Raw genomic sequence first — 137,665 nt, forward strand, 5'->3', positions numbered from 1 at the left:
CAGAGCCAAGACCAGGAGTAGGGAGGAGTAGGGCACCTGCACTGTCTGCAGGAACCATGAGTGCAAAGGCCCTGAGGTGAAGCCCAACCTGAGGTATTTATGGAAGAACACTTAGAGCATGAAGCTGTTGCTAAGGAAGGCAGGGGAAGACTGGTAGGAAGGTAAAGTCAAGGAGGGGCAGAGGACCAGGCCTGGTAGGCTGTTCTACCAATTTGGGTTGTGTCTCCACGTCTGAGTCATTGTCATAACCCTCAGAGGTATAGGGGCTATTATCACAACCATTTTACGGCTATTCAGCCAGGGCATAGGGAGGTTGACTTAATAGCTACAGCTTTTAAGAAGCGGAGCCTGGGTTTGACTACAGACGGGTGGATGCAGGGCATACATTCTTAACCATTAAGCCACATACCAGAAATGGCAGCCTGGCTGTCCATAGCCACCGTCTGACTGGCAGGAGTGTGGTGGTCTCCACACAGAGTTACTGTGTGGAGTGTGTTGGTCTCCTCGGAGTTACTGAGGTTTTTTAAATCATGTTGGTTATCAACATTTAAAAACAGGCAGCTTTCACATCAAAATGAAGGTTCAGGGTTTCTCTTGAAGACTATGAGGTCTAGAGTGCTGAACCCACAATCTCATGGGGCAGGAGCTTGCTAGAGCTGGCTAAGGGTTACCTCCCGCTAATGGGGCATTCCTCCCCTGTGCTCATTCCTCTCTATCTGGCATCTGGACCCTCATATCCTGCTTGCTTCACTGATGATGGTACCTGCGTGGCCATAAAGAACACTTTCGTTTTGATGCCTGTTACAGAATCTTATACCAAAGCATCTGTCAAAACCCACACTTTTCATCCTAGAAGCTCAGAATCTGAGAACCTGACATTTATCCACTCTTCAAGTTGAGACTTTCATAACCACTATAGCTTAACATCAATGAATCTCAGAATCGTCAAAGCAGAAAATCACAGCTCATTAAAATACCACGGATGGATTTTATTTCCTGGAGCAGCACACTTAAGCACTTTTCTGCCCTAAGACAGGGCTTTCTAAGCATGGATGTAGAGAGTCATCCAGTTATCAGCAAAAATTCCTAAGGATATGTCAGACTGGGAATCAAGAGACCTAATCTGCTGCCTGGGGTCATTCAGTTGCTCAGGGCCCAGACAGGATATGAACACCAAGCTAGGAATTCCAAGAGAGGATTTAACACAGGGCAGTCATTATGCAGCTGTTAGAAGTCTGAGAGCACAAATGTGGAAAAATGAGGCAACTGAGCAATTTGTGCCTACAGAAAGCTCCCACCTCTAGGACTAGGGTACAGGTCCAGCAGGATTTTGGAGGACAGGCCATGTGCAGATGTTTAAACCTCAAGAGGTTTAGCACAGTACTGGTGCTGATATGGAAAGGCACTGGAGTCTGAGCTGCTGCTGGAGGGCTTCCAGCAGGATCCCAAAGCAAGGTGACTGCCTTCCCCTTCTTCCTATCTTCTTTATGCTCATACATCTCGTAGGCAGAACTTGAGGAAGCCAGTTCTGGAGGGAGTCTGGGAAACCTAATTGCAGAAAGCCCAGCATCACAGCATCACAGGGAGGGCTGCAGGTCGAGAGCCTCTAGGTAGACAGTAGGCATAGTCAAGCATTTTTTGAGCCTCTGAGATCAACACTATCTTAGGTACTGAGGAAGTGAGGAAGACAAAACACTTGCCCCCAAGAGTTTGGATTCCAGAGCAAGGACAGAGATAATGACAAAAGCGGGATAATCTCAAGTATTGAAGAGTGCTAGGAAGAAACAAAGTCAGGGTAAGGGTTGGTGGTGCTACTTTAGCCAAGCAGGTCAAGGAGAACCTCTCCGAGGATGTAGCATGTATTGATTACTAAGTAGCAAGTTCTGGGTAAGAGCACTCGAGGCAGGGGGAAGAGCAAGTGCAAAGGCCCTGAGGTAGAAGCCAGCCTGGCATGTGTGACTAGAGTATAGTGAAGATAAAGTAGGGAGGTAGTTGAGATTGCTTAGTGGGGTGGGGCTCCATCATTGTTGGGTTTTCTGGGCCTGGGTAAGGTCTTTGGATGTTTTTTACAGGATGCCATTGGAGGATTTTAAATGAGGAGTTGTGTGTGCTGACTTAACGTACACTGGATGTGGTCTGTAGTGGACCGGAGAGGGCAGCTGTGGTCGCAGGTCTGGGGTGGGGGTGGGGGGAACACTTAGGAGATCCCTGTGGGGAGGGCCTGTCAGACTCCAGAATTTAGAAGTTGAGTACACAGTTGACCGATCTGATGGTAGTGGTGTAGGTGGGGGCTGTAGGAGTCACACTGACCCTTTTTATGTTTTGGGGACTTTTATTCATCATCCAAGTGACTTTCTTCTCCTGGGGAGAAGTCTGGGGTTTGAGCTGAACATAAAGATTTGGAAGTCACCAGGATGCTATTTAAAGTCTTGGGAATCTATGACATCTGGAGAGTGGAGAGAAGAGGAAGAACACAGGCAGGCTGCTGTCTGTCTCAGGGGAGCATGTGTGATTAGTGCCTCAGGTTTGGGTTTGAGGGAACCGCTGTGGGGGTGGTGTGAAACATCTGGGTTGGAGACTTCTGAGCTATCACCAGGTGCAGAGGAAATGTTTGGCTTTGGTGAAGTCGGTATTTTAGGATAGAGTAATGGCCGACTGACTCCAAACCACCAATTTCCCCAAAAGTCACCCCAGCAGAGCTCCAGGCTGGCTGGCCCTGTCCAGATCCTACAGGACACACACACAGCCCCCTACTAGAGGTAGTATTTCCCAGGGTGGGAATCCCGGCTTCCGGGCTCAGAGTAGGTTGTATGTCCATCAGGCAAGAGGTCAGCAAACTTACTATAGAGGACCAGATGGCCCTTTACTATTTTAGGCTTTATGGGCCATACGGTCTCCATTGCAACTAACTACTCAAATCTGCCGTTCTGTGCTACCGACAGGCTGTAAATTATGCTGCATGTGACAGAGACCCAAAATAATGGTGATTTAAACAAGATTGAGGTTTATTTCTCTCTTATATGATCGTATGGAAGTGGATATTCTAGGGCTGGTATGACGACTCTGCTCCATGTAGTCAACAAGGGACCCAGGCTTCTGCTGTCTTGCGGCTCTGGCATCCCATATATTGCTCTCATGGTCCAAGATGGCTGGATACCATGTCCACACTCCAGGCAGGAAGGTGGAGGAAAAGGCGTGTCCCTTTCTGAAGCTTGAGAACTCTACCCAGGATTTAGCCAGAACTCCGTCACCGTGCCACACCTAGCTGCAAGGAACCCTGGGAAATGGAGTGCTAGTAGCTACCATGTACCTAGGTAAAAATTGGGAAACAGCTATCCTCTACCAAATTTACCTCAGCTATGGGCTTTAAAAACATCCCTCAGTTCAGATAGTGTCTGTAATTATTGTATGCAGGGCATCAACCGGGGTCTCTAAGGGGGGCAGGGCAGGTAATCCAGAGTCCTGACCACACTCAGTACTGGCCTGGTGGGACCCAGCCCAGGGTTAGGGGTTTCAAGAGCTGAAAATAGGATCTTAATGGGAACTCTCCCAGTGTTGGCCAAATACAACAGGAAACAGAAGGTATCCCTGTTTGATTTCAAACCAGATTCCCCACAGGGCCAGGCCAGCTCTGACCTGAGCTCCCCCCTCCCAGTGCCCTTCTTTTTATTTATTTTGCGAAAGCGTGCGTGTGCACATGCGTGTGGGGGATGAAAGGGGGCGGGGGTGTGGGTATTGAGAATCAAGCAGGCTCCCTGCTCAGCAGAGCCCGAAACCAGGCTGGATCTCATGACCCTGAGGTCATGACCTGAACCAGAATCAAGAGTCCCACATTTAACCAACTGAGCCCCCTCACTATGCCCTTCTTATATTTTCTGGCAATTCCTGCTCAAAAGCCAGAGTTTCTGGTTTAGACATTTTAATACAGATCTTTTCTGTTTTTAGATACTATTTGCTATTTTATTCATGTCATCTCACCTAAACATCTAGAAAATATTCCATGACTAGAATGGTACATGAAATTAAGCGGGCAATAGATTACTGGGGAAGGAGCCCAAATCCAAATACCAAGGCCCCTCAGTGAGTGGGAAAGACTGTGACAGGGAATGGGAGAAGACAGGGACTTGAATTGCAACCCCCACATGACTCAGACAGCCCCCAACTTTGCTACCGCACCCCAAAGGCCCAAGTTTCCCCACATCTGAGACCCTTCCAGGGACATTACAGCCCCGCCACACCTCACCCTCCCTGTCCCCCTTCAGGCACAAAACCAGGGGGAATTTGCTCCTACAGCTCATGGCATCCATCTGGGAAGAATTAAAGGTGATTACACAATCTGCAGCTAGTTGTGATTTCAAACTATTTAATTGGAAACAAGGGAGATACAAATAACAATTTTCCCTTTTGCTTGTTCATTTCTCTTAAAAGATTTCACTAATTTCGCTATATCCCTGAAGGCCTTTGTGTCCTCCAAAGACTGAATCTGGAGATGAGCATCTTCTGGGTCCTATTTATCAGGAGTCCTTTGCCTGTCCAGGGAGGGAAGCACATCCTTCCAAGGCGCCCATCCCTTATCAGAGGTGGGTTCTAGCAGCCACAGAACCCATCCCCCCCACACACACACCCATTGCCCTAGGGAGGGTGTAACCCTCACTCAGAGTTCCCCCCGGGCATGCCGGATGTAGTGTTGATGCAGCCCAGCTTCCTGGGCAAAGTCCTGACCACACTCAGTGCAGGCAAAGGGGCCTGGAGGGACACGGGTCTCATGCGCCTGGCGGTGCCGCCTCAGAGAAGCAGCCTGCCCAAAGGTCTTGCCACAGTCAGGGCAGGGGAATGTAGGGTGGGCAGCGGTGGGTGCAACTGGCGTGGAGGGCCTGGCTGCTGGACCGTGGCTGCGCTGATGGGCGAGCAGGGCCTTGGAGGAGGGGAAGGAGCGGGCGCAGGTGAAGCAGATGAAGAGGGCCCCCTGCAGCTTCTGGGCCACGAAATCAGCTGGGTGCTCCCGCTTCATGTGACGCTCCTGGAACTTGGAATCGGCGAAGGTGATGAGGCAGCGGGTGCACTGCGGGGCCCCCAGGTGGCCTGAGGGACGTGGGGAGAGGTCGGGGGAAGCCAGCAAGAGTCACCAGGACCTCTCCCAAGCCCCAGGGTCTTGCCAACAATTTACATTCAGTGCTTACTATATGCCAGCTGTACGTCAGGGCTGGACAGTGGCACAGGCAAACTATTACAGGACGTTTTATGGATGAGCAGACTGAGGCTCTGAAAGGTTAGGCAACTTGCTAGGAAATGAAATGGTGGAGTCAGGAATGGAACCCAGGGAGTGTGCTCTCCCAGCAGAGCCATGTGATTAGAGCACAGCCTCTGGAGCCAGACTACTTGGCACTGAATCCCAGATCTGCCACTTCCTAGGCAAGTACAACGGTTTCCTCATCTGGAAAATGGGGTCATAACCATATCAGTATGGTTGACTGATCAGTACAGTTACAACTACCTCATGGGGTTGTTGGAGGGAGTAAATGGGTTATTACTTCATATAAAGTGCTTAGAACAGTGCTACACAGTGGTTTGTGGTTACTCGTATTGAGAAAGAGAAAAGCAGCTTGACAGGGGCTGGCCTGGCACTCACAGCTAGGCCTTGGTGTTCTCCTGTTGAACAGAAGCAGTTTCACAGAACCTTGTCAGACAAAGCCATGCTGTGACTGAGATGAATCACATCAAGACCATGCCAGAGTAACGTCTGAACACAGACAAAACATGAACATTGTCCAAGCCACAAAAATGACCAAACATCCCCCTATCCTGGCTCACAGGAGGGGCTGCTGCTGCTTTATCAATCACAGCTTGAGCCTTTGTACCCCCCCTCCTGGATAAGATTTATTTACACAGCCAACCTATCTTTTGCCCCTACTTACTGGCAGCATTTAATTGGAACAAAACCCTTCCTTGAACCTTCTCCCAAATCACCTAAGATAAGTCCTTTCTAACACTGAGATGCCCCACAGTGCTTCAGGGTGTGTGTGCTTCCTCAGTGCAATGAGCGATAAACCCAACTTGTTCAAATGCAGGTGTGTTCCTGGTGGTCTTTGGCCGGAGGACCTTGACACTGGAGCTCATTGTCCCAGATAACCTCTTTGCCTCAGTTCCCTTATCTGAAAGCAATGCCAATTCCATTGGGTCTGTCAGGAGGACTGAGATAATGAAGGTTAAACTCTTAGAAAGCGCCCAACACCTAGTAAGCATTCAGTAGAAGCTGTTGCTATCCTATGTCAAACTGGCTACCTCTGCTAACAGCAGACTCCCCGATATCAAACCTTCCCCATCTCTGCCACTAATCCCCTTTACAGCCGTGTCACCTGAGTAGTGGCAACCTCTTTTGACAGGGAAACCCGAGCCCAAGTCACACACCCAAAGTCTGGGGCAGAGTTGGCACTGGAACCTCGGGTCTCCTCTCTCAGTGTCCAACATTTTCTCCCACCCAAGCCTCTCTGGGTGCCACTCTGTCCGTCCAAACTGCAGCACATTCGAACTTACGTGGCCAGAGCGGGATGGGTACATCTGAGCACAATAAAGGTAAGGGTAGAGAATGGCAGTTCCTGGTAGGGCAGCTTATAAACCATTTATTACAGCCCCTTTGCAGCAGGCGAGTGCTTGTTACATGCCTGGGACACTGAAATCCTTTTAGCTAGCTAGCATCGGCTCCAGCACCCCACCCGTCTGGCCAGCAGCACTCACAGATGTCGCCTCCTGGGCTGCGGGGACTCCTCTCCTGGGACGGATCCTGCTGCTCCGTGGCCCCTTCGAGATGCGGGTCCTCCATAACGCCTGGGATCCCTCTGGTCAAGAGAGCAGCGCGCATGACAGGACAGTAAATCAAGTGAAGTCGCTCATGTATCCATTGCATGAAGGGGCCCGCAATCCTATGACCTCCGGCAGGCTCCCCTTGCTTCCCGCCCACCCCCACCCCACCCCACCCCACCCCGTAAGAGGCCATCCTCTTGAACTCTAACCTGGTGGAGCTCTCCTCAGGGAAGCTTCGACCCTCTCAAAAGATCCGACTCCCCAGGCCTGTGATACCCCGTGGAGCCGTCTGACCTGCGTGAGACCTCTGGCCTCCCACATCTAACTCCCTGAAGTGCGGGCATGGAACCCTTGATCTCTTGACACCAGCTCTCCCACGTGTCTTGAGGCAGGTAGTGGCGCCCCGGGTCTAACCCGCCTCCTCCCGGGAGGCATCTTTCTCTGACATCCTGTGACCCTCGTTCCACCCCGGGCCCCCGCCTCCCACGCGCGCCTTCAGCCTCGGTTCCCTCCTCCCGAGGCCGGGTAGCCCCAGGCCTCGGCTTTTCTCCGGACAGCAGCGGGCAGCTCTCGTGGCGCCAGTCGGCCGCCTCGTCACAGCGCCGCCACCCGGAGGGAAGCGGGGTAGGGCCCCCGAGGCTCAAGGTCCCAGGGGCTCCCACGCCCTTTCGCCGGAGGAGCCTCTCGACGCCGAAAGCCCGGCTACTATCCGGCAGTGATGCAGTCGCGCCAGCCGGGTCCTCAGAGAAACGGGAGGGGTCCTTCCCCGCAGCGGGATGCGTTATGATGACGTCGCGGCCGCCCGTGCCGGACCGACCTCCGCTTCTTGCGCAAATGTGGCCGGGCGCTGCTGGCGCGCAGGCGCTCTGACTCCCTCATTGTTCGGGGCCCCGCGGCAGCAGCAGGGGGGAGCCGGCGCGCTTCGATTGCTCTGCGCAGCCGCCGCCAAGGGCTGTAGCCCCGAGGTCACGCTTCCAAGACACACCCCCTCCTTAAAAGAGTGACGTCAGGTTAGAGCCCTCGGAACGGGTCTGGACGGCCCCCCCTCCGCCCCTCCGCCCCAAATCGGGGCGCCCTAACCTCTTCGGCCTCCGTCCGCCCGACCCCAAGGGCGGGGCTTCTCAGCGGCTGACCCGCCGCCGCGGATCGCGCTCTCCGGTGACTGCCAGCGCTTTGCTCGGTTAGTGGTTTGGAAGGGAGGAGTGCGGGAATAAAAACATCCATGTCCCTGAGGGAGGAGGGGCCTGGAGGTCCGGATGTCTAAGATTTTGAAACCGAGAGAGTGGGGCGCCTGGGCGGCTCAGCCGGTTGAGCGTCTGTCTTCTCTCAGGTGATGATCCCCGGGGTCCTGGGGTGGAGCCCCGCATCAGGCTCCCGCTCAGCGAGGAGTGGGCTTCTCCCTCCGCCCCTCCCCCCCGGCTGTGCTCTCTCTCTCTCTCTAAAATCAATAAAATATATATTTTTAAATGTATCCAGAAAGAGGGCGGACAAGCCACCCGGGTCCTTGGGGAATAGACAGGGCGTGGGTGCCGGATGTTTCCCTGGGAGTGACACGCAAGAATGGAGGGGGGACAGAGTGAGCAGACCAGGAAAGAAAAAGGTCGAGTGCTCCCTGACCCGGGTCTGCACCACCCCCTTGCCTTCCAGGTATGCCACCGCCACGGGGTGACGTGACCGCCTTGTTCCTGGGGCCTCCGGGCTGTGGCAAGTCCGCGCTGATCGCAGCGCTGTGCGACGGGAATGTGGAGACCATAGAGATTCCCGAGGGCCGACCGGACTCCGGGATCCCCAGCCTGCGAGCATTGGGCCCTGGCCTCTTCCTGGGCGAGCTGAGCTGTCCGCCCGCAGCGCCAGGGCCCTGGGCGGCGGAGGCCAACGTGCTGGTATTGGTGCTGCCCGGCCCCGAGGGGAACGGGGAGCCCCTGGCCCCAGCGCTGGGAGAGGCAGCGCGGGCCGCCCTGGCCCGAGGGACCCCGCTGCTGGCTGTGCGGAATCTCCGCCCTGGGGAGTCACAAGATGAAGCCCAGGCCCGGGATCAGACCGCGGCCCTGCTGAACGGCGCGGGGTTGGGGGCCGCTGCTCTCTTCGTGCTGCCCGCGGACTGCGGCCGCCGAGACGGCTGCAAGGAATTGGAGCGCCTGCGGGTGGCGCTGCGGAGCCAGGCGGAGGTGCTGCAGAGGTGAGCGAGGACTTGAGGCCTAGTGCTTTACATTTCACATCCAGAAAATGTTCTTTGAGATCGCGAGACCCCACCCCCAGTGAGTTTGGGGCAGGCCTTAACAGGATAGCTGCTGGGGGCCCTGCTCTCTGGCCCTGGTCCTGCCCCTCAGCGCAGGTTTTGAGGTCAGCGAGGCTCCACTCCAAGCCAGCACTCAATGCTGGAGCCTTTCTTGTCTTCTAGGCTCCGCCCCACCAAAAGGTCAGCTCGAGGTTCTGACCCGTCCTCCCAGGTTCTGCCCCCCGCAAGCATTCTCAGGTCCCAAGCCCTGCTTCACTGAGCATTTTAGGAGAGGCGAGGACCTAATGCCCAAATACTTCCCCCATGGCAAAAGTTTGGAGGAAGGCTTACTCAGCACACAAGCCTGCGATCCCCGCCAAGATGTTACCCAGGGATTCACACTTTCGAGCCCTCCTCGTCCTCTCCACCTTCAGCTTTGCTCCACCTTCAGCTTTGTTCTCAAGCTACACTAGTCCTTGTAAAGCCACACCCTCAGTGAGCCTTGCCCTTTCTGGATTTCCTCCCCCTCTGCCTTTCTTTAATCCCAATCCCATCTCATTTCTATGCCCACTCGCTGGCTACCTCCTAAATCCTCCCCCCCCCCATCCCTGGCCACCTGTTTTATAGAAGTCCAAATGAGGCCCACTGGGTCAGTGCACATCTTTTTTCCTTAGCCACTCCTTGGTAAGCACTAATAAGCGAGGCTTTTCCCCTCACTGGCCCTTCTTCGCCTCAGTAAACCTAGTCTCTGCAAAGAGCGCCCTGGGTGACCTTGCTCCGGTCCAAAGGTGCTTGCCTTTCCTTTAGCCCACAATACAGTTGCAAGTCAGTCTTTGCGGGAGCCCCATCTTCCAGGAGTTTTGCTTGGCCTTTCTTAACCCTGCAAGGCCCTTGGGAAAGTGCCCCCTCCCCCAAAGACTGAATCTCAGAGAAGATTTAGCAGGTTTCCCTTTTTAGGTTTTGTCAGAAACCTGACCTCAACCAACCTGCCCCCCTGCCCCCATTTTATTTTTTTGTTTTTTAAAAAGATTTTATTTATTTATTCATGAGAGATACACAGAGAGGCAGAGACACAAGCCGAGGGAGAAGCAGGCTCCATGCAGGGAGCCCTGATGTTGGACTCCATCCTGGGATCACGCCCTGAGCTGAAGGCAGACGCTCAACCACTGAGCCACCCAGGCGTCCCCTTCCCCCTGCTTTAAGCCCTAATTCCTATATATTTTATGATGAGTCTGGCTCCTCTGTCTTCTTTCAGAGGTTATTCAAAAACTCCACCCATATCATCCTAGTCTGGTCCCATCCCCATAATGCAGCTCTCCCGCGTTTAAACCCTCTTCTGCTCTTGACCCTCCCTTTCCCTGTCCCCTTAGGCTCCTGCCCCCGGCACAGGATGGCTTCGAGGTACTGGGTGCGGCAGAGCTGGAGGCCGTGCGGGAGGCTTTTGAGACCGGTGGCCTGGAGGCGGCGCTGTCGTGGGTTCGCGCTGGCCTGGAGCGACTGGGCAGCGCGCGGCTGGACCTGGCCGTGGCCGGCAACGCCGATGTGAGCCTTGTGCTGAACGTGCTGCTTGGGCTGGATCCCGGTGACCCTGATGCCGAGCCTGTTTTCATGCCCGCGGGGCCCACGCCCCACCCGGCCCCAGAGCGTCCCAATGTGGTGCTCTGGCACGTACCTCTGGGCTCCGCGGGCACTGCTGCCGCCACCCCCCATCCGACCCACTACGACGCCCTCATCCTAGTCACCCCGGGGGCCCCCACTGAGAAGGACTGGGCTCAGGTTCGGCCCTTCGTGCTGCCAGATGCGCCGCTGGTCGGCGTGCGAACAGACGGTGAGGGCGAAGATCCAGAGTACCTGGAGGAAGAGGACGAGGCGGAGAAAGAGAAGCCCAGCTGCGAGAGCTTAGAGAACACAGGCGGAGAGGGGGTGAAGAATGCACGCAGTGAGGGAAGGGAGAAACGTGGCCCGGGATTGCAGAAAGGTAGCGAGGAAGATTCCGAGAAAGCAGGCAGCGGGGAAGGCTCGGAGAAAGCGGGCAGCGAGAGTGTGCCGCCTGTTGGCGGTGGCGGGAAGAAATCAGGCAGTGGGGACGCGGAGCGTGCGGCCGCGCTGAGCCCCGAGGATGAGACGTGGGAGGTGCTGGAGGAGGCGCCGCCACCCGTGTTCCCGCTGCGGCCTGGCGGCCTCCCGGGGCTCTGCGAGTGGCTGCGGCGCGCGCTGCCCCCGGCCCAGGCGGGGGCGCTGCTGCTGGCGCTGCCCCCCGCGTCTCCCCACGGGGCGCGCATGAAGGCGGCGGCGCTGCGGGCCGGGGCGTGGCGGCCGGCTCTGCTGGCCAGCCTGGCGGCGGCGGCGGCGCCCGTACCCGGCCTAGGCTGGGCGTGCGACGTGGCGCTTCTGCGGGGTCAGCTGGCCGAGTGGCGGCGGGCGCTGGGGCTCGAACCCGCCGCGCTGGCTCGACGCGAGCGCGCGCTCGGCCTGACCCCGGGGGAGCTGGCGGAGCGGACGCACTTCCCGGGCCCGGTGACGCGCGCCGAGGTGGAGGCCAGGCTGGGCGCGTGGGCGGGCGAGGGCACTGCGGGGGGCGCGGCGCTGGGGGCCCTTTCCTTCCTCTGGCCCGCGGGCGGCGCGGCGGCCACCGGCGGCCTGGGTTACCGCGCGGCGCACGGCGTCCTGCTGCAGGCCCTCAGCGAGATGCAGGCCGATGCCGAGGCGGTGCTGGCACCCCATGTGCCCGCGCAGTGAGGGGTGGGACGCGGGTCTGGGGGGCTGCCGGGGTGCCCAGTGTCCCTCCTGCTTGGCTCCCCCAGGGGCTGAGGACTCCACGTCCTGGTTAGAGGGATAGGGATTGGGGGGGTCCAGATGCATGGGATGTCTGGGCCTCTGAGGTAGCGGAGCTGGGGGCCACCACTCAGAATGCTGGGTGCTTGAAGGGAATGAGGGCTTTGAATTCATTGGGGTGGACTTTAAGATTCCAGTTGCTGGGTGGTGGGAAGTCTCCATCTACAGGAGGGAACAGGGGACTGTGCAAAAGAGCTGCAGAACCTTTGATCAGGAATAGAGAGATGTCTGTTATTTGCTGCTGGGGGGTGGGGGGGGGAGGGCCTGGTGAGCCAGATTCTTTTCCCAGCTGTTGTGGGGAGGATGGTCCCAGAAAAACGAGGGAAGTAGGCAAGAGGTCTGGGCATGGTGGGCCCTGGGGGTAGCCAGAGACCAGGAATGAGGCCTTCTGGTGTGAAGGACAGGAACCCATACCTCAGAGGTATCTCCCACAAATTCCTTATGGATTTGGACCCTGGCAATCACCTCTCTCAGTGCGAGTTTGGAAAGGGACATGACTACCCGCCCCCCTTTTATAAGTGCTGAGTGATTCAAGGGATCTTTGGTGTGTCTGTTCCTTTGTCCCTCTTTCCCTTAGTGGTTTCTATCTCTTTTTGGTCTTGATTTCTTCTATCATTAAGCCGAACCCTTTCTGGCCTTGATATTTTATACTCCTGCCTTTTTTGGAAAAGCAGCTATAATGCTGCACTGACAGATATTTCTGTGTTGGCTACCTCAGGTGTCCCCAAGAGGCTCTGCCCTCTGGTGTACACACAGGGCTGCGGAGAGCAAGAGACCCACAGAACAGCGAGGTAGTGTTCCAGACGGTGGGAGTGTGCCGTAAGTGAAGCAAAGGCAGAAACCACAGTGCCTGGAATGTTCTAGGCTGCCAACTATAGGTAGAAAAGATGCCACAGGTTACAGAGTTCTTGTATCAAAAAGCAGGAAAGGGGGACCCAAAAGGCCATTAAGTAGCATCTCTTTTATGAGAGATGGGGAGGGCAAAGCCCAGGGAGGGCAGGCTCTAGGCCCAACAACACACAGCAGGGTCCTATGTGGTCTGGCCCCAACCTCATCCCCTAACCAGCCTGATCTTCCGATGCCTGGGTGGGCCACCTTGGATCCTACCCCAGGATCTTTGCATTTGTTGTTCTTTCTGCCTAGAATGCTCTACCCCCGGATCTTCCCATAACTGGTTCCTTCTTATCAAGCAGATCTCCACTCAAACGTCCCCTCAGAGAAGCCATCCCTGTCCAGTGTAACTGAATCAGCTCACACGCCCCCATTACTCTTCTCAGCCAGTTATTTCCCTTGCAGCAATTTTTACTGTAGGCAATTACCTTATTTATTTATTTACCTATTTAATAGCTATTGTCCTTTTACCTGTTTTGTTCTCTGCTCTACCCCTAACACCTAGAAGAGTGCTTGACCCACAGTAGGTGCTTAGTAATTATTTCTTTTCATTCATTAGTCAGTGGCAGACTGGAATTTAGATTGTCGGCCTCTTGCCACAAGACAGGGAAAATGAGCAAGGTGGGGAGAAACAAGCATCTGATGGGAGAGAAAGCTCCTGTCTGAGGTCACGGGATCTGGGAAGCAAGCACGGCTTTGCCACTGTCACTCTGGGTGACTTGGACCAGTGCCTTATGTTCCATCTGAGAAATGAAAGGGCCGGACGAGAACCGTATATACTTGCAAGATCCTATTTTCTTTGACAGCAGGAGACAAGGGTGACCGATCTGAGAGACAGGTCCTTTGCCAGATGGTATTCCCATGTCCATCTCGAACCCCTACCATTGGCACAATTTATCCCATCATAGTTGAGATGGCTGAGGGTGGAAAAAAGCATTTGGCTTTATACTGAATGGCTTCAGACATGGTCTTCAAAGGCCTTTGAGGCTTCGGGGAAAGGTATTTGCCCATCTCTGTAATATCCAGTACAACACTGTCTACCTCTCAATCTGGAATGCCAGCCATGGGAAAGTGGGAGAGGTACACAGCCGTGCTGTCCAACAGAAACGGGTTGTGAGCCACATCTGTAATTTGAAATGTCCTAGCAGCCACAGTAAAAATGTAAAAGAAAACAGTGAAAACTAGTTATGTTTTACTCAACCCAGTACACCCAAAACATTATTTCAACATGTAATCAATATAGAAAAGAATGAGATATTTTCCATTCCTTCATGCTGTCTTTGAAATCGGGTGTGTATTTTGCACTTAGCACATGTCTCATTCAGATGATAAATTCTCATCAGAAGTACTCCTGTTTAGCTTTCCTAAAGTTCATTAATAGAGAAAGAGATTCATACACCCAAGTTGTCCCGGTTATATTGAACAGTTTCCCAATAACTGAGGTGCATATCAGTTTTTAAGTAAAAATGAATAAACACCATTTTCTCAGTCACCCAAACCATGTTTTAAGTGCTCAGTAGCCACATGTGATGTGTGGCCACAGTACTAGACAGCACAGACCTAGAATACTCCCATCATCACAGGAAATTCTACAGACATAGCTCTAGGGTCAGACAGTCCTCCTGACATTGGGGCAACCTTGGGGAAGTCACTCAGCAAATGGTATCTACCTCACAGGGTAATTGTAGGAATAGTGTATGTACATGCATTCTCCCCCCTGCCTCTCTCTCTCTCTCTCTCTCTCTCCTACACACGCACATGTCAGCATGCTGCAGCCCTCCAGAGAAGCCTCGCATATGAGGAGCTCGAACATAAGTCTTGTTGCCTTTGCCCTTGGCCCCAGGCAGTACCCAGACAACTCTAGTCTGGGCACCTCTGTCTCATGCCCATGCCTTTGCTCACAGAGTGCCCTTGTCTTTTTCTGCCACTTTCACACCATCTCTGATTTGGTCTGGCCTAACATCTCTGCCCTGTGCTTCCCTCCCTCAAATTCCTTCTGCCCTCATGCCAATGGGGATCATGCCAGAGATCATATCTGAGAAAGCAAGACCCAATTTTGTTTGCCTATGTCTCTTTTGGGGAGTGCTGGTTGTGTTTATATGTGTATGTGAGTTTATATGTGTATATGGACACTCTTGGGTGTCATGACTAATTTGGGGGAAGGGTTGTTTTTAAATTATGACTTTTGAAGGGAGTCCTAAACGTTGCTAGTGAGGCTTCTGTCTCTGGTAGCATCCAAGCAGAAAGATTAAGACTCCCTTGAGAACGGATTGCTGCTGCCCTCGGGGTGTTTCAACATCATACTTCCAGGCTGGAAGACCCTGGAAGGCAAGAATTCCAGGAAATGTATGCTACATCTTGGCATTGCCATCCATTACCAGAAGCAGAAGTAGAAGAGACAATCTCATCACCTTAGCTGAGTTTCATACATTTCTGGATAATGATGAAGAGACTTGTATCCATTGGGGTGGGGAACCAGGGAGGGCTAATCCAGGGTGTGGTAGGCCTGTGGTGCTTTTTGAAGAGGTCAATAAAAATGAGTAGAGATACCACTATGTGTCTTTTCTTTTGGGGTTTGAAGGGGAAGATGCTTGGGATTTTGCTTAGGTCTGGGGAAGGAAAGGGCTGGAGATAGTACTGGCTCTGAAGGAGGAGGAGACCAAGGGTGGGGACTCCTGGGTCCTAGGAGAGGAAAGATGGGTGGTGAGGGAAAGAACCCCTTGAGCTGGAATCCAGAGACTCTGCGAGTATGTATGTTGGGGAGGGGGGAGGGTGGTGCAGGTGGAAACAAGACATTTAGACCTTAGAGAGCTTACAACAGTAAAGCATCCCAGCTCTGGAAGCAGCCTGGCCCATTAATGTCTCTCTGTAGCTGTGTTCTTGGAGAGGCCCTTCTGACCCTAGACCTGGCCACATGATTTGCCTGGAACAGCAAACACGATAGAAGTAGATGCTTGAGGGATGCCTGGGTGGCTTAGTGGTTGAGCATCTACCTTCGGCTCAGGGTGTGATCCCAGGTCCAGGAATCAAGTCCCACATTGAGCTCCCTGTGAGGAGCCTGCTTCTCTCTCTGCCTGTGTCTCTGCCTCTCTCTCTCTCTCTCTCTCTCATAAATAAATCTTTAATAGAGAAGTAGATGCTTGGAAAAAGTTCACATATTAGAGCTTCCTCTCACTGCACCCCTGTCACTACGGTCACACCGAGAAGTCCAGGCCAACCTGCTGGGTGAGTAGAGGCATGTGGCCCAGTCAGTCTTAACACCCCAAGCTATAGCCAGCCAACCGTCAGAAACCGAGCTGCCTGGCTGATAGAAGCCAAACCCAACAGAAGAGCCAGTCGGCTGATCCCAGACCAAACAGCAGACTAAATCACGAGTTAAATAAAAGGTGATTGTTCTAAGTGACTACCTTTCAGAAGAAAGGTAGTCACAGAAGAGGTAGCTGCAGAAAGGCAACAGCCAAAGATAACAGATACAGTCTTACTCCCCCTCTCTGTGCTGAGGGCCTTTCTCCCCCTCACCATGAGTCGCAGAAAGGTAGCTGCAGAAAGGCAGCAAAGATAACAGATACAGTCTTACTCCCCGTCTCTGTGCTGGGGTCCTTTCTCCCCCCTCATCATGACCCAGTGATTAAAATCTGGAGCCCTTTGGGGATCCCTGGGTGGCTCAGCAGTTTAGCGCCTGCCTTCGGCCCAGGGCGTGATCCTGGAGTCCCGAGATCGAGTCCCACGTCAGGCTCCTTGCATGGAGCCTGCTTCTCCCTCTGCCTGTGTCTCTGTCTCTCTGTCTGTCTCTCTCTCTCTCTTTGGGTCTCTCATGAGTAAATAAATAAAATCTTTTAAAAAAAACTGAAGCCCTGCCACTTTGTAGTCACGTGAACTCCACTGTAACATCCCTCCTCTGAGCCTCAGATTCTTCTGAAGACAGGGCTGAGAATAACAGTGCCTATCACGGGGAGCTGCTGCGAGGAGAAAATGAGAAGTATGTGCTAAGAGGCCGTGGCACCCATTCATGATGTTTAAGAAATACGTCCGTGTTGCAGACCAGGATTGCACTTCTTAGCCCCCGTGGGGTTTGGCAGACCATGCAACTCGCTCCATCCCATGGGTTATGTCAAGTCCCTTCTGGGTCACAGCATTTAATCACCCACACGAAACTTTCCTGCGCTTTCCCGTACACAGCAATGTTCGAGTTGGTGGCTACCCTAGGATCCTGATGAGCAGACAGTGCTAGACATGTAGGGTGAAGGAAGAATCAACTATTCGTGAATGGAGACTGGTTCAGCAAATACTGCTCTTCCTCCTCCCACTGGAAGGGGAATACACTTCCTTGCTCAGTTAATGTTGGTTTTGACCACAGGGTTTACTTTACTCAATGGAATGTTAGCACACCTGACCTCAGAGGGGCTCCTAATGCACTTGGGCTTTGTGCTCCTGTGATCTGCCATCAGAACACTAGCCAGGGAGCCACTGATCCCAGAACTTGTATCCTCCTCCCAAACTGGAGCCAAACCAGCTAATGCAGAGCCAGAAGGAGAACTACCCCAGCCACCCCCAAACCCTCAGAGAGAAGAATGCCTGTTAGGGCTCGGTCTGGGGATGGTTTGTTACACAGCATTACTACAGCGTTAGTCAACTAATACAATTTTTTTAAAAAACTAATACAATTTTGTTGCTTTAGGGGCACCTGGGTGGCTCAGTCAGTTAAGTGTCTGCCTTTGACTCAGGTTGTGATCCCAGGGTCCTGGGATCAAGCCCCATTTTGGGCTCCCTGCTCAGCGGAGAGTCTGTTCCCTCTGCCCCTCACCTCGCTTATGCCCTCTCTCTCTCTCGTTCTCTCTCTCTCTCACATGCTTACTCTCTTTCTCTCAAATAAATAAATTTTTTAAAGCTTTGTTGCTTTAAATCACTGAGATTAGGGATTTGCTTGTTACTGTAGCGTAATATATTTGATGACAATGTTTAGCACCTTCCAAGTAATGGCCACTTGTTAAGTAGCAGCCATTATAATGATTACTATTTACAGACATATTATCCCTAAGACCCACATTGTCTTACAGGTACTAGGCACTGCACTAATCCTTTTTTATTTTCTTTCATTTGGCACAACAACCCAATGAGGTTATAACTATTAATATTCAAATTTTGCAGAATTGAAAACAGACAAAAAGAGGGAGAGGTTAATCAGGAGAAGTGATTGTGGACTCCAGGATCTGCCTTTCCCTAGTGGTTTGACCCAAGGCAAGGGGAACCACAATCTGTGCCTCAGTTTGTTCATCTGTAAAATGGGGCTAATAAGATCAACTTCACAGAGTTGTTGAGATTCTGAGGTTTTTTTTTTTAAGATTTTATGTATTCATTCATTCATGAGAGACAGAGACACAGGCAGAGGGAGAAGCAGGCTCCATGCAGGGAGTCCGACGTGGGACTCGATCCCGGATCTCTAGGATCACACCCTGGGCTGAAGGCGGCGCTAAACTGCTGAGCCACCCATGGATCCCCAAGTTGTTGAGATTCTGAAATGAGGTACAGCATGGAGAACACTCTGCACAGGGATGCCTGGGTGGCTCTGAGATTGAGCATCTGCCTTCAGCTCAGGGTGTGATCCCATATCTGGGGATCAGGCTCCCTGTGAGGAGCTTGCCTCTCCCTATATGTCTCTGCCTCTCTCACTGTGTCTCTCATGAATAAATAAATAAAATCTTAAAAAAAAAAAACACACTCTGCATAGCAGCCCAGTGGGGAGTAATCCTTTAATAAATGGTAAGGTCTTCTCTCTCTTCCTTGCAAAGAGGGGGTTCCCAAGGGTTAAGACCCCTGCTTTCTGCACCTTGCCTTCCTGAAATGCATTGTATCACAGGAACTCAGGCTTACTTTGTTAACCTGTTTAATGTATAGGCACAGGGGGAGGTGTAGGGTGAGGACAAATGGAGACCTCAAGCCATATATTCTTCAGTTCTTCACTCCGCTCTGCCAGGGGCCTGGGGGGCTGGAAGGCAGTCTGCTCGGCGGAGGAAGTAGAGATAAGAGGCTGAAGGCACCTGAGCCCCCGCCTTGGCGTAGCAGGCACTCTCGGTAGCACAGCCCCGAGTGGCAAATTTGGGGCTGATGAGACCTGGGAAAGGGGTTTCAGAATGGTATCAGCCCCCAACCCCTCCTTCCTCACCACCTGTCCTACCGCCCCCACCCTGCCCCATTCCCCTTGTCGTATCCAGTTCCCAGGAGCCACCGTCTCCCCTAGAACTCGGAAGAATGGCCCTCCAGTTCTGAGGCTCCTGTCCCCCGCTCTAGAGATCCAGGCTCCCCTCACCAGCCTGCACGTTGCCAGCAAAGTAGACACAGTGGGTTTCCTGGCCAACACAGCGGGCTGCCTGGGTCCCAGGGCATGTCTCTTGAAAGGGTGCGATGCAGGCTGGACACTGAAGGCCGTTCTCAGTACGATTGTTCTGGGGAGCTGCAGGTGAGGGTGGAGAGTAAGGCGCAAAGGGACAATGAAACCCTTCCCGAACCTCACAACAACCAGGGTGCGGGAGTGGGGGACATGGTTTGCTAATGGACACTGCATTTTCAGGTAAGGAAACTGAGGCTCGCATGAAGCAAGCAAGTTGCCGAGTGTTTCAGTGCAGGTCAGAGGAGGGCCAGAGCACATACAGCAGGCTGGAAGCGACTCCTGATGAAGGGCTGAGGTGGCACTCACGGGGCACCGAGCCATGGTTGCAGCCATCACTCTGGCAGCAGCGCGTGTTGGACACCATGTAGTCCTTGGGGCCCATCGTGGTGGACACGAATCCCGTGTAGCAGTCGCTGAACTTCATGCAGGCCTTGTAGGTGTTCAGTGAGTGGCGGCCCTCTGAAGGATGGGGGACAAGAAGGGAGGGCTCCGGCAGTGCCTGCTGATCCCACTCCAGGATGGACCCAGGCCTTGGGTAGGGGTTGGGTCTCTCCCAACCCTGAACTTCCCACACCCCATGATCCCCTAGGGTGGTCTCTTCCAACCCAATCCAAGGGTTTTCCCTCTTAACTCCCCAAACAGTGCTCTTCCCCACCCCCTCCTCTCCTCCATTCCCAGGATTCATATCTCTCTCCTAAAAGCCTGGGGTAGTCTTTTCAAACCCTACTGGTCCTCTTGCCCACCTGCCAATGCCTGTTCAGTGGGTAGCGCAGCATGCAATCCTCTATCCCACCCTCCTTACACACCCTCTCTGGTCGGGACGTGGTTTCTTCCTACACTCCAGGTGGCCCTCAGCTCCTGCCACCACATTCACACCTGTCCACCTTCCTCCGGTGCCTAATGAATAGTCTCTTTCAGCTCTGAATGAAAAGCCCTGCCCCTGTGGTCTGTCCATTACTCCCCCTCAACCCCCATCTTTTCTCAGGTCAGGTTCCTCCCTTCCACTGAAATCACACCCTGCTCTCCCATCACCCACCTGCCTCCCCATCTCCATCTCTACTTGTCTTTGTGACGGTTTGCTCCATACTTCGGGGTTATCTTTCCTGTCTAGCATAGTCCCTTTTATGTCTCTCCCTCCACCTCAGTGTCACATCTCCACCTCCAGTCAGGAATGGTGCCTTTCAGAACAGAGGTGAGTGGGGGGATGGGGTAACTGGGTGATGGGCATTAAAGAGGGCATGTGATGTGATGGGCACTGGGTATTTTTTTTAAGATTTTTATTTATGAGAGAGAGGGAGAGAGACAAAAAGAGAGAGAGGCAGAGACAAAGGCAGAGGGAGAAGCAGGCTCCATGCAGGGAGCCCGATGTGGGACTCAACCCGGGGTCTCCAGGATCACACCCTGGGCGGAAGGCAGGAGCTAAACCACTAAGCCACCCAGGCATCCTTGGGCAACTGATGAATTACTGAACTCTACCTCTGAAACTAATGATGTACTAATTGGCTAATTGAATTAAAAAAAAAAAAGGTTCCTTCCAGCCTGCACCACACCCCTAGGGCTATCTCTTCCTCCTATTTTGGAAGATTCCTCCCTCTTCCCCCAAAGGGTCACCTGATCACAGTCTTCCCAACCCACACCAGCCTCTCCCTTCCTCCCCACCCCCCATTACTTCCAGCCTATTAGATTCTACCCCTCCCACCCATTCTGTTCCCCCCTGTCCTTTCCCTGCCCCCTCCTGCCTAAGAAAGTCTGTGTCTGCCCTCCCCAGCCCTCCCGTCTAATATTTGGGAGAGTCTCCTGTTCAGAAATCCCTGGCAACAATGGTTTCTATCATCCCACTGAATTCGCTTCCTTCCACCCACCCCGTCAGGATAGTTTTTCTCTCTTCCCTGACCTCTCACCACGAGGATCCTTCCTTCCCTCGGGATCTTCTACCCTTGAAGGCACAACCCCCTCCCCAGGTTAGGATGCCAGGCCCTCCTCGTACTTGTGCTTGCTTCCCCTACGATGACCACGCATGCGTCCTTGCCGGCCTCGCAAGCCTTCATTTTTCCGCTGCACGTGGGCCCGGAGCCCCTGCACACTTCGCAGCTCAGCGGGCACCCTGCAGGGTAGAGAGCCAGGCTGTTGTCATGAAGGGTGTGGTCAGTGGACCAGGAGGGCGACTTCAGACTCCAGAGGGAGATAGAGCAAAGGAGGCCAGATTTGGAGTCCTGAGGGAGGAGGGACAAGTGTCTCCCTAATTGTCCATGGGTGGAGCACGGACCGCTGTCCAGGGACTGTCCAGTGCTCTGGCTGGGACGCGGTGGTGAAGCCAGCAAAGCTACTTCCAGGGGTGGGAAGCGACTCCACCAGGGAGCCTGTTTACCTAATTATAAGGCTGAGGACTTGGGATGCTAGGGTTCTCTGAGAAAGCTTGGGGACAGGGAGGGATCCTGGTGAAGGTTTCCATGGGCTTCTGTGAAGCTTCAGGTCCAGCTGTTTCTGGGACACGAGTCCAGGCATAGCTCTTAGAGATGGTAGGAGCTCAGGCAGGGGAACCTGAGGCTGGGGTCTTCACCCCAGATCAAGAAGGGAGAGTCAAGACCAGGAGGGCAGAGGGCATGGACTCCTCAGTCCTAAGAGAGGAGGCAACTGGGGGCTCCCGGACACCTAGGTCCTGGGGAAGGTGGAGCTTGTCTGAACTCCAGCATCTAAGGGAAGGGGAGCTGGGGGGTCTGAACTCTGTAGAGTCCAGGGAGAAAGGAGATCTCTTCTCCCCCATGCCACCCCCCTTCACTTTTTTTTTTCTTTCTTCTTCCTTTTTAAAATTTCCCTTTATAGTCATGCTCTCATCCAATTTCCTAGAATTCATGTCTTACTTTGAGACCTTGCCTGGGGAGAGAGAGGATTTAGAGCCCACCAAGCTCCCTCTTTTCTCAGGGATCCAATCACATGAGCGTTTGAGCTTTTCTTCCTGGGGGGCCCAGGCTTTCTCTTCCTTTAGTCTCTGCCTTCACCATGAATCGGAATTCCCAGGACACCACCTCTTTCCCCCTCAAGGACCTTGTGGAGTGCTCTCTCGTGGTCCTCATGGTCCAGACCCCTTCTCACTTACCCAGACCCAGGAGGGTGCAGAGCAACATGAAGGCCAGCAGGAAGGTCTCCGGTCTCATGGGAGTCCTCATGGTGAGTGAACCTGAAGTCCCAGGTCCCCAGCCCTTATAGGAAGCTGAGGAAGGGCGGATCCTCTGGATCCGCCTTCACCCTGGGGTGAGAAATAGCTGAGGTAAGATCTCAGGGCAGGTCTTTGTGGCTCTACATTGGGGATATGGAACCAGAATCCAAAAGGGACATGGGCATCTCATGCTCAGCACCTGCTCCACAGGGACCCCAGGACTCTTGACTTTCAGCACTTTCTTTCATCAAGACCCAGAAGGTCACTTTCCTGTTTTCTCACATTCCCACCACCTTCCTCTCCCCTTTTTGCTGGCCTGAAGCCCAAGGTCAGAGTTGGGTCACTTGATTCCCTGTAGGTATAGGGTGGCTGGTAGGACTGAGATCCCCTCTCTCTTTTTCCAGTAGTTGCCCAGCATGGGTGGGGCCCTACCTGGGAGTGCCCAGCATGTCCAGACTCGTTCTGCGGGGGACTAGGCACCCTGTGTCTCTTCTGTCTTCATGCACTTGGCTTATATTCCCTGTTCGGTATTTGGGCTGTCCCCAGCTCCGACCCTGCCTGGGGTTGCACCTCTGGGTCTCACGGGGACGGAACAGAGGGATGCTTGTCAACAGGCAGGGGCAGGCATGGTAGGACACATATGCCCACAGGTCACATATTGGGAAACTGAGGCATGGGTGGAAGCATTCTAGTTTGGGTGTGTGTATCTCGTTTGGATGCATGCTTTGTGCCTTCTTTAGATCTTTGATCCACTCTCTCCTGGCCTCAGGCATAAGAGAACGGAGATTTTGTTCGTGTGTGTGTGTGGTGGCGGAGTAGCGGGGAGGAGCGTAACTTCAGAAATCCCGTGTAGAGGACCCCGTAGCGGTACGCTCCAGGGTCCCTGCAAAAAAAAATCACTCAGGTTTGGGTCTTCTAGTGTTCTAAAGGCTTCAATTTGGGCGGTGACTGCGTCGTCCAATGAGAAGGGCGAATTTCTTTTAGGAGCCAATCCCGGAGCCCGCTCCTGTTGCCAGGCGCCGAGAAAGCAGAGAGTGAACGTCACCGGGAGGCGGGGCTAGAGCGCGGTGAGGGCCTAGGAGAGGCGGGGCCTAGGGGAAAGCCCGTTGCTAGGATACCAAGCGCCTCGCTCCGGAGAAGCGCGAACTGGGCTTGCGCGGCGGCGACGGGAGCGCCGGCGCGCCGCGGTTTGAAAGGCCCGAGCCCTGTGCGCTTGCGCACTCCAGCCCGCGCGGGGAGCGCTCCCCCCTCGACGCCCCCCAAGCTCGGACCTTCTTTTATCTCTGGCGCCAGGCGAAGCCCGAGACGTTGACATGCCGGAGATCCGTCTCCGCCATGTGGTGTCCTGCAGTAGCCAGGACTCGGTGAGGAACTGGCGTGGGGGGGAGGCTGGAAGACGTAAGGGAATCCGTGCGGGGGCGCTACAGGAACTTTGGGAGTGTGAAAGGGAACTTCACGGAAGTCCATGGCGGGTCGTGGGGGTTGTGGGGGGTTCCAGGAGGCTATCGGGGAATTCTGGGAGAGATAGGGGAGCTTCTGGACAGGAAAGGAGGAACTGGGGAGCATCCCGGGTGTTCCAGAGGACTCGAGGCAGGGTGTGGTGGGACTAACGGGGAATTTTAAATCTGGGGGAGCGCGGACGGCTCCGGAGGACTCAAAGGAATAACCTGAGAGCCGAGGACCGAGCTCGCTTCCCTGTACCCTTACTTTCCCTTTTCCACTCTTATCTCCAGACCCACTGTGCCGAAAACCTTCTCAAGGCGGACACTTACAGAAAATGGCGAGCAGCCAAGGCAGGCGAGAAGACCATCTCTGTGGTGCTCCAGGTGATCCTGCCCTCCCCCCGTCTGCTTCCTAAGGGGAGTCTGGAGACTCAGGGTCCAGTCACACTGCTCTTGAGCCAGCTGCCAGTGGGTTAGGACACTTTTCCCTTCTGGGCTTCAGCTTTCTTCCCTGGAGAATGGGCCGTGTGATGGCTATGCCCCTTAGCAGAGGACAAGGGTGGCCCAAGGACTAGGCCAGGATGACCTTAGGAATCAATGTATGAAAAAAAAAAAAGGAATCAACGTATGGCCTCTGGGTAGGTTGCTTCTGAAGTCAGTGGGCACAGGGCTGGAAGGGGTCTCTTGGAAGATCATGGAAACCAATCAATCCCATTTTAAAGATGGGAAGACTGAAGCAGAGTGGAGTGCAGGGGTGAAGTGGCCAGTCTCCGTCCGTTCAGGAATGCTTGCCGGGTTCTTCTGAGTGCTCTCACCCAGTCTTATCCCAGCACTGTGAAGGTGGAGGGAGGCTGGGAGGAGAAGGTGGTTTGACCCCATATGGTATGGAATTCGACGGGCTGTTCCTGTCAGGGATAAGAAACGGGTGGGAGGAGAGAGCTAAGCTAAGCGTTTGAAGCATCTGCTCTGTGCTGGGTACTGGCCTGGGTGTTTCATCTTCATGATCTCTCTTCACAAGTGTGGTGTGACAGAGGGGCCCCTGTCACCGTCAGTCAATGGCTTGCAGGACTCAGACCCACATTGGTGCTGTGAACCACTTTGTCACACTGCTTTGTGTTCACACACTGGCTTTCTTGATCTTGGTTCTATTCCTTACTTCTGAACGGAGGGGTGTTTGGGGAGGGATGTTGCAGGGCAAGGCTCACATGATTGTGTCGAACACATTCTCAATCTCTCTCTTGCCCAGTGGTTCTGAAAAAATTTGGAGTCACAGAGCCCTTTTAGAATTGGAAGCTGAGGATTCTCTCCCCAGGAAAAATACACAGACCTATAAAACTTTCTGATTTTAGAAATTTGAACATCTCCTCAGTCCCTAACATAGTAATAATAACGAGAGCTGACATTGATTTAACGTTACAACTGCCAGTTACAGTTTGGAACACCTCATGTGGATCAACTCATTGAATCTATAAAAACCCATGACCTAAGTCTAATAGTACCTCCATTTTAGAGATGAGGAAACGGAGTCCCAGAGAGGTTATGCCACTTGTCCAAGAGCCAGTGTTTTAAACTGAGGGTGGTACAAAAAAAAATACACACACACACACACACACACACACTGAAGGAGGTACAGGTTGTTCATGATTTAGTCTTGGGACCTGAATTCAAGTCCCCATCTCTCTGTCTTACTCATTCTGTGACCTCAGGCACATTTTTTCATTTCTTTAAACCTGTTTTTTCACCTGTCCATTGGGAATAATGAGATCTAAGCCAAGGGTTATTGTGAAAATGTGGTGACATAATGTCTGCAGAAGTGCTCTGTCAACACGTAGATGTTTGTGTAAAGGGAGGGATTCATGTGTTTATTACCAGGTGATGATTCTGCTGGGCTCTCTTAGGGATCAGGTGACCCCAGGAGGATCACATTCCATTCTCTACCCCAGTGGCAGTGAGAGCAGAGAGACCCGAGGCAGGAGAGACATGACACGGGGTTGAGGGAACCAGAGGGGCCAGAGCGAGCACAGGATTCTCTTGGCTGGGGAGACTGAGGGAGATATTGCAGCTGTCACTGAAATGGGAAACCCAGAGAAGGGGCAGCTTGAGAAGCTGACACCTTCAGTTGGGGTGTCCAGGTGTGCTGTGACTTTGGGACCTCTGAGGTCCACGTGGCAGTTAGGAATCAGAACCTGACCTGGATGGAGACAGACAAGTGGAAGTTGTCAGCACAAGGGCAGGACCGACAGAGTCTGGAGTGAATGGATTCTTAGGTTCCTTCATTCACTGAGTAATTATTTAGGAAGCACCTTCTCTAGGCCAGGCGCTGTTTCAGGTCCTGTGGACAGCACAAGACAAAAATACGTCAGTCCTGTGGAGCTTTCATGTTAGGAGGGAAAGACTGACAAACCAGTAAGTAAAGCACCAGATAGATGGTGAGTGCTGTGGAGGAAAATTAAACCATTAAGAGGAAAGGGGAATACTGCGGCTGGGGGAGGAGGCAGTAGCAAGAAGTTTTGCTTTTTTTTTTTTTTTTTTTTTTAAGATTTTATTCATTCATTTGAGAGAGAGAGAGACTAAGACCACTAATGGAGGAGAAAGGCAGAGAGAGGGAGAAGCAGACTCCCCACTGAGCAGGGAGCCCGACACAAGGCTTGATCGCAGGACCCCGGGATCACGACCTGAGCCAAAGGCAGATGCTCAACTGACTGAGTCACCCAGGCGCCCTAAGGATTTGCCTTTAATATTGATCCAGGAAGGCCTCCCTGAGCGGGTGATGTTGAGCACAGGGAGCTTTGTAAATATCTGGGGAGGAAACAGACTGTGAGGCGCCTGCATGCTGGAGGAACAGCAGGGAGGCTGGTTTGGGTCCAGTGGAGTTATCCAGGGTGGGGAGAGGTAGGAGATGAGCTAATGGAACGGGGGCGTGGAAGGCCCCCAAAACACTGAAGGCCTGAAAGCCACTCTGACGACTTGCGCTTTTACTCTGGATGAGCTGGGAGCCCCTGAAGGGCTCCAAGCAAAGGAGGAACAGGTGTAGGCTTAGCTTCTCACAAAATCCTGCTTTCCTTATGGCAAATAAAGTGCAGGGAGCAAGCACAGAGGCAAGGCGACCTCATGGTGGCTGTTAATTTCTCCCATGTGAGAGACACTGGGGGCAGTCTGATTGCATTTGGCTATTGCCAGTGTGCAGGGTCCAGTTCCTGGTCCAGATCCACCAAATGCTAATTCTGATTCTTGTCAAGTGAGCAGAAAGGCAGACATTTCCAGATCCCAGTGCATGTGGATTAATCTGGGGGGTGTTCTCCTACCCTTCATTGTTTTCCTCCCAAGTATATTATGCAACATCTGGATTGCCACACAGGGTTCATCCCTCTGCTCTCGTGACAGCCACACACACCTTTTTTTGCTGGCAGTAGCTGATGGAGGCTCCATGGATAACCCATCGCTGTGCCAGGAAGAGTTCCAGCCCCTTGGCTAACCACTCCCGGGCTGGAGGGTGTGGCTGGGACACGATCCAGGTAGCTCTGGTGGCCGAGTGACGTGTGCCCTTTAGAAGAAATGCTTAAGCTTAACAGCAAGGTGGTGCACGTTTTGTGGTGGTTTCTCAGCAGTTCTGTAACCACTCAGTTTGCCCTCATGACATTTTAAATTGTCTTTCCCTTATTTGATGTGTAGCAGGTGTACAGCGGCCCCCCAGACCCCATGCACTCCTTCCTGCCACTGCCCCCCCCACCAGGTAACCACCGCTCTGATTTTCAGTAGCACAGATTTCGTTTTGCCTGGTTTTGAATTTTACGTAGACAGAAGCATCCGATATAGACATCCGTGTCTGGCTACTTTGCTCCATGTTGGTGGGTGTAGCTGGAGATGGTTCGTTCTCATTTCTGTAGAGTACTCCCCGGCTAAAGAACACCATTGCAGTTTTATTAGTTCTTTGAATGAGTATTGCATGTATATGGTGCAAAGTTTAAAAGGCACTAAAGGATTTATGCCTGCCTTTCCCACTTGCTTCCATAGGCAGCTACTGTTAGCAGTTTCTCACGTGGCCCTCCGGGGTCACTGAACACACATAACCATGTTTGTCCACCTCTTTTACCAAGTACACAGCATATGCACTATTCTGCTTGTTTTCTTTAAATTAAGCTAGATGGTGGAGATCTACTGGCACTGGGTAGAGTTTGACCTTATTCCTTTGAATGGTGCATAACCCTGCATTTCCTGGACATGGAACAAATTTTTTTTTTTTTTTAACACAGAAGGTCTCTCAGGAACTTTGTGGGCCTTACCAGCCCCATTTGTTTTTCTTTCATGAGTTAGGTCTTCCTGAGAAAGGTGCACGTGAACCTGGCCACAGATGACCAGCATCTCGTGCTCAAGCCTGCCTCCTGTCTGCTGAAACTGAACACTCACTCTTTTTTTTTAAAAGTAGGCTCTATGTCCAGCCTGGAGCCCATTGGAGGGCTTGAACTCACGACCCTGAGCTCAAGACCTGAGCTTGAGCTCAAGACCTAAGCTCAAGACTTGGACGCTTCACTGACTGAGGCCAGTTGGGACCCCCCCTAATTTTTTTTTTTTTTTTTTGAGAGAAAACTCACAGAACTTGAAATTCACCATTTCAGCCACTTAAAGTGTACAGTCCAGTGGGGTTTGGCATATTGATGGTGTTCTGCAGTCACTGCCATTAATCAAGCACATTTTCATTGCCCAAAAGAAACCCCACCACCATTCGACAGTCACTCCCTATTCCCCTCTCTCCTGCTCCCCAAGCTTCCCTAGCAGCCACTGATCCACTTTTTGTCCCTGTAGATTGGTCTCTTCTGGGCCTTTCACACAAACAGGATCATATACTGTGGCCTTTGTGTCTGGTTTCTCTCACCGAGCATACTTTCGAGGTTCCTACGTGTTGTGTGTGTTGGCACTTTCTGTTCCATCCTGTGGGGATGCCATACAATGTGGGTCCATTCATAAATTGATGGACGTTTGGGCCATTTCCATGTATGAACACTTTGGTCGGAAATTCTTTATCAAAAAGAAGAAATATAAGGGAATACATGTGCATGTTTGAAATAGAAGTAGTTAATATATGCAAAAAAAAAAAAAGATCATTCACTTAGGATACATACTGAGCCTTGTGCTTGTGGGAGAGGTAGAGATTGTTGAGTTTTACCTCAAGGGTTGGAATAAGGGAGTTGAAAAGGAGTGCTGGGCTATAGGCGGGCAACTGGGTCGGGTTTTTCTCCCAGGCATTAGCCTCATGTGTCATGAACTATTTCTTTAACCTGTCTGAGCCTGTTTCCCCATCTGTAACACCGGAGACTGACAGACTCTTCCTTCTAAGGTGGTTGTGAGGTGAGGATTCAGTGATGTCCGGCCCATGAAGAGCTTAGCCAACTGTGATAGACAGAATAATGGCCTCTAAAAGATATCCACATCCTGACCCCTAGAACCTGGGAATATGTCACTGTAAAGTGGCATAGGGGACTTTATGGATGTGATGAAGTTAAGGCTCTCGAAGGGGTGAGATTGTGGGTTATTTGGGGGACAAGAGGGAGCCCAGTGTCATCTCAAGGTCCTTATTTTTTTTTTTTTTTTTTTTTTTTTTTATCTCAAGGTCCTTATAAGTGAAAGGAGGGGGGCAGGAGAACCAGAGAAGTAGATGTGAAGATGGAAACAGAGGCCAGAGTGATACTCACTGGGTTTGGAGGCAGAGGAAGGGGCCACAGGCTGAGAAATGCATGTGGCTTCTAGAAGCTGGAAATGAGGCAAGGAAACAGATTGTCCCCTAGGACCTCCAGAAGGAATGCAGCCCCGCTAACCCCTGGATTGAAGCCTTGTGAGACCAAATTTCAGGCTTTTGACCTCCATTATCTATAAGAGGCATTGTTTTGAGGCAGAAGTTTCTGGTAATCTGTTACAGCAGCAGTAGGAAACAGATATACCAAGCCCCTGACACATAGTGAGAATCTGAAAGTGTTGGCCTTGATGATTCCTTTGTGACATATGGGGACACTGAGGCAAGTGGCTCACCAAAGCCACTTGATCAGGAAGGGCAGAGCTTGAGTTACAACTTAGGAGACGTTTGTTCCTTCAGCAAATGGTTACTAAGCACTTCCCATCCATCTGTCTGTCCATCCATCTGTCCATCACGAATGCATTGAAGGCCTTCTGTGGGAATAGTATCAGCTGACATTTATGGAGTGTTTGCTCTGGGGCAGGCACTATCCAAGGGGCTTCATATGTATCCCTTATTTGAATCTTCACAACGACTCAGTGAGTTAGAAGCTGTTACTGTGCCCATTTTATGGATTAGGAAACAGGCAGAAGGAGTGAAATGAAACTCTTTGCTCCAGCATCACAGACTAAGTATGCAGAGCTAGGAAGGATCAGACACCATGCTTGGTGTTTGGGACACAGTGGAAAATGACTTAGATATTGTCTCTGCCCTCATGGAGCTTAAAAGTCTGGTGGAGGAAACAGATGCTAGGCAAATGCAAATTAAAAGTGTAGTTACAAAAAAAAAAAAGTGTAGTTACATAACATTAAGTGGTGATACTGAAGAAAAATAAGAGTGGTCTAGGCAAGGGGAATGGCAGGTGCAAAGGCGCTGTGGTGGGCAGGAGCTGGCCTGTTCCTGGGACAGAAGGAAGGCTGAAGTGGCTGGAGGAGAGCCATCAAGTGTGGCAGGAGGCTGAGAAGTCATGCTAGGATTTCTTGTGTACCTGGGCAGCACCGCACACCACCCCAGGGCTCAGCCGTGGAGGCAGGGGAAGCACCAGGAGGCCAACTTGCCTGAGCTGTGGGAAGCCCCTTCCCTCAGCACCGCCTATTTCTCTAGCGTACGTGTGATGTGGTGGAGGAGCACGCGTGGACTCCAGCCAACCTGCCTGGGCTCTGGGCCCGACTCTGCCACTCACCAGCTGTGCGACCTTGGGGGAGTTACATAACCGCTTCCTGCCTCCGTTTGCTCATGTGTTAAGTGGAGATAATAATAGCCCCTGCATGGCAGAGCCGTTGTGAGGAGAGGAGATGCAAGTATTACATGTCTGGTGCAACGTGAGCACTTAGATGTTTGCTGCAAGTGTTATTGTGGTGATTTTATTCTGAGTCATCTCAGCGCCTCTCAGGAGGAGGGTTATTAGGACAGCCCACCCATTCCACGCAAAAGGGAACCATCGCTCAGAAGTTGCATGCCACCCAGGCTTGCACAGCTTGGAAATGGCAAGGCTGGACTTGAACCTCACCCCAAGTCCAGGCTCCTAACTCCCATGTAAGGATGTCCCTGTTTGTGGCGGTGTGTAGGCAAAATCTGGGCGACCTCTTGCCGTTGGAGGGTGATAGGCAGACTGGAGCTTCAGATGATCTGGGGAGTGGTGGACTAGGTACCTTTGAGTGTTGTAATAACTTATCCTTCTAGGAACCAAAGAGAAGAGACTCGGACTAACTGCCATTAGTTAACTAACATTCTTAATGAAGAAGCGTTCCTAACTGCCTTCTGCCCCCAGTTAAAGGCTTTCTGTGCCTTCAACTGTCAAGACGGGAATGGCAGGACCTTTGCAGGGAACCTTCCTCCAGAGAGATAGCTCTCTTCTTCCTTCAAAAAGTAATTATGGAGCATTGACTGACAATGCCTCCTGGCTGACAGGGGCACAGTGCCCTACTACATGCTGTACAGTGTGGCCATAGTATTCATGTGTATATTCCTGGACTTGGTGATTATCCCCATTTTACAGATAAGGATACCGAGGCTCCAAGAGATTGGCTGATAAGGCCATTTAGTTACTGCATTTTGCAGCTGGGATTCAAACCCAGAAATCAGTGATGAGCAAACCCACACCAGGCCCCTATCCTGAGGGAGCTTCCTCAGAGTCCTGTGTGATTAGAGGGTAGAGGCGACAGATGTGCCATTTGTGCACATGATTATTTGAATGAAGTTAGAACCCTGGCAGGTACTATCAGGGTGCACTCCATGGTGGCAGGTACCGTGCCAATCTGGCAGAGTCTGAAGGAGTTGGGGCTCCATAAGCTAGTGTGGGAGCTTAGGCATACATTCGGTGAAGATTTCTGAGCTCCATTCTGGGCCATGCCCTGTGCTACATGCAGGAGATACAGTGGCACCCCTCACCCTGGCTCCCACTGTCAGAGTTGACATTGCAAGGAGACATGGCAGCCCAGATGGGGGTCATCACTCTCCCGAGGTCCCACAGTGAGGCCAGGGACAGAGCAGGCACTTACAGTGGGCTTTCCTCCTCCCACAGTTGGAGAAGGAAGAACAGATCCACAGTGTGGACATCGGCAATGACGGCTCGGCCTTCGTGGAGGTGCTGGTGGGCAGCTCGGCCGGAGGGGCAGGGGAGCAAGACTATGAGGTAAGCAGGGCTTTGTGATGGGCCCCATACTGATCCCTACCCCAGGTGCCCCCATCACTGCTTCCTCCCTGGGGTCTCGGCTGGGGTGGAGGCAAGTCACACAACCCTGTGCCCTCTAGAGGTACAGACACAGGTGATAAACTGCATACCAGGGCAGAGACCCACATTTGCATGGGGGCCAGGGGCAGGGGCATGAATAACCAGATGCACTTGTTTGGTCTAAGAGGCCATCACTGCTTGAGAGCAAAACTGCTTGTCTCTGGTCCCAGGGGTTCTCACAGATGTCCTGGCAAATTGAGATTCTGCATTGTTTGGGATGCCTCTGCTAGTCACTTCATATGTGACAGATGCTTATAAGAGAAGGATTGCCTTTTGCTCCATTACAGACATTTTATTTATTTTTGTAAAGGTTTTATTTATTTGAGAGAGAGAGAGAGCAGGGGGAAGGGCAGAGAGGGAGGGAGAAGCAGGCTTCCCACTGAGCAGGGAGCCTGACTCAGGTTTGATCCCGGGTCCCTGGGATCATGACTTGAGCTGAAGGTAGACACTTAACTGATTGAGCCCCCCAGGCACCCCTATTTTATTTTATTTTATTTTTGAAGATTTATTTATTTGAGAAAGGGAGAGAGAAACAGTGTGAGCATGAAGGGTAGGGAACAGAGGGAAAGGGAGTATCTTCAGCAGATTCCCTGCTAAGTGTGGAGCCTGACTTGGGCTCGATCCCAGGACCCTGAAACTATGACCTGAACCAAAATCAAGAGTCAGCCACTTAACTGACTGAGCCACCCAAGCCCTAGGTGCCCCACTCTGTTACAAATATTTTAAAAGTTGGCACAATCCTTTTCTTATTAGTTGAATTCATTAGAACTGGGAGAGATCATAGTTAGCCAGCTGGCTAATCCACAAAATGTTTTGGGGTAGAAGTAAACCTACTTGAAAAAACAAGTTTACAATTTTAAATAGTAAACCAGTTTTCTACAAGATGAGTTTTTTTCCTTGCTGTGAGAAGTTGTTTTTAATTGAAGTATATTTTGCATACGATAAAATGCACAGATACTAATGTACAGCTCAAGGGCTTTTAACTACCGTAGGCACCTGTGTAACCGCCCCCCAGGTCAAGACATGGAGCATTGCCAGCATCCTCAGGAAGTCCCTCGCACCCCCATCCTCCGACCCTTGCCGGCTCTGGCAGCCTCTAGTCTCTCTGTCACTACAGACTAGCTTTGCCTATCTTAGAATTTCATATAAGTAGAATTTTACAGTAGGTACTCTTTTTTGTGTCTGGCTTTTCTCATTCACTGTCCTGGGTGGGTTTTGTGTGTGTGTGTGTGTGTGTGTGTGTGTGTGTGTGATGTCAGCCAAGTTATCATTCACCTTAGGCAGAGACCACAATTTGTTTATCCATCCTCCATCTCATCTCCTAGATGGGCATCTAGGCTGTTGCCACTTTTTGACAATTACAAATAAAGCTACTGTGAACATTTTTGTACAGACCTCTGCACAGAGATCTCTTTTGGGTAAATACCTAAGAGTACATGTAGGGTAGATGTACGTTTTAATCTCATTAGACACTGGAAATTTTCCAAAGCGGTGCCATTTTACGTTCCTGTCAGCAGAAGCTGAGAGTTCTAGTTGCTTCGTATCCTTACCTATACCTGATGTTACCAGTCATTTTAATTTGTTAAATTTCAGCCATTCAGATGTGGTGGTATTATGACTAAGTTGTGTTTCCTGACAAGTAATGACATTGTGTAACCTTTCACATACTTACTAGCCATTCATTTTATCTTTTTTTATGAAGTGTCTCTTCAGGTATTTTGCTTGTTTTTTATTGGATTGTTTGTCTTTTTGTCATGGATGTTAATCATGGGTTTGTTTGTTTGTTTTTTTTTTTTTTCAGATTCATGTGTTGCAGATTTTTCCCCTAGTCTATGACTTGCCTTTTGGCTATCTTTAAAAAAAATTTTTTTAAATTAAAGTATAATTACCATACAGTGTTATACTAGTTACAGGTGTGCAATGTAATGATTCAGCACTTCCATACATCACTCAGTGCTCTTCACGGTCAATGTACTTACCTTTCCATTGTCTTAACAGTGCCTCATGATGAATTGATGAAGTCCAATCAGTCATGGTTTTAAGCTTCTTCCTTTCTTTCTCCTTCCCTTCCTCCCCACCCTCTCTCTCATTCTTTTCTTTTCTTTTTTTTTTTTTTTTGAGTGCCTTTTGCATCCTATGAGGTATATTTGCCTGTCTCAAAGTAATAGTATAATCCCTGTATTGATTTATTACAATTCTAGAGGTCAGAAGTCCAAAATCAGTGTCAGTGGGCTAAAATCTTAGTATTAGCAGGGCTAGGTTCCTTCTAGAGGCCCAAGGGGAGGATCCATTTCCCTACCTACTGCAACTTCTAGAGGCTGCCTGCATTTCTTGGCCTGTGGCCCCTTCCATCTTCGAAGGCAGTGATCACAGTACTCTAACATCTGCTTCCATCCTCGCTTCTCTTCTCTCCTGCCTCGCTCTTTCTATTAAAGACCCTTGTGATGACACTGGGCCCACCTGGATAACTCAGTGTTATATCCTCATCTCAAAATACCTGATCACATCTACAAAGTCCACAGGTGCACATGGACCTTTTTGGGGCACCATGATTCTGCCTACCTCTATCTTCTGTGTTTTCTTCTAGAAGCTTTATAATTTTAGATTTTACATTTATATCTGATTCATCTCAAATGAATTTTTGTATATTGAGTGAAGTAGAGGAAAAGGTCATTTTTTTTTTTTTTTTGTTCTTATTGTTGCTGTTGTTGTTGAAAATTCTCTAAAAAAAGATTTCCCTGGGGTGCCTGGCTGGCTCTGTTGGTGGAGCATGCAATTCTTGATCTCAGGGTTATGAGTTTGGCCTTACACTGGGTGTAGAGATTACCTAAAAATAAAATCTTTAAAAAAATTTTTTTTTCTTTTTTCCAACTGAATTGTTTTGATTCTTTTATTGCAAATTAATTGAGCATATATGTGTAGGTTTATTTCTTTGCTTTCTATTCTGTTTCATCAACAGGTATGTTTATCTTTGTGCCAATACCATATTGTCTTAATAGGAAATATTGAGGGATGCCTGGGTGGCTCCATCTCATGATCCCAGGGTCCTAGGATTGAGTCCCACATTGGGCTCTTTGGTCAGTGGGGAGCCTGCTTCTCTCTCTGCTTGCCACTCTCCCTGACTGTGAATGCTCCCTCTCTTTCTGTCTCTGACAAATAAAATATTTTTGAAAAATAGTAAATATTGGGATCCCTGGGTGGCGCAGCAGTTTGGCGCCTGCCTTTGGCCCAGGGCGTGATCCTGGAGACCCGGGATCGAATCCCACATCGGGCTCCCGGTGCATGGAGCCTGCTTCTCCCTCTGCCTGTGTTCTCTGCCTCTCTCTCTCTCACTGTGTGCCTATCATAAATAAATAAAAAATTAAAAAAAATAGTAAATATTGGGATACCTGGGTGGCTCAGCGGTTGAGCGTCTTTGGCTCAGGGCATGATCCTGAGGTCCCGAAATCGAGTCCCACATCAGGCTTCCTCCATGGAGCCTGCTTCTCCCTCTGCCTATGTCTCTGCCTCTCTCTCTCTCTCTCTGTATTTCTCATGAATAAATAAATAATATCTTTAAAAAAATAGTAAATATTGAAATCAGATTGTGGTGGACTTCCAGCTTTGGTCTTCAAGAGAATCTATTCTAGATTCTTAGCATTTATTTCCATGTAAATTTTAAAACCAGCTTATGAATAACTTCATTTATTCCAGACTTAGGAAAAGTTGCAAAAGTAGTACAGAGGATTCCCTTATAATCTTTATGTACATCCCCCAAATGTTTGTTTGTTTTTACATCCCCCAAATGTTAACACAGGTGTACTTTTTTTTTTTTTACTGAACTGAAAGTAAATTGCATATGTGATTTTGTGTTATCTATTCCTGATAAATACAGTGGATATTTCCTAGAAAGAGAGATACTCTCTTACTTAACCTCAGTACAATTAATCAAAATTAGGAAATTAACCTTGATGTAGTACTGTGTCATCTGATCTCAGACATTATTCAGATTTTCTTCATTATTTCAATGATGTTCTTAATAGCAAAAGAAAATTCAGAATCAATGTATTGTGTTGATTTGTTGTGTCTGCTTGGTTTCCTTTTTCTGGGAACAATTCTTGTGACTTTCTTGGTATTTTATGCCATTGACATTTTAGAAGAGTAGAGGTCAGTGACTCTGTAAAATATCACTTATTGTACAAAATGTCTCATGTTTCCTGATAATTAAATTTAGGCCATACACCTTTGGCCAGAACACCACACAAGCGATGTTGTATTTTTCTCAGTACATTGGATCATGGAACACATGCTACTGACTCTATGACTGATGATGTTAACTTGGTTCATTTTGTAAAGGCAGTGCAGGCCAGATTCGTTCAATATAAAATTATTGTTTTGCCCCGTGTAATGAATAAGTATTGTGGGGAAATACTTGGAGACTATATAAATAACTCATCTATCCACAAACTTGTTTTAACATCTGTTATTGATTCTTGCCTAAATTTTAAATAAAATATTTTATTTACTTATTCATGAGATGCAGAGACCTAGGCAGCGGGTGAAGCAGGTTCCCCATGAGGAGCCCATTGTAGGCCTTGATCCCAAGACCTCAGGATCATGACCTGAGCCAAAGGCAGATGCTCTACTACTGAGCCACCCAGGTGCCCCAATTCTTGCCTAAATTATTGATGCTATTTGAATGATATATATATTTTTTAAAGATTTATTTATTTAAGGGGAGGGCAGAGGAAGAGGGAGAGAGAATCTCAAGTAGATCCACACCGAGCAGAGCCTGACACAGGGCTCGATCTCAGGACCCTGAGATCTTGAGCTGAACTAAAACCAAGAGTTAAATGCTTAACTAACTGCACGGGCACCCAGGTGCCCTTGAATGATGTTTTTGTTTTGTTTTGTTTTGTTTTGTTTTAATTTTTAAATTTTATTTCCCAGTTGTTGATAGCATGAAAAAAAATACAAGTGATAATTGTATATTGCCTTGTATCTTGTGACCTTGCTAAATTTAGTTATTCTTGTAGGAAAATGCCATGGGATTTGTGTAGATCCTTTGGAATATATTTTTTTAAGACTTTATTTATTTATTCATGATAGACAGAGAGAGAGAGAGGCAGAGACACAGGCAGAGAGAGATGCAGGCTCCATGCCGGGATCCCAACGCGGGACTCAATCCCGGGACTCCAGGATCGCGCCCTGGGCCAAAGGCAGGCGCCAAACCGCTGAGCCACCCAGGGATTCCCCCTTGGGCAGTTACATTGTATGTGAATAAAGACAGTTTTCTTTTTCTTTATAATCTTTATGCTTTTTTTTTTCTTTTTCTGGTTTTATCACACTGACTAGTATCTCTAGTGTTGTGTCAAACAGAGGTGATGAGAGCAGACATCCTTGTCTTGTTCCTGATCTTACTGGCAAAGCATTGAGTCTTCACCATGAAATACAATGTCAGCTGGAGATTTGTTTATAGATGTGTGTTGTCAGGTTGAGGATATTCTTCTCTAGATTACTTGATGGAGAGCTTTTTTTCGTGAATGTGTTTGGAACTTTATCAGTTGCTTTTTCTGATCTGTGAGACACATTTTCACAGATGAAGTTTTCCTTTGGCAAACATTCTAAAGGTTATATAAAGTGCAAAAACGTAAATCGAAGCACATGAAATTTTGAAGAGTTAATTTGAACAAACAATTCATATTGGGGGCCCACACTGAAAATGATTAGGGGTGCTCTGTGGGCAGACTAGGACAGAGCTTTTTATAGAGAAGATGCCAAAGGAAGCCAAAGACATGATTTAATTGGCTGGAGTTTAAACAGTTGCCTCATTTGGGAAGTCTAGTTATTTTGCTGTTAAGTTGTTCTTGAATTTCATTTTCTCAGACTTGAGAAATTTAGTTGGCTGTTTATGATTCATTGTGTTTGCATTTCATTTTCTGACTCTGGTGTAGATTTGGGTTTATTTACAGAGGCTCCCTAAGCACTAGAGTCACCTAGTCTAAACCCTGCTTGTTAGCTGTTTTAACAAAGTCAGCAGTCTTTGAGACTATTAAAAAAAGTTCTCTGTTCTTCTTGGCAAACAGATTTGGATTAAAATTCTATTTATAACGATGGAAACTGAGTAAGTGCCTTTTTAGTTAAAGTTTTATCATATCTCTGGGCACCTCAGTGGCTTGGTCAGTGAAGCATCTGCCTTCGGCACAAGTCATGATCTCAGAATCTCAGGATGGAGCCCCACATCAGGCTCACTGCTGAGCAGGGAGTCTGCTTCTCCTTGTGACCCTCATCCCTCTCCCTTTTTTTTTTTTTTTTAAGATTTTATTTATTTGTTCATGACAGACACACAGAGAGGGAGAGAAAGAGGCAGAGACACAGGCAGAGGGAGAAGCAGGCTCCACGCAAGGAGCCCGACGTGGGACTTGATCCTGGGTCTCCAGGATCCAGCTCTGGGCTGAAGGCGGCGCTAAACCACTGAGCCACCCAGGCTGCCCCCTCATCCCTCTCCTGCTCTTTTGTTTACTCTTTCTCAAATAAATAAAATCTTAAAAAAAAAAAAGAATTAGCAACTAATATTGAACCCAAGAGGCAAGAAGACTAAGGTGTGGTGAAGAAGTAATGCAGGGAGCAGGTGCCACCCCAGGGGCTGGGGGAACAAAAGGACATGGAATTATTGAAATGTTTAGAAGCTTGGAAGCGGGGTTCTGCAGAGCTGAAACTCAAACCTGGAGAAGCTGGCGCTGGAATCCCTGAGAGGGGCCAGGTGAAACCAGCTCTGCAGATATTAAGACACTGAAACCAGATTCCTCTGCTGTCCTGGGGTGGGGCTCTGCAGGAGCCCAAACACACCAGGAGTGATGCTCCCAGAGCTGCAAGGAGATGGTGGGGCAACAGTCCTTCCTTTTGCCTCTCAGCCTCTCTGTAGCTCCTCCTACTGGCAGGGCCTGAAAAGGAGCAGCTGGAGAAGCTGACATGTCCCCAACCAGTGTCTCAGCGCTGAGCCCCAAGAGAATCACTTATAACAGGTGCAGCTCTCCTGGATCTCTGGATTCTGCTCTCTCCTTTCTGGCCTCTGATAATTCCTCTACTTTCCATGCGCTCAACCGTGCATTTGCAAAAGGTATTTGAGTATTATGCCAGTCGTCGTGACAATTCTCTGCTCGGAGAGTTCTTTAGGTTGTGTAGCTGGCTCTATGGCCAGATATAGAAGACCCTTTGAAAGAATTCAGAGACTGTTTGTTTAGACCCGGAAGTTGCAGGATCTTTCTGGGGCCTGTGTCAGGGAGAAGCTGACTGGAGGTGCAGAAGCAGGGGAAGAAAAAGGCGTTGGGGCAGGGCAGCCTGGGTGGCTCAGCGGTTTAGTGTTGTCTTCAGCCCAGGGCGTGATCCTGGAGACCCAGGATCGAGTCCCACGTCAAGCTCCTTGCATGGAGCCTGCTTCCCCCTCTGCCTGTGTCTCTGCCTCTCTCTCTCTCTGTGTGCGTGTGTGTCTCTCATGAATAAATAAATGAAATCTTTAAAAGAAAAAAAAGAAAGAAAGAAAGAAAAAGGCGTTGGGGCAGGTGGAGGTGCAGTCTGGATCCGGTGACTCCCTAGACCCTAATAGGGCCCCTGCTTTTTTCCCGGCACCTAGCAAGTATCATTTCAATCAGCCAGCCCTGCTTCTTCTTCTGTGTTCCTTTTCCCAGGTGCTGCTGGTCACTTCATCTTTTATGTCCCCTTCTGAGAGCCGCAGTGGCTCCAACCCCAACCGTGTTCGCATTTTCGGGCCAGATAAGTTGGTCCGGGCAGCAGCTGAGAAGCGCTGGGACCGTGTCAAAATCGTTTGCAGCCAGCCCTATAGCAAGGTATCTGGGGCGGGAGCTGGGGGTGTAGAGTCCTCAGTTGGCATGGAGAGAGGTGAGGGGCCAGTGTTGAGTCCCAGAGGGCTGGGAGGACGGGGCAGCTGGTCCCCAGGGGGCTTGTGAGGAGGCTGGCTTCCAGAGGTCTCTGAAGTAGGATTGCAATCCTTCCTGTAGGTGACACTTCATTTTCTAGAGGATGTCTGGGAAAGGTGAACTGCAGGATCTCAGAGGGGAATGGGAGAAGGGGGCAGCTGACCTGGCAGAGGAATAGTCTAACAGTTACCACCATGGGATCTGGAATCAGACGCTGGGTCCCCCACTTCTTAGCTGTGTGACCTTGGGCAAGTGCCTTAACCTTTCTGGCCTCAGTTTCCCGATCCTTACAGGGTTGCTGTGAGGTAGGAATGCTAAGCTGTGGTAACGACAAGACTCAAGTATGTCATGATACTCCCACACAGTGGAGGTAGACTTCTTACCAGCAGACCTGTCTTGGGGAGTATTTGGCTGGTCATCCAGGGACCCAGGCTCCTCAAGATCATGGCTCTGCGTCCAGCCCAAAGAGTGGAAAAGAGTCTGGAGCATTTCTGTGTTCCAGAAGTGGCATACAGTGCTCCCTCCCATTCTGTAGTTAGGAATTCGGGCATGCAGGAGAGGATTCTCTTGGACACCCAGCAGCCTTGGCCATTTGCCATGAGGCTAACAGAGCTAGTGCACATAAAGGGCTTACAGCCGAGTCCAGCCCAGAGTTAGGGCTTGCTAGCGGCTAGATGTTATTGTTGTCATCAGTGTTCTCCGGGCACCTCCCTAGACATGTGTGTCCATTAGAGGGAAAGAGCCTAGAAAGGGGTCTTCCCAAGTGAAAGGGGCTTGGAGCCAGGCTCTGTCCTTAGCCAGGCTTTATGACCCCCACCTCTCTTTCCCAGGATTCCCCCTATGGCCTGAGTTTTATACGGTTTCACAGCGCCCCAGACAAAGAGGAGGTAGAGGCCTCACCCCAGGTAAGCTCTACCCACCCACCCCCAGAGTCTTCTTCCTACTACTTCACCCCCACCTGCCAACAGCCACTCACTGTGCTGACCTTGTGAGACCTTAGAAGGTGACCAAGCTTGGCCAGTTCCGTGTGAAGGAGGAGGATGAGGGTGCCAACTCCCTGAGACCTGGGGCCCTCTTCTTCAGCCGGATCAATAAGACCTCCCCAGGTGAGTGTGGAAGCTTGGGTCGTCAGTCTAGGGTTGGAACCACAACGTGGGTCTGAGGAAGGAAGAGCCTAGGGACTCCCGGGTGGGAGGGAGGAGGCGGCTGGGGGTCTGGACCCCTGGATCACTCACTACTGGGCTTTGGGAACAACACTCTCTCCCATGGGTAGGAGCGAAGGGTCTCAGGGCCTAGATCACCCAGATCCGCTTTCTCCCTCTGTAGCTGCAGCCACTGACCCAGCAGGACCTAGCTATGCAGCTGCTACACTGCAGGCCTCTAGTGCCACCTCTTCACCCTCTGCAGCCTCCAGGGCAGTAGGCAGCACTTCCAAGGTGAGATTGTCACCTGGTTGGGTGGAAAGGGAGGAGAGAGTTGAGAGGCCTCAACTCATCCTAACCCCTCAGCCTCAAGAGTCCCCCAAAAGGAAGAGAAAGTTAGATTTGAACCAAGAAGAAAGGAAGACGCCCAGCAAACCATCAGCCCAGCCCTCACCACCTGCCATCAAGAGACCCAAACGTGAGCACTGGCTTCCTTGTTCTTGTAGGGGTCTGTGCTCTTATGTCCTGGGAGGAGGCCCAGCTGGGGGCCTGGACTCCTGGGTCTGAGGGAGGAGGAGCTGGGGTTTAGTCCCACTAGCACTAAGTGAATCCACTCTTTGGCTTCCCCAGCGCCAGCTCCCACCCGCACCCCAGCCACCCCAGTCCCTGCCCCAGCACGAGGCACAGTGCCAGGGAAGACCCGAGAAGGCGCCGAGCCCAGGGGACCACGAGCTGGCCCGCAGGAGCTGGGGAAGATCCTTCAGGGTGTGGTGGTGGTGCTGAGTGGCTTCCAGAACCCCTTCCGCTCAGAGCTCCGGGACAAGGCCCTAGAGCTGGGGGCCAAGTATCGGCCAGACTGGACTCCAGACAGCACCCATCTCATGTAGGCTTGTGCCCTCCTCCCCATTGTGCCCCCTGGTGCTTCTCTGTCTCCCTCTGGCTCCTCCATCTTGCTCTCTCTCTCCCTGACTGCCTGTCTACCGTCTGTCTCTTTTTTTTTTTTTCTTAAGATTTTATTTATTCATGAGAAACACAGAGAGGGGGAGAGAGAGAGAGGCAGAGACACAGGCAGAGGGAGAAGCAGGCTCCATGCAGGGAGCCTGATGTGGGACTCTATCCCGGGTCTCCAGGATCACGCCCTGGGCCAAAGTCGGCGCTAAACCGCTGAGCCACCGTGGCTGCCCTGTCTCTATCTCTTTGGTCCTATCATCTGCTTCTTATTCTGATTCCTGCATCTTTCCCTTGGTCTCCTAACATCTTTTTCTGTTTCTCTCATATCCATCTCTTTCTCTCTCTCTCTCATTCTTCTCTCTTCCCCCATCCTCATCTCTTGTCCCTTGCGCCCCTCCCCCACCCACCACCGCAGACCACACCTGACTGACCACACCCTCCCTTCTGCTGCCCCACCAGCTGTGCCTTTGCCAACACCCCCAAGTACAGCCAGGTCCTAGGCCTTGGAGGCCGCATTGTGCGGAAAGAGTGGGTGCTGGACTGTCACCGAATGCGGCGACGACTGCCCTCCCGGAGGTGAGGCCTCACCACATTCATGCACTTCATACGGATATGTGTGTGCACCTGCTGACCCTGCTCCTTGTCCCCACACTGGGCAGCGCCGGGGATCTGGAGAGTGGTTAGACCAGGGCCTGCCAGTGGGGAACACAGGCGGGCTCCTCCAGCGTCAGCAGGCTTCTGAGAGGCAGGGCAGGGGCTGCACGGCTGCTGAGGAGGAGGGAGGACTTTCCCAGGGTCTCAGGGCTCTGTGAAGTCTGCTTAGGGAGACTGAGAAGCATGGCAGGCTGGAGAAATTGCTGCAAAAGGCGCATGTGCCTAGCATGTGGGAAATCCCATGTAAGCATCAGCTGTTCTTGTTGTGATAGAGCTAGGGACCCCTTCTCCTGGAGTGTCAGCCACTTAAGGTCCCATGCCATGAATATAGTGTCAAGGTCTTTAAAAACATATTTGCTTTTGAGGATTTTCCCTTGACTGATAGGTATTCTCCTAATGAGAAACTGCTTTTGATTCTCAAAGGGGAAAATTATTTCTGGGTTGTTGTTGTTTTTTTCCTTTCTGAAATGGGGCATTTCTTTCCCAAGAGGGCGGGGAAGCAAGCCAGTGAGGCCCATGTCTCTGCTGTGGGTGGCTGTGGTGACTGATGGGTTCAGTGGGGCCCTTCCAAACCTGGAAGCCAGGGCATCCTGAATGATTAGTAAATGCCATTTGCTGTGGCTTCCTGAGCACTGGCCCCCACGCCCACCTCATATCCTCTGGAGGACACGATATGCCGTTTGTCTGAGGCCTGATTCCTCCTCCTAGGTACCTCATGGCAGGACCAAGCTCCAGCAGTGAGGATGAGGGGGGCTCTCACAGCGGCAGCAGCGGGGATGAGGCCCCCAAGCTTCCCCAAAAGGTCCTATGCCCCCTGCCATGGTGGGGAAGGTGCAGTGGGAGGAAGACATGGGTCTGTTGTGGAACCCCAGACTCTCCATCCTTGTCTTCAGCAAGAACACATACTCATACCCATGCTGCCTTCCCTTCTCAGCGCCCCCAGACCAAAACTAAGCTGCCTCAGGCAGCAGGACCCAGCTCACCCCAGAGACCCAAAACCCCAGAAGAGACCAAACCAGCCTCACCAGGGCCCCAGGAAGATACGGACAGTGAGGGGGAGCAGTCAGGTCAGAACCTAAGGGAGGAGGGGTTGGGGGCCTGGACTCTTGGGTCTGAGGGAGGGAAGGGGTTTTAGGTCTTAAGCCTGAGAGAAGAGGGGGCTGGGGACCTGGACTGCTGGGTTCTTGGAGAAGAGAGGGATGAGATCCTTCAGATCTGAAGGGAGGAGAAGGGGCTGGGGCCTGGACTCCTGCATCTGAGGGAGAAGATGGCTGGAAACCCAGACTCCTGTATCTAAGGGAGGTAGGGCTGGATCCCAGACAGTGGACCTAGGGGAGGGGAGGCTGAAGTCCCAGATAACTGGATCTGGAGGGCAGTTGAGGTTGAGGCCTGGCATGCCTGCATCTGTGCTTGGGCGAGAGACCAAGAAGGAAGGTTACCAAACACGTGCCCTTCATTGACCAAGCTTCCACTTGCAGAAGAACAGGGCAATGGGGCAGAAGATTCTGGGGATACCGAGGATGAGCTGAGAAGGTAAGGTGGGGCTGGGGGTGTCGAGGTAGTCCCAGACTTGGGTGGAGGGGGATCTGGTCTGCATGCTCTTCCCCCACGCCCTGTTGTCTCTCCCAGGGTGGCTGAGCAGAGGGAACAGAAGCAGCCCCCTGACCAGGGGGAAAATGGTGAGGACCCGTATGCAGGATCCACAGACGAGAACACAGACCACGAGGGTCCCCCAGAGTCTCCTGACCTGCCAGTTCCCGAGCTCCCAGGTAGGAAATCCCTCCCTGCCTCCTTACATGGGATCTGCCTTTCTCAGTTCTCAGCTGTGACTCCCACCACCCAACCCTTGGATTGAGGCTGCTTCCCATGACTTGTGATTTGTCTCCCCACCTCCTTCCCCCATAATCCCTGCCTCTGCTACCTTTTTGTTGTCTTAGGAAGCAGACACCCTCTTATGACTTCCCTCTCTGTTCCCCCTCCTGACTTCCTGCTGTGACCGCCTCCATCACAGCCCAGGGCTGGGCATGACCCCCTCTGGCTTTCTACTCAAGTGCCAATGGTGCCTCCTTCACCTGCCTCTCGGGTTCAGGTCTGTCAGCATGGGAGGTCACCCAGGCACACAGGTGACATGGGCATGGGTCTCTTGGGGCCTCAGTGGTGATGGCATTGCTATTTGTCCTCCTAACATGAGTGCAGGGGGCATGGGACAGGCAGGGGTGAGAACCTTGGCCAACAGAGAATGGAGGGAGGAGCTAGGCAGCCAGGGTCTGCACAGAGGTGAGGGTCAGTGGCAACTGGAAGAGGCTATTTCTATACGGTTCCCTGTGGGTCTGATGGGCAGGAAAGTGCTTTGATCCTCCAAAGCCCCAAAAGTGTCATCCGCAGATTGATGATTTGGAGAACTATGTTAAGATGGAACAAAGAACAGAGGTGTCCTGAAGGTCAGAGCCGGGGAAGGCACTGGCTGGTAGAGGACTGTGACAGCCAGGGTGAGCAAGTGACAGGCTCTAAGGCTGTGAACTGGGCCACATGAGCTAGGTGCCACCAGCCCATCTGTGATGTACCTCATGGAAGAAACACATAGCAGTAATAGTCATTTTGTCTCTCACCATGAAAGCAAAGCAAAACAAAACAAAACTCCAGTTCCCAGAAAAGTTCTATGGGCCTGGCTGAGAATCACCGTTTGTGACAAATGTCTCTGCCAGGGCATGAATGAACAGGCCTCCCAGCCACTATACTGGCCTCCTTCGGGTCTTGCCTTCAAGTGCTCTGTGGCTCCTGGCTGGTGCTTTGAAACTCCAGGCGCCTCACACTTGGCACCTCCACCATCTTTCCTGCAGACTTCTTCCAGGGCAAACACTTCTTCTTGTACGGAGAATTCCCTGGGGACGAGCGGCGGAAGCTCAGGCGATATGTCACAGCCTTCAATGGGTCAGTCTCCAGGGGTGGGGGCGAGGGCAGAGAGGGATTATGCTAAGTTGTGGGAAGGAAGGCGATTGGGAAGATGGAGAAGGGGTACAGCCTGCTGGATGGGCACAGGCTCTGCTTGCTCTGCTGGGCCCCCCGGGATGTATAACTTTCCCTCTCTTCCTCTTCTCTACAATGAGGCCCCCTCTTCCTGCTCACCTTCTGAAAGGATTAGCAGTAGTGGGAGCCCTTGGTATTGTGGCTGTGGCAAGGCTGGCTCGGGGAGAGTGGGGGCCCACAGGGTAGCCCGTAGGGAATGGAGGTGAGGATGAAGGGAAGACAGCCTTGGAGAATGGTTGAGGAGTCGGATGTCAGGAGAAGAGACACTGACTCTCTGCCTCCTGCCAGGGAACTTGAGGACTATATGAGTGACCGGGTCCAGTTTGTGATCACTGCACAAGAGTGGGACCCCAGTTTTGAGGAGGTGAGCTCCAGAGGGGTGGGGAAAGGGACACCCAGCCCGCCCTTGTGTCACCTCCACCATCACCTCACTCACATGTTCCTGTATTCACCCCTCCCCACCCTGCAGGCCCTGATGGACAACCCCTCCTTGGTGTTTGTCCGGCCCCGATGGATCTACAGTTGCAACGAGAAGCAGAAGTTACTTCCCCACCAGCTTTATGGGGTGGTGCCCCAGGCCTAGAGTATGTGCTTGCATGCACTTGCACATGCTTGAGCGCGCGCGCACACACAAGATGAGCTCAATAAAGGTGATCTGGTTTGGAGTAGCTGCCCCTCTTACTCAGAAATCTCCTGAACCTCCTAGAGGGCCCCAGATTGTTGTCATAAGTTTGGTTTTTGCTTCCCTTCTGAGGGTCAGGTGTCTTGGCTGCCTTAAGACCCCTGCCCTGGGGTCCTAGAAAGAATGAGGGGCTCTCTTTCAGGGGTTAGATAGGGAAGGAGCTCTTTGTCACTTCTCCCTGGCAACTTACCCCTGTAGTGGCAGGTGGCCGGGAATTGGGATTCTAACCCATTGAGCCCATTCCTAGGTCTTGTTTGTCCCTTTCTGAGTCCTGGGCTGGAGGCCTAGATGCTCGTGAGGTGTGCTTCCCAGCTCCCCCGGGGCCAGGGATATCTCCCTTTTTTTCAGGGCTTTCAGAAGTGGTTGTGGAACTGTCCCCAGCATGGTAGAACAGGGGGAAGGGGCATTTGAGCCCCCTCAAGCCTCCACCACATTTAAGTTGGGAACTGGGCAAGTGTTAGAGAAGTGGACGGAAGGTAGGATGGAGTTCTAGGCAGGGGCCGGGGCATGGGCAAAGGCCTGGCTCCCTGGGGTCAGTTGCTTAAGAGGCTTTAGGGGCAGATCTGTCTGGAAGGATGGACATAGTCTTTGCAGCTTTGCTAACATGGTAGCCTGTGGACCTGGGTAACTATAAATGAACTGCAATGAAATGAAGGGGAAATTTTACTCTGTTGATGACACTGGCTACCCTGCAGGTGTTCTGTGGCTGCTGTAATAGAGAGCACAGATAGAGTACATTTGCTTCACTATAGAAGCAAAAGGACAGGGCTGTCCCGAAGGGCTGTGAACACCAGGTTGAGAAGCGTGGATGTTATCCTGGAGCTGGGAAGGTCAGGAAGGGGTTGGAACAGTCAGATCTCAATAACAAATGACCATAAACTTAGTGTCTTAAGCCCACGGAAACTTAGAACTTTCCAGGTCTGGATGTCTCACATCCAAAATGGGTCTACGGGGCTAAAATTCAGGGTGTAGGCAGGGCTGTGTTCCTTTGGAGGCTCTGGGGGAAATCTGCTTTCTTGTCTTTTCCCCTTGTCTTCTGTATTCTTTTTTTTTTTTTTTTTTAAGATTTTTTAATTGTTTATTTAAATACACAGAGAGGAGAGAGAGGCAGAGACACAGGCAGAGGGAGAAGCAGACTCCATGCAGGGAACCTGATGTGGGACTCGATCCCGGGTCTCCAGGATCACGCCCTGGACTGAAGGCGGTGCTAAACCGCTGAGCCACCTGGGCTGCCCCTCTTTTTTTTTTTTTTTTTAAATACTTTATTCATTTATTCATGAGAGAGAGAGGGAGAGAGGCAGGGACACAGGCAGAGGGAGAAGCAGGCTCTATGCAGGGAGCTGGACATGGGACTCGATCCTGGGTCTCCAGGATTATGCCCTGGGCTGAAGGCAGGCGCCAAACTGCTGAGCCACCCAGGAATCCCCCTGTCTTCTGTATTCTCTGAATATACTTCTGTATTCAAAGCCAACAGTGGCCAGTGGAGTCTTTCTCATACCAAAGCACTCGGACAGACTCTCTTGTCCTCTCCTTCCACTTGTAAAGATACTTGTGTTTACATTGAGCTCACCTGGATAATCTAGGATAATCTCCCTGTTTTTTAAAAAAATTTATTTTTTTAAAGATTTTATTTATTCATGAGAATACACAGAGAGGAGAGAGAGAGAGAGAGGCAGAGACACAGTCAGAGGGACAAGCAGGCTCCATGCAGGGAGCCCAACGCGGGACTCGATCCAGGGTCTCCAGGATCACGCCCTGGACTGAAGGTGGTACTAAGCCTCCGAGCCACCTGGGCTGCCCAATCTCCCCGTTTTAAAGTCAGATTAGTAACTTTGATTCCTTTGACCATAATTCTTTGCCACGTAGCATGTTCACGGGTTCCAGGGATCAGCATGTGGACGTCTTTGGGAGGCCGTTATTCTGCCTATGGCGCCCACCATGTGTGAGACAGTGTAACTGCAGTGTGGAAAACACACACCCTACTCTCATGAGGCAGACATTCTGCCCAAGGGGGGGAAATCGAGTGTGTCCTGCAGCATTGAGCATTGATAAACACGTGAGAGCAGGTAACGCAGGGGCAGTGTTTACAGAGCATGGGATAGGGTGGCATGGTTCAGATGGGGTCAGCAGGGAACGTATCTCAGAGGACTGACTCCTCTGCAAGGACTTGGGAGAAGTAAGGGAGAGTCTGGGGAAGCCATTCCAGGCCAAGAAAAAGCAAGTGCAAAGGCCTTCATGCAGGAGCTGGCTTGACCCGGACAAGGCACAGCAGGAGGTTGGGTGTCAGAGACTCAGGATCCACCCTGACTCAGCACTGGCCTGAGGTTTGGGTGCAGGCAAATCCCGTCTTTCCTGGCCTATTTCCCTATCTGTACGACGACTGGACCAGATCGACATGTCTCAAAATGCATCGATGGTAGTGTAGTTGCTGCAGAGGAAATCTTCCAGGACAGCTCTGTATATAAACCTTGATAGAAGCTGCATTTCCAGGTATGGAGGGACTTCAGTCCTCACTCTCGCCCACCCGTTCCCCAAGGCCTTGCCCAGTGGACTGAGTCTAGCTACCAGCTGGTCTAGTGGCCTGCTAATTTGCATTTGCGTGCTCGGTTCCACCTCTGATGCTGGCTACTTCCACAAACCATTTTCATCCCATCCACACATTACTGATCTCAACTAAAACTCTACCTTCTCAAAAAGTTTTTTTCTAACCCTCTATATAACGTGTGCCGAGTATATACTCTTATTATAGCTCTTGTGATAGTTGTAACTTGATTTGTTTATGGTCAAATGTACCAGTCTTTTCCCCTATGATGTATATTTCTTGTGTCTTGAGGATTCTTTCTGTGCCTCTGAGGTTACCAAGGTATTCTCCTTTATTATTTTCATTTATTTTGTTTTTCAAATTTAGATCTTAAATCACCAGAAGCTTATTTTTGTGTGTGGTAGGAGATCAGGATCTATATGTTTTCCTATTGCTACTGTAACAGACTATCCCAAGCTTAGTGACCTTAAACAATACAAATTTATTTGCTTATAGTTCTGTGCATCAGTAGTCCAACATCAGTCTCAGTGGGCTAAAATCATGGTGTCTGCAAGGCTGTGTCCCTTCCAGGGGGATCCATCTTCTTACGTATTCCAGTCACTAAAGGCTGCCTGCATCCCTTGAATCATGGCCCTGATCCCTCCAGTGTCTGCTTCCATTGTCACATCTCCTCTGACTCTTCTGCTTCCCTGTCTCCAATATGAGAATCCTTGTGATTTTATCGGCCCCCTGGGATAATCAAGATAATCTCCCAGCTCAAGATAAGATCCTTAATCAAGAATCTGCAAAGTCCCTTCTGCCATGTGTAAACTAACATACTCCATCTCTGGGGATTAGGACTTGGACCTCTTTGGGGGGGGGGGGACCATTATTCTGCCTCCAAAGGGCCCCACTTAATGTTTTTTCCAGATCTCTCAGTTCATTCACAGATGAGCCTGTCCTTTCCCCATTGCCCTACAGCAGAGATTTGCAAACTACTTGCCAAAGGCAGAATCAAGATCACCTGCCATTTTTGTCATTTTACTGGACCAGAGCCGTACTCATTCATTTATGTATCATAATGTGTGTGGCTGCTTTTGTACTCCAGGAGCTGAGTTGGGTAGTTGTGGCAGACACTACGGCCTACAAAACCTAAATATGTATATACTATCAGGACCTTTCCAGAAAAAGTGTGTCAACCCCTGGTCTCATCAGGACCTCCTGTCGGGACCTCCTGTAAGCACAGGTCTGTTTCTGAGCTCTTTTTCTCTTCCACTTGCCTGTTTCCAAGCCAACACCAGAGATGTCATTACTATGACTTTGACAGAATTCTTGGTACCTGGGGGTAGGGGTGGAGGGCAAGGCTCCCTCTTCTACTTTGAACTTCAAGATTGACTTGGCTTCTTTACATTTTTTCTTTCTGCCACTACTTGATTAGCACCCACTTCCCTCGCTGGACCAGGCCTGTTTTGTTCGCTGTGTGCCTACCACCGAGGGCAGGGCCCAGCACACTGTAAGTGCTTAACACACGTCTGAAGAATAAAGAGCAGTCCAATGTTAGTTCAGGAGTAACCAGCCAGAGATGATGCTTGTGCCCTTACAACGGCCTTCTAGCATTCCCATGTTTTAGATAAGGCATCTGAGTCCAGAGAAGTGACAAAACTTGTTCAGGGTCCCCCCGCTCCTAAGTAGTGGGTCAGGGCTGGCTCCAAAGCTTGAGCTTTAAAAAAAATGTTTATGCTATTGGCAGTATGTGGGGCACCTGGGTGGCTCAGTCAGGTGTCTGCCTTCAGCTGAGATCATGATCCCAGGGTCCTGGGATCGAGTCCCACATCGGGCTCCCTGCTCACTGGGGAGCCTGCTTCTCCCCCTTTCTCTATGTATTCACTCTCTCAAATAAAATCTTTGTAAAAAACACAAAAATATTGGCAGTATGCCCTTTGTTCTTTTATCATTCAGTATATTTAGGGAAACATTCCACATCTGTACAAATACAGCTTTTTTTCCCCTATAGCAGTATAGTCCATTCTGTGGCTATGTTATAATTCATTAGCTGATCCCCTATTGACGGTCACTTGGGTTGTTTCTCAACATCCTTATGCCTTTCTCAGTGCTTGAGCTTATCTATAGGATAAGTTATTAGGTGTGGAATAGTTTAAACAAGGATGTGAGCATTTTAAATTTTTTATGGACAAGTGGCCAAAATGGAGGCACCAATTTAGCTTACAATAGGAGAGACCCTGTTTCCCCACATTCCTCAGCAACCAACGATACTAGCAGACTTTTGACTCTTGCCTTATAAGTAGGAGGGGAAAAGTAAGTTTGCTTTCAAGCCTCGGCTCAAAGCCCATGGTTTGAGCCCCAGCGCTCTCTATAGGTGACACCTTACCCTCCCCCTCAAACAGGTGAGCAGAGTTCCTCAGCCTTGTAAGTTGGAGCCCAGTGTAGATAGAGCCAGTCTCCCTGCCAGCTATCTGGAAGAGGCAAGTCCATACAGCCAGCTTAAAAATGCCACCTTTTTTTATTGACCCAAGCTGGCAGCAGAGGGGGCCATGAGCCAAGGGGAGGACTCACTCTCGCTCCCCCTGGCTTTCAGCCTGGTGGTGGCTGCGCTGGTGAAGGAGCAGGAGTCGTCTTTGGCCAAAGGCCTGGTCGCAGCTGGAGCAGCGATGCCGGGCTGTGGCCTGGCTGCCTGGTGCTGTCGGGGGATCATGACAGAGGCGGTGGGCGGCCAGTTTGGAGGGGAATGAAAAAGCCTTGGGGCAGTGAGGGCAAGGATAGGGGCGGGCTTCGGTGGCATGGTGCGTGTGGCGGTGGGCTGCAAGCTTGGAGGGGTAGCAGAAAGACTTGGGGCAGTCGGGGCATGGGTAGGGGCGGGCAGGTGCGTGGGTCCAGAGGTGGGCTGCCAGCTTGGAGCGGTGGCCAAAGGCCTTTGGGCAGTGTGGGCAGGGGTGTGGGCGGGCGCCACTGTGCGTGAGGCGGTGGGCTGCCAGCTTGGAGGGGTAGGAGAAGGCCTTGGGGCAGTCGGGGCACGGGTGGGGGCGGGCGCCGCCGTGGGCCAGCCGGTGCGTGGCCAGCTTGGACGGGTACGAGAAGGCCTTGTCACAGTCGGGGCAGCGGTGTGGGCGCTGGGGCGGGGGCCGCCGTCGGGGTCGGGAAGGCGCCGCCGCGGTCGTGGCAGGCCCCGGAACCGACTGGCTGGGCTTCTGCGGCGAGCCCTGGAGCGGAGCTACAAGACAGGAGGGCTTGTGGACTCCAGGCATCAGCCAACACCCTGAATCTAGGCCAGGCTTCCCTTCCTCCACCCCAAACTCCTCGGGGACTGGATCTGGACACCTCAAGAATCATGGGATTCCTCAAATGACAGGTCTCTATTCCCCACCTTCTGCCATGCATCATCCTAAAGGGTTCCAAAGGGTTACCTGGCTGGAACCCCAAAGCTACTATGGTGTCCATTTCTAGTATATTCCCAAGTGACCACTCTGAAATTCTGCATATCAAACGCCCTGACCCTTAAATTTCTGAGCCCTAAAATCACTGAAGTTCCCCAAAGCCAATAGTAGGATTCTCTATGTGTTGGTGGAGTATCCCTGAGATTGCCTCAAAATGTGATTTCTTTAGCCCCATTTCCTGTAGAATGCCCCCCCTACCCACAGGCGGGACCGCTCTCACCTCCTCCCTTGGTTACTGGTTCCTTGCCAGCGGGACTAGGATCGGTGTCCCCAGCCGCGGACTCTGCATCTCGTTCCAGCATCTTGCTTGCTGGCCCAGGAACCCAGAGGGAGGTGGGCGATGCCGGTGAGTACAAGGCTGATGGGGATAGGGCTGTAGGGCCGAAAATCGGGCCAGTTAGGGAGCAAGGTCTTTTTAAGTCTGGAAGCCAAAGGCGAAGGGCGGAGCCTAAGAGCACAGCGGGCGGGGTTTATGCAAACTGACCCTACGCTCCTCAAACGCGGGGTGGGCGCCCTCGAGCGGAGTGGGCGGGGCCTCTACCACTTCAACTCTGGGGCCGCCCTGAGCCCCGAGCTCGCGTGGCCTCTCCCTGGAGTGGGCGGGACCTCCCCCACCGGACCCTCCCAGCCGCGGAAGGGAAGACGGGCAAGGGCGGGGCTATACACACAGGACTCAAAGCGACTCCGACCCAGGGGAGGGGCCTTCGAGCGGAGTGGGTGGGCCTTTTGCAACTCAGTCCCAGGGGAGGAGCCTGAGCTCAGTGGGCGGGACTTCACCTCGGAGAGGTAGCTTTACCCGAGTCTTGGTTTAGTCTCAGTCCATTGACGCCGCGTGAAGTGCTTCCTTCTTGTTGCTAAATTTCATCCCCAGCGTGGAGGGTAGAGGGAAGACCTAAAGGGAGATGCAGAAAGAACGTGGCGTGTCTTGCGATCCAGAGACACCCCCCCCCAATGGATTTCTCCCTCGGGGTCCCAAGCGTCCGGGCCTCAATGCACGCCTCCGAATCATGGCATTCGGGTACCAATGCACCCTACCAAGGCTCAGGCACCAATGCAACCCCTCCGGAACCTATGCATCAGGACGCCAATCGATTCTTTTCCGGGAGACCCTGGCGTCCAGCCCCCCCCAATCCACTTCCCGAAGACCCGAGGCGACGAGGCCTCGGACCCGTGCCCGCCTCACCTGCGGAAGGCCCCTCCCCGGGGGCGGGGCTCCGGGCCCCTCCCGCAGCGGCCGCTGCAGCTGCTGCTGCGCTGCCCTCCGACGCGGCAAAGCTGCACCGCCCGGCGCGTGCCCAGCGACGGGAGGGGAGGGAGCGCGCGCGAGCAGCTCGGCCAAGCCTCATTTCCAGCCCCTCCTCCCACGCGGGAGTCGGCGGGGGCGTCAGCGCGCATGCGCAGTCGCGGCCAGCAGAGGCTGCTGCGGGGGAGAAGGGATGGAGGAGCGGGGGGGTGCGCCAGGCAGGCGAGTTGGTGAGCAAGCGCGGAGCTACCAGAAGGGCCGTTGGAAAGTACACTGCGGCTGGCGGGGCCTACGGTGGCTGACTGGAGTCAAGCACGTACAGGACCTAACTCGGGGAAACTTAGAGATCACGGAGACAGCGCCCAGCATGCGCCCCGTCCTTGTCTGTGCCCCTGCTCCCTTTCGAGAATTCCTTTGGCAGCTTGAGTTCCCTCTCCGGAGCGAGTTTCAAGAGCTTGCTGCCCGTCACCCCTCAGAGCGTTTGCAGAGAAGTCAGGCCAGGTCTTGGGGAGAAGGCGGGCGGAACGCCAGGCTGAGAGCGAGCTGACGCCCAATAAAAAACATGCTATTTGCATAGCGCCCCGGCACCCTTCGCCATTGGCTGATTCGAGGATCCTAGCGCCTCCCACCCCGATGCTGCGGCTCCCGGGTGGAGACGCGAGGGGGGCGGCGGTTCCCGAAGGCTGCCTGCTGGGGTTCCTGGGAGGCCGGAGCTCCTGGTACCTGGTCCAGGGTGGCACGCTTGGCACCCTGCCCCCGGGCTGTGACGCGTACTCTTCCGCCCAGCACGGGAGTGCCCGTGAAGTGCCCATAAAAATGCCCTGCATGGGTGGGTCTTCAGTCTGATAACCCACAAAGTCTGGCGAGTCCTGGGAGCCTTGGGAGTTAGACGGTGGGGTTATGGGAGCTCTGGAGCCAGACTGCCTGGTTGGCTCGGCCACTTTCTAGCTGTGTAATCTTGGTCAAGTCCCTTCACCTTCCTGGGTTGTTCGGATAAAATTCAATAATCTAAAGTTTAGAATAATGCCTACAGTGCTCAGTACAGATTCCCAATATTCTTGTTTTTATTGTGCATTTAACTAGGCCATGATGGGATCAAGGTTGTCCCAGAACAGCAAGTGCAGAGAGAGCTTAAGGTGGGAAGGAGCTTGCTGTGTGCAGGGGCTCTTTCCTACCTCGATCCTCCAAACTAACCTTCCTTCCAGTGCTGCTACATCCCATGGTCCATCCTACTACTTCAGGGATTTCCCTCTGTCTCCCCAAGGCCATTCCTCCATCAAATTGCTTGTCTGACTCCCCTGTGTGATCTCCTTTCAAATAGTAACACTGCAGATGGCCTCCCTGATTCACCCTGGCTCATGGAGCCCCATTCCCTCCATTCCTCTGTTGTCACATCTCCCTTGTATGCATGTAACACTGTGTACCTATCTTCTACAATGTACGCTCTGTTAAGGTGAACAGCCTATGTTGTATATCACTCTGTCCAGAACACAGCTTAGCACATGGCAGATGTCCAATAACTCTGTATCAAATACATGCTGGAAAGATTCAACAGCCAGAAGCTCTCTGTGATGGGAAGATAGAATGATGTAGAACTTGAGGCCAATGAGTTAGAGGCCTAGCTGAGTGGAAAACCAGAGGAGGGTTTTGAATAGGGGAAGTGACCTGGTGCCTGGGTGGCTCAGTGGGTTAAGCATCTGCTTTCAGCTCAGGTCATGATCCCAGGGTCCTGGGATTGAGCCCCATATTGGGCTCCCTACTCAATGGGGCTTCTGCTTTTCCCTCTCCCTCTGCCACTCCCCCGGCTTGTGTTCTCTTTGTCAAGTAAATTAAAAATAAAATAAATATGGGCAGTGATGAACTAATATAGGTTTTTTTAAAGATTTTATTTATTTCTTCATGAGAGATACACAGAGAAAGAGGCAGAGACATAGGCAGAGGAAGGAGAAGCAGGCTCCATGCAGGGATCCCGATGTGGGACTTGATCCTGGAACTCCGGGATCATGCCCTGAGCCAAAGGCAGAGGCTCAACCACTGAGCCACCAGTCCCTAGTTTAGGTGTTTATATACTTTTAAAAAAAGATTTTATTTATTTATTCATGAGAGACACAAAGAGAGGCAGGGACATAGAGGGAGAAGCAGACTCCCTGTGGGTAGCTTGATGCAAGACTCAATCCCAGGACCCCGGGATCACGACCTGAGCCAAAGGCAGATGCTTAACCACTGAGCCAACAGGTGCCCCTCATATACTTAAAAAGAAATTTTTTTTTAAGTTTTGGAAAATTTCAAACATAGCCAAAAGAAGAGGAAGGGAAAGAGCATAATCAACCCCCACAAGCCCATAACCGAGGTTCATCATGACCAATCTTGTTCCACCATCCCCTTGTCCCTTAAGGCCCTTGAAGCAAATCCCACACATTTCATCCAGAAACACTTAGTCTGTCTCTAAAAACTAAGGACTCTATTTTTTGTCTTGTAAACACAACCAAAACATCATCACCAAACTTTCAAACTTTATAGAGTAGTTTTTTCACGTTATTACATTTCTCCCATGATCCCACATATATCGTTTTCCCTTTCCAGGACAATGTTTTCTTTCAAACATACAAGTTAGAGGAAACAGAATTGTTCTCCGCATGAATAAAACAAGTGGCACCAGCATTAACAATTTTCTACTCATGGTCGATGTTTCATTTCTTCCACCCATGCCTCCTGGGTGATTTCAAAGCTATGTGCCAGACATCATATCCCATAAGTATCTTGTTATTACACTCAGTATGTCTGCATCATGATCTAAAGGAGAGCCACATGCTGTGTTTATTTTCTGTGATTCTTCAGTCTCTGTCATTGACATTTTAAAAGGTTCACTCTGGTTGCTGCATAAAATAGATCTTAGGGAGGCAGGATAGAAGCCAGAAGCCCAGTGAAGTAGATGGCTGGTATATATTAATTACCGTATTAATTACCAGCACTTATTTAGCACTTTTTATATACCTGAAACTGGCTTAAGGGCTTTGTAGACATTCTTTCATTTCATCCTGATAGCAACTTTTTTAAAAATTTTTATTTATTTATGAGAGTCACACAGAGAGAGAGAGAGAGAGAGAGAGAGAGAGGCAGAAACATAGGCAGAGGGAGAAGCAGGCTCCATGCACCAGGAGCCCGACATGGGATTCGATCCGGGGTATCCAGGATTGCGCCCTGGGCCAAAGGCAGGCGCCAAACCGCTGCGCCACCCAGGGATCCCTGATAGCAACTTTTTAAGAGGAGGCACTACCATTATCCCCGCTGTACAGAAGAGGAAAATGAGGCATAAGGCGGAAGGTCACTTATTCAAGATCACACAGCTTGGAGGTAGCAGGGTCAGGGTTTGAACTCCTGCAGTCATGCAATTTGCATTCATGCTTTGCTGCCCCTTGACTGAGGCTGAGAGCCTGATGGTGGAGAAGTGCCCTGATTGGAGGGGTTCACTTAAATAGGGCCTAGTGAAGAAGTGAGAGGAGGAAGGAGTCGAGGCTGGTGAGGACACCAGCTCCTGTGGAGAGCTTGCTCTGCACCATGTGCTCTCTCAGACTCTTTACATGTCTGAACTTATTAGATCTTCACAATGAGGGAGGAGCTATTTTCAAGTTCATCTTACAGAGAAGTAAGCTAAAGCCCAGAAGAGGGTAAGTTTTGAGCCCAAGAGCTGGGAATGGTGGTGCTCAGGTTTCTACCTCTTAGGACATCTCACAGCTGACTCAGAAGGTGTGCCTGCTTTCAAGGGACTGGTAAACTGTCTAGCAGGTCTAGCAGTCCTGCCAAAACAAGAAGAATGGGCCTCAGGGGTGAGGAGGTCTCGTTTGGGGGACCTTCACAGTAAAGAATGCATGAAGATCCCTGTTTTCCTGTTTCCTCTTCCCCTGAGCTCCTGGCAATCCTTGAACCTCCCTTTATTTCAGCCCCAGTGTCTGCACTATTCTCCTCAACGAACCAGACAGGACTCACCTCTGGGTCCCCAGCCTCACCCAGCTTGGCCTGGGCACACAGGAGCCCTCACATGAGGAATAAATGAGCAAAATTTTCTCCTCGACTTTGAATTTCCTTTCTGCCTATTTCTCTCTTATCTGAGAGATTCTCTCCCTCTTTCTGCTCATTCCTCCTGGCTCTAATGTCCCACCATCTCTTCCCACCTTTCATACTTGTCTAGGATTTCCAAGTGTATCTTTCTGACCATATTTCTTTGATGGACAGCCCGTTTCAACTCTTTATCTCTCTGTGAATCTCGGAAAGTCTTTCCAGGTGTCTCTTCTTGGTATTTCGGGGTCCAATTTTCTCTCAAGTCTCTGAGCACCTCCCTGGTCTCTGAGTGCCTTTCTGGGTCTCTCTCCTGATAAAAACCACTAGGAATACACTAGAAGGCCGGCTATCGGTGCATTGGAGCCTCTTGCTGGGTTTTCATTTTTCTCCCTGTCTGTGCTTCTGCCAGCGTCTCTCCGTGGCCTTCTGAGCCTTGTGAGTGTCTCCCTGTCCGCCGGTTCCCGGGTCGCGCAGTCGTCTGGGTCTCTGTTCTCTCCGCAAGATCGCCTGGAGCCCCCAGCGCGCGCGGCCCCTTTAAGGCTGGCCCCGCCCCGCCCCGCCAGCAGCCCCGCCCCCGCCCCGCCCGGGTCAGCCCGGGGGCACCCGGCTTCGGGAGGCGCTCGGAACTCCGCTCAGTCCCCACCCGGCCGCGGGCGCGATGGCGGGGGCTACTCTGAGGGTCGCCGGGCGGCAGCTCAGCCAGCGCAGCGGCTCTGGAGTCCCCATCCTCCTACGGCAGGTGCGCCCACCGCGGGACCGCTGGGCGCCGGGCGTCGGGCAGCGACTGGGGCGGGACTCCCGGGTCCTTGAAAGGGGAGAGATCTGGGATCCCCTGGGCCTGGGGCAGGACTTCCCCTTACGGAAGAGGTTGCTGGAGATCCTGATTTGGGGGGGGTATGTGAAAGTGGGGACTGTTTCAGAGGGAGTAAGGTGCAGGGGCCGCAGACTCCTGACACAGGTGGGCAAAGAAGGGGCTGGGTTTTCTGCTTCTGGATCTTTACGTGGCTTGGGCTCTTGGGTCCCCCGTGAGCTGAAATCTGGTTCTGCCCTCTCACCTGTCCCACCTGCCTCCTCCCCAGATGTTTGAGCCCAAGAGCTGCACCTACACGTACCTCTTGGGTGACAGAGAGTCCCGTGAGGCCATCCTGATCGACCCGGTTCTGGAGACAGCGCCTCGGGATGCGCAGCTGGTCAAGGAACTGGGGCTGCGGCTGCTGTATGCTGGTCAGTGTGGAGGCCAAACCCCTGGGTCTGAGGGAGGAGGGGGCTGGGAAGCCTCCGTCCTCCCGGGGCCCTCCTGGACCTGGCCCTCCTCTCTCTCCCAGTGAATACCCACTGCCATGCGGACCACATTACGGGCTCAGGGCTGCTCCGGTCCCTACTTCCCGGCTGCCAGTCTGTCATCTCCCGCCTTAGTGGGGCCCAGGCTGACTTGCACATCGAGGATGGAGACTCCATCCACTTCGGGCGCTTCGTGAGTTGGATGGGGTCCCCCCAGAGGGTGGTGGCCTGGACTTCTTGGACTCAAGGGAAGTGAGGGGCTTGGGGGCAGGGGGTGGGGGGACCCTAAGCCCTGGGGTAGGAGGGAACTCTGGCCTGGGTTCCTGATCCCTGAGTTTGTGTCTGGGAGGAGGGCACCATAAACCCAGGTAGGGCACTGGAGCAAGAGGTTCTGGGCAGGTGTGTCTCTGGCCAAGCCCCTTAAGTCAACAGCATTTGTAGTTTCCTACAGCCTTGGGGCAGCTCCTTTGGCCTGGGATCTCCATAAAAGTTGATTGAGGGCTAGAATTCTGAGGCCAGGGCTGAGGGAGTGACCCAGCTTTGTCTTCTAGAGCCACAGTTCGAGGAAGGAGCATCTCGTTGCCCAGGGCCAGGACTAGGGTGAGGTGAGCCAGGCGCCTAGGGCACAACGTTTAAGGAGGCGCTCACTCTCAGGGTCATGCAAGGGCAGGGTCAGCACCTTGGGGCCAGCGCCTCCTTAAATGTTCTCCCTTTAGTGCCCGCTTGCCTCACCCTCAGCCCTAGCTGTTGCCTCACACAGGAAGGTTCTGAAGGTTCCTATCTCCTCTCCTGTCTTTGTCACAGGCAAGGTCAGCAGGTTTCTAGCCAGGATTTCAACCCAGAGCAGTAGATTGGGGTGGAGAGGGCACTGGGGTGGAGTTGTCCTCAGAGGGAGGAGAAACAGGTAGCCAGGCTTTTTTTTTCTGATCGGACTTGCTAAAGCTACAGAGTCTGGCTGACTTGGGAACAGAATGGGCAAGTGACATAGGGTAAGACTTGACCTCTAGGTTAGGGGATTTGGGGACAGTTTATCTGAGTCAGAGCTTTTAGAGATGAGAGCTGTATGTGGGATCAGAGGGTTTGAACCACAATGGTTGCAGCCTCTTCATTTCAAGCTCTTTCCTGGAAGCCGGTAAAAAAGTGCATTGTACCCTTCTGTACACCGTGGGTAATTGTGAAGTGCTAGCAAGCATTTCTTGAGTTGAGAAGGCCTAGAAGAGTGAAGAATGATTGGGGTTTCCTGTCAAGATAAGTCCTTTGTTTAGATCAAATAAGTGATGTTTTGAAGGAATGAATGTCGAAGGGTTTAGTTGTAGTAGATTTAGCTTCAGTGTCTGTTTTTTTTTCCAAACAACTTAAATGATATCATTTACAAGCCATCCGGTTCATCCATTTGGAGTGTACCATTCGGTGACTTATTATATTCAGAGTTGAGCCCATCCATCCAACCCCACAATCATTTTTGGAATATTTTCGTTGCTTCCAAAAGAAACCCCACGCTCCTAGCTGACATCCTAGCCCCCTCCGCTCTCCCTCCAACAGCCTTAGGCCACAGCAAATCTACTTTCTGTCTCTACGGGTTTATTCTGGGCATTTAATAAAAATGGAATCATATATTATGTGGTGTTTTGTGACTGGCTTGTCCCTGATCATAAGAGTTCAAAATTCCTCCATGTTGTAGTGTGTGTCAGTGCTTCATGCCTTCCTATGGCTGAGTAATATTCTATTGTGTGAATATACCTTATTCATTCATGCATTCATCTATCGGTTGATAGACATTTCCATTGCTTCCATTTTTTGGCTATTATGAATAATGCCGCTATAAATATTCATGTACAAATTTTTGTGTGTCTGTTTGCATTTCTCTTATATATGTGTGTGGGGGTGGGTGGGTTGCTAGATCAATAATAATTCTATGTCTAGCAGTTAGAGGAACTGAGGTGCCTGGGTGGCTCAGTTGGTTAAGTGTCAGACTCTTGATTTCAGCTCAAGTCTTGATCTCAGGGTCATGAGTTCAAGCCCCATGTTGGGGTTCATGGTGGATGTGGAGCCTACTTAAAAAACAGTTGGAAGGAGGCTTCTGGATGGCTCAGTTGGTTAAGCATCTGCCTTTGGCCCAGGTCATGATCCCAGAGCCCTGTGGCCAAGCCCTGTGTGGGGCTCCTTCCTCAGCAGGAAGTCTGCTTCTCACTCCGCCCTTCCCCTTGCTCAGCTCTCTTTCAAGTAAATAAATAAAATCTTAAAAAAAAAAAAAAACAGTTGGAGGAATTGACCGACTGTTATCAAAAGTGGTTGCACCATTTTATGTTTCCAAGGGCAGCATATGAAAGTCCTAGTTTCTAGGCACCTGAGTGGCTCAGTAGGTTAAGTGGTGAACTCTTGATTTAGGCTTGAGTTGTGGTCTCAGAATCCTGGGATCTAGCCCTGCATCAGGCCCTGCGTTCAACCAGGAATTGTGTTCAGCAGGGAATTGGCTTCAGGATTTTCTCTCTCCCTCTGCCCCTCCCCCCTTAAAGTAAATAAATCTTTAAAAAAAAGTCCCAGTTTCTCCACATCCTTGCCAACATGTGTTAGCATCTGTCTTTATGATTATTCGGTATTCGTGTGGTTTTCATCTGAGTTCTTTTTTTTTTTAAGATTTTATTTATTTATTCATGAGAGACACATACACACACACAAAGGCAGAGACAAAGGCAGAGGGAGAAGCAGGCCCCATGCAGGGAGCCCCATGTGTGACTAGATCCCCAGGATCACACCCTGGGCTGAAGGCGGCGCTAAACCACTGTGCCACCCGGGCTGCCCTCATCTGAGTTCTTTATAAGCCTTTAGAAATGGTCACATTTCTTCCCCCCCAGTTAAAAAATTTCCATTTTAACATGCATTTTATGTAATAGAAAGTGCACATATTGTACATGAGCAGCTAGGTAAATTTTTACCTATGTTTACACTTGAGTATTTGCCTCTGAGATCCAGATACAGAGCATACTCATCACCCGAAAAGGGCTTCCTTGTCCCTCTTCCTGACCATTGACAGCTCCATCAAGAAACTGTCTTCTGACATTTATTTTTTAAGTTTTCTTTTTTTCCCCTTATGATAAGAACTTTTAATATTTGCAATCTTAGCAACTTTTTTTTTTTTTAAAGTAGGTTCCATGCCCACTGTGGGGCTTGAACCCACAACCCTGGCATCAAGAGTCACATGCTCTACCGACTGAGCCAGCCAGGCGCCCCTCTTCTGACTTATTTAATCATAGATTAGTTCTATGTGTTCCGGACCTTATAAACAGGACTCATACAACATGTGCTCTTTTGTGTTCTGGCTTCTTTCTCTCCACATAATGTTGTATATAGTTGTAGTTCTTTCCTTCTGTTGCTATATAGCAGGGATTCTGTAAAGGACCAGACAGTAAATATTTTCACTTTTGCAGGCCATATGGTCTCTGTTGCAACTACTCAACTCTGTTGGTGTGAAAGCAGTTATAGACAATGCATAAATGAATAAGCATGGCTGTGCTCCAATAAAACTTTAGTTCTGGCCTCTGAAATTTTAATTTCAGTAATTCTCATGTGTTACCAAATACCATTCTCATTTGATTTTTTTTTTCAACCATTTTTGAAAAAGTGTAAAAATCATTCTTAGCCCTCAGGCCATACAAAAGCAGACGACAGACCAAATTTGATGTACCAGCCTTAGTTTGCCAACCCCTGATGCAGAGCATTTTATTGTGTGAATTTATGACACTTTGTCCATTCTCCTTGTGATAGTTGATTCCAGCTTGGGGCTATTCATGAATAATGCTGCTGTAAGAGCATTTGTTTATGTGAATTTATGAAAATTTATCCATTTGCCTTTTGATGGTTGATTCCAGTTTTGGGCTATTGTGAGCAATGCTGGTATGAAGGTTCTTATGCAAGTCTCCTCGTGGACATTACTCTCAATTCCAAGGAATGGACTTTCTGAGTCATAGGACTGACCTCTGCTTAACTTTAGTAGAAATTGCCAGTTTTTTTTAGCTGGTTGTGTTTTACATTCACAGTGGGCCAAATTTGGATGGTTTCATTGTAGAATGAATTTTCTGTTTTAATGAGCAATGAGATTTGAACGTTTTAGTTCCCATGAGGGATGGCAGATTCGGAAAGTTAGTCTTGCCTGTTGAATATGTTAATTTAAAGTGCTGCCAGATACTGAAACCCCAGATCCCACTTTAGAGATTCTGATTTAATTGTTTGGGGCATACACAGGGAATCAATCTATTTTAAAATCCCACAGGTGGGACCCTGGCTGGCTCAGTCAGTGGAGCATGTGGCTCTTGATCTCAAGGTTGTAAGTTCAAGCCCCACATTGGGTGTAGAGATTACTTAAAAGTGAAAATCTTCAAAAAATAAAATAAAAGCTCATAGATGATTCTCATGTGGTCTAGGTGGGAATTTCAGTGCTTCCTTCCATTTAGAACTCATTATTTTTTCCAAAAGGTTATTTGAAAGAGAGAGCATAGGGGGAGGGGCAGAGAGAGAGGGAGACAAGCAGACTCCCTGAGCAGGAAGTCTGATGGGGTGCGGGTGGGGCTGGATCCCAGGACCCTGATATCATGACCTGAGTGGAAATCAAGAGTCAGCTGCTTGGGGCGCCTGCATGGCTCAGTCGGTTGAGCGTCTACTGTCTGCCTTGGGCTCTGGTTGTGATCTGCTCTGCAGGGAGCCAGCTTCTCCCTCTCTCTCTGCCTGCCACTCCCCCTACTTGTGCTTACCCTCTCTCTCTGTCAAATAAAGAAATAAAATCTTAAAAAAAAGAGTCTGCTGCTTAACCAACTGAGCCACCCAGGTGCCCCTGGAACTAATTATTTGAAATGTGGAATAAATCTTCCCCCTTGCAACATTTTATCAAAAATCTCAAGCATACAGAAAAGTTGAAAAAGATTTTTTAAAATATTTAATTTATTTATTCATGAGAGACACACAGAGAGAGGCAGAGACATAGGCAGAGGGAGAAGGAGGGTCCCTGTGGGGACCCTGATGTGGGACTCGATCCCAGGACCCCAGGATCACTACCTGAGCCAAAGGCAGATGCTCAACCACTGAACCACCCAGGAGTCCCAAAAAGTTGAAAAAAATTGACAGCAAACATCATATCCATCTGTTACCTATCTTATTTTTTTGATGCCCCTTTGAATCATAGACATCAGTATACTGTCCCGTAAACGTTAGGACAACTAATGTTTTCTTTCACCAAAAGAAAGGAAGATTTGGCTGACAACGGAGGTTCAGAGTATTTAGCCTCAGTGGAAAAAAGACATTTGGGATTTTTGAGTATAAATTGCACAGAAACAGTGGCCCAGGGTTTTATACCAAGATTAGGTGCTTTTGAACTTGACCAAATGGAAAAGAAGGCCCCAGCCTGCTTGCCACCAGGGGGCAGTGTGGGCCGTGGGAACTGCAGGGCGGGGGAGATTGCGCGGATCCCTTTGGGTGCAGGTGTGGCTGTGAGGTATTGAAGACGGCGTCGCTGCACCTGGAAACAGGTGAGGGGAGAGCTGTTGAGCAGTGTCACATATGTGAAGCACCACGAAGGGGAAAAGGAATTTGTTGGAAGAATGTGGGGCTAGGCAGGCTGCACAAAATCCCTGTAGAATATTCTGCTGCTGAGAAGATGATCCAACTAGTTTCAGGAATGGTGGAGGCTGCCCGAGGTCCAGATGTTAGGTGCTCCCCCACAAGCTTTTATTAATATTCTAATACCTATAGTGAATTGAAATAATAGTACAGTTAGTACCCTTCGCCTAAAGTTCACCAGTTGGTGACACTGGTTTTTATTGGGTGTGTGTGTGTGTTAGATTTTATTTATTTATTCATGAGAGACATAGAGAGAGAGAGAGGGGCAGAGACACAGGCAGAGGGAGAAGCAGGCTCCATGCAGGGAGCCCGACGTGGGACTCGATCCCGGGACCCCAGGATCACACCCTGAGCCGAAGGCAGACGTCCAACCGCTGAGCCACCCAGGGATCCTGAGACTTTCTTTTTTAAAACACAAGAATATCCAAGTACTCTATCAGCTGTCAGAGCAATGACATCATCACCAGTCACGGGGCTTTCGGGAAAACACCCCTGAACTCTGACCTGACTGAAGAATGAGAGTAAGAAGGGGGGAAGGGCTCTTCCTACTATCATGAAAATAGATTTCACCTTGGAGGCCCTCAGGGTTCCTTCAACTGCACTTTGAGAACAATTCTTTTACAAAATCTCCATCACAGAAGATACATGATACTTCTGAAATAATTCTTAAATCCAGTCTGAGTTCAAATAGTGCCAGGTGCCCAGGAATCATTTTTATGGCGGTTAAGAGCCAGAACTCACTCGAGGTTCATGCATGCCATTCAGCTGTTAAGTCTATTTAGTCTCTAAATCAAGAATGGTTTCTTTTCTTTTTTTTTCTTTTTTTTTAAAGATTTATTTATTTATTCATTCAGAGAGAGGCAGAGACACAGGCAGAGGGAGAAGCAGGCTCCATGCAGGGAGCCCAACGTGGGACTCGATCCCAGGTCTCCAGGATCGCACCCCGGGCCGCAGGCGGCGCCAAACCGCTGCGCCACCGGGGCTGCCCAAGAATGGTTTCATACCCTTTCTGTGCCCTGACATTGACTTTTGAAGTTTCCACCCTGTTGTCTTGTAGAATGTTCCACTTCTGGGTGTGTCTGGTTGTTTCCTCATGGTGTCATTCAATGTATTCTTCTCTTTGCTATCAACAAGAAGTAAATTGTAAATATCAAATATCACTGCAGGCAGCAGGGAGTGGTGGGGCCTGTGGCAAATGTTAGGGTGCATGTTCTGTTTATAGGGGACACCCACTATACAATTATTTTTTTTTTCCCATTGCACAATTCAAGTTGATTAGTCATGTTTAGGAATGTAGTCTGGGGGATTCCTGGGTGGCTCAGCGATTTAGCGCCTGCCTTCGGCCCAGGGCGTGATCCTGGAGTCCTGGGATCGAGTTCTGCATTGGGCTCCCCACAGGGAACCAGCTTCTCCCTCTGCCTATTTCTCTGTCTCTCTCTGTGTCTCTCATGAATAAATAAATAAAATCCTTTTCTTTTTTTTTTTTTTTAAGGAATGTAGTCTGTCGGGGTGCCTGGTTGGAGGAGTGTGGGACTCTTGATCTTGGGGGTCATGGCTTGAGCCTCATGTTGGGTGTAGAGATTACTTAAATAAATAAGCTTTAAAAAAAAAAGGAATGTAGTCTGTCCCCTGCGAAGCCTTTTATTTTTTGAGAACCCAAATATCTTTTATTAAACAGATATTATAGAGATTTGCAAAAACATTAAAAGTGCTACTCTTTTTTACTACTTTTTGTTGCAGTTTTGGAAAAAAATATTTTTCACAAGAATGTTTTTTTTTTTTTTTTTTTTTTTTTTTTTTTTTTTTTTTTTTTTTCACAAGAATGTTATTCACAGTGATGTATAGTGAATAAATGTGCTATTGGTTTTTTTTTTTACTGAAATAACTTATTTTTTTATTTTTATTTTATTTTTTTAATAATAAATTTATTTTTTATTGGTGTTCAATTTGCCTGAAATAACTTATTTTTAAATTTAAATTCAGTTAATTAACACATTGTATTACTGGTTTTAGAGGTAGAGGTCAGTGATTCATCAGTCTTATATAACCCAGTGCTCATTACATCATGCTCCCTACTTAATGTCCATCACCCAGTTACTCCATTTCCCTATCCACCTCCCTTCCAGCAACCCTGTTGGTTTCCTATGATTAAGAGTCTCTGATGGTTTGTTTCCTCTGATTTCATCTTGTTTTATTTTTCCCTCTCTTCCCCTATGATCCTCTGTTTTGTTTCTTAAATTCCACATGAGTGAGATCATATGGTAATTGTCTTTCCCCGATTGACTTATTTCACTTAGCATATTAACCTCTAGTTGCATCCACGTTGTTGCAAATGGCAAGATTTCATTTGTATGATGACTGAGTAGTATTCTACTGTGTGTGTGTGTGTGTGTGTGTGTGTGTGTGTGTGTGTATACACCATATCTTCTTTATCCATTCATCTATCGATGGATATCTGGGCTCTTTCCATAGTTTGGCCCATGTGGACACTGCTGCTATGAACATTGGGGTGCAGGTGTCCCATCATTTCACTACATCTGTATCTTTGGGGTAAATATCCAGTAGTGCAGTTGCTGGGTCATAGGGAAGCTCTATTTGTAACTTCTTGAGGAACCTCCACACTTTTCCAGAGCGGATTGTACCAGTTTCATTCCCACCAGAAGTGCAAGAGGGTTCCTCTTTCTCTGCATCCTCACCAACATCTGTTATTCCCTGACTTGTTAAACTTGTTCATTTTAGCCATTCTCACTGGTGTTGGGTAGTAACTCATTATAGTTTTAATTTGTATTTCCCTGATGTCGAGTGATGTGGAGCATTTTTTCATGTGTCTGTTGGCCATTTGTATGTCTTTGGAGAAATCTTCGTTCATGTCTTGTGCCCATTTCTTGATTGGATTATCTGTTCTTTGGGTGTTGAGTTTAATAAGTTCTTTATAGATCTTGGATACTAGCCCTTTATCTGATAGGTCATTTACAAATATCTTCTCCCATTCTGTTGGTTGTCTTTTGGTTTTGTTGACTGTTTGCTGTACAAAAGCTTCTTATCTTGATGAAGTCCCAATAGTTCATCTTTGCCTTTGGAGACGTGTCTAGTAAGAAGTTGCTGCGGCCAAGGTCACAAAGGTTGCAACCTATGTTCTCCTCTAGAATTTTGATGAATTCCTGTCTCACACTTAGGTCTTTCATTCATTTTGAGTCTAGTTTTTGTGTATCGTGTGAGGAAAAGGTCCAGTTTCGTTCTTCTGCATGTGGCTGTCCAATTTTCCCAACACCACTTGTTGAAGAGACTGACTTTTTTCCATTGGATATTCTTTCTTGCTTTGTTGAAGGTTAGTTGACCATAGATTTGAGGGTCCATTTCTGTGTAGTCTATTCTGTTCCACTGATTTCTGTGTCTATTTTTGTGTCAGTACCATACTGTCTTGATGATCACAGCTGTGTAGTACAGCTTGAAGTCTGAAATTGTGATGCCTCCAGGTTTGATTTTCTTTTTCAACATTCTTTTGGCTATTTGAGGTCCTTTTTGGTTCCATACCAATTTTAGAATTATTTGCCCCAACTCTGTGAAATAAGTTGATGGTATTTTGATAGAGATTGCACTGAATGTATAGATTGGTCTAGGTAGCATAGACATTTTAACAATATCTGTTCTTCTAGTCCATGAGAATGGAATGTTTTCCATTTCTTTGTGTCTTCCTCAATTTCTTTCATGAGTGTTCCATAGTTTTCTGAGTACAGATCCTTTGCCTCTTTGGTTAGATTTATTCCAAAGTATCTTATGGTTCAGGGTGCAATTGCAAATGGGATTGACTCCTTACTTTCTCTTTCTTCAGTATCATTTATAGTGTATAGAGATGCAACTGATTTCTGTGCATTGACTTTATATCCTGTCACTTGGCTGAATACCTGTATGAGTTCTAGCAATTTGGGGGTAGAGTCTATTGGGTTTTCTATATACAGTATCATGTCATCTGCAAAGAGTGACAGTTTGACTTCTTCTTTGCCAATTTGGATGCCTTTTATTTCTTTTTGTTGTCTGATTGCTGAGGCTAGGAATTCTTGTACTGTGCTGAACAACAGTGATGGGAGCGGGCATCCCTGTCATGGACCGGACCTTAGGGGGAAAACTCTCAGTTTTTCCCCATTGAGAATAATATTTGCTGTGGGCTTTTTATAGATGGTTTTTATGATATTGAGGTATGTTCTCTCTATCCCTACACTGTGAAGAGTTTTAATCAAGAAAGGATGCTGTACTTTGTCAAATACTTTTTCTGCATCTTTGAGAGGATTGTATGGTTCTTATCCTTTCTTTTATTAATGTATGTATCCCACTGATTGATTTGTGAATGCTGAACCACGCTTGCAGCCCAGGAATAAATCCCACTTGGTCGTGGTGAATAATCCTTTTAATGCACTGTTGGGTCCTATTGGCTAGTATCTTGGTGAGAATTGTGGCATACATGTTCATCAGGGATATTGGTCTGTGATTATCTCATTTGATGGGATCTTTGCCTGGTTGTGGGATCCAGGTAATGCTGGCCTCATAGAACGAGTTTGGAAGTTTTCCTTCCATTTCTATTTTTTGAAACAACTTCAGAGGAATTCTTCTTTAAATATCTGGCGGAACTCCCCTGGGAAGCCATCCAGCCCTGGACTCTTTTTGTTGGGGGATTTTTTATTACTGCTTCAGTTTCCTTGCTGGTTATGGGTCTGGTCTGTTTAGGTTTTCTATTTCTTCCTGTTTCCGTTTTGGTAGTTTATACATCTCTAGGAATGCATCCATTTCTTCCAGATTGCCTAATTTGTTGGCATATAGTTGCTTATAATATGTCCTTACAATTGTTTGTATTTCTTCAGTGTTGATCGTGACCTTTCCTCTTTCATTCATGATTTTATATATTTGAGTCCTTTCTCTTTTCTTTTTAATAAGTCTGGCCATGGGTTTATCAATCTTATTAATTTTTTTGAAGAGCCAGCTCTTAGTTTCATTGATCTGTTCTATTGCTCTGTTGGTTTCTTTTTCATTGATTTCGGCTCTGATCATTATTGTTTCTCTTCTCCTGCTGGATTTAGGCTTTGTTTGCTATTCTTTCTCCAACTCCTTTAGGAGTAAGGTCAGGTTGTGTTTTTGTGATCCTTCTTGTTTCTTGAGAAAGGCTTGTATTGAAATGTACTTCCCTCTTAGGACCATCTTTGCTGCATCCCAAAGGTTTTTTTTTTTTTTTTTTTCATCCCAAAGGTTTTAAACAGTTGTGTTTGCATTTTCCTTTGTATCCATGAATTTTTAAAAAATATTTTATTTATTTATTCATTAGAGACACACAGAGAGAGAGAGAATGAGAGAGAGAGAGACAGAGACACAGGCAGAGGGAGAAGCAAGTTTCCATGAATTTTTAAATTCTTCCTTAGTTTTCTGGTTGACCAATTCATTCTTTAGTAGAATGCTCTTTAGCCTCCATGTATTTGAGTTCTTTCCAGATTTCCTCTTGTGACTGAGTTCCAGTTTCAAAGCATTGTAGTCCAAAAATATGCAGGGAATAATTTCAGTCTTTTGGTACCAGTTGAGACCTATTTGTGACCCAGTATGCGATCTATTCTAGAGAAGGCTCCATGTGCATTCGAGAAGAATATGTATTCTGTTGCTTTAGATGGAATGTTCTGAATATATTGGTGAAGTCCATCTGGTCCAGTGTGTCATTCAAAGCCCTTGTTTCCTTGTTGATCTTCTCCTTAAATTATCTGTCCATTGCAGTGAGTGGGTGTTAAAGTCCCCTACTATTATTGTATTATTATCAATGTATTTCTTTAATTTGGTTATTAACTGGCTTATATAAATGGCTGCTCCCATATTAGGGGCATAGATATTTAAAATTGTTAGATCTTCTTGTTGGATAGACCCCTTAATTATGATATTCTGTCCTTCCTCATCTCTTATTATAGTCTTTGGTTTTAAAATCCAATTTGTCTGATACAAGGATTGCCAACCTAGCTTTCTTTTGATGTCAATTAACATGATAAGTGGTTTCTCACCCCCTCACTTTAAATCTGGAGGTGTCTTTGGGTCTAAACTGAGTCTCCTCCAGATGGCATATGGTTGGATCTTGCTTTTTTATCCAATCTGATACCTTGTGTCTTCTGATTGAGGCAATTGGCCCATTTGCATTCTGAGTAACTATTAATAGATATGAATTTAGTGCCATTTTATTACCTGTAAAGTCACCATTACTGTACATTGTCTCTGTTGCTTTCTGGTCTATGCTACTTTTGGGCTCTCTCTTTGCTTTGAGGACCCCTTTTTAATATTTCTTGTAGGTCTGCTTTCAGTTTCTGTTTGTCCTGGAAGCTTTATTCTCTCTCCTTCTATTTTGAATGCCATCCTTACTGGATAAAGTATTCTTGGCTGCATATTTTTCTCACTTAGCACCTGAATATTTCTGGCCTGCCAGGTCTCTGTGGATAGGTTTGTGCCAGCCTAATGTATCCTTGCTGGATAAAGTATTCTTGGCTGCATATTTTTCTCACTTAGCACCCTGAATATTTCTGGCCTGCCAGGTCTCTGGGGATAGGTCAGTGCCAGCCTAATGTTTCCACTCTTGTAGGTTACCAAGAGGTTACCCCTTGTCCTGAGCTGCTTTCAGTATTTTCTCGTCTCTGAGATTTGCTAGTTTCATTATTCTATATTAGGGTGTTGACCTATTTTTATTGATTTTGAGCGAGATTTTATTGATTCTCTGTGCCTCCTAGACTTGGATGCCTGTTTCCTTCCACAGATTGGGGAAGTTCTCCACTATAATTTGCTCCGGTGTACTTGCTGCCTCTCTCTCTCTTTCCTCTTCTTCTGGAATCCCAATTATTCTAATATTGTTTTGCTTTACGGTATCACTTATCTCTCAAATTCTCCCCTTTTGATTAAGTAGTGTTTATCTCTCTTTTTCTCAGCTTCTTTATTCTCCATCATTTTGTCTTCTATATCACTAATTCTCTGTTCTGCCTCATTTATCCGAGCAGTTAGAGCCTCTGTTTTTGATTGCATCTCATTAATAGCCTTTTAGATTTTGACTTGATTAGATTTTAGTTCTTTTATTTCTCTAGAAAGGGATTCTCTAGTGTCTTCTATGTATGTTTCAAGCCCAGATAGTATCTTTATAATCATTATTCTGAACTATTGTTCTGGTATCTTAATTATGTCCATACTGATTATTAGGTCTTTAGCAGTCAGTACTGCCTCTTCTTCTCTTTTTTTGAGGTTTTTCCATCTTGTCATTCTGTCCAGAGAAGAAGGGCTGAATGAGAAAACAAAATACTAAAATGGCAACAACAACCCCAGAGAAATACACACTAAACAAATCAGAAGAGATTTTCCCAAAACTGGAAAAATTTTTTTTAAAAAGAGAATATAACCAGACAGATAAATAGAATAGAGCAATATACCGGATCCTGTGTCCATTTGTTAGAAAACTAGATTCCAAAATTATAACAAAAGAAAAACTTCGGATGCCTGGGTGGCAGTGGTTGAGCGTCTGCCTTTGGCTCAGGGTGTGATCCTGGAGTCCTGGGATTGAGTCCCACCATCAGGCTCCCTGCATGGAGCTTGCTTCTCCCTCTGCCTGTGTCTCTGCCTCTCTCTTTCTGTGTCTCTTATGAATAAATAAATAATATCTTAGAAAGAAAAAGAAAGAAAAAAAACTTATGTATGTACAAAGAATTAAATACAATGAAAGGATAGAGTTTAACTGTAAAAATGAAAACTAAAAGACAAAAAAAAAAAAAGGAATATAAATAGGTGAACAGAACATAGCAATACACTATATCCTGAGTGTGTTTTGGTCAGCTTGTTAGAAGAAACTACATCTCAAAGTTCTAAGGAAAGGAAAACATACATGTACAAAGATAAAATTAAATACATTGAAAGGATAGAATGTAAAGGTGAAAATTTAAAAAGCCTTTAATAAAACAAAAAAAAAGAAAAAAAAGAAAAGCAAATATGATCAGACAAATGAAGAGAACAGAGACACACACTAGATTCCAGGTGTATTTTGGTCTGTTAGAAGAAACTGCACCCCAAAATTGCAAAGAAAGAAAAACTTATACATATACAAAAATAAAACTAAATACAAAGAGACGATAGAATGTAACTATAAACATGGAAATTAGAAAAGTTTTTAAAAAGTTGCTAAAATAAGAAATTGGTTGAAAAAGGAAAGAGAAAAAACTTAAAAAGGAAGGGCTAAAGAATCGTGGAAGAAAAAAACTGAATTCTATATACTATATTGCCTAGCACTGGAGTTTTGCAGTTGTCAGTGATCAGAGACTTGGTCTTGGCTGGATGTGCCTGCCGATCTTCTGGAGGAGGGGCCTGCTGTGTTGATTCTCAAGTGTCCCCCACCTGAGGGGGGACAGCCCTTGCCAGGGGGCCAGGCTGGATTGCTCTATATGACTTTTGTTCCCTGAAGACTTTCACCTCCACTTTAGAGGATGAGAGTGACAATAGCAGCCTCCCAGTCTCCAGCCTGGGAGCCCAAAGTGTGGGGCCCTACTCCTCATTGCACCCCCAGGGAGAAGCAGTCCATCGCTCCTGTCTCCCTGGTTCCCACTGCACTCCGAGCTCACTCAGCCTGTGTCCAAGCCTTTCTATCTCAGGTCTGGGACCCACGTTTGGAGTCCTCAAACCTTGCAGACTCCTCAGCTCTCATGCTTCTCCCTGTGGAGGAAGGAGGGGTCTCACTGGTTCTGGCCACTGCTCAGAGAATGATCACACTGCCTCAGCCCCGGTTTGGGGTTTATGGCCACTGGGAGCTGAATGCCCTCTCCTGGGCTCACTGATTGCAGCTGGTTTCCCTGCTCTGATGCCTAGGAACTCTGCTGCCCTCCGACTCCCCTGGTCTTCCTGTGACCCGAGGATCCTGAGACCACACTGGCTCACCTAGGATTCACCCCTGCTTCGTGGCCTAAACCCCTTTCAGGCAGGCAGGTCCCTCACCTGAGCAGACTTCTAAACGTTCTGATTTTGCACTCTGCTGCTCTATCCCTTTCTGGCAGCCAGCTGATGGAGGCTTCTCCTCCCCATGATTTATCTCCTCATGTATCACCTTGGATTCACTTCTCCACACCTCCTACCTTACAGAAAGTGCTCGCTTTTCTATTTGCAACGTCACAGCTATTCTTTTCTTAGATCTCCTGAGTTCGCAGGTGCTCAGGATGATTTCATAGCTATCTAGCTGAGCTTCTGGGACCAGACGAAACTGAGGTCTCCTACTCCTCCACCATCTTGGACTCTCCCCTTTTCAAGCCTTTTTTTCTTTTTTAATAGAAGCTTCAAATACACATTTTTTAGAAATCTTCCACTTTTTAATGGTAGACTATAAATTCAGCTTTCTCATAAATCCCGGGTGGGCCAAACAAAACATTTCTCTGGCTGAGTCTGCCCCTGGGGCCTCCACTGTGTCTTCTCTGACAAACAGATCTCATTAAACTTTCATAACCACATAGTGGAATCAGAAATATTTTTCCAAAAAAAAAATAAATATTTTTCCCATTTTACAAAGAAGGAGGTATAGAGGGATCCCTGGGTGACGCAGCGGGTTAGCGCCTGCCTTTGGCCCAGGGCGGGATCCTGGAGACCCGGGATCGAATCCCACATCGGGCTCTCGGTGCATGGAGCCTGCTTCTCCCTCTGCCTGTGTCTCTGCCTCTCTCTCTCTCTCTCTCTCTCTGTGACTATCATAAATAAATAAAAATTAAAAAAAATAAAAAAATAAAAAAAAAAAAGAAGGAGGTATAGAGAGGAAAAGTGACTTGTCCGGAAATGACACTGAAAGAGTGGCCCAGTTGGAATTTTTTTAAAAGATGTATTTGTTTATTTGAGAGAGAGAGAGAGAGAAAGAATTGGGGGGTGGGGCAGAGGGAGAAGGAGAGAAAGTTCTAAGCAGACTCTGAGTGGAGCCCTACAACGGGCTCCATCCCATGACCCATGAGATCATGACCTGAGCCAAAACCAAGAGTTGAATACCTACTGACTATGCCACCCAAGTGCCCCTCTGAGTGTGGATTTTAACCCAGGAAGCCTTGTGGTTCCACTAGATCAGTGTTTTTTTTTTTTTTTATAAACTTCAAAACATCATTATTATGTTACTTTGATTATATAGTGATTATTGTGTGCCAGGCATTTTTTAAGCTTTACATATACAAAGCAACTTAATGTTTATAATAGTCCTACGAGGTGGGGACAGTTATTATCCTCATTTTACAAGGGAGCAGAGAAGCTCAGAGACAGAGAGGTGAAGTGACTTGTCCAGAGCCACACAACTAGTAATAAATAGCAGAGCCAAATTTAGAACCCATGTCACCTGGCTCCAGAGGCTGTTTTTTTTTTTTTTTTTTGACTTTATTTATTTATTCGTGAGAGACATAGGCCGAGGGAGAAGCAGGCTCCCTGTAGGGAGTCTGACATGGGACTTGATCCCAAGACCCCAGCCTCGACCTGAGCCAAAGGCGGCGAGTCAACCCCTGAGCTCCCCTGCCCCAGGCACTCCCCTGAGGCTGTTCTTAATTACTAGTCCATGCACTCTCACCAAGAGATAGATATCTTACACCTGGATTCATAACTGAAAGCTCCACTTCATGAAATACCACTTCCCCTTACTGGGTACTAGGCACCCTGAGATTTCCCACTTCATTGCATTTCTCTCCACACCACTCCGTTCTGTTCCATCCCACACTTCTCTGCTCTTCTGTGTCTAGCATGCTTTATTCTACTTTTGTTTTATCTGTGACATCCATCCATATTTTCACATATAGTTTGCTCACTCTTATTCTCATGCTGTGCTTCAGTTTCTTCATCTGTGGAATGGTACCTACCCCATAATGATGTGCGAGGACTGGATGAGTTCAGTCATGTCGAGACTTAGAAGAGAGCCTGGCACAGGAGAAAGGGTCAGTCAATGTCAGGGCTCTTGGGAAGGAGTAGGCCTGACTGATGGGAGAGGGTAGGGTTGTACCTAGCAGAGAGAATTGCTTGGGCCAAAAGGTATGGAAAAACCTGATGCTTTCTGGTAGTGACCCTGAGTTTCAGAGTAGCTTGGTGTGTTGAGGAAAGGAAAGAAGATGTTATTAGACATTGGGCTGGGAAGATACCAGAACAGTGGCATTTCAGAAGTCAAGTTGAGAGCCAGAACTCTGCCCTGGGGACAGCAGGAGCCAAGGATGGGTCTTGAGCAGAGAGGAGCAAGTTTGAATCTGGGCAGTAGAAACCCGCCTCAGGGCCATGTGGGAGATGGATGGAGGCTGGAAGGCCAGGGTGGGAGGCTGGTGGTTGGTCCTAGCCGGAGAAGATGAGGCCCAATATGGGCAGGACTGTGGGAGGTACATAGCAGGGGATAGAGTCTAGATATTCCAGAGAAGGAAAAGGTCAGATAAACAGATCCTCAGCAAAGCCACTTGCCACACAGACTCAGTCACCAAGGGCCTAGGGAATCTTGATCCATGTGGCAAGCAGGATATTGTTCAATTGATATTAAAATTTGGTCCAATATAGGGTGCCTGGGTGGCTCAGTCAGTAAAGCATCTGCCTTCAGCTCAAGTCATGATCCGAGGGCCCTGGGATGGAGTCCCGTGTCAGGTTCCCTGCTTACTGGGGAGTCTGCTTCTCCCCTCTCCTTTCTCTCACACTCTCTATCTCAAACAAACAAACAAACAAACAAACAAATAATCTTTAAATTTTTGTCTAATTTATACACATACACAATTACATATACCATATGTATACTTTAACTGTACCATATATGCCATATATATACTGTCTAACTGTACTGGTTGTTTATAGCTGATGTTTTTCTGATTGGTCAATATCCATCACTACAACTGTGATTAACTATTTTGAATTTGACTCTTGAATATCCATCCACAATGTTTAGTTCAAAAGACACCTATGCTTTTTTGCTTAAAAAAATTCAGAGAATATGAAAACAGACAAAATAATGAAAGATCATCCCTCTACCACCAAAAGGTTATGTTGATTTGGGTAGGTAGGGTTGTGATTTTTCCCAGATTTTGCAAGATCTGTGATTTTGCTTTGCATTTGTTTTGCATTGCACATATATCCTATTGTGTATGAGTTAAAGGTGTCTGACTGAAAGCAACTAAAAAAATCCATATAGTGGCTTAAATAATTGGAAGTTCAATTTTTTCTTGTAACAGGGACTCTGGAGGAAGGCAGTCCTTCTCTTTGATTTGGCAGCATTTTCATTTGGGGGATTCTTTTTCATGGTTGCAAGGTGGTTGCTGTAGCTGCGGCCATCACACCTTTGTCTAGAACCAGATAAAGTGGGAAGGGGAGGTGCACACTGATGTCCTGAACCAAACTGGAGACCCATGAGTGAGGAAGAGCAGAATGGATGCTGGGTGTGGACACAGGATCTGCACCTAGTGTCCTTCTATAATCAGCAGATGACTGACCTGGACCAGGATGCTAATTAGTGGGAGGAGTGCTGTGTGAGTGGGAACTAATCTTATAAGTGGTTGTTAGAGCTGAGGATAACAATTTTTTTTTTTTTCCTGACAATTGCTTGCCTAAACTGAGTGTAGGGATTTAGATAATGAGGATTTCCTGGATAGGCATTTTTGCCCATGTGTCAGAAGTTCTTAACTACAGAATGTTAGCAGAAGTTTTGAGGGGTCAGAAAGAGTCTGCATTTGGGTTCTTGGTAAACCCTGCAAACTTGCCCCCTACAATGGGTACAGTGAATCTTACCCACATCCCAGGAAATGTAAGGGCTTGCAGCAAACACACTGAGCAACTCTGACAGCTGCCAATCAGATAGGTGAAAAATAAGGGTTTTAAATTTAAATCTCTCTCTTTTTATCCCTAAAAAGGAGAGCAGACGTTTCAGATGGTTTTTTGACTATTTACTTCCTCTTCCTGGTTTTTTTCTTTCGTGCATTTTTCTTTTGGGAGTTCTTATTGATGCTTAGGAGCTGTTTATATATGATGGTTTTTCATACTTTATAATACTTTCTTATACGTGCTAATACTGTCTCTGAGTTTTTTGTCCTTTTTTTAAGATTTTATTTATTTATTTGAGAGAGAGTGCATGAGAGAGCACAAGCAGGGGAGAGGGGCATAGGGAGAGAGAGAAGCGACTCCTCCCTGAGCAAGGAGCCCAGATAGAGGCTTAATCCCTGGACATCTAGGACCTGAGCTGAATGAGCTTCCCAGGTGCCCCTGAGTTTTTTTTTTTTTCTTTTAACTCTTGTTTTGTTCTTTTCTATAATAAAGTTAAACTATGTGGTCATCTCTGCCACTGCTTATCCTTATGTCTTCTGAATTTAATATCATGCTTATAAAAACCTTTCCTACTTCAAGATTATATATATATATATATATATATATATAAGATTATATACATATATTTCCTTATACATGTATAAGATTATATTCTTATATGTTTTTATCTTATATAAAGGTTTTATCTTATCTTTTTCTTATTGATTTGAAGATCTGTTTGTATATGAAGTATAGTGACCACCATGTGGTGTATATGTTATAAATATATTTTGCTGGCTTGTTGGTTCCCTTTCAATTTTGTTTCTGGTGTTGTTGCGTTCAGAAACTTCAGATTTATTTAAAGTCAAACCACTGATCTTTTTTGTAATGATTTGCAACTTTCGGGATCACATTTGAATGTTCTTCCCTAACCAGAGATCATATATTCATTTGTATTTTTGTTGTTGTCACAGTTTTATGGTTTTATTTTCTTGCTTTAAATGTTTAATTTACTGGGAGTTTATCCTGGTGTGTGGTTTGAGTCTGGGAATCGAACTTAATTTTTTAACAATAACAACAAAAAAACTATGTTAGCTAGATGTGATCCTGGGGTAGGATGGGGACTTCTGGGGACAGTTTCACTGTGAGGCCAGAGCCCCTGGCTTATTGGTAATTGTCTGTATTCTCCTTCCCCACCAGGCCTTGGAGACCCGGGCCAGCCCCGGCCACACCCCAGGCTGTGTCACCTTTGTTCTGAATGATCACAGCATGGCCTTCACTGGAGATGCCCTGCTCATCCGAGGGTGTGGGCGGACGGACTTCCAGCAAGGTTACAGGCCCATTCCCCTAACCTGAGATCTTAGTACAGTTATGTGTGTGCCAGGGTTTTAAGTATCTGTTGCAAGAATGAATGAATGGACATTAGATTTTTAGGGAGTTAGGATTAGATGGAAGAAGTTCAGCTGCTGGAGTGAAGGAGAAGTTAGATTCAAGGGTTAGCTATTGCCAGACAGATTCAGCAGTTTACCTTGTCAGGGGGACAGTTAGATGCAAGGGTGGATTAGTTATCTATGGCTCTGAAACAAATCACCCCAGAACTTAATGACTTAAGACAATGATTAACATTATCTCACATAGTTTCTGACAGTCAGGACTCTGGGAGCAGCCTAGCTGGGAGGTTCTGGCTTAGCGTCTCTCATGGGGGTGTAGTCACATTAAAGCCTGGGCTGTGGTCATCTGAAGGTTTGACTGGGGTCTGATGAGTCTGCTTCCAAGGCCCCTCACTCACATAGCTGGCAAGCTGGCTCTGATTGTTGGTAAGAGGCTTCAGTTCCTCACCACATGGACTCCCCATGAGGCTATTTTGTCTTCATGACATGGCAGCTGGGTTCTCCCAGAGGGAATGTTCAGAACAACACAGACAAGACTAATATTTTTTTAATGACCTAGTCTAGAAGCCAAACGCTGTCATTCCTTTTTTAAAAAATAATTATTTATTCATGAGAGACACAGAGAGAGAGGCAGAGACACAGGCAGAGGGAGAAGCAGATTCCCTGCAGGGAGCCCAATGTGGAACTCGATCCCAGAACCCCAGGATCATGACCTGAGCCAAAGGCAGACACTCAACCACTGAGCCATCCTAGGTGCCCCAAAACTCTGTCATTTCTGCAATATCCTATTTATTAGTTGCAAGCCACTTAGTCCAGACCACTGTCAGGAGGAGAGGTGTCACATTTTCAACAGAAAAATGTCAGTGAATTTGTAGGCATATATTTTTTAAATTTTATTAAAATTTATTTATTTTCATGTGGAATTCTTCATGAATTTGCATGTCATCCTTGTGCAGGGGCCATGCTAATCTCTGTGTCATTCTAATTTTAGTATAGGTTTTTATTTTTATTTTTTAAAAGCTATTATTTTTTAATTTTTTTTTCATTTATTTATGATAGTCACACAGAGAGAGAGAGGCAGAGACATAGGCAGAAGGAGAAGCAGGCTCCATGCACCGGGAGCCTGACGTGGGATTCGATCCCGGGTCTCCAGGATCGCGCCCTGGGCCAAAGGCAGGCGCTAAACCGCTGCGCCACCCAGGGATCCCTATTATTTTTTAAAGACTATATTTTTCATTTTTATTTTTTTAAGAGATTTTATTTATTCATGAGAGACAGAGAGAGGCAGAGACATAAGCAGAGGGAGAACCAGGCTCCCTGTGGGGAGCCCGATGTGGAACTCGATCCCAGGTCCCGAGATCGCGCCGGAGCTGAAAGCAGATGCTCAACCCCTGAGCCACTCAGGTGTCCCCCAAGATTATATATATATATTTTTTAAATTTTTATTTATTTATGATAGTCACAGAGAGAGAGAGAGAGAGAGAGAGAGGCAGAGACACAGGCAGAGGGAGAAGCAGGCTCCATGCACCGGGAGCACGACGTGGGATTCGATCCCGGGAGCACGACGTGGGATTCGATCCCGGGAGCACGACGTGGGATTCGATCCCGGGGTCTCCAGGATCGCGCCCTGGGCCAAAGGCAGGCGCTAAACCGCTGCGCCACCCAGGGATCCCAGATTATATATTTTTTAAAGTAACCTCTACACCCATTGTGGGACTCTAACTTATGACCCTGAGATCAGAGGTGTGTGTGCCACCAACTGAGCCAGCTGGGTACCCCTATGGATATTTTTTTTTAAAAAAGATTTCCCTCTGTGGCCTCAGGTCTTCAGTTTCTTACCTTCTAGTCCAGCCTCCCTGCCCAGAACCCTTTCTTGGCATCCCCAGGCTGAGGGCACAACTCCTTGGTACTTCAGGATCTCATCCCAGCCTTATTTACTGCTATAGTGAATTTCTTACCATTCCCCAATTCTTTACATATGCTGTTCCATCAGCTCAGAACGCCCCTTCCCTCTCTTTCTGTGCCTAGACAAAGGGGTACTGGCTGAAGATGAGGGAGAGACTCTAGCTACTGTGATTTCATCCTCCCACCCTTTTCTTGAGGGAAGGGTCTAGAAAGCTTCTGTCTTGTTGATTACTCACCACTGAGTTTTCCCTCCCCAGGCTGTGCTAAGACTTTGTACCACTCGGTCCATGAAAAGATCTTCACGCTTCCAGGAGACTGTCTGATCTACCCTGCTCATGATTACCGCGGTGAGGGCTTCCTTGAGGAGGTGTGGGACGTACATAACTTCACATTTGAAGGGGAGGGAGTACCAAACTGCTGTAGTCTTTGTGGGCATGGGGGCTACAATTCCCAGAAATTTCACTGGCCGAAAAGATCAAGTGTTTAGGTATGCTGAGTGTGGATGGAGAAACAAGACTAGAATTCCCAAGGGTATGTGTATTCCAGGGACTTCCTTACAGAGCTTAGGGATGTGGGAAACTACATTTCCCAGAGTGCCAATGGAGGCGAGCCAGCGATCTCCACGACATTCTGGGAAGAGCCTGTGAGTCCCAGCCCCGAGATGCACCCTAAGCCTTCTGGGAAATGTAGTCCTAGGAGGCCCCAGGCACTTGCCGGGTTGACGTCCCTCCCCTCCCTTGGCCACTAGGGCTCACAGTGTCCACTGTAGAGGAGGAGCGGACTTTGAACCCGCGGCTCACCCTCAGCTGTGAGGAGTTTGTCAAGGTCATGGACAACCTGAACTTGCCAAAGCCTCAGCAGATAGGTAAGCAGTTGGGGGCCCGGAACTCCTGGGTCTGAGGGAGGAGGGGGCTTAGGGCCAGAACTCTAGTTTCCCAAAGAAGAAAGGCTCCTAAGATTTGTGGGTCTTCAGTGGGACATCAGGGGGTGTGCTGGGGACCCTTTAGTTTCAACTTTTTTTTTTTTCCTTTCAGACTTTGCTGTTCCAGCTAACATGCTCTGTGGGATCCAGACTCCCCCTTCCTGACCTGGCTTTGTCAGGTGCCTGTTTCCATTAAGAATGCACTAGGTGGGGTACAGAGAGAGGTGCCATCGCCAAGCCTCTCTTCTTCCCCTCCCTCACCAGCTCCTGAGCTTCATAAATAAATAAATAAAAATTATTTTTTGCTCTTAATCTTACTTCCATCTGTGTGGGGGTGGAGGGAGCAGTTGGTTTTCTGGTCTGAGGTGTATGGTCTGAAGAGGACAGGGAGGAAAGCAGGGTGAAGATTGAGGGTGCTGGGAAGGAGGAAAGGTTCCAACTCACAAGACCAGAAACAAACATATCTGGGGCAGAGGTTCTCACATCCTTGGATTAGAATACCATCTTGAGGGGTGCCTGGGTGGCTTAGTGGTTGAGTGTCTGCCTTTGGCTGGGGGTGTGACCCTGGGGTCCTGGGATTGAATCCTGCACTGAGCTTCCCACAGGGAGCCTGCTTCTCCCTCTGCCTCTGTCTCTGCGTCTCTAATGAATAAATAAATAAAATCTTAAAAAACAAAACACCATCTTGAGTTTGTGCCACTTGCACCCGTATGACCCAGGATAAGGTGCTCCAAGTCTCAGTTCCCTCACCTGTGCAATGGCAATAATATTAATAACAGGGTGTTGTGATGATCCAATGAGTCCACATGTATGAGGTGCCTGGCACACTGCCTGCGTGACAGGCGTCATATCAGTGGTGACTATTACTGTTACTATCATTTGCAGTGATCTTCCAGGCACTTCCCGGCTGCATCAGAGTGACAGTATGCCCAGTTGTCAAGAACATGGACTTTCTAGAGAACAAATCTAGCCTTAAGATGAATAACATGTTCAGGCTTCCAGGCACATTTATCCCCCTAAGCCTCAGTTTCCCCAACTGTAAAATAAAGCTGATAGTACCTTTCTCATTAGGCTACTGTAAGGATAAAATTAACGTGTATACAGTGTTGAGCACAGCTCCTGATATGCAATGACCCCTTCTCACATGCCAGTTATTTTCCTGTTTTTGCCCAGAGAGGAAAGGGTCTGGTTGAGACCTTTAACTTCTGCCCTCCACCCCATAGCAGGGTGGGGCGGGGGTCACACTTCCCCTGTCTCTGGGCGGGTCTCTGACTCAGTTCAGGGCACCCCCTCCCCTTGCCCAGCTCCCCAAACCGGTCAGAGCCCTTCTAAAGGGCTCATTAGAGGGGAGAGGTCCCTATCTCCATTCCCCCTTCCTTTCATGATTCCCGGGGTCTGGGCATTAGGGAGGCGCTTATACATAGGTGACCAAGACACCTAGTCCTCCAGGGGGCATGAACGGGGCGGGGGGGGGGTGCTGGAGGGAGAGTGGAGGGTCGCGATGCTGGGTTTTCCGAGGGTGGGGCTGGTGGGGCTGGTGGGGCCGGGATGGCCGGATGCCGCGGCCGCGGGCGGGGCAAACTGGTCGCTCCCTCCTCCCTCGGGAGCAGTTGGACCTGTTGTCCCCCCCTCCACTTCCGGGCTGCTGGGGAGGGGGACAGAGCAGCTTCTCTCTCCTGCCTCTTCCCCAGCCACCTGTCCCGTAGACAGAACAGGCTGCGCCCCGAGCGCAGAGGGAAACACGCCGAATCCTGAGCAGGTGAGGGGGCCGGGGCTGCGGGGAAGGAGGGGGCTGGAGACGGCCTTCTGGGCTCCCTCGGGGAGAAGGGAGGCTGGAGTTTGGGAATCTAGCCCCCGGGAGGAGCAGAGGACGCAGACTCTTGGTTAGTTCGGGGAGAGAAAGTAGGAGCCCAGACTCCTGGATCTCTGAGTGCGACGGCGTGGGCGCTGATCCCCCCGCAGTGGAGTCGGGGCCAAGTCTACCAGGCTCGGGAAAGGAGGGTGCGGGATCCCGGACGCCGGAGTCCGGGAGGGAGGAGATGCGATCGCTCTGGAGTGCTCCAAGGGATTCGCTGGGGGTTGCTGGGAGGGTACAGGGCTGGACACCTGGGTGGGAGGGGAAAGGCCAGTAGGGGGCGTGCTAAGACCCCGACTCAAATTCCGATCCGGCCTTCGGGGGTGTGGCGCCCTGGGAACCACCGAACCCCGCCCCTAGAAACTCCAGGCCACGCCCCCGGGGCGCTCAGTTGCAGCCTTTGATCTCTTAGGCCCCGCCTCCTAGAGCTCTTTCCCAGCGCTGGCGGATCGGGAGTTGCTCGGGCCTCGTGGGCCGCACCCCCACGCTGCCAGGCCACGCCCCCGGAAACCCGGGGGCCCGCCCACTCCGCCGGAGCGCCCAGCGGCCATGGGGACGCCGAGCGGCCCGGAGGAGGGGGGCCAGCCGCCTCCGGTCTCGGAGGGCGACGCGGAGGCCCGGCCCCAAGGGGCTGCACAGCCTCACGTGCACCCCGAGGACCCCCACGAGCCGGAGGCGCCCGCGGCCCCGGAGGAGCCCCAGCCAGTGAAGGAGCTTCCGAGCGGCCGAGGAGCTGAGCAGCAGGCTGAGGAAGAGGAAGAAGTGGGAGAAGGCAGCAGCACGGAGAGCAGCCGCGACGCGGTGAGGGAGCTGGAGGGCGAAGGAGGGGTCACGGGCCCAGAGGGAAAGGCAGGGGCCAGCCGTGACAGACACAGAGGGACAGGTATAGAGAGCCGGGAGAGACACCTGGACACAGGGAGACCGAGAGACAAGGACCCAAGAGAGACAGAGAGAGACACAGAGAGATGGGGATAGGGACACAGACAGGGACCCAGAAACAAAGGACAGAGATGCTCGAAGGGAAATACTCTGAAAGGGAGAGACCTGGAGACTCGGAGACAGATACGGAGTCGGAGAGACAAAACCCAGAGAAACGGGGGGAAGACTCAGAGCGACCTGGGGAGACAGGGAGAGAGACCCAGGTCCACCGGGACGCGATGTCAAGAGAATGGGACCTGGGTAGCGAAAACGGGATCTTCCTGGAGTCGGCTGCGTACCCCGTCCCGAACTGCAGGCCCCTGGGTCTCCTCTCGGCCGGGTGGGGGGCTCCCGCGCCTGCACCCTCCCCCACTCGAGTAAACGGCGTGGCGGCCGACTGGGGCTGACCAGACCCCCAGCCCCGGAGTGCTGGGGGAACCGACCTGCCTCGCGACGGCAGAGACCGGGCCTCTCCTCTTGACCACGCCCCCTCCACCCTCAGGGGGAGGCTCCGCCCCCGGCACGGACCCCGGCCACGCCCCCCGCATCCTCCCCGCCCGGGGAGGGGGTGCGGGGGGCCGCACGGCGGCTTCGAGAGCAGCAGCTCGAGGCGCTGACCCGCGTGGCCCTGATGGAGCAGCGAGTGAAGGAGCTGCAGCGCCAGAGGAAGGAGCTGAGGATCGAGGTGAGCCTGCGGACCTCGTGGGCAGTCTGGCCCCGGCTCAAGGGGAGCCCTCAAGGCCGAGCTCCCGACCCCGCCCTGCCTCCCGCGGAATCCGACCCTTAGGCCTCCAGCCCTATCCTCCCTCGGAATCCGGGAGCTCAGACCCCCAGGCACACCCCACGTGGACCCAGGAGTCTGAGTCCCCAGCCTCCTCCTTCCTCGGACCCAGGCCTCTGGGCCTCAGCGCCTACATCCTCCCCACAGATGGAGGTGGAAGTGGCCCTTCTGCGGGGCGAGCTGGCTGGGGAGCGGGTGGCTGCCCGGCGCGAGGAGGAGCAGCTCCGGGAGCTGCTGGGACAGCAGGTGGACACGGAGCAGGGCAGCCACGAGCAGCGGGAACAGGTCAGTGTGTCCTGCCGGATCTTCACCATCAGTGTCCTTCCTTGTCCGACGGATATTCCTGGTGGTGCCCTTGGGACTTGAGCCCCATTCCCCAAAGGGATACTGGGGCTGGGGGTGGGGGGTGGGTAGATGCTCCTTGTTTTCCTCCTCCCTCCCGGACCATGATTCTGAGGCCTGACACATTGGGGTCTCTTCCTTTGCCCCCTCTCTGTGCTCTTTGAATGTCATATTGTGAAAAATGTCAAACCCACAGAGTAGTCAGGTGGGTGGCCATGTGGTATGCTCGCCAGCTTCAGCGGTAATTGATCTTCCATTCTTGTTTCATGTCCCTCCATTTGCTTCCCCATCCCCAGTTTTGTTTTGTTTTAAGATTTTATTTATTTATCTATTTATTTGACAGAGCCATGAGTGGGAGAGGGAGAAGCAGGCTCCCCATTGAGCAGGGAGCCCCACGCTGGGCTCTATCCCAGGACCCCGAGATCCTGACCTGAGCTGAGGGCAGACACTCAGCCAACGGAGACACCCAGGCGCCCCCTGCCCCCCAACCCCAGTTTTAAAAGCCAATCTGAGACCTGGTATTGTCTGTAAATTCTTTGAGAATCAATTCATTCATAAGGTGTGATAATGATATGGTGATAGTGTTTTTAAAAACAGGCACACAGCTCTGGACACCTCCCTCTTTCCAGCCCCAAACCTGCTGTCAGATAACATGCCCAGTTCTTTCAGCTCCCTGACTCTCTCTCTAGTCCTGTTGCCCCAGGATAAGGGCTCCTCAGCCTGGTTGGCCAAACCAGACAGGAGCTCACCGTCCCTGCCTTTCCACTGTCACCTCCTCCCTCTGTGCTCCTCGTGGCTACCGCCCCACCACATCTTCCTCTCTGACCAGGCTTTACCCCTGAAACTTCCTATGCTTTTCAACTACTATGCATCTGTGCTGCACTGTGCCCTCAGCCTCAAGTGCCCTTCCAGCTCCTTCTCTCTCCCCAGGTCTAATTGTTCCCTGATTTTTGAGGCTTATCTTAAAATCCTCACCTCCAGGAAGCCTTGGATCATCCCGGTACACATTGCTCCTCACTTTTGGTTTCCGTAGTCTCTGTTTTCTTTTCTTTTCTTTAAGATTTTTATGCATGTATGTGTGTATGTATTTATTTATTTGAGACACACAGAGAGAGGCAGAGACATAGGCAGAGGGAAAAGCAGGCTCTCTCTGGGGAGCCCAGTGCAGGATTCGATCCCAGGATCCCAGGGTCATGACCTGAGCCAACGGCAGATGCTCAACCACTGAGTCACCCAGGTGCCCCAGTCAGTGTTTCACTGTCCTGATTGTCCCAGCCTGTACAAGAGTGAACTAGATGGGGGCGCCTGGAAGGCTCAGTGGTTGAGTGTCTGCCTTTGGCTCAGGTCATGATCCCAGGGTCCTGGTATTGAACCCTGCATTGGGATCCCTGCTCGGTGGGATATCCCTGTCCCTCTTCCCCCTGCACTTGTAGTCTCTCACTCCCTCCCTCTCTCAAATAAGTAAAATCTTAAAAAAATAAAAATAAAATCTTAAAAAGAAAAAAAGAGTGAACCAGACAGACAGACGGGGAGTCCCTGTACTCTTGGAGCGCTCACCCAGGCTGGGTCTCACGATCCGGGTAGCCTGGCCCATGCCGGCCTCTGTTCTCTTCCTGTGTCCAGACTGAGGCTGGGAACCTGGGTGTCCTTTCAGGAGCAGAGGCAGCTGATCCAGGAGCGGGATCGTGTGGAGGGTCTTCGGCAGAGACTCCAGGAGGCCCAGGGGCAGCTTGACTCACAGCCGGAGGACCAGCGTGAGCGGCTTCTGCAGGGAGTGCAGGAGGTGAGGGCCCTCCGCATCCTCTCAGGGACCTGGTAACCAGGCCCCTCTTCCCTCCTTGACCAGGACTCCTGTCCTGCCCTGGGTCCCGGGGGGCGGTCCAGACCTCTCCAGGTCCTGCAATCCCACCCACAGATGAGGGAACAGCTGGATGTGGCCCAGCGTGCATATGAGGACCTGGAGTTCCAGCAGTTGGAGCAGGAGAGCCGGCGGGAGGAGGAGGACCAGGACAGCCCTGGGGCCCGGGCAGGAGACCCCAAGGTCCGGGAGCTCCAGGCCAGTGTGGCACAGCACAGGGTGAGTCAGGCTGGGCCACCCCTTCCTCCCTCGCCTCTGCCCTCTGACTCCTCCATTCCAGGTCTGGCCCTTGCCCTGCCCTCATTTCCCACCTGCGTCACGGTCTTCAGAAGAGTTTATGACAGTCATGGACATTTATGGAGCGTTTACAATGTGCTGGGCATGGTCCTAAATGTTTCATGAGTCTTTACTCATCGAGTCCTTACGAGAATCAGAGGGGGCCAATCTGACTCTCCCCCCCCAGACTTTATGAATAAAGAAACTGAAGGTCAAGATGCTCAAGTAACCTTTCCCAGGGCCACTCAGTTTGTAGAGGATAGAGCTGGGATCTGAACCCCTCGATTGGGACGAGTGGCTCCTTTCCCCACCCCCATTTCTGGACTTTCTCTTTGTCACTCTTTTTTTTTTTTGTCACTCTCTCTTCTCCCTCTGTCTGTCTTGTCTGTGCCTTGTCTCCTCTCTTACCTCTTCTTCTGGGGGGCGGTCTTGGTCCTTTGTTTTTGTCTCTATTCTGATTGGACTCTCTGTCCTCCACAACTCTCTCTGGGTCTTCTCTGCCTCTCTCCATCTCTGTCTGAGCATCAGATCCTCCATCCCCTCCAACTCACCCCAGGTTTCTCCTGGATCCCCAAAAGGGAAGAAAGGTGCCAGGAGAACATAACTCTGAGCCCCCTAACCCCCACTCCTGCCTGGGCACCCAGGTCCCCGGGTCTCTGTTATGGGGTCCAGCATACCCCAGGCTCTCGAGGAGGACTTGGCTCTAGGGGAGCCAACTGGAAACCCGGGGGCTGCTGAGTAACCAGGGCCCCGGGCTGTGCCCTGCAGCGCCGGATCCAGGTCTTAGAGGAGCAGCTCAAGTCTCTGGGGGAGCAGATGGCAGCTGAGAGCAGGGGGCTGAGCCAGAAGAAGGAGGAGGCCCTTCAGGCCCTGACACAGGTACGTGCTCCAAGGAGACCTGTCCAACTGTCCCTCTGGGGCCTCTCATCACCACTCAGCACCCCAGGATGTCTCCTGGCATCAGAGAAGGCGGCTGGGATGGCCCATTCCGATGCTGCAAGGTGCCAGCCAGTGATAACTTGCTCCTCTATTAGGAGCGGAACCCACTGCTCGAGCTTAATTGCCTTCAGAGAACCCCGGGCAGGAACTTCTCTGAGTCCAGCCAGGCCCTCACTAAGGTATGGGGATTTCCTGTGCCTCTCAGCCCCTCCTCCTCAGACCCAGGAGACCATCCCCCAAACTCTTCTTCCTCCCTCAGGAGTCCGGGCCCCCAGACCCCTTCTCCCTTGGGGTTCACAATTCCCTACCCTTAAACCCTTTTATCTTTGGGTCCCAGGAATTCAGGCCCCCAGTCCCTCCTCCTCAGGGAACCTGTAGTCTCTCCCACGGTCCTTGCTTCCTAAGATCCCAGGCCAGCTCTCTTGTGACCTTGAGCCTTTGTTTTTCCATCTGAGGAATAGGTTGACACTGGAGACAAGGGCCAGATCTTCTGGGAACTGGTGGGTCCTCTGGGATCATTCCAGCTCCCATTAACCTTCAACCCCTCTCCCAAAGCTCCTGATCACCCAGAAGACAGACCGCCAGTTGCTGGTGTACCAGGACCCCACCGCCCACACTGCCTCCACCACTTCCTCCTGCCTCTTCTCTGTTCACAGCTCCCTGCAGGTACCTTCCCCCACTGCCTCTGGTCCCCCATGTGACTTTCTCTCTGTCACTGCATCTCCAGAACTTTCCCTGTGGCTTTCTCCACCATGGGAGACTGGGGGAGAGGAAAGGATGAACGAGGGGTATTTTGATTTTTTGTTAGGCTCAAGCTTTACTTACTGATTCTCTTTCTTCTTCCTGACACCCCACCACTTCCCTGACAGAATGGGACTGGGTACATCCAGGAGTAAATTTCAAAAGCAGCCAAATAGGGCGTGTTGATAAGAAGGCACCCTCTTTCCACCCCACTGGCCCACAGCCCCATCCCCAGCAATGCTTTCTTGGGTACCCCTCCTTCTAGATCTCCTTAAAACCGGGGCTCCCCATTTATTAACGGCATACGACATTCATTGTTACTCTTTAAAATGAAACCGAGTAGAGAGCATCAGAGTGCTGTGCAGGAGGCAGAGGCTGAATGCTAGGTGAAGAGTTTTGTTTTAGTTGTGTGGACGCACAACTAAGCACTTAGAAATTGGTAGTTGGTAGCTTTTTTTTTTTAAGATTTTATTTATTTGAGAGAGAGAGAGATAGCGACAGAGATAGAGAGAACACGAGCTGGGAGGAGAGGGAGAAGCAGGCTCCCCACTGAGCAGAGAGTCTGATGTGGGGCTTGATCCCAGGTCCCTGAGATCATGACCTAAGGCAAAGGCAAATGCTAACCAACTGAGCCACCTAGGGTCCCCCAAATTGGTAGCTCTTATGCAAACTTTTCTTCAAAAATGCCTGTATAAGCTACTTGTTGGCTTTGATTTTTCTAACCTAACACTCGATCATGGAGACCGTCTTCTACTGATATATTTAGAGCTGCCTCGTCATTTTTAATGACTCTCAAGATAACACTATAAACAGGAATAACGATGACAGCTGACATTTGTTGAGTCTTGAGCGTGTGCCAGGCACTGTTTTAAGTGCCTCGCACGTATTCACCCATTTGTCTTTGCAACGGTACCATCAGCTAGCTTCTTGCCTGCATCTTATAGGTAAAGAAACAGAGGCAGAGCATAGAATTGATATTATTTGGACATGGGAAGGGGTCATTTTTGGCAGCCGGGTGTGGTTCAACTTAATATGTGTATTGTGAGATCTATCAATCTACAAAATGTGAAAATATTTCATTCTTTGCTCAGAACAACCCCCCAAAGTAGGTCTCCATTATTATCTGGGTAAAGGGCTTGCAGATTTTCTGCCTGGGGAAATTAACTTTCCAGCTGGTTCCCCTGGCAGCCTGATAAAGGTGAAGCATCAGCTGCGTTCCTGGGCAACATGACTTATGGTAAATATGACCCTTAAAAGTAAATTGCCTATGTATAAATACTTGCTGGGAAGCCAGGTCCATTCCTATGGAGTTGTGACCTGGGTTATTGGCTGCCACAGACCGTGTGCCCATGGGTGTGGATCCCATGCCCACCTTGCACCTGGGTGCCACCTGGGGAGGCCGTCCCAGGCACTCTCCTGTGTGCTTTGCATGAGGTCCCTCATTTAATCTTTGCATCAACTACAGCAGGGTGGTGGGACATTGCCCACTTTACAGAGGGGGACTCAAACCTCAGAAGACAGGACTTGCCAAAGTCACAGCCCCCGGAAGTGGCCGAGCTGGGTTTGAGCCCAGTCTGCCTGCTTCCCACAACCAGTGCCTTCCAGGAGGCAAGGGTGTCTCTGGAGTCCCTCGGAATGCAGGAGGGCATCGTGGCTAGCGTTGGCTCAGGGGACACGGCTGGGGACCGCAGGGCACACAAAGAGCCCAGGGAGTATTTACTTACCTGGCCAGGTAAACATACACAAGTGGATGAATGAGTGTGTGAATTAACAAAGGACTCCTCACTCCTTCCTCTTGGTCCCTCCAAGTCCCGTAAGTCTCAGATTTTACCCTTCTTTCCAGGATCACGTGTTGTGCCAGGGTACTGACGCTGCTTGGGTTCAAACACCTGTTCTGCTGCTTTTTAAGATTTTACTTATTTATTCACTAGAGATGCAGAGAGAGAGACAGAGACACAGGCAGAGGGAGAAGCAGGCTCCATGCAGGGAGCCCAATGAGGGACTCGATCCTGGGACCCAGGATCACGATCTGAGCTGAAGGTAGACGCTCCACCGCTGAGCCACCCAGGTTCCCCCAAGACACATATTTTTGCCTCAGTTTACTTAGCTGACAAATGTGAACAACAACAGCACCCACTGGTTGATGGCTAAAGTGCTTAGCATGGTGCCTGGCACGTAGTTGGTGTTTAGTGCTGCTGTCACTCTAATGATCATTACAATTATTAGTATTATCGTAATTATGAGCACCCTTCTTCCACCCACTCTCACCCTCATCTCTGATTTTGTGACCCTAAACCAGCCTCTTCACTATGTCTTCATCTTACTTTTTGTCTCTCAACAATCTCTTCCCCACACAACAGCCAGTGATCTCGACCCCTCCTTCAGTCCTCCCCCACCTAGAGCTGTCAGCAGCCTCCTGAGCCTCCCCACCTGAGCCTGTGGGTCCCTTGCATGATCTGGCCTCTGCCGCCTCTCACCACTGTCCCCCACATACACTCTGCTATAGCTGCAGGAGCCCTGACCTGCCAACATTCCCTATTTGCTCCTGCCCCAGGGCCTTTGCATTTGCTGCTCCTTCTACCTGGAACACTGTTCTCCTCAGTCTTCCCCACCAACTCTCATTCTTTGGGCCTTAGGGTCAAGTGTCCAGAAGGCTATCCCTGGTCTCCCAGTTAGAAGCTGATCCTCTATTATGACACTTTATTCTCTCTGCTCACAGCAATTTCTAATGATACAGTTATTTGTATGATAGTTTATTCAGTTCCTACAACATAAGCGCCATGCAGACAAAGCTTGGGTCCCCCTCACCCCCCCCTTGTTGCCTCAGTGCCAGATATCTCAGGTCTCAGTGAGGAAGTGCTGGGAATAGTGATTGAAGCGAGGAAAGAGTGAAGAGGCACAGGGGCTCAGGACTCAGGGTCCTCCCTGCGAAGGGGAGCAAAACTTTCCCAGCTCCCTGGGCTTTTTAGAAACTTCGGTGGCTCTACAAGGTGCCAGGTATGCCGTTAGGCATGGAATGAGCACTTGATAAATACTTGCTGTTGCTATTTTGTCAAACTTTTTTTTTTTTATTAAAGATAACATGAGTATAGAAAATCACATGGAACACACACCCAGCTTAATTATTATATGGGAACACCCTGGAACTGCCAGCTGTATCAGGAGGCAAAACTGGCAGCCACTCCGGAAACACACCACATGCCTCCTGGAGAATGGCTGCTGGTCTGACGTTTATAGTAGTATCTTATATTTCTTTAAAGTTCAGGGGCGCATGGGTGGCTCAGTCAGTTAAGTGTCTGCCGTCTGTTTGGGTCATGATCTCTCAGGGTCCAGCGATCAAGCCCTGCATCAGGCTGGCGCCCTGCTCATCAGGGAGTCTGCATCCCCCTCTCCCTCTGTCCTTCAACCCCTGCTCATGCTCTCTCTCAAATAAATAAGCAAAATCTTTAAGAAAAAAATATGAAGTTCAACCAGTTAAGTGTCTGTCCCTAAATACTATAGTTTACTCTTCTTTTCTTTTTCTTTCTTTTTTTTTTTAGTGGCTATATATTTTAAGTCTTTATAGCATTCCCCTCCGTTTCTTTTTCTGTCCCTCTTGTAATTTATTTGGTGAAGACACCAGATGGCTGTTTTGTAGAGTTTCCCAGGCAGGGTCTGCTGATTGCATCATGTAAAGTTGGCTGCAGGGTGCCCGAGCAGGTGCAAGGTCAGCATTGTGCAAGTCTTGCTGGGGGCCATTTGCCTGTTTCTCTTTCTCTGGCATCGGCGCCTTATCTCCTTATCCGAGGGATCTAAAGTACTCCACTTCCAACCTGATATTCCTCCTCATTTATTCATTAAAATACTTCTGTAGAGGCTTGTCTTCCTTTACTTTTTTTTTTTTAATGAGAGACACAGAGAGAGGCAGAGACACAGGCAGAGGGAGAAGCAGGCTCCCTGCGGAGAGCCCAATGTGGGACTCGATCCCAGGACTCCAGGATCATGCCCTGGGCTGAAGGCAGGCGCTCAACCGCTGAGCCACCCAGGCATCCCGCCTTTCTTTACTATTTGGTTACCCGGGGGCATGGTTTTTGTAGAAAATGCAGGAAAGATGCTCATGCTTGCTGATTTCACTTTACTCACCAGTCTTCAAAATAAAGACTTGGTTCTGTTGCATCCTTCCCAAGGTAACCAATTTGATTTTTCCTTTGCTATTATTATCTCACAAATCAAATATATTTGAAGCCTTGTGACGAATGGCAGTGAGTATCCTTATTGGTACTCACTTTATGCAATGTATTATTTTTGTTATTCTTTTTTAAAATAATTTAATTTTTTAAAAAAGATTTTATTTATTTATTAGAGACACACAGGGGGAGAGAGAGAGACACAGAGAGAGACACAGAGAGAGAGAGACAGGCAGAGGGAGAAGCAGGCTCCACGCAGGGAGCCTTACGTGGGACTTGATCCCAGGTCTCCAGGATCACACCCTGGGCTGAAGGCAGCACTAAACCGCTGCGCCACTGGGGCTGCCCTAATTTTATTTTTAAGTAATCTCTATACCCAGTGTGGGACTTGAACTCACAATCCAAATATCAGGAGTCCTACGCTCTTCCTACTGAGCCAGCCAAGAGCCCCATTTGTATTCTTTATTATCCACTCAGAGTTGTTTTTTCTTTTTAAAATGCTTTGCGTTTTATTTCTTCATTACTCTCAATTAAGTTTATTTTCATTTTTTGGTAACTTTTTATTTTGAAATAATGTAAGACAAGAAAAATTACAGAAACAGTAGAAAGAATACCTATATACTGGGCCTTCAGGTTCTGTAATGAACATTTTACCACATTGGACATTTGCTTTGTTTTTCTTTCTCACTGTTCTCTCTTTCTCTCTCTCTCTCTCTCTCTCTCTCTCTCTTCCACACACACATTGTGTGCATGTGCACGGACACTTTATTATTCTTTTCTGCAGCATGATTTCCCCTTACCCTAAAATACTTCTACATTTATTACCTAAGGTCAAGGCCACTCTTACATAACCACACTGCAGTGATCAAATTCAGGAAACTAATGTTGAGATAATATTATTGAAATAACCAGATCTTATTTATATTTTGTCAGCTGTCCCCCTATTGTTTTACTAGCAAAAACAAAACGAAACAAAACCCCAGTTTTTTTTTTTTTTCTGGTCTGAGAGCACAGGCTACATTTGGCTGTCATGTTTATTTTTTTAGAAAGCCAACATTCCCCTCATTCAAAGTTTGGAGGGTATGGCAGGATATTTAGAGAGATGGCTCTCCCACCATTGTCTCCATCCATTGCATTCACCTCCTGGGGACAGCCCCAGGTTGCCAGTTTCTTGAGTCTTCCTGGAGATATTCTGTATTTCTATAGCCTGTCATAAATGTACTTTTGCCATCCTTTTTTTTTTTTTAAAGATTGTATTTATTTATTCATGAGAGACACAAAGAGAGGCAGAGACACAGGCAGAGGGAGAAGCAGGCTCTATGCAGGGAGCCCGAAGTGGGACTCGATCCTGGGTCTCCAGGATCACGCCCGGGACTGAAGGCAGCGCTAAACCTCTGAGCCACCGGGGCTGCCCTTTTTGCCATCTTTTTATGCATACTAGTACATTCTTTGCACGGTTCTGCATTTGCTTTTGTCTTAGAGATTATTTCCTCTCTGGATAGAAAGAAAAGAGCATCCTCCTCCTTTTATATGTGGGAGCATTTTCTGGGGTGTGGATGGTGGCTGGTTTATTTACTTCATCTCCTTCTGATGGGGTAGCTCCTAGGCATTTGCAGGGAACAATCTGAAACTCAAGTCATTTTGCACATGTTAGGAGTGTGTCCATAGTATAGAGGCCTAGAAGTGGAATTGAGACCCAAATGTTTATGCAATTTCCATTTTAAAAATAAAAAGAGCCAGGGCACCTGGCTGGCTCAGTCAGTTAAGTGTCTGCCTTTGGCTCAGGTCATGATCTCAGGATCCTGTCAGGCTCTCTGCTCAGCGGGGAGCATGCTACTTTCTCTGTCTTTGCCTCTCCCCTGGCTTGTGCTCTTGCACTCTCTCGCTTGCTCACTATCTCAAATTAAAAAAATAAAAAATTTAAAAATTAAAAAAATCTAAAATAAATAAAAATAAGAAGACCCAAATTGGCCTCTATAAAGGTTATTCCAATAGAACCCAACCCCCACCCCCAGCATTGTGAGAGAGCTTATGGGTTTCCCACATCCACACCAACGTGATGGGCTTTTTTTTTTTTTTTTTTTTACAGTCTTATGGGATATAATTTACATATGCTACAATTCACCCATTTAAAGTGTACAATTCAGTGGTTTTCTTTGTATATTCACAGAATGTGCAGCCATCCCCACACTCCATTTTAGAGTATGTTCATCATGCCCAGAAGAAACCCTGAATCCTCTAGCTCTCACCCCTCAATTCCCCCCCACCCCACAAGGCCTGGCAACCACTAATCTACTTCCTGTCTCTAGATCTGCCCCTTCTGCACGTTGCGCCGTGTGGTCCTGTGTGACTAGCTGCTTTCACCCAGCATCGTGTTCACAGTAGCTTTCTGATCTGAGCCAAGGAGCTACTGCTTTTCCTTGGCAGTCCTCCGACCTACAGTTGAGACTGAGCCTCTTTTCCTGTATGCATGGGTCTTGTGTGTTTCCAGGGCTCCATTGGCCTCCAGAGGACTGGAAGCCTGCCCCGGAAGAGGGGAGAGAGAGCCAGCCAGAGGGGATCCCCCCGACCTCTGTCCCTCCATTGTACTGGTGAGGGTCCCCCCCATTCCCACGTACCTCCTCCCTTCCTGCAGCAAGGATGGAGGAGCCTGGATGTCTGGGAGTAGAGGTGGAAGGGCTCAAACAGGGAGAATCCTGGCCCCCTACCCCCCGCCCTTCTCTCCCAGGACCCCTGGGGGCCTCGGCCTTCCCACCAGCATCAGGAGACTCTGGGAGACACCCGCTCTATCAGCTGCTGAACTGTGGCCCTGGGAACAGGTGAGACATCAGGGAGAAGGTGGGGAGATGGGAAGAGGCTAGGGCACTGTAACTTGCTCCGTCTCTGTTCTGTCCTCCCAGCTGTGGGTCCCTCCACCCAGACATCGCCCGCATGGAGCAGCTCCTACAGCAGGCTGTGGCAGAGAGGGAGCGACTGCTCAAGGCCCGGGTGAGACCCCACCCCTCCTCTTTAGCGTCAGGAGACCCTATTCCAGCCCCCTTCTCCCTCAGACCCAGGAGTCTAGGTCCCCAGTACCCTCCTCCCTCAGACCCAGGAGTCTAGGCCTCTAGCCCCCTCCTCCCTCAGACCCAGGAGTCTAGGTCCCCAGTACCCTCCTCCCTCAGACACAGGAGTCTAGGCCTCTAGCCCCCTCCTCCCTCAGACCCAGGAGGGAGTCTAGGTCTCCAGTCCCTCGTCCCTCAGACCCAGGAGTCCAGTACTTTTTTCCCTTGCTTCTTATTGGTTAGCATCCTCATTGACTCCTTCATCCTCAACCCACAGGAAGGACTGAGAAGAAGCAAAGAAGGTTCCTCAGGCCCTGCTGTACCTGCCCTCATGGTCAGTAGCCCCCTGCCCTCAGCCCCACCTCCCTGCTCTGTTTCTGCCCTGGCCTCGGCTTTTTCTTCTCTCAGCTTCTCCTCTCTTCCAAAAGAAAAGTGTCCGGGGCTTGGCAAGGGGAGGGGAACTAAGAAGGCCTGGTTTCTGTTCCTATCATGGTTATCTATGTCCATGGCATGTCCTCGGGTTACATGCTTTACTTCTGTGCCTCAGTTTCCTCTTCTATAAGTGGGTGACAATGTCAGTACTTACTGTAGAATGAGGGCAACTATATGCTGGGGCTTTTCAAAAACACTTAGAACATTTAAAAATTTGTTTCATTCTTTAAAAAATCTGTCTTATCCAAATAGTCATATGTAGAATAGATTAATAAGTTCCTGTGTACTCACCAGGAAGCTCCAGTGATTATCAGTCTTTTTTTCTTTCTTTAAAGATTTTTATTTATTTTTAGTAATCTCTATACACACCATATGTGGGCTTGAACTCATGACCCCAAGATCAGGAGTCATACACTCTATCAACTGAGTCAGCTAAGCTCCCTGGTGGTTATCAGTCTTGAATCTTGTTTTATTTGCCAGCTTTGTTTTATTGATCCCTCACCTACTCTCCACCCTGCAATGGAATATTTTAAAGCAAATTCCAGATATTGTATCATTTTGTCCATACCCCACTGTGTATCTCCAAATTTAAAACAAACAGTTAAAAAGAGTTTTCTTTTTAACATAACAAAAATGCCACTGTCATACTTTATGGGATGATTAATAATTCTCTAACATCATCATATGTGATCCATATTCACATCTCCTGACTTGCCTCAGAAATGTCTTCTTATGGTTGGTTATTTGAATCTGGATCCAAACAAAGTAGATACAATGCACTTAAAATGTCTCCAAAGTGTCTGAGATTAAGAATCCTCCCTCTTTACTTTAAAAAAAAAAAAAAATGCTGTTTCTTTGTGGAAAAAAATTGAGTCATTCATCCTGCAGAATTTTACACATTCTGGATTTAGCTGACAGCTCCTTACTAAAATTATATTTTTACCCATGCTAATAGCAGGAATACATTTTTATCATAATAAATGTTATTGAATTTGGGGAAGTGAGGGTCTCTCCATGGTATCTCTGGAGGCGCAAGTATTTCCTCTTGTTGAGAAGCCTTCAAATCTTTTTTTTTTTTTTTTCAAGATGTTATCTATTTATTTGAGACAGAGCGTGAGAAGAGAGCTGAGGGGGGTGAGCCACAGAGGGAGAGGGAGAAGCAGGCTCCCCACTGAGCAGGGAGCTGAACCAGGGCCCAATACTAGGACCCCCAGATCATGACCCCGCAGAAGGCAGACACTTAACCGACTGAGCCACTGAGGTGCCCCCTTTGAATATTTTTTTTTTTAAGATTTTATTTATTTATTCATGAGAGACAGAGAGAAAGAGGCAGAGACACAGGCCGAGGGAGAAGCAGGCTCCATGCAGGGAGCCCCATGCTGAACCGATCCCATGCCGCCCTGGGCTGAAGGTGGTGCTCAACCACTGAGCCCCCCATCCCCACCCCCCACCCCCCGCCGTGGCCCTCAAATCTTTTTTACTTTTCTGCATACACTGATCAAACCATATTTTGTGAATTTATTTTTCCCATAAGTGAGCACATTATTCCCCATCTGCTTTTTGTTTTCTTAACCATTTGTCCTTTCCTTATTTTTTTAAAAATAAACTTCCTTTATATTTATTGAGTGCCTACTGCGTGGTAGGCTGGGGGTCACAGCAGTGACCCAAATGACAATCCCTGCCCTGGAGGAAACTAGCATTTAGAAAGAAAAAGCAGCTTCAATAAGTGAAATAAGTAGCATGTCAGGTGCTGATAAGAGCCAGAGAGAGTCAAATAAAGCAGGCGTGGCAGTGGAGCCTTCTGGGCTGTCAGGGATAAACTGTAGCTCATTAAAAATGAAGCATTCCTGCTTTGGAGCATCATCATTTATTAAACAGCCCCCTGCTTTGTGCATTGTCTTACCTCACCCTCACCCCGGTTCCCCTCTGGCTGTCTTGTGTGCATGCGCAAGTGTGTCTCTCGCATCTCACCTCGAAACATTGTCACGGGATTGGAGAGCCTGACCTCGCGCTCGTCCTGGAATCGGCTCTAAGGGGAAGGCACTGGTGATAGCCCTTGAATTTCAGCATGGGAAACTGAGGCCCCAAGAGGGGCAGGCATGGGTGCACTGTGGGGGTGACACAGTGGACAGCGGTGGAGTTGAGAGTCCCGAGCCCAGGGGCAGCCCCGGTGGCGCAGTGGTTTAGCACTGCCTTCAGCCCAGGGCCTGATCCTGGAGACCTGGGGTCGAGTCCCACCTCGGGCTCCCTGCGTGGAGCCTGCTTCTCCCTCTGCCTGTGTCTCTGCCTCTCTCTCTCTCTCTCTGTCTCTCATGAATAAAGAAATAAAATGTTAAAAAAAAAAAAAAAAGTCCCCAGCCCAACAGCTCTCCTGGATTGGGGTCCCCGTCAGCCACATCCTTGCTGGTGACCTTCATGAGTAACGTCCTCTCTAGAAGCCTCAGTTGCCTCATCTGGCAAATGGGGACAATAGAAGGGTTTTTTTGGTTTTGTTTCTTTTTTGAGAGGAAACAAAGCGATCAGTGTGATCGCTTGGCACAGTGCTCAACACGAGTATGACCTTTCGTACACATTGGTGAACGTTAGTGTAACTGGATTGGCAGCCAGACCCATAGAAGGTTCCAGGCCCCAGTAGCTGCATTTTTAACTGCCACCTGCTCCTTCCCCTCCTGTGCATCCCGCTCCCACCTCTGTATCTCCCCTCTGTCTGCCTTCCTCTATCCAGGGAGTCTCATCTCTATTTCTCATCCCTTCTTGCTCTGCCGTCACCTGTCTTCTCAGCTCATTTTCTCAGCCCTCAATACCCAAGGTGTGGTCCTTGGACCAGCAGCATTGGCACCTGGGGAGCTTGTTGCATGCACAGAACCTCACTCCCACCCCTAACCGAACACAAGGCTGTATTCTAACAAAATCTGTAGGGGGTCAGCCTGCCTGCTCAAGTCTGAGGCACACTGCCCTGAACCTCAGTGTGACTGTGGGGATCATTACCATTCTTTGCAGAGATCCTTTGGGAAGAACAAGTGTGATCAGGCTGGGCCTCGTACACACTAGACACTTTCATTGCCCTGATTCTCCCCTTCCTGGCCGCCTGAGATAGCCACTCTGCCTGGCGAGTCCTGGTTCCATCAGCTCCAGCTGTGTGACTTGGGCCTAGTGACTTAACCTCTCTGAGTCTTGGTTTCCACACATCTGTAAAAATGAGGTAATGGTGTACTTACCTCCCTACCCCCCCCCCCAAATAAAATTCCCTTACCTCCCAAGAAAGTCTGAAGGTGGCAGAGGGATTATACCCATAAAGTTCTTAGCACAGGTAGTAATCGCTGATTGCATCACAATAACAACAGTAGTGGAAACTGCTCTCATGTATGGATCACTTATTTGGTCCGTATTTCGCAGTATATGAGGGTCCCACTGAGCTCCCTTGCTTCTGTGGAATACCTCTTGTGTTTTAGAGTGAGCTCTGGGGGTGAGACCTGGGTTTGTGTTTCAGCTCTACCACCTAGAAGCTCTGTGTGACCTCGGTTGGATCATTTTACCTTTTTGCATCTCAGTTTGCTTGGGGCTCCTAGTAGCCCTGTCCCAAGGGCAGTCATGGGAAGTCAAGTTGTTGCTGCAAGGAAGCCCCCCCCGGGGAAGGGTGTCCTAGTTACTGAGTGCAGCTGCCAGAATCATTCTCATGATGAGCATTGTTGAAACGGTTGGTTAGGGACTCCTGGGTGGCTCAGCGGTTGAGTGAGCATCTGCCTTCTGCTCAGGGTGTGATCCCAGGGTCCTGGGATCGAGTCCTGCATTGGGCTCCCCCCGGGAGAGCCTGCTTCTCTCTCTGCCTATGTCTCTGCCCCTGTCTCTGTGTCTCTAATGAATAAATAAAACTTTTAAAAAAGGAAGAAAGAAAGAAAGAAAGAAAGAAAGAAAGAAAGAAAGAAAGAAAGAAAGAAAGAAAGAAAAGAAGAAGAAGAAAGAAGAAGGAAGGAAGGAAAGACAAGCACCAGAAAGAAACTGCATCATAGAACAGACAAAGACCGAAGACCGAAAGAAAGAAAGAAAGAAAGAAAAGAGCTGCTTAAAGGGCCTTGCAGGTGAGCTGATCGGGTGAGCAGGATGGCCAGGACCGCTGGCTGCAGGACACCCCCTCCCTGACCCTCTGATGTCAGCTGCGCCCCCTTCTCTTCCCTCCCCAGGCCCCGCCCTCGCCCCCACCGCGCCCCCCAGGCCCTCGAGTCTTGGATCTCCGCCAGCACCTAGAACGTTGGGGCCACAGTCCCGAAAGCTGCCCGCATGTGAGGGTGTCGGGAGGCTGCTGCCGTGGATCCCTGGTGAAGATGGGCGGCCGCATTAAGACCTGGAAGAAGCGGTGGTTCTGCTTCGACCGCCAGGCCCGGCGTCTGGCCTACTATGCTGGTAAGCCCAGGCCAGCCCCCTGGGACCTTGGGGCCCAGAGACCCTGGAAGTGGCCATTCCTGAGGCCTTCCGCAACAGACACCCAAGAGCCCTGGCCTCCTGCCCCCTTCTCTCTTAGCCCCAGGAGTCTGGATCCCCAGCCCTGTTAGCCACCCAGAATCCAACCCCCTCCGCCCAGCCCTCCTCAGTAATGTGGGTACAGTTCTATACAATTCTGTCTCCCCAGACCCTATTTTCCTAGGACACAGGGAGGAATCCAAACCCACATTGTCAGGCCCTCCCCCCACCCTCAACACCCAGGAAGGAGTCTAGGCCCCTCCTCACCATTCCTTTCCAGGCGAGTCAGTGATTCTGAGGCTCTCCAGAGTCTCTCTTCTTCTCCAGGACCAAGGCACTCAGAGACCTAGGATTGCAGCCCCCCAGACCCCATTTCCAATCTTATCCAGTCTCCCTTCTGATCTCAACATTCACTCACCTCCCAACCAGGGTATCTTAGGGACCTCAAACTCTGCCACCATTCCGTCACCCCAATGTAAGTTTCAGGAATTGGCTCTAGTTACCCCTGCCCCAAAGCATACACACACACCTCTCACTGGCTTTTCTCTCCCTCACCTCCTCCCTCCATCAGACAAGGAAGAGACCAAGCTCAAAGGAGTCATCTATTTCCAGGCCATTGAGGAAGTCTATTACGACCACTTACGCTGTGCCTTCAAGGTGAAGCCCCCATGTGGTGCCCTTTGCCCTCCTGGTCAGAGCCCCTGCTGGCAGGCTTTAGCTTGCCCCTGGGTACACCACACCATCAGGGTCCTCTATGCAACACAGGAGCGTACCAGGTCATTTCCCTGCAGCAACCAAAAATTAAGAGCTCAGTCTCTGGCTCCCAGCCACTATTACTTTTCTTGGAGCCAAAGATCTAAAGCAAAAATTTGAAAAGCTCTGATGCCAAACTGGGAATAAATGGATGAGGACGAAGACAGCCTCTTAGCATCTAGGGGAGGCAATGGTTTCTCAGCCTCTGCCTATAGTTGCCAAATGGGAATGGACCGCACCTTGTCATTTTATATTCTCTTGCCCTAGGGGACTCAGATATTCGAAATTTGTAGAAGTGCAGTGCCAGAAATCTAAATGTTGGCGACTGGTGTGGTATTTAGAAAACTCTGGGAAGCAACCGACTATGGCCTTTTAGAGCTTAGGCTGGAATCCCAGCTGTGAGACGTCTGGAAAGTGACTTCCCTTAGCCAGCCTTCATTTTCTCACCTGCAAAATGGACACGGCGTAATCCATTTCTTCAGACTTGAGAAGGTTAACAGCAGGTAGTGGATAGGTGTGAAGTATTTACTCAGTTCAGGATTGGCAACTAGTTACTTAATAAATGGGGTGTAGATATTAGCTTTTTCCAGTTACAAGCCAGAAAAACCTAGATTTTGAGGGGGGATGTGAATGCGTATATTTCTAATACAGAAGGTAGGCTAGAAAGGGGACACGAGTCTTCCTTCTAAATCCCTCCTGCTCCCCAAATCCTAAGCTCCAGAAATATTAATTCGCTTAATCTTCATAACCCAGTGAGGTAGGTAGCATCATTTAGGAAGACAGATGGGGAAACTGATTCAGAGAGTCTAAGTGACTTGTCCAATGCCACACAGCACGGAAGGAGCGAGGCTGGGGTTTCCCTTAACCATCTTCACTCTGCTGCTTGCCGCAGAGCCCCAACCCTCGCCTGACGTTCTGCGTGAAAACCTACGAGCGCCTGTTCTACATGGTGGCGCCCAGCCCCGAGGCCATGCGCATCTGGATGGACGTCGTGGTGACCGCGGCCGATGAGAACCACGCCCCTTGAGGCCCCACCCTCGGGGACGTCCCGCGAGGCCCCGCCCCCGCGCCCCGCCCGCGGTCGGGAGGCCTGGGCCCGCCCCTTTGGAACTCGGGGAATCCCGCAGGTGCTGCGGCTCGGCGGGCCTGAGCCGCAGTGTCTTGGGCTGCAGGTGCCTTCCCGCTACGGGAAGCCAGCCCTTGGGGCCCTGCCCCGGGAAGGAGGAGGATTGCAGGGGCGGGAAGGAACTATTTATTGGTGCTCCTGTGATACCGAATTAAACACGGAGGGAAACAGTGGTTGCCGCAGTGTATTTCCAGCTCAGGCGTCCAGGGCCCCTTGGCCCCTAGGCGGGACATCTGAGTTATAGGTACCTCTGGGAGCCAAGCGTCCCACAGCCGGTTCTCCACTCTATAGGAATGGTGGCCTTCAACATTAGGGTCAAGGCTGGGAGAGGGAGGTGGGGAGGCGTGAGTCCTTAATCTTTGGCAATTTTGTGTTATTAGTTTGTGGGGTCCCCTGCTTCCACCCTTTCTGACTTGACTGGCCTATTGGCAACTTCAAAGAACTTCTAGGCTCCTGTCCTCCGGACCTTGTCACATAATTATTCCCTCAGCCCTGCCCTTAACCAGCTAGCAACTCAGGTTTTCTTTGGGGTGTCCTTTCTTTCAGGAAGCCATTCTTGGGGCCCCCTAGATGGGTCAAATACCCCATTTTGAGCTCCCCTGTCTCATCCCTGAACACTCTAGGTCATCACTGGTGATGGATCTGTGTCCCGTATCGACCCGGAATCCCATGAGGTCATAGCCAGTGGCGTCCTGGTTACTGCCCTGTCCTCAGCACCATAGGGCACATTTCATTCCATAGAAGTGGAAAAAATGCTTCCCTTTCATCTTTTGGTCTTTGTACATACTGTTCCTTATGCTGAGGCACCTTTCCTCACTCCACCCTACTACTCATCATAGCTCGGATGTTTCCTTCTCCAGGGAGCCTTCCCTGATTCTCCTGGCTGAGCTAGGTGCTTCCTCTGGGCTTCCTGGGCCAGCCAGCCCTGACACTGTGCCAGTGCTTTCCCCCCCCATCACAGCCTTGGGGACTTTGGGTCATCAGTCGATGAGCATGTCTCTTGTGCTGGTTGGGAGCCCCAGGAGGCAGGGATCAGGGCTCTTTGGGTCACTACTGAGTCCATGGCACACAGCAGAAGGCCCAAATGCAAATTAGGTGTTGAAGGAACATCTGCTGGCTCAATTAACTGATGAGAAAGAGCTGCTGAGGATCGAGGACAGCAGAGAATAAGCAAAGGGCTCTTCATTCTTTAGGTGTTATTCAAGGTGTCCCCTCCTTCAGGAAGCTCTCCTTGATCCCTGGGCTGGACTTGCCTATTCTGGGCTTCCACAGCCCCCTGGGATTGCTCAGTGCAGTCCTGACCACTTTAGGCCCTCACTGTGTAGAGACAGGTCTTTGCCCACTGGAAAAACCTCTCTGGAACTAGGCCCTCAGTCTGGTTCCCATTTCCTCAGGGCCTGGGTGTCCTGTTGCAAGATTTCTTTTTTTTTTTTAAATATTTTATTTATTTATTCATGAGAGACAGAGAGAGAGAGAGGCAGAGACACGGGCAGAGGGAGAAGCAGGCTCCATGCAGGGAGCCCGATGTGGGACTCGATCCCAGGACTCCGAGATCACGCCCTGGGCCAAAGGCAGACGCTCAACCGCTGAGCCACCCAGGCGTCCCTGTTGCAAGATTTCTTAAGGATCCAGATGTGCTCCTGAGTCCTGGTGATACAAACGCCTCCAACCCCGGGCCCTCGGGGGACCCCTGTGTCCCTTGGCCTCCACCTCCAGGTGCCAGACATCTGGATTCTTGGATCAGTTCACCCCAAGCCCTCTGCAAACTGAGTGCTGACAGCAGCAGGGGGTGGAGTGGGGTGGGGCAACTTCTCAGACAGGTGATCAGTGTAGTTGACAGGTCCTTGTGCCAAGAAGCCCTTTCCGATTTGATGCTCTGTAGCTGCCACCTGGAAATTCTTAATTTTCTTTTTTGAATGTGTATTTTGTAAGAAGTCTAAAGGGATGTCAGGCATGCACTGGAGGGGATTGGAGCTCACACAAGTATTCACCTCCTGCCACCTTCCCCGTCCTGGAGACAGGCTTTATCTGCCTTTCCCTCCCGGCCCCTGCCCTGTGACCACTGTCACCCTCCAGCTTCAGCAGGGCCAAGGGACACCCAGAAAGAACAGGGTCATGCACCTGTCCCACGTGGCATCTTGGGTTGGGGCATGGCAGTGGACAGCTGCCCACTGGAAAGGGAGTCTAGCAACCCAGTTGCTCTGGGTGTGGGACAGGGTCTGTAGATACCTCTGAAGGTCTGTGCTCTCAAGCATCAAGATGTTTGCCTTTGGGAATATGATATTAAATGCCAGGATGGGCGGAGAAAGATGGCAGAAGAAAGGGAAAATGCACTTCTATTTTAATATCTTTAATGGCACTCTTTCATGCTTTTTTTTTTTTTTATGATAGTCACACAGAGAGAGAGAGAGGCAGAGACATAGGCAGAGGGAGAAGCAGGCTCCATGCACCAGGAGCCCGACGTGGGATTCGATCCCGGGTCTCCAGGATCGCGCCCTGGGCCAAAGGCAGGCGCCAAACCGCTGCGCCACCCAGGGATCCCTCTTTCATGCTTTTTGAACCAGGTCCTCATATTTACGTTTTGCACCAAGCCCCACAAATTATGTAGCCAGCCCTGCCCCTAACTCCACCCCTTCCCTGATACATCCCAGATTGTACGTCCCAGAGGGAATGGGTCTGAGATAGGCTGGGAATGTCACTGGGCTCAGGGCCTGCCTTGGCCCGGGGGACAGGAAACCGTGGTGGACAGACAACCCAAGGTTGTATAAGGCCCTGCCATGACCTCCAGAGCTGGAGACTGCCTCCACACTGGCCTCTCTGTTCACCTATCTGGGGAACCAAATACTAAATCATTTTGCAGTGATCTCTGTGAATAGGAGCAGGGAAGAATCAGAGCAGGTGTAAGTAAAGGCGCTGCATTCAACCCTCCCTCTGCTCTCTGGGCCTGGGCCAGGTGGGGGTCAGCATCGAGGATCCAGGCAGGCCTGAGCAAGAGGAGACTCCCCACCCTGGGTACCACTCCCTCCCAAAATGCTAGTTCTTCTGGTCTGGCTAGTTGGGGTTCCTCCCTGAAACTCTCCCACGCAGCTGGGGACTGCAGGGCCTCCTACTCCTGAACACACAATAGTTATGGTATTATTAACCTGACTCGCTCCATCCCTCAGGAGATAGGGGTTTTCAGATCCATTTGGCAAAAGAGGCAGCTGAAGGTCAGAGAGGGAGTCCCAGTTGCTTGAGGTCACACAGCAAGAGGATGGCACAGGCAAGATTAAAATTTCATTCTGTCTAGTGTTTATACTTTACCCACTGCCTCGCTCCACTATGAAAGACACTCCTTAAAAAAAAAAAAAAAAAGACACTCCTTACAAAACAGATATCTCAGAGGCTCAGAGAGGTGAAGACACTTCCCCAGGGTCACACAGCAAGCCATAAGTGGGCATAAGTGGGGCTGGGATTTCAAGGCTGCAAGGCTGAAAGGCAGGGAGGCAGGGGTCAGTGCTGGATGACTTCACAAGTAGTCATTCACTTTCTCCCTGCGAGCCTCAGCAGGAAGCCAAGTGACGTCACCTGTATGAGTGAGGTGCTAGTCATTATTGGGAATAGGGGTGCCCAGCGGGGTCTGGGGAATAGCTGATATCTTAATGAACACAGCCGCTATTTTTCCCTGGTATAGATAAATCTTATCTATGAGTGGGGAGAAACAAAGAAAGGTTAGAGATGTGACTTATATAATGATATAATATAGTATAATGATATAAATATTATGTAATAAACATAATCTATATAAATACTATAACATAACATAAGGAGACACTTATATGAGCCTGGACATGGGATGATTAGTCATTTTGCAGCTTGCACAATGTTCTTGTTTCTGAACCTACACACAGTAATGCAGTGGTCCTGGTCGTGTCTCCCTCCACCAGGTCACGGTGTGCTCCTGTCCAGTGTGGGTGTTCTGTGTTGGTGTTGGTGTGTAACAGAACACCATGGCCTCACTGTGGGTGCCTGGCCAACTCCCTGATGTCAGGGGCTGCTTTTCTTCCTTACCTGGAAGACAGCCCAGCTCCCTCACTGGTCTCCTGGTTTTCTCTCTCCCTCCAGAATCATCATCATCATCATCATCTTCTTTTTTTTTTTAAGATTTTATTTATTTATTCATGACAGACACAGAGAGGCAGAGACAGGCAGAGGCAGAAGCAGGCTCCCTGTGGGGAGTCCGATGCAGGATCCCAGGACCCCAGGATCGTGACCTGAGCCGAAGGCAGACACGCAACCACTGAGCCACCGAGGCGCCCCTTCTCCTTTTTTTACACAGAGGCCACAGTGATATCCTTTATCTTTTTTCTTCCTTTTTAAAAAGTATAATGTACACTCAGTGGAGTATATAAGTTATAGCTGGGTAATTCTTTACAGATTTGTACACATGTGTAACTACCACCTAGATGAAGATAGCAGAGGCTCAGCACCAGTGCTCCATTGGGAAAATGAATCCCTGTTCTGTTCTAGAAGTTCATGTACATGGAATTCTATGGTATGCTTTATGTGTGTAAGGCTTCTTGAGCTCTCCATAAAGTTTTCGAGATTCATCCATGTGGCTGCAGACACCAGTAGTTGGCTTGTTTTTACTGCTGTGTAATATAATCCACGGGGTTCGGGACCCACTCATTTTTTCTCCATTCCCTTTTGATGGATATTTACATTTGTTCCCAGATTTTGATAACATTAAAAAACAAGTCTGGGAGTGCCTGGGTAGTTCAGTCAGTTAAGCATCTGCCTTTGGCTCAGGTCATGATCTCAGGGTCCTGGGATGAAGCCCCGCATCAGGCTTCCTACTCCACAGGGAGTCTGCTTTTCCCTCACCCCCTGCCTGTGCACTCTCTCTCTGCCAAATAAATAAATAAATAAATAAATAAATAAATAAATAAATAAATAAATAAAATCCTTCAAAAAGAGAGGGAGAAAGAAACACTTAAAAAAAAAAAAAAAAAGCACATCTGGGGATCCCTGGGTAGTTCAGTGGTTTAGCACCTGTCTTGGGCCCAGGGCCTGATCCTGGAGATCCAGGATCGAGTCCCACATCAGCCTCCCTGCGTAGAGCCTGCTTCTCCCTCTGCCTGTGTCTCTGCCTCTCCCACTCTCTGTGTCTCTCATGAATGAATAAATAAAACCTTTAAAAAAATGCTAAATTTTTTTTTAAAATGCTAAAGAAAATTAGAAAATATTTTTTAAAAAGTAAGTCTGGGGGGAATCCCTGGGTGGCTCAGCAGTTTGGCACCTGTCTTCAGCCCAGGGTGTGATCCTGGAGACCCGGGATCGAGTCCCACGTCGGGCTCCCTGCATGGATCCTGCTTCTTCCTCTGCCTGTGTCTTTGCCTCTCTCTCTCTCTCTTTCTCTCTCTCTCTCCCCCCTTTCTGTGTCTCTCATGAATAAATAAATAAAATCTTTAAAAAGAAAAAAAAAGTAAGTCTGACTGTGTGCCCTCCCACCCCCACTGATTTACACCCTCTAAAAGTTTATTCACCTTTCTCAGAATTAATTGAAATTTCTTCACAGGGCCTCTAATGTCCCTGCCTGGCTCCTCCACCTCTAACATCCACCTTCCTCCTTTGTCCTCTGAGCTCCAAGCCCACTGCTCTACTCCCTGAGTGGTCCATGCTCTAGTCTTTGCACAAGCTGCTTCCTTTGCTTTGTAATCTGCTCTGCCCCCAAGTCTTTGAGACCACATCTTGAAGGGCAGACACCTTGGAGCAAGCTTCACTGGCCAACCAGCCCCCCACCCCCAGACTCCATAACTCCTTGGAGCTTCCTACACTTCTTCTGTCATTATTCTAGTTGTACATAACAGTTTGTGTGACTACTTAATTAGTATCTGTCTCCCCCATCAGACAGTGTGCTCTGTGAGGACAGGCACTGGTTCTATCTTCACCTCCAACAGTGGCGCAAACCAAAGCTTGCACACCGTACGTACTCATTAAATATTTCCGGGGGGCTGGGTGTCCAGCTGACCCCTTACCCATTCTGAGCCTCAGTACTTTCCCCTCTACACCCCCCGGCCCCAAACACACAGACTTTCTCCTGGGAATTGTCAGAGAACCTTGACTCCCACCCTTTCCCTCCTCGGCAGCTGTGGGGTGACGCACGCAGGGGCGGGTGCTCCGCCCCACGGCGGACGCTGATTTGGCCTGGTTGGGCAAGGCCAGGGTTGCCTGGGGGGAGCTTACTCATCCTGGGCTCAGGTAAGAGGGCCCAGGTTGGGAAGCGGCACACCCAGGGGGGACATCGAGGGAGCAGGACCGAGCCATGGCCCCTGCCAGAAAAGCAGGCACCCAGGCAGTGATCTGGACTCCAGGCTGGCAGCTGCTGCTGCTGCTGCTGCCGCCGCTCCTTCTTGGAGGTGGGTCTGCTGCCAGGAGAGGATAGAGGGGGTAGAGTAAGGGCTTCTAGAAGGAGCTGTCTCCTACAGGAAGAGCTGTGGAGACCTGGGAAGGATCATCGGCTCTGCTCAAGGAGGCTGTGGGAGGGATCCCCCACCCTGGGCAGAGAGACTGTCCGGAGGATTCCTGCCCTGGGGGACCGTGGGAAAAGTTTTTCCATCCTGAACGGATGGGGGCCTGTGGCAAGGATCCCCCGCCCTGGTCAGAAGGGGCAGTGAGGACGGATCTCTCCCTTGAGCTGACCGGACTGTGGAGGAGTTGTCCCATCAGAAGGGTGAACTGTGGGAGAGTGTCTCTCCCATCCATAGCAGGGATCCCTCGTCTTGGATATAAGGGGCTGTGGGAAGGATGCTCCCACTGCAGGCATAGGGGGCTTGAAGCAGAGGGGCACCAGATTTGTGGGGAGGTTTTCCTTACTTCTGTCCTGGAAAGCGGTGGGCAATCGTGTCGTCCCATCCCGGGGAGAGAGGGCACGAGAAGGACTGTTCCTCCTTTCCGGAAGGAGGTTCCAGGAGCAATACCTCATTTCTACTCGGCCCTGCATCCCCAGGAACGCAGGCCCTGGAATGCTACAGCTGCGTGCAGAGAGCAGATGACGGATGCTCTCCGCAAAAGACCAAGATCGTGAAGTGCGCGCCGGGCGTGGACGTCTGCACAGAGTCCGTGGGGGCGGTGGAGACCAGTGAGTGGGGCCCTCTGGTCCATTCGTGCCCCTTCATGCTTCTCCAGCCAAGCTCCGCCTCCTTTTGTCCCGCCCCTTCTTCCGAATTTGTCCCCCACCCATTCAACGCCCTCCACGCTTCCTTTTCAGCCTGACTGGGGCCCTTCAACAGCATCACGCCGTTAGGGCTTAGAGGGGTGGAGCTGAGAAGTGCTACCGGAGTTGGGCCAACTGGGAGAGCCCGGATTTGGGACCTGGTCCCCTTCAAGGGCACAATCTATCCATTTCCGCCCCACCCCTGAGACCTCGCTACCCACCCTGTCCCTTCCAGAATCCTCTATCCAGGTAGGCTCGCTGTGATGCTGACCGCTCTAGGGGTCTCCTAGGTTCCCTAGACGGAGGCTCCACCCCACCGGCCCACGCCCGGGGGAATCTTGCCCCTGGCTGAGGCTAGGCTCCGGGGAGGCCCCACCTCTCTGCCCCTGTGCCCTGTCAGTCTCCCAGGTCCTCCTTAGGATGCTTCCGGCGGTTGCGCCCCTCTGTCGCCCGGCCCCGTCCTACTCCACTCTTGGCCTTCCCCGCCTCTTTTTTGTCCAGAGTCTGTCAGCCTGTCCCCTCGGATCCCCTCGGACTCAGCCCTTTGCGGTTCTGCCCCTCTGTCTGTGGCTCTTTCGCCTGCGACCCGCTCTCTTCTGGTGGGGGGGGTCCACTCGAGGTCCCGCCGCCGCTCACCCCGCTCCTCCCCCTCCCGCAGTCCACGGGCAGTTCTCGGTGGCAGTGCGGGGCTGCGGCTCGGGTCTCCCGGGCAAGAATGACCGCGGCCTGGACCTTCACGGAATTCTGGCCTTCATCCAGCTGCAGCAATGCTCCCAGGACCGCTGCAACTCCAAACTCAACCTCACGTCGCGAGCGCTCAACCCCGCAGGTGGGTGGGGGCGGGGCCCTAGGCTCGGGGGGCGGAGCCACACCGCGGCCGAGCCACTGGGGTGATCCCAAGCCGGAGGCGGGAGAACGAGGCCCGGGCTGGGGGCGGGGCCACGCGGCGGCAGGCGGGGCTTCGTCGAGGCCGACCTCGTGGGGCGGGACGCCAGGGGCGGAGCTACGGGAGGTGGGCGGGGCCTGCGTGGGGGCGGGGCTAGGGGCTGAGCCGAGAGTCCGTCCAGGGACTTTGGGCTGACCTGTGCTTCCTGAACCTTCTGGACCGTTTCCCTCCTACCTGCTCCCCTCGCAGGCAATGAGAGTGCGTACCAGCCCAACGGTGCCGAGTGCTACAGCTGCGTGGGGCTGAGCCGCGAGGCGTGCCACGGCACGGCGCCGCCCGTCGTGAGCTGCTACAACGCCAGCGACCACGTCTACAAGGGCTGCTTCGACGGTAACGTCACCCTGACTGCAGGTGAGCGAGTCGAGAGCACGGGGCCGACAGGAGTTGTGGTAGCCTCTCTGAGGCCTCATGGGCGGTGGGTAGCCCTTTACACAAAGACTTCCCCCCCCCCCAACGCCTTCTGGAAACTGTAGGCCTAAGTTCTTGTCTTATCCTAGAGCATCCTGAATAATGCAGCCCTATCCCCAAATAGCATGGGGCTAAGGTTGCTTTTGTCCTAGAGTTTTTTTTTGGGGGGGAAATGCATTTCCATAGAGGCCTGGTAGGTGCAGAATGGGACAATATGCCATAGGAAATGTAAGCCTCCAAGCTTCTAGATGGCAGGGGTCTACTTCGATTCCTTAAAACTCAAGGAGTTAGGGCCCCCCACCTAACCACTTAGGAGAGAGGTAGTGCATGGGCCTGGCCTCTGCCTCAGGGGGGATGTTGAACTGGGGGATGTTCTTCAAACTCCTCTTCAGGTGTATTATGGGAGATGTAGTTCTGAACTCTCAAGACTAAATTTTGGCAGGGGAGGGGGTGGAAGAGAGAGAGAGAGAGATGGAAAAAATGAGTGGGATGTAGGGAAAGTTTGTTGGCTCTTTGGTCCTGTGAGAGGTGTCTCCCTGTCCACACTTCCCTTGCAAGGCATTGTGGGACTTGTAGTTCATCCCACACACCTTTCCTCTCAAGAGTGGGAAATGCGGCTCACTATGTGTCAGAGACAGTGGGACAGCGTTTCTTAAAGTGGGGCCTGAATTGAGACTTTTGGGTGAACGGAGGCAGAGCCCTCCTGTCCCTCATTTTGGGGGTTCTTGCCCTTGTCTCGCCCCTGTTTCATTCTGGCTCGGCAAGCCTCCAACCACCGACCTACTGTGTCTCCCTCCTGCAGCGAATGTGACTGTATCCTTGCCCGTGCGGGGCTGTGTCCAGGACGAGTTCTGCACCCGGGATGTGGTGACAGGCCCAGGGTTCACACTCAGTGGCTCCTGCTGCCAGGGGTCCCGCTGTAACTCGGACCTCCACAACAAGACCTTTTTCTCCCCGCGAATCCCACCCCTTGTCCTGCTGCCCGCCCCTAAGCCCACCACTCTGGCCCCAACCACCTCTGTCACCACTTCCACCCCAGCGCCAACCACGCGTGTCTCTACCACCAAAGCCACCTCAGCCCCAACCAGCCAGACTTCTCCCCAGGAAGTACATCCTGAGACCTCCGGGAAAGAGGAATCTAGCTTTGCTGGAGGTGCCACTGGCCACCAGGACCGTAGAAATATGGCAGGGATCCCTACCAAAGATGTGGCCCATGGTAAAGCCTCTGCAACTCCCTTCACTGGGTTGACAGCCTTTCTGTTGGCTGTGGCTGCTCGCACCTTATTATGAGTTTTTCCATCTAGAAACTTCCATCTTGCCCTGTTCCCTGGCCCTGGGTACCTCTCTCTTCCCATTACTTTCCTTTCCCTGACTGGACTGGACTGGGCTGGCCCAGCCTCTGTTCTTCCCATTGTCCCCACTATCCCCGGCTTCTGCTGCACTGGTTTGCGGCTTTGGGAAATAAAGTTACCATTGTTTGTATATATCCTGCCAGGGTGTTAATAGCTTTCTGAAGGCAGCAAATGTATCTCCCTCATCTTTGTCTCTCCCTCCCCTCCTCATGGTGCCTAGGACAGAGAAAAGCCAGGGCTGTCCCAGGGAAGATGGGGGAAACAATGATAAACTTCCTCTTCGCTTTTTTATAGCCAACCTTGAATATGGGGGCAGAACCAACCTGGAATGTAGGGGTTGGAGCAACCTGGAATATAGGGGGGTGGAGCCAACCTGGAATATAGAGGGTGGAGCCAACCTGGTATATAGGGGGCAGAGCCAACCTGGAATATCGGGCCAAGGCGGATAGTGGTGCCCTCCTATGCTGGCTGCTGCCCCTGCCCCACCCCCCCCACCCCCACCATCTCTGTGGCAATTGTTTTGGCATCTGAGTTCCTTACTAGACTGTGAGCTCCTCAAGGGCAGGGACCGTGCCTTATGCCCCTGTGTAGTCAGCTTCTGGCACATAAAGGTCTCAATAAAAGTTCAATTCCTTTGTACAGTGTTTTGAAGGACTCATTTCTTACCCTAACCTCTGAGGGTGACCACTTAGCTGAACTAAGATGGGACTGCCAAGATCTTTAACAGAGAATCTGAGATCTAGAACCACAGCCCAGGGGGAAGTTGGGGTTTAGCCAGTTTGTGGGCGATCCCACTGGTGAAGGGTTACCCCATGAAACCACTAAGAAGTGAGAAGGGTGAATGGGGCTTTTAGTAATGTTTGGGAGCAGAGGGGAGCTTTGTTTTCTTGTTTTTTTTTTTTTTTTTTTTTTTAGGATTTTATTTATTTATTCATGAGAGACAGAGAGAGAGAGGCAGAGACATAGGCAGAGGGAGAAGCAGGCTCCCTGCAGGAAGCCGGATGTGGGACTCAATCCCAGGACCCTGGAATCAAGACCTGAGCCAAAGGCAGATGCTCAACCACTGAGCCACCCAGGTGCTCTAGAGGAGCTTTGTTTAATGGATCATACACCATCCTTGTCCCCCCACCCCCCGACCTTGTCATCTGTTTGGCTTCTTAAAAATTGTTCTGTGGGCCTAGCCTCTGCATCCTACTCATCGGGAGATCTCAGTGGTGCTGTTGACCTCTGCTTCATGTTGGGGACTTGGGGCCTAAGTTCCATTTCCATTTCCTCCAAGGTGTAGAGGCACCAGGATGGAAAAGCCTGGCTTGGGACTGAGGTCTTGGCAGACTTGGGATGGCTTGATGGAGGGGGGACCAGATGCGGTCAATAACAAGATCATAATAGTAATATTTCCAGTATCCATATTAATGAGGAAGAGTATGGTGACACAATAGTAAATAATGATTATAGGAACAAAATAGGAAATTAATAAGAAAGTAAGCAACAGTTAATAGTAACTGTAGTTACGGAATGTTAATCATTTTAAAAGTCTTACCACATGCCAGGCCTGTACTGAGGGTGTTTGCATCTGGAGTCTCATTTAGTTTTCTGCATACATTCTCAGATGGAAAGTTTGGGGAAACTGAGGCTCAGAACAGTAAAATAATTTACCTACAGCAATTAATCCACATATCAGGTACTGTTTTAAGTGCTATACTTGGATTGACATACCTGATTTATATAACCATCCTATGAGGTAAGTATTCATCATCTGCATTTTACAAGATGAAGAAACCAGACCCAGAGAGGTTGAGAAACTTGCCCCAGGTCACCCAGCTTTAATAAGCACTGGAACCCAGATTTGAACCCAAGCAGACTGGCTTTACAGGGCTGGACCAAGAGGGCTGTAACTTTTCCTTCAGCTTGACTAAACTTTTGATAGGCTTCTCTCCACTTTTAAACTCCTGACCTCCCTCTCACCCCAGCCCTTCCAGAATCCAGATGGCCTAACCACAGAAGCCCCAGACCTCGCTTTTCTTAGAGCACTCACTTTAGAAAACTTGTCATTATAAATTCTTTCTCTATGCCTTTGAGATCTATGTAAATGTCTTTAAAAGCCTCCTGCCAGTTTTATAGCCCAGAAACACGTCTTTCTCTAGGCCCTGGGAACCATCTCTTTGAAATGTAAACTTCAAAGGAGGTAGCACCCCTGTCTGTCTTACAGTCTTCCTAGAGGAGGTGGTGAAAGCCTCACTTCTGTGGGCACCTTCTTCCAAGTTGTAAAACTACCTCCTGTCGCACAGATTTCTTTTCCTTTGGGGAAAGCCAACTAGCAAACACAGATGACCTAAGATGTCCCCCTCACCCCACCTCTTAAAAACCCAACTGCTCTTTGTTTTAGCAGATTTGAGTTCAGACTGAGTGCTGGCCTCTTTACCCTCCCGCAATACCCCCTGAATAAAGTCCTTCTTGCCTGTTTAACATTGGCAGGTGCAATTTTGTTGGGGTTCCGTTGTTTACCAGGCAGATATCACTTACATCTGAAGTCATTTGCATTTACCAGAGAACAAGTTTTCAGTCTATCAATTTTCTTATCATTTATGAAAATAATTTGCAAAGCTGAGTCTAAACCTTATAAAGTGTGGGCCCTAGTCAGTGATATATAGTAGGGCATACAAAGCTACATTCCCCCTGAGAACCAGAGAATCCTTGAGTGGTTCTAGAAGTTAGACAGTGCTCCAGTAAGATGTTTTAGAAATATATGTCGTTTTGCTTTTGTCTTATTTATGAAGTAAAATTTTCTTTTGATTAAGTAGACTTCATGCCCTGCATGGGGCTTGAATTCATGACACCCAGATCAAGAGTTGCATGCTCTACCAACTGAGCTAGTCAGGTGCTCCTGGTCTTATTTATAAATTTCATTCATTCATTTATTTATCACATATGTATTTTTTAAGAGATTTTATTTATTTATTTGAGAGAATGAGAGAGGGAGAGAGAGAATAGAGGGAGAGGGAGAAGTGGGCCTCCTATTGAGCAAAGAGCCCCACATGGCTCAGTCCCAGGACCCTATAGCACCTGGGTGGCTCAGTTGGTTAAGCGGCTGCCTTCTGCTCAAGTCATGATCTCAAGGGTCCTGGGATCCAGCCAGCAGGCTCCTTGCTCAGCAGGGAGCCTGCTTCTCCCTCTCCCTGCCTGCTTGTGCTCTTTCTCAAATAAGTAAACAAAAAATTTAAAAATTATATGGAACTTCACAAATTTGCATGTGATCCTTGCATAGGGGCCATCCTAATCTTCTCTGTATCATTCCAATTTTAGTGTATGTGCTGCCAAAGTGAGCACTTACTTAAAAATTTTAGATCTGCTTTGCCCAACAGAAATATATCACAAGACACACTTAAATTACATACATAATTCAAAATTTTCTAGTATCCACATTAAAAAAGTAAAAAGATGTGGTTAATTTTAATCATATATTCTAACCTTATATGCGCAGACATCATTTGAATACATAATCCATATAAAACCATTATCAATGAGATATTTTATGGGTTTTTTGTACTCAGTCTCTGGAATGCTTTGTGTATTTTATGCTTTTATTACATTTCAGTTTGCACTAGCTACATTTCAAGTGCTCGGTATCTAAAGCCTTAGAACTTTGCATAAATAGAAGTATACAGTATATACTCATTTGTGTAAGGCTTCTTTCACTCCACATAAAGTGGCATATCATGATTTATTTTTTTAATAAAGATTTTATTTATTTATTCATGAGAGACACACAGAGAGAGGCAGAGACATAGGCAGAGCGAGTAGCAGGCTCTCTCTGGGGAGCCTAGTGTAGGATTCGATCCCAGGATCCCGGGATCACGACTTGAACCAAAGGCAGATGCTCAACCACTGAGCCACCCAGGTGCCCCTATTTATTCTTTTATTGACGAACACTCATACTGTTTCCAATTTGGGGCTATTATGAATAAAGCTGCTATGAATATTCTTGTACACTTACCTTTATGGACATAAATTTTCATTGCTCATATGTAAATTCTTGGCAGTAGAACTGCTGTGTCAGAGGACTGGCATGTGTTTGGCTTATTAAGAAACTACCAGACCTCTTCAAAATCAGTTGTACTGTTTTACAGTCCTGCTAGTGAGTAAGGATTCTTGTAGCTCCACTTTCTCATCAATATAAGGTGTCATCAGTAGGTCTTTTAAATGTTATCCTTTGTGTAGGTGTGTTGTAGTATCTCATTGTGTTTTTTGCAAGCATATCCCTGAAGACCGATCACGTTGAGTAGTTCCTCCATTGTTTGATGTCCATGGAGGGTAATGGGAGTTGCTTTGTGAGAAGCTGAGAAAGTATGAAATTGGAGCGCAGGCAAGGGAATGGACGTGACCATGTAGGCTGATTTCTAGGCAGAATTAAGAGCCCAGTGGAAGTTATGAATCATGAATTTAAAGTAAGACTTTCCAGCAGAGTTGTGTGATTTTTCTCCAGCTTTGGTCACTTACGTGAGTATGGAAACTGAGCGGTAGAAAGTGGGATATTGCCAGATTGCATTATCAAGAGGACAAAGCCAGAGACTTGAGAGTATATGCACAAGTGAGACTATCATGATTAAGAGTGGATTTAAGGAAGGAAAGAAGGGAAATTAGGATCTGAGGGATATGACAGATGGATTATTCATTCATTCCTTTATTCGTTTCATACGTTTTTTTTAAAGATTTTATTTATTTATTCATGATAGACATAGAGAGGAGAGAGAGGCAGAGACACAGGCAGAGGGAAAAGCAGGCTCCACGACAGGAGCCTGATGCGGGACTCGATCCTGGGACTGGATCCTGGAACTCCAGGATCACGCCCCGGGCCAAAGGCAGGCGCTAAACCACTGAGCCACCCAGGGATCCACCATTTCATACGTTTTTTAAAATTAAGTAGACTCTACCCCCAATGTGGGGCTTGAACTCATGACCTTGAGATCAAGAGTCACACGCTCCTCCAACTAAGCCAGCCAGGTACCCCAGATTTCATAAGAAATCTTTTCTTTCAAAAAGATTTATTTACATGAGAGAGACAGAGAGAGTGTACAGGCAGGCAGACGGGGGAGGGGCAGAGAGCAAGACCAGCAGACTCCTCACTGAGTGGGGAGCCTGACAATGCAGGGCTCGATCCCAGGGCCCCGAGATCGTGACCTGAGCTGAAATCAAGAGCCAGATACTTAAACCAATTGAGCCACTCAGGCGACCCTTCATACATCTTTATTTAACAGGTACTGTGGGTCAAGCATCATGCTGAGTGGAGGGGATATGGCTGTGAACAAGAAGTCATGGTTTTGGTTTGGGTTAAGACACTCCATGGTTGAGTTTCTACGAGCTTGTATTCTGGGACCGCCAGTGCTTGCATTCAGATCTTGGTCCTGTGGCTACAATACGTAAAGGTGGCAAGTTATTCAATTCCCCTGTGCCTCAGTGTCTTCATCTTTAAAACAGAGGCGACCTACGAAGTAAGAACATAGTCAAAGAACGATGGGTGTGTGTTAAAAGGACACATCTGAAAGAAACTCTCTACGACTGAATCTGGGGCAAATTGAGCACCAAATTAAATAATGATAGTGAAAGGTTATAACCCATTGAAGAAAGAGGAATCCATGACTATATAGCGATATTAAGGGTGTGAGTAAGTCAGGGATGGCTGGATGGACTGGATGGCTCAGTCAGTTAAGCGCTGAATTCTTGATTTTGGCCCAGATAATGATCTCAGGGTCGTGAGATCGAGCCCCACTTCACGCTCTGCTCGGCAAGGAGTGTGCTTCCTCTTTTTTCCCTCTGCTCCTCACCACCCACCCACCCTCAGCACTCACTCTTGTATGCCTTCTCTCTCTCTTTCTCTCAAAATAAATAAGAATCTTTTAAAGAAGGGTGTAAGTCAATAAATGAGAGAAGAGAAAGCTCTTTCTTAGAGTCACAAGTCAACTAATGAATGTAGAGGAATGATGGAATCAGAACATTACCATTTGGGAATCTTCATTAAGAATAATTGATTCAGGGATCCCTGGATGGCGCAGCGGTTTAGCACCTGCCTTTGGCCCAGGGCGCGATCCTGGAGACCCGGGATCGAGTCCCATGTCGGGCTCCCGGGGCATGGAACCTGCTTCTCCCTCTGCCTGAGTCTCTGCCTCTCTCTCTCTCTCTCTGTGACTATCATAAAAAAAAAAAAAAAAAAAAAAGAATAATTGATTCAGGGCAGCCCCGATGGCTCAGCGGTTTAGTGCCGCCTTCGGACAGGGCGACGTCCTGGAGACTCGGGATCGAGTCTGGCGTTGGGCTCCCTGCATGGATCCTGCTTCTCCTTCTGCCTGTGTGTCCAGCTATCTCTCTCTCTCTGTGTCTTTCATGAATAAATATGGGTGGCTCAACGGTTGGGCGGCTGCCTTCATCTCAGGTTGTGATCCCGGAATCCGGGATCGAGTCCTGCATCTGCGCTCCTAAGAGGAGCCTGCTTCTCCCTATGTCTCTGCCTCTCTCTCTGCAACCCCCCCCCCTCTCTCTCTCATGAATAAATAAATCTTAAAGAATAGTTGATTCAGGGATGTCTGGGTGGCTCAGGAGTTTGAGCGTCTGCCTTTGGCTTAGGTCATGATCCCTGCATTGGACTCCCTATTCAGGGGAGAGCCTGCTTCTCCCTCACCCTCTGCTGCTTCTCCTGCTAGTGTGTGTGTGTGTGTGTGTGTGTGTGTGTGTGTGCACAAGCTCTCGGGCTCTGTCAAATAAATAAAATCTTGAAAAAAAAAAAAAAGAATAGGGGATCCCTGGGTGGCTCAGCGGTTGAGCATCTGCCTTTGGCTCGGGGCAAGTCCCCCGTCGGGCTCCCTGCATGGAGCCTGCTTCTGTCTCTGCCTGTATCTCTGCCTCTCTCTCTCTCTCTCTCTCAATCTCTCTGTGTCTTTCATGGATAAATAAATAAATAATCTTAAAAAAACAACAACTGTTCTTTAAAAAAAAAGAATAATTGATTCAGGCAAGAGCTGATAATAGATGCTGTGATATTTGATTTATAATAAGAAATATATGTTTGGTCTTTGACCTGGTTTCTCCAAGAGTTCCTAAAACCTACAGAATTTCCTGAATGATGACAGCAATAAAAGCGTCTTCATAACAAACCCCTTTCCTGGCTCACCTGAGTTCATGTTAATGAGGCGACTTTTGGAAAGCACTAAAGGATTGGGGGCTGGTTGCCTGGGGAACCAGTCAGGTGATTAGAGGGTTGGAACTCTGATTCCTACCAGTCTGACCTCCTGGGAGGGGAGATGGGGTGGGGAATGTAATCAGTCCCCAGTGGCCAATGATTTAATCAATCTTGCAGTGAAAGTCCTGCATAAAAACCCGAAAGGATGGAGTTTGGAGAGCTTCCAGGTCAGTGATTTCCTGGAGATATGGGGGGTAGTGGTGGACTCAGAGAGCATGGAGGCTCCCCCATCCCCCTGTGCTCCCCCTATGCATCTCTTCCATCTGTCTGTTCAAGTTATATCTTTATAATAAACTGGTGTTGTAGTAAGTAAAGTGTTTCTCTGAGTCCTGCGAGCTGCTCCAGCAAATTAATTGAACCCAAGGAAAAGGTTGTGGGAATCTCCATCTAGAGCCACACTATAGATGCTGAAATTAGTGGGCTTAAGTTTGAGGAGTAACAGGATATTTATATGGTGACAAATGATCTCCCCCTGAGATACTTAATTTCACAGGAAGGAATATTGACATTAAAAAGAACCTCCCTCTTGGATGGAACTGGAGGGTATTATGCTGAGTGAAATAAGTCAGTCGGAGAAAGACAAACATTATATGGTCTCATTCATTTGGGGAATATAAAAAATAGTGAAAGGGAATAAAGGGGAAAGGAGAAAAAATAAGTGGGAAATATCAGAAAGGGAGACAGAACATGAAAGACTCCTAACTCTGGGAAACGAACTAAGGGTGGTGGAAGGGGAGGTGGGTGGGGGGTGGGGGTGACTGGGTGGCGGGCATGAGGTGGGCACTTGACGGGATGAGCACTGGGTGTTATTCTGTATGTTGACAAATTGAACACCAATAAAAAATAAATTTATTAAAATAAAAAAATATATTGAATCTAACAATAAACTAATTACAACTTGTAAAATAAAAATAATAATAATAAAAAATAAATAAAAATAAAAAGAACCCCCCTCTGCCCCCTGCCCCCAGGGCGCCTGGCTGGCTTAGTCCAAGGGGCATATGACCCTTGATCTAAGAGTCCTGAGTTCAAGCCTCATGTTGGGCATAGACATTACTTATAAATCAAATCGTCTAAAAAGATAAAAAAAGAAAGAAAACACCTGGAAGCACCATTTAACTGAGTGATCAAAGTTAACATCACTAGTAATGGGACAGACACATTTTGGGCCTCCTGATATGATGCCCCAAGAAAGGACACAGCGTCACTTCAATGGTATTGGGCAAAACGTCCTGAATCTAACCGTGCGGAGACATCAGACAAGCTCAAAGTGAGAGACATTCTACAAAGCAACTGACCTCTGCTCCTCAAAAATATCTATGTCATGAAACAAAGGATGCCAGAAGAAAGAGGAATAAAGAGACAGACCACAGAATGCAGTGCATGAGCCCAGAATTTTCTTTTGCTGCAAGAGACATTATTTAAGCAAAAAATAAATAAATAAAATAAAATAAAATAAAATAAAATAAAATAAATAAAAATCTTGAGGCTCCTGGGTGGCTCAGTGGTTGAGCATCTGCCTTCAACTCAGGTCATGATCCTGGGGTCCTGGGATAGAGTCCCACATGGGGCTCCCAGCATGGAGCCTGCTTCTCCCTCTGCCTGTGTCTCTGCCTCTCTCTGTGTGTGTCTCTCATGAATAAATAAAATCTTAAAAAAAAACTCAAGAAACCCCACAAATTAGATCATTTATATCCAATGTTTTTTTTAATATCCAATGTTAATTGCCTGTTATAGATAAATATGACATGCTTATGTAAGAGAAAGTCCTTGTTTTTAGGAAATACACATTGGTGTCTATTTAGAGGTAAAAGGGCAACATGTCTGCTGTTTACTCTCAGACTCTTCAGGAAAAAAATATTTACACAGAAGTAGAGAAAGTGATAAACATGGTAAAATGTTAACTTGGGGGAATGTGGTTGATGGGTGCTGTAGGGATTCTTTTTTTTTTAATATTTTACTTATTTATTTGAGAGTGAGAGCAAGAGCAGGAGAAGGGGCAGAGAGAGAGGGAGAAGCAGACTCCCCACTGAGCAGGGAGCCCATTGCGGGGCTAGATCCCAGGACCCTGAGATCATGATTTGAGCCAAAGAAAGGCAGGTGCTTAACCCACCGAGATGCCCTGGTATATAGGAATTCTTTGTGTCATTTTTATAGTTTTTCTCTAAGTCTGAAATTAAAAATAAAAATTATTTATTTATTTTTAAGATTTTATTTATTTATTCATGAGAGACACAGAGAAAGAGAGAGAAAGAGAGAGGCAGAGACACAGGCAGAGGGAGAAGCAAGCTCCATGCAGGGAGTCCGACGTGGGACTTGATCCCAGGTCTCCAGAATCATGCCCTGGGCCGAAGGTGGTGCTAACCGCTGAGCCACCTGGGCTGCCCATTATTTTTATTTAAAAAATAAAAAAATTAAGAGGCAACAATATTACTTTCCTAAAGTAAATGATAATAACCTCCCTGCCTCAGAGGGCTGTAGGGATTAAAGTTAAGTTAATACATATAAAGGGTTATGACAGTACCTGGCATCTAGAAGGTGCTCAGTACGTGTTATTTGTCTATGTCTCTGGCACATGACAGAGAGGAGGCGTTTGCCAGGTAAATGCTTGCTCAACTTCTTAAGGCTTCCATTGTTTCTAGGTGCCAGGCACTGAGGTAAGCACTTTACTAGCACCACTGAATGCCCAGAGCAGAATAGAACGAGCATTGGGTTTTCCAACTTTTATTTAAAAATAAAATCGGAGCATGTGGATGGCTCAGCGGTTGAGTAGCTGCCTTCAGTTCAGGTTGTGATCCCAGGGTCCTGGGATCGAGTTCCGCATCGGGCTTCCCACAGGGAACCTACTTCTCCCTCTACCTATGTCTCTGCCTCTCTCTGTGTCTCTCATGAATAAATAAATAAAATCTTAGGAAAAAAAATCTCACCCAGACAAGTTGGAAAGATCATGCAATGCACATTTATTTGCTCTGCACTTAGATTCAATAACTTCCAACACTTTTTCAGGGCCACTTAAGGATGCTCCATTTTACAGATGCAAACACTGAGGTACCTTCAAGATTATGTCACTTCCTCAAGGTTTCCCAGAGCCGGGATTTGGACCCGGGAGTCTGACCCCAGAGAGTGCCTCTAGAACAACTAGTTCACCCATTGCACATTGGGGGATACATCTGGGGATGCCCTGCTCTTATGAGGTACTGTTCAATATGGCAGACACTAGCCATGTGTGGGGTATACATTTGAGTCTAAATTCATTAACACAAAATAAAATTTAAAATTCAGTTACTCGGTCCTCTTTCAAGTGCTCAAATTAGCCACATGTGGCCGCTGGATGGAGGGTACAGGTCTCAAAATTTCTGTTATTACTGCACTGGACTCTAGTGGGTGAGATAGAAAAGATCTATGATTTCAACCCACATGGCGGTGTTGATGGCAGAGAGCATTGGGGCCTGGTTAGAGAGTACAGCGACAGACTGAAGTTTAGCCAGCTGGGCATTTCCTCCCCTCACTCGGAAATCTTTTTTTTTTTCTTCTTTTTTTTTATTATAAATTTATTTTTTATTGGTGTTCAATTTGCCAACATATAGAATAACACCCAGTGCTCATCCTGTCAAGTGCCCCCCTCAGTGCCTGTCACCCAGTCACCCCCACCCCCCGCCCACCTCCCCTTACACCACCCCTAGTTCGTTTCCCAGAGTTAGGAGTCTCTCATGTTCTGTCTCCCTCTCTGATATTTCCCACTCATTTTATCTCCTTTCCCCTTTATTCCCTTTCACTATTTTTTATATTCCCCAATTGAATGAGACCATATAATGTTTGTCCTTCTCCGATTGACTTTTAAACCTTTCACCTGCCCTCCTGTGCCTGGCTTCCTCTCCACCCTGCCTCTGACCTATCATTAGCGTGAATTAGTTGTTAGTGTACTGTAATCCTATTTGCTTTGACAATTGTCTGCATGAGCTTTCCAGTGCTTTTATGCTGGAACCAGTGTCTCTCCTGGGCTTGCTTTAGATTAGGTAAATCCATTCACAGGAAGAAGCCGGATGTGAAGTTTGAGATGGGACTGATTCAAGTTCATATTCCTTTATTTATGACCCGTGTGAATCTGGGCAGTGACTTCACTTTGTGAGCCACCGTGTCTGGTTTGTAAAAATGGGTGTAATCCTGTGTGCTTCCCAGGGGTAGTGTGAGAATGATGAAGACTAGGTCTGTAAACAGCCCTTGCTGGGAAGAGTGATTGGTAGCTGCTATTATTGGCAGACCCTTTGTTTTCTGTTTTCTCCACTTTTCTTTATTCGAGGCCATATGTACCTTCCGTGATGCAGAATGCCAAATACTTCAAAGTAAGATCTGGGGTTTTGACTCAGTGGATTAGAAGTCTACAAGGTGAGACTTTAGAGGTACCATCAGGTGTCACAGCCATGACTGTATCATGACCATGTTATGACCATGGATTGAAACCCACTTGGGGTTTGTGGGCCAACAGGCTCCTTTTCCTGACTTAGACCTTTATGTGAAAAATGTGGCATTGCCTCTTTAGTGAAAAACGAAATGCGGTTGTTACCAACAGTCTGTTTAGGGGGTGCTCTTACATTTGTCATTTAATTAAAAACTATCTGGAATATTCTAGTCCCCCCTTTGAAAATAATACTTGTTGAGCCCTTGCAAAGCAGTCTCTAGTTTCCACCCTGTCTAATAGGACTTCTGATGATGATGGAGATGTCCTGTAGTCTAAGCTGTGCAGCGTGGTAGCCATAAGCACATGCTGAAAAGTGGTGAGGGGTGCCTGGCTGGCTCAGTTGGTTAGAGTGTGTGACTCTTGATCTCGGGCTTGTGAATCTGAGCTGCATGTTGGGTGTAGAGATTACTTTTAAAATAATAATAACGTTGGAGCACCTGGGTCGCTCAGTGGTTGGGCATCTGTCTTTGGCTAAGGTCGTGATCCCAGGGTCTTGGGATCAAGTCCTGCATCAGCTTCCCCATGGGGTGCCTGCTTCTCCCTCTGCCTATGTCTCTGCCTCTCTGTGTCTCTCATGAATAAATACCTAAAATCTTTTAAAAAATTCTTAAACATAAAAGTGGCAAATGTGAGACACCACAGTTTTAATTTTAATTAATTTGAATGAAACAGCCACATATGGCTAGTGGCTACCATATTGGTTGGCAAAACTCTAGATTGACAGCCCAAGATTCCTGATTCAGGGTTTACTGTTGACATTAGGTCTCCCTGGCTGTGCCAGTCTGTACTTGGGGACAAGTCTGGGCTTTTCAAAATCAGCATGACTGTGAATTAGCGATTTAGTTTCTCTGAAACTTGGTTGCCCAATCTGTCGAATGGGGGATGATGATGTCCATTCTACAGGGTGTTGTGAGATCTGGCTAAAATTCTAAGCCAGCTCCACCTTTTCCTAGCTGTGTGACCTTGGGCAAATTAGTTTACCTTTCTCCAGCCTCAGATTCATCAACTTCAAATTGGGAACTAAGATTACCTTCCTCATAAGATTGCTGCAAGGATTAAGCAGTATCTGCAGAATCCTTAGAGCAGCACCCAGGGCGTGCTACAACCTATATATATGTTTGTCATTATGACGCACTTGCAAAAAGACTGGACAAAAATTCTAGGTCATGAAGGCAATTTAATCTCCAGCAGTGTTCTGGGGTTTGTTTTTTTACTGTTTCTCTTGGAAGTTATTCTCCTGGGTTATACTAACAATTTATAAAACCGTATTTGATATTCTCTTTTGAAGCAAGGTTATGTTTCGTTTGGTGACATTTTTATTGCAATTTTGCAAATATGTTTCACGTCGACGTTGATGCCAGATGTATTCCTCACCCCCAGTGTACTCAAACAAGTTTTAAAAGCACTGTTTTAATATTATTTAATTGGCAAGATCTCAAGATTACAGAGAAGTTACAGGTACAACTTGGTACAAAGAAATTGCTTTTCCTAAATCATCCAAGAGTGAGTTGCTAGTATTATCCCCCATCACCTATGGATGTTCACTGTGTGTTTCCTACAAACAAGGACCTTCTCCTGTATAACCAGGTTACAGCCTCACGAATGAATAATATTAGCATCAATAAATCACTGCCACCCAATTCTCAGACTCCATTCAGTTTCACTGGCTGTCCCAGTCATGGCTTCCGTAGCAAAGGCTCCAATCTGGACTCTGGCATTGCATAACCTTGCATGTCTCCGTGTCTTCCTTTAGTCTGGAAACATTCTTCATTCTTTCCTTGAACGTGCAAACATGACAGGCCGGTTTGGGGGTAGATATCCATAAATGTGCATTCATCCTGTATCTTCTTATAATCAGAGTCTGGCTAAGCGTCTTTGGCTGGAGTGTCACAGAAGTAATTTCAGGTCCTCCCCCTCAGGATATTTGCTGTGATACTTCAGTAAGGGGGTGTCTTCCAGACTTTTCTACTGTAAAATTACTCTTTTTCTCCCCCTTTGTTAATCATGTGTTTTCTGAGGAGATGTTTTGGAGATAAATACCCTATTCCTCATCTAAACTTTTAAAAATGTTTAAAAAGATTTTATTTACTCATGAGAGAGGCAGAGACACAGGCAGAGGAAGAAGTAGGCTCCCTCAGGGAGTCCTATGTGGGACTCAATCCTGGATCCTGGGATCACGACCTAAGCCAAAGGCAGGCGCTCGACCGCTGAGCCTTATCAGGATCAGACGTCCTGATAATCTATTGTAACCATTGTTTACTATGATGTTCAAATTGTCCTCAGTTTGACCTGAGAGAGCCCCTTTAAGCTGACTCCCATATCCTTTTGACCTGACCCCCTCATTTTCTGGGCATTTTTTTGCTTCCTGGCACAGTGAGATGTGCCAGACTCATCTTGTACTTTCCTCAATCCAGTCCTGAAAGTAGCCTTCACCCCAAGAAGAAACCCTGCCACATTTCAGGGGAATGAAATTTAGAAATCAAGATTTGGCTGCTCCATGTGGTCACGGACTGGCTCTTGCTGGATGGAGATTGGGAATATGCACATATACACCTACATATATATGCACATGGACTTACATCTACATTCATTTCTGGATCTCTTTTTACATATTGAAAATCATGAATTTCCCCTGGTATCTTCAATTCCAACCCAACTCTGCATAGTCCATTCTAGTTTTCACTGTTTGCATAATTATAGCTCATTTCTCCATCAGTGAGAAATCTTTATTTGTTTACTTCTTTGCTCAATCCCCTCAAATGTCAACCAGTCTCTTGGGGTTGCCACCTGCCCAGACCCCCTGCCCCTGGTACGGATGCCACCCTGACCCTACTTGGCTCTGACACCCGATTCTGAGCCCTGTGTACCTCCCCCTACCCCCCTCCCTGATCTATCCCCTCTTCCAGACACCATCTACTTGCTTGTGTTCAGGAAGGGAAGGGAAAGGAAAGAGAGACATTAATGTATTTAAAATAGAATAGATTATTATTTTGCTTTTCCAGTTTCTACTTCTAAACTCCTAGCACTGCTCTTCCTTTCTTCCTTTCTTGTGAAAATGCCAGATTTTGCATAACTTAAGTGTTCTCTCATTGAACTGGACAGACCTGAGAGACATTTTCAGTACAGTGCTCACCGAAACAGAAGTTGAGGAGAGAAGAGGGAGGAGAAGAAAGAACTATGGGAAGAGCAGAAGAATCTAATTCAGATGAAAAAAACCACAGAGGGAAAATTACATCATCTCATCCCTGCATTTTTCCCAAGGTCACTGAGGTCCGTGTTTGTGCTTGAGAAATGGATTTCACTATCAGGTAGGACTTGTTGGGGACAAGGTAGATGTGACAGGGGACAGGGTGGGAGGCTCAGTCTGAACTGGCCCTTCTGGTTTCTCTCCTTTCCAGGTTTGAGTTTTTAATGAAGGGCTTATTTAATTTTAATTACATAAGTAGTACGTGAATACCTTCTCACTGTAAAACATTTAAACAACACAGAGAGAGCGAAAAGCCCTTTTTAGAGATGGGTAGTCAACCAGTGGTGGAGGTGGGAATCTGGAGTGCAGTGTGGACATGTTTTTCAAAATAATAAATGCACATCACAGGCAGCCCTGGTGGCCCAGCAGTTTAGTGCCACCTTCAGCCCGGGGTGTGATCCTGGAGACCCAGGATCGAGGCCCATGTCGGGCTCCCTGCATGGAGCCTGCTTCTCACTCTGCCTGTGTCTCTGCCTCTCTCTCTCTCTGTGTGTGTGTCTGTCATGAATAAATAAATAAAATCTTTAAAAAAAATGCTCATCACTTTGACTTATCCTCCAGGGGACTTATCTTATGGGCATGGCCTCCTAGGGCTGGCAGGAGGTTTCCCCAAGTGATACTAATTTCAGTAGTGTTTCTAATGGAAGAAAATGGGGAATAACCTAAACGTTCCTTATGAGGGGACTGGTTAAGTTAATTATGCTACATTCAGATAGTTTGAGGTCTATGGGCATTCTTAAAAAAAAAAACAAGGCACATCCATATGTATTAATCTGGAGAGATCATTAAGATGATATTGTTTTTTAAAAAATATTTTATTTATTTATTCATGAGAGACAGAGAGAGAGAGAGAGAGAGAGAGAGAGGCAGAGACACAGGCAGAGGGAGAAGCAGGCTCCATGCAGGGAGCCTGATGTGGGACTCAATCCTGGGACTCCAGGATCATGCCCTGAGCCGAAGGCAGACACTATAACCACCGAGCTACCTAGGCGTCCCTGAAGATGATATTGTTAAGTGGAAAATAAAAGGAAGATGCAGAATAGTGTGCCACTTCTGTGTAAAAAAAAAAATGACCAGGGGATATCTGTGTGGCTCAGTCATTTGAGCATCTGACTCTTAGTTTCAGCTCAGGTCATGATCTTGAGGTCATGGGATCCAGTCCCGTCTTGGGCTCCACACTCAGCGAGGAATCTGCTTCACGTTCTCTCTCCCTACTGCCGTCCCCTCAAATAAATAAATAAATAAATAAAATCTTTTGAAAAAACGATTTGGCTATGAATGCTCGTATAGCCTAAAATATTTCAGGAAATACCTGCAAGCAGTTGGTACCCTTGCCTCTGGAAGGGGAATTGGATGGCCATGGGATGAGGGTTGGGAAGTGTGTTTTTTTGTCCTTCCTGATACATCCTTTCTGTTCTTCCCATGTGATCTTGGACAAGTCATGGGACTTCTCTGAGCCTCAGTTTTCCCATTCGGAAAGGAAGGGTGATTGCATGAGAGATTGGGGTTCTCAGTGCAGAGCTAGGTACCAGATGGACCATTGAAGAAGGCCTGGCCACCCCAACCCTCCTGGGTCTGGGCCTTCACAGGGACTCAGCTCCAGCTTTCTGCTCCATCCCACTGGAGCCAGTAGCATTACAGTCCACAGCCTGCAGCCAGATGCTCCGGGGGATTTTCTGGCCTTGGCAGTCTGTGGCAAGTGAGAGGCAGATGATCCAATCCTTTCCCATGCCTCTGGATTCCCACCCACACCCTCCTGCTTGGGTCTGGCGCAAGGTTCTTCAGCATTCTCCAGAATCATCCTTATCCTCTGCGGAGACCTCTGGTGAGCGTGGGAGAAGCCCCCATGGGCACTCTCTCACCCAGCCTCATATTGACCTGTGCAGCAGCCCATCTTGATTCCACATGCAAGGAGCTGCATTTTCTGGGTCCACAGCCCAGTTCCTCCCCCAGTTTGTGACTTGGGGCAAGTCTCTTCATTTTTCTGTGCCTCAGTTTCATCTATAAAACAGAAGCAGTACCTGCTTTATAGGACTGTTGTGAAGATGTAGTAATTAGCTAGTATGTCTAGATCTTCACTGTGCAATAAAGAAGCCACATGTGGCTACTGAGCCCTTGAAATGTGGCTGGTCTGGATGGAGATGCACTGTGAACATAAATGACATGCTGCACTTGAAGACTTGGCAGAAAAAATAAAGGAATGTAAAATACTTCATTAATAATGTTTATATGGGTCCCATTCTACAATGATAATATTTTGGACATATTGGATTGAAATGTGATTAATCTTTTTTTAAAGATTTTATTTATTTATTCATGAGAGACACAGAAAGGCAGAGACGTAGGCATAGGGAGAAGCAGGCTCCCCATGGGGAGCCCCATGTGGGACTCAATCCCAGGACCCCAGGATCACGACCTGAGGTGAAGGCAGATGCTCAACCACTGAGCCACCCAGGTACCCTGAAATGTGATTAATCTGATCTGTTTCTTTGCTTTTTCTAATGTGGTTAGTAGAAAATTTAGAAGGATACACACGGTTTGCGTTATATTTTTCTCCATGGATGCTTATGTAGACACGTGCTGGGCGCACTAATGAATTTTTGCTCCTATTCTAAGCAGCACTAAAGAGCCCATTTTTGATCTAACAGCCACCTGATTGGTTTTCCCAGGTTTATTTAGGTATAATTGATGACTAAACCTTGTATGTATTTAGGGTGCACAAAATGATGATTTGACACGTATGTTATGTGAAATGTACCACATTCCAGCTAATTAACACATCCTCACATAGTTAACCATTTTTAATATGTGTAGTGGGAATACTTAAGATTTACGCTCTTTGTGAGGCACACGGTGGCTCAGTTGGTTAAGTGTCTGACTTTTTAATTTCAGGTCAGGTCATGATCTCAGGGTCATTGGCTCAAGCCTGGTATAGAGCCCCATGTCCAGTGGGGAGTCTGAGTCTCTTCCTCCCCCTCTGCCCCTTCCCTTGTGTTCATCCATTCTCTCTCTCACTCTCTCTGTAACATAAATAAATAAATCTTTAGATTTATAAAATCTTTATAATGGAAGATTTATTCTCTTTGGCAAACAAAAACAGGCTCCTAAATACAGAGAACAAACTGGTGGTTTCCAGAGGGGAGGTTGGTGGGGGGATGGGTGAAATAGGAGATGAGGATGAAGGAGAGCACTTGTCCACATGAGCACTAAGTGTGTATAGAAGTGTTGAATCACTATATTGTACACCTGAAACTAATACAACACTTTATGCCAATTATACTTCAATTAAAAAAAAAGAAAAGAGAGGCACCTGGCTGGTTCATTCAGAAGAGCGTATGACTCTTGATGTTGAGGCTGTGAATTTAAGATCCACGTTGCATGTAGAGATTAATTAAATAAATAAAACTTTAAAAAAGGAAAAAGGGATTTTCTCTCTTGGCAGCTTTCAAGTATTCAATACGACATTTAAAAAAATATTTGAGAAAGAGAGAGAAAGCATGGGCTGGGGGAGGAGGGGCAGAGGGAGAAGGAGAAGCAGACTCCCCACTGAGCAAGGAGCCCAACATGGGGCTGGATCCCAGGACCCTGAGATCATGACCTGAGCCAAAAGCAGACACTTAACCGACTAAGCCACCCAGGTGCCCCACAATATGACATTTTTCACTATAGTCACTGTATTGCACATTGGATTCCAGAACTTATTTATTTTAGACTGGAAGTTTGTAGCCTTTGACCAACATCTCCCCATTCTCCTGATTGTTAGTCTGATTATTTTTGTGTGTTGGCTGGTTTTCTAGAATAAGAATTTGGGACAGATTGCCAGCAGATACAGAATTCTATGTGATTCCTGAATGTCCCTCAGATCTTCACATCCTTCATTTCTGCCATCTGAGTCCAGGCTGCTTCATTTCTTACCTGTTCCCTGTTCTTGATGCTTCCATGCCCATGTCCTATGGTGGCCATTGCTCCTGGTCATCAGTGGCCAGTCTTTCTCTATTTCTGGGCATGTGGGAGGAATCACCCTTTCCCATGCCTCAAGTAATGTGTGGTTAGTGACTTGGGGTGGCCAAAGAAGCGGTGAGAGGTACTTCTGGGTGGAAGCATTTGAGCGGGTGTATGTGGATCTCCACATTCTCTGCTTTGTCGCTGTCCCCACCAACCTTTCAAATAGCAGAGCTTTGGTCAGCCAGGGCTATTGAGTGAAGATGATATGGAACAGGGTCCTTAGAGATCCATGACACATGTCACATAAGCAAGGAATAAACCTTGTCTGTTTTGAGCCACTGAATCCCGGGGGCTTGTTTGTTACTGCAGCATAACTTAGCTAGTTCCTGACTAATGTTCCCTCCGCCCTTCACTTGTTCACACTTCTGTTCAAGTGTGAACTTGTCCATAATACTCCATGTATTATGGAGTCCACTCCCACTGTCCATAATACTGCCATGACTCCTGAGCACTGTCAGAATGGGGTCTACATGCTTTACGGTGGTGTAGGAGGCCATACCTGCCCTTTTGCATCATGCTGATGGCTTCCTGCTTACTTCAGCCTCTCCCCTTCTTTACATTTGTACTCCGGTTAAACCGAACTTGCATTCACTGTGAGCATCATGCTCTTCTGCTCCACCTCCTGCCTTTCCTTGTGCCACTCCTTCTGCCCAGGATGCTTTTCCCTTGTCCTCCCCTCTCTCTACCTGGCTGACACCTAGTCCCTCAAGACTTAGCTCAGATGTCCTCTCTAGCAGGAAGCCCTCTCTGACCTCCAGGGGCTCCCATGACCCCTGAGCTTCCCTCATAAATGTTCTGATCACTCTAGATGGTCTCTATCAGAAGAACGAATCTGGCTCTGCCCCTGGACTCTGAGTTCCCTGAGGGCGGGGCCAGGCTGTGTTTTTGGCACTGCCCAGCTCAGGGTCAGGCACAGAGAGGAAGGTTTCAATAAACGTTTGTTGATCAACTAATAAATGAGCTCAGATGTTAGGCAGTTCTCAGGATGTGATGACAGGATTCCTGAAAAGCAGGAGCACTGTCTTTGCTTCTTTCTTCTTTTCACTTTTCTGCCATCTAGGCTTCCTCAGGAGCTGAGGCTTGACAGCTGGCAAAATTCATTCCTGAAGGCTGCAGGGAAAGGGGCTGTGGTTTCTGTGGAAAGTCCTAGAGAAATTACTTTTTTTCTTGGCTGCTCTAACCAATTCCATCCAAATTTCTTTGCTGACTCAACACCCTTCCCAGCATTCTTTTTTAAGTGGGCTTCACGCTTAGCATGGAGCCCAATGGGGGGCTGGAACTCACAACCCCAAGATCAAGACCTGAGCTGAGCTCAAAAGTCAGAAGCTGAACTGACTCGGTCACCCCGGTGCCCCCTATCCAAGTTCGTTCGTTCTTTCTTTCTTCTTTCTCTTTCTTTCTTTCTTTCTTTCTTTTTTTCTTTCTTTCTTTTTTTCTTTCTTTCTTTCTTTTCTTTCTTTCTTTCTTTCTTTCTTTCTCTTTCTTTCTTTCTTTCTTTCTTTCTTTCTTTCTTTCTTTCTTTCTTTCTTTCTTTCTTTCTTTCTTTCTTTCTTTCTTCCTTCCCTTTCTTTCTTTCCTTTCTTTCGGTTTTATTTATTTATTCATGACCCAGAGAGAGAGAGAGAGAGAGAGAGAGAGAGAAAGAGGCAGAGGGACAGGGAGAGGGGAGGGAGAGGGAGAAGCAGGCTCCATGTAGGGAGCCCGACCTGGGACTCGATCCCATATCTCCAGGATCACACACCCTGGGCTGAAGGCGGTGCTAAACTGCTGGGCCACTGGGGCTACCCTATTTATTTATTTTTTGAAAAAGATTTTATTTAGGGGCACTTGGGTGGTTCAGTGGTTGAGCATCTGCCTTTGGCTCAGGTCATGATCCTAGGGTCCTGGAACTGAGTCCCACATCAAGCTTTCTGCACGGAGCCTGCTTCTCCCTCTGCCTATGTCTTTACCTCTCTTTCTGTGCCTCTCATGAATAAATAATATTTAAAAAATACAAATATTTTATTTATTTATTTGAGAGAGAGCACATGAGCAGGGGGAGAAAGAGAAGCAGACTCTGAGCCACTCAGGTGCCCCTCTTAAACATTTTTTTAAAAATAGTATTTTATTTATTTATTTTTAAAAGATTTTATTTATTTATTCATGACAGACAGAGAGGCAGAGGGAGAAGCAGGCTCCCTGCCAGGAGCCTGATGCAAGACTCGATTCCAGGACTCCGGTATCATGACCTGAGCCAAATGCAGACACTCAACCACTGAGCCACCCAGGCATCCATCCCAAAGAATTTTAATGAAAAATTTGAAGCATACAGAGAAGTTGTGGCCACATCACTTAGATTCCACGGTTAACATTTTACTCTGCTCACTGTAACACATCCACCCACCCTTCCATCCCTCTCTATATCCATCACTCCTCCTTTCTGGTCTGGGGGTGCTGTGCCACCTCGAGCTTTCCCTACTCACCTGCCTCTGCCCTTGTGATAATCGTCTCTTTATTAAGCTCTCCCCAATCACTCAATTTGAGTTTGCTGTTTCCTGTCGGGAAACAACAGCTTTAGTGATGCAGTAGCCAGCATGTACTGAGATACTGAGAACCTCCTCTTTGACACTGTTGCAGGTGCTTTATAGGAAGCCATCTGTTTCATCCCCCTGATGGCACTGTATAGGGACAGGGGCCTGGACAGGTGATGCCACTGGCTCAGTTTCAGGATCGGTGGCCCGCCTAGGATTTGAACCCAGTAAGCATCTTCCCTGATAACTCTAAGAACACCTGGGAGGCACTGGTGGTGGTGGTTGAGGGGGCGGTGGTTGGGTGGAAACCAAGCGGGTTGGTTGGCCGTTTTTAGAGCGCCCTCTGGCGGCTGCGAGGAGCACTGTCCGCTCCTGGCTTGCGTCTCTGGCTGGCGCAGGGACCACATTTAACAAGATTCTGCTCTGCAGAGACGTTCTCCGGTGGACTCTGCGGAGGTGCCAGCAGGTCTTACGGGAAGAGGTGACGTTGGAGCAGAGTCTTCAACCATAAGTAGCAAAGGCGCGAGAGAACCCGCCTTGTTTTGGGAAGACGGTGCAGCTTTGCGTGGGAGGGAGTCAGCAGATGAGGCTGTGGGGGGAAATAGGTCGTGGCCCATTTGGGAAAAAACCTTGGCCTTGGAATTTTTTTTTAAAGATTTTATTTATTTATTCATGAGAGACACAGAAAGAGAGAGAGTCAGAGCCACAGGCAGAGGGAGAAGCAGGCTCCATGCAGGGATCCCAGTGTGGGACTCGATCCTGGGACTCCAGGATCATGCCCTGGGTCGAAGGCAGATGCTCAACTGCTGAGCCACCCAGGTGTCCCATGTTTTGTCTTGTTTTAAAGATCGTATTTATTTATTCACGAGAGAGACAGAGACATAGGCAGAGGGAGAAGCAGGCTCCATACAGGGAGCCTGATGTGGGACTTGATCCTGGTCTCCAGGGTCACGCCCTGGGCCGAAGGCAGGCGCTAAACCGCTGAGCCACCCAGGTGTCCCTGGCCTTGGAAGTTTGTTCTGTAACCCAGTTTGGCTCTTAGGAACCAGCAGATTTTCTTTTTATTTTTTTAATCTTAAAGATTTTTATTTATTTATTCACAAGAGATGCAGTGAGAGAGAGGCAGAGACATAGGCAGAAGGAGAAGCAGGCTCCCTACCGGGGACTCGATTCCAGGACCTTGAGATCATGGCCTGAACTGAAGGCAGACGCTTAACTGACTGAGCCACCCAGGCACTCTTGGCATTATTTTTTTAATCTCATAAGTAATACAGGGACCCAGTCTTGCTGTAGAAATTCAAATACCAACTTAGAGTCAAAAGCGAGTTTCCCTTGTCAAGATACCCCTCCCACCCCCACCCCCACCCCCACCCCCACCTCTTTCTTCTTAGTTCCAGGAAGGGGCAATCATCCCCTGGGGATTTTTCTCTTGGGGCCCTGGAATGGGGAAACACTGCATTTTGTGGGTAAAAGTGCCAACAGTAAAGTGAAAGCTGACACCTCCTGGACGCTCACCATGACCCAGGCACTGTCCTGAGCGCGTTCCACATATTAACTCATTTAATTATCACAATGATAATGTGCACTCTCCTTGTTCCTCATGATCCCATTGCTGCCTGCTGCTTGGACACCACTATGCTGCCACCCTGCTTCCTGCCTGCTTCACTCAAGCCTTCTTCCATTCTTCATGCACACTGATGGCAAGCCTGCCTCCTGGCCTTTGCACTGGCTGTGCCCTGTGCTGGAGGGCTCTCCCCCTCCAGCCTTTATAACTCTCTCTCTCTCTTCTTTCTGTGTCTGCTGGCATGTCACCTCCTCTGAGTGGACTTCCCTGACCACCTTATCAAAAGCAGCCTCTCCTCTCTGCACTCCCAGTCCTCCATCCCTTCACACTGCCTTACTGGTCTTCACAGCTATTCTCTCCACCCTGACATTCTGTCAGAGATCTCCTTGGTTTTTAAAGATTTATTTATTTATTTATTTATTTATTTATTTATTTATTTATGATAGACAGAGAGAGAGAGAGAGAGAGAGAGAGAGGAAAAGACACAGGCAGAGGGAGAAGCAGGCTCCATGCCGGGAGCCCGACACGGGACTCGATCCCGGGACCCCAGGATTGCGCCCTGGGCCCAAGGCAGGCACCAAACCGCTGAGCCACCCAGGGATCCCCAATCAGCTTGGTTTTTAAGCATTTGCTTTGCACCACTTGAGCCTGAGTTCTGTGAGGGCATTGTGTCCTGCTTCTCACAGGAGCAGTAGGAACACCGTAAACATTCAGCTCCTGAGTGATAAAGTAGTCCTGTTGGGTTAGAGTCACTACCATCCCATTTTACAGATGAATCTTTTTTTTTTTTTTTAAGATTTTACTTATTTATTTGACAGAGAATGAGAGAGTGAGCACAAGCAGGTGGAGCGGCAGGCAGAGGGAGAGGGAGAAGTAGACTCCTCACTGAGCAGAAAGCCTGATGCAGGGCTCGATTCCAGGACCCCAGGATCATGACCTGAGCCAAAGGCAGACACTTAACCAACTGAGCCACCCAGGCAACCCTGCAGATGAATCTTAAAGTCAACTCAGCTGGCAAATGGTGGAAATGGGACCCACATCCAAGCGGCCTGGCTTCAAGATTTTGGCCAGACCAGGGGTCTGCAGGTTTCCCTCAGCAGGCTCTTCTGCTACAATAATGCTGTGTAACAAGCCATCCCCATGCTCTGTAGCTTTTATTTAAGCTCATGACTTCCCAGGCGGGTAGTTTCAGCAGGGCTGGCTGGTTGGGTCTCCTGGGCTTGACTGTGTTTGCTCGTCTGTCTGGGGTCAGTTGTTTACTGAGAGCTTGGTCTCTCCTGGGGTGGCTGGGAGGCTTGGTTTTGCTCCAAGTGTCTGTCATCTTCCAATAGGCTAGCCCGGGCTCATCCT

General features: G+C 49.1%; 9 protein-coding genes and 2 non-coding genes across 20 annotated transcripts in view; 6 read left to right on the top strand and 5 right to left on the bottom strand.

The window, feature by feature from the left end:
- ZNF428 (zinc finger protein 428) overlaps positions 1 to 992 on the top strand; it is an 11,420-nt gene extending 10,428 nt beyond the window's left edge. Inside the window, exon 6 of one of the 2 annotated variants that reach the window (XR_005354576.1) lies at positions 780 to 992. The gene's annotated coding sequence lies outside the window, so the exon portion shown is untranslated. The remainder of the gene's footprint in view (positions 1 to 779) is intronic. The other variant, XR_005354577.1, reaches the window with a different exon arrangement.
- Positions 993 to 4,343: 3,351 nt separating this feature from the next.
- ZNF576 (zinc finger protein 576) lies at positions 4,344 to 7,736 on the bottom strand. 5 transcript variants are annotated; one of them, XM_038528694.1, is made up of 4 exons: positions 7,011 to 7,736; positions 6,736 to 6,836; positions 5,181 to 5,282; positions 4,344 to 5,082 (listed from the first exon to the last, which is right to left on the bottom strand). In XM_038528694.1, exons 2-4 carry the CDS (start codon positions 6,818 to 6,820, stop codon positions 4,655 to 4,657), a joined length of 615 nt encoding a protein of 204 aa, XP_038384622.1. In that variant the 5' UTR covers positions 6,821 to 6,836; positions 7,011 to 7,736; the 3' UTR covers positions 4,344 to 4,654. The 5 variants fall into 5 exon arrangements, with proteins under 5 accessions (XP_038384622.1, XP_038384625.1, XP_038384624.1 ...); XM_038528697.1 differs by having other exon boundaries at positions 5,181 to 5,434; XM_038528696.1 differs by having other exon boundaries at positions 5,181 to 6,152; positions 7,011 to 7,735.
- Positions 7,395 to 15,297, top strand: IRGQ (immunity related GTPase Q). Of its 2 annotated transcripts, none has more exons than XM_038528690.1 (3): positions 7,395 to 7,981; positions 8,449 to 8,980; positions 10,390 to 15,297. In XM_038528690.1, the coding sequence occupies exons 2-3, from the start codon at positions 8,451 to 8,453 to the stop codon at positions 11,756 to 11,758; spliced, it is 1,899 nt and encodes a 632-aa protein (XP_038384618.1). In that variant the 5' UTR covers positions 7,395 to 7,981; positions 8,449 to 8,450; the 3' UTR covers positions 11,759 to 15,297. The 2 variants fall into 2 exon arrangements, with proteins under 2 accessions (XP_038384618.1, XP_038384620.1); XM_038528692.1 differs by lacking the exon at positions 7,395 to 7,981 and adding an exon at positions 7,992 to 8,131.
- Positions 15,298 to 18,612: 3,315 nt separating this feature from the next.
- Positions 18,613 to 22,373, bottom strand: PINLYP (phospholipase A2 inhibitor and LY6/PLAUR domain containing). The gene is made up of 5 exons (XM_038528702.1): positions 22,231 to 22,373; positions 21,121 to 21,237; positions 19,440 to 19,592; positions 19,053 to 19,196; positions 18,613 to 18,857 (listed from the first exon to the last, which is right to left on the bottom strand). Exons 1-5 carry the CDS (start codon positions 22,298 to 22,300, stop codon positions 18,703 to 18,705), a joined length of 639 nt encoding a protein of 212 aa, XP_038384630.1. The 5' UTR covers positions 22,301 to 22,373; the 3' UTR covers positions 18,613 to 18,702.
- A 1,064-nt stretch (positions 22,374 to 23,437) lies between these two features.
- XRCC1 (X-ray repair cross complementing 1) lies at positions 23,438 to 46,552 on the top strand. Its single transcript, NM_001286982.1, has 17 exons — positions 23,438 to 23,654; positions 24,024 to 24,116; positions 31,985 to 32,095; positions 39,862 to 40,020; positions 40,941 to 41,015; positions 41,111 to 41,216; positions 41,437 to 41,546; positions 41,619 to 41,730; positions 41,883 to 42,135; positions 42,663 to 42,779; positions 43,566 to 43,659; positions 43,792 to 43,924; positions 44,336 to 44,390; positions 44,487 to 44,626; positions 45,698 to 45,788; positions 46,173 to 46,248; positions 46,354 to 46,552. The coding sequence occupies exons 1-17, from the start codon at positions 23,604 to 23,606 to the stop codon at positions 46,465 to 46,467; spliced, it is 1,890 nt and encodes a 629-aa protein (NP_001273911.1). The 5' UTR covers positions 23,438 to 23,603; the 3' UTR covers positions 46,468 to 46,552.
- A 5,037-nt stretch (positions 46,553 to 51,589) lies between these two features.
- On the bottom strand, positions 51,590 to 54,308 carry ZNF575 (zinc finger protein 575). 4 transcript variants are annotated; one of them, XM_038528704.1, is made up of 4 exons: positions 54,103 to 54,308; positions 53,336 to 53,431; positions 52,760 to 52,912; positions 51,590 to 52,316 (listed from the first exon to the last, which is right to left on the bottom strand). In XM_038528704.1, the coding sequence occupies exons 3-4, from the start codon at positions 52,839 to 52,841 to the stop codon at positions 51,658 to 51,660; spliced, it is 741 nt and encodes a 246-aa protein (XP_038384632.1). In that variant the 5' UTR covers positions 52,842 to 52,912; positions 53,336 to 53,431; positions 54,103 to 54,308; the 3' UTR covers positions 51,590 to 51,657. The 4 variants fall into 4 exon arrangements, with proteins under 4 accessions (XP_038384632.1, XP_038384634.1, XP_038384631.1 ...); XM_038528706.1 differs by lacking the exon at positions 54,103 to 54,308 and adding an exon at positions 53,723 to 53,893 and having other exon boundaries at positions 53,317 to 53,431; XM_038528703.1 differs by lacking the exon at positions 54,103 to 54,308 and adding an exon at positions 53,723 to 53,889.
- Positions 54,309 to 58,419: 4,111 nt separating this feature from the next.
- On the top strand, positions 58,420 to 82,021 carry ETHE1 (ETHE1 persulfide dioxygenase). Its single transcript, XM_038528707.1, has 7 exons — positions 58,420 to 58,580; positions 58,921 to 59,065; positions 59,167 to 59,315; positions 78,692 to 78,821; positions 81,045 to 81,134; positions 81,536 to 81,652; positions 81,822 to 82,021. Exons 1-7 carry the CDS (start codon positions 58,500 to 58,502, stop codon positions 81,872 to 81,874), a joined length of 765 nt encoding a protein of 254 aa, XP_038384635.1. The 5' UTR covers positions 58,420 to 58,499; the 3' UTR covers positions 81,875 to 82,021.
- On the bottom strand, positions 79,794 to 79,903 carry LOC119869872. Its single transcript, XR_005354869.1, has one exon. It is a non-coding gene; the product is annotated as a U6 spliceosomal RNA (small nuclear RNA).
- Positions 82,022 to 83,337: 1,316 nt separating the features above from the next.
- Positions 83,338 to 103,571, top strand: PHLDB3 (pleckstrin homology like domain family B member 3). The gene is made up of 16 exons (XM_038528708.1): positions 83,338 to 83,468; positions 83,977 to 84,365; positions 84,985 to 85,167; positions 85,411 to 85,548; positions 87,260 to 87,388; positions 87,521 to 87,682; positions 88,508 to 88,618; positions 88,774 to 88,857; positions 89,234 to 89,344; positions 96,077 to 96,176; positions 96,314 to 96,404; positions 96,486 to 96,573; positions 96,907 to 96,963; positions 101,243 to 101,462; positions 102,091 to 102,176; positions 103,165 to 103,571. The coding sequence occupies exons 2-16, from the start codon at positions 84,114 to 84,116 to the stop codon at positions 103,297 to 103,299; spliced, it is 1,947 nt and encodes a 648-aa protein (XP_038384636.1). The 5' UTR covers positions 83,338 to 83,468; positions 83,977 to 84,113; the 3' UTR covers positions 103,300 to 103,571.
- Positions 103,572 to 109,606: 6,035 nt separating this feature from the next.
- LYPD3 (LY6/PLAUR domain containing 3) lies at positions 109,607 to 113,431 on the top strand. The gene is made up of 5 exons (XM_038525659.1): positions 109,607 to 109,796; positions 110,387 to 110,518; positions 111,252 to 111,422; positions 111,729 to 111,890; positions 112,750 to 113,431. Exons 1-5 carry the CDS (start codon positions 109,703 to 109,705, stop codon positions 113,235 to 113,237), a joined length of 1,047 nt encoding a protein of 348 aa, XP_038381587.1. The 5' UTR covers positions 109,607 to 109,702; the 3' UTR covers positions 113,238 to 113,431.
- A 3,088-nt stretch (positions 113,432 to 116,519) lies between these two features.
- LOC119869964 lies at positions 116,520 to 116,626 on the bottom strand. Its single transcript, XR_005354844.1, has one exon. It is a non-coding gene; the product is annotated as a U6 spliceosomal RNA (small nuclear RNA).
- Between the last annotated feature and the right edge of the window lie 21,039 nt (positions 116,627 to 137,665).

The sequence above is a fragment of the Canis lupus genome, chromosome 1 (assembly GCF_011100685.1).
Source record: "Canis lupus familiaris isolate Mischka breed German Shepherd chromosome 1, alternate assembly UU_Cfam_GSD_1.0, whole genome shotgun sequence".
NCBI classification, from domain to species: Eukaryota; Metazoa; Chordata; class Mammalia; order Carnivora; family Canidae; genus Canis; species Canis lupus.

Bases quoted from the DNA above. Each gene is read 5' to 3' on its own strand.
- ZNF576 (XM_038528694.1), bottom strand. From the start codon at position 6,820: ATGGAGGACCCGCATCTCGAAGGGGCCACGGAGCAGCAGGATCCGTCC. The intron at 5,283-6,735 runs GTGAGTGCTGCT...TTCATTTCCTAG, and splicing joins CAGCCCAGGAGGCGACATCT to CAAGTTGCCTAACCTTTCAG. The intron at 5,083-5,180 runs GTAAGCACTGAA...CACGTCCCTCAG, and splicing joins TGACGTACAGCTGGCATATA to GCCACCTGGGGGCCCCGCAG.
- IRGQ (XM_038528690.1), top strand. From the start codon at position 8,451: ATGCCACCGCCACGGGGTGACGTGACCGCCTTGTTCCTGGGGCCTCCG. The intron at 8,981-10,389 runs GTGAGCGAGGAC...CTGTCCCCTTAG, and splicing joins CAGGCGGAGGTGCTGCAGAG to GCTCCTGCCCCCGGCACAGG.
- PINLYP (XM_038528702.1), bottom strand. From the start codon at position 22,300: ATGAGGACTCCCATGAGACCGGAGACCTTCCTGCTGGCCTTCATGTTG. The intron at 21,238-22,230 runs GTAAGTGAGAAG...TCTACCCTGCAG, and splicing joins CTGCACCCTCCTGGGTCTGG to GGTGCCCGCTGAGCTGCGAA. The intron at 19,197-19,439 runs GTGAGTGCCACC...CCTCACCTGCAG, and splicing joins CAACCATGGCTCGGTGCCCC to CTCCCCAGAACAATCGTACT.
- XRCC1 (NM_001286982.1), top strand. From the start codon at position 23,604: ATGCCGGAGATCCGTCTCCGCCATGTGGTGTCCTGCAGTAGCCAGGAC. The intron at 40,021-40,940 runs GTATCTGGGGCG...TCTCTTTCCCAG, and splicing joins GCAGCCAGCCCTATAGCAAG to GATTCCCCCTATGGCCTGAG. The intron at 44,627-45,697 runs GTAGGAAATCCC...TCTTTCCTGCAG, and splicing joins GCCAGTTCCCGAGCTCCCAG to ACTTCTTCCAGGGCAAACAC.
- ZNF575 (XM_038528704.1), bottom strand. From the start codon at position 52,841: ATGCTGGAACGAGATGCAGAGTCCGCGGCTGGGGACACCGATCCTAGT. The intron at 52,317-52,759 runs GTGAGAGCGGTC...CCTGTCTTGTAG, and splicing joins ACCAGTAACCAAGGGAGGAG to CTCCGCTCCAGGGCTCGCCG.
- ETHE1 (XM_038528707.1), top strand. From the start codon at position 58,500: ATGGCGGGGGCTACTCTGAGGGTCGCCGGGCGGCAGCTCAGCCAGCGC. The intron at 81,135-81,535 runs GTGAGGGCTTCC...CTTGGCCACTAG, and splicing joins CCCTGCTCATGATTACCGCG to GGCTCACAGTGTCCACTGTA. The intron at 81,653-81,821 runs GTAAGCAGTTGG...TTTTCCTTTCAG, and splicing joins GCCAAAGCCTCAGCAGATAG to ACTTTGCTGTTCCAGCTAAC.
- PHLDB3 (XM_038528708.1), top strand. From the start codon at position 84,114: ATGGGGACGCCGAGCGGCCCGGAGGAGGGGGGCCAGCCGCCTCCGGTC. The intron at 88,858-89,233 runs GTATGGGGATTT...CCTCTCCCAAAG, and splicing joins CCAGCCAGGCCCTCACTAAG to CTCCTGATCACCCAGAAGAC. The intron at 101,463-102,090 runs GTAAGCCCAGGC...TCCCTCCATCAG, and splicing joins GCGTCTGGCCTACTATGCTG to ACAAGGAAGAGACCAAGCTC.
- LYPD3 (XM_038525659.1), top strand. From the start codon at position 109,703: ATGGCCCCTGCCAGAAAAGCAGGCACCCAGGCAGTGATCTGGACTCCA. The intron at 109,797-110,386 runs GTGGGTCTGCTG...CTGCATCCCCAG, and splicing joins GCCGCCGCTCCTTCTTGGAG to GAACGCAGGCCCTGGAATGC. The intron at 110,519-111,251 runs GTGAGTGGGGCC...CCCCTCCCGCAG, and splicing joins CGTGGGGGCGGTGGAGACCA to TCCACGGGCAGTTCTCGGTG.